Below are 144,179 nucleotides of genomic sequence, written 5' to 3'. Positions count from 1 at the left end.
GGATGCATGCTTACTGTTACGTTGATGCTGATGAATTCTGGACAAACAAACACAAACACAAACACACGCACACACACACACTTCCTGATGACTGATATTACGGGGGGATCAACATGACCCCGTCCGTCAGATATCACTCAATAGAGCCTCCACCGGGAAGGGGCTTCGCCACTGACTCATGCTGCGTACGTTTCAGGTGCAGACACCCACGCACACGCAAGTGCCCACATTTCCTGGCATGTATCCAGTAGTGATAGTGGGTACCTGAATCTCCAGTAGGTCAAGTTTACTCCTGAGTTTCTGAAGTTTCCATATTGCCGCTGTTTGAGGAAAGATTATCCTTTGGCCATGAATGCTTTCTTTACCAGCAGCCTCAACTAACCGGGTCTCTGGTGTTAAAGCACGGTGTTTTGGCCACTGTTGCATTCGCCTTGATCCCTGCCTTGTGGCAGCTTTGTGACACTGTGGCTACATCCCCTGTTACACCAAAATTACTACATCTACTTAAAAGGGATGATTGGTGTCTGCACTGAGCTGCATCAGCACAAGTTTTGTTTTTATTTTGGATCCCCATTAGTGGACGCAAAACACCAGCTAGTCTTCCTGGGGTCCATGAAGATTAAAAGTACATTCATATAAAAGTACATTAACATATATACGTCATATCATATTTTACACTTTAAATATATGAATACATAAATAAATACATAAGTAAATACAATTACATCACTCCATTAACCCCCCCCCACTAACTCCACCCGCATCATTACATTAGCAACATCACTATAGTGCTAATTATCACAATTTGTAACTACATTGAGCTGTATATTTCATACACTATACAGTACATCACAAAATGTATATTAAACATATATATTAAACACTGTTTATGTCTGTACCCAAAAGGAACCTTTTTAGTTGCTTTTTAAAACTGTATCTGCTTTAGTAATGGCATATGGCAAGCTGTTCCACTGTGAGATGAACCTGGACATACAAGTTCTTTCATTGCATTTGATCTTGGTAAAGGGATGGAAACATGACCCCTGCTAACTTGTCTTGTTCTGTGCTCATGTCTGTCTTGGGAAAAGGTTATTTTTGAGTACAGGCAGTTTGGTTGTTTAGACACAGTTATATTCCTGAATAATGTTGGTAAATTACGTGTTAATCTGTCCTCTACTTTCATCCAAGCAAGATCACAATGCATTTGGCCAACACCCTTTCTCATAGAACACCCGAGTGCAAGGCGAGCTGCTCTATTCTGCACTATCTGAAGTTTGTTTACATATTTTTTCGCTGCACTTGACCAGATAGCTGAGCAGTAGTCAAGGTGTGATAATACCAAGGTTTGAATAACCTGTCGGAGTGTAAGTGGTGTTAATAAAGAGGAGTATCTTCTAATCATAGATATACCTTTCCCCATTGTGCCTATTATCTTGTCTATGTGATTCTGCCATGACAGATGTTCATCTAGAAGTATTCTTAGAAGTTTATCTTCGGTGACCTGTTCTATACAGCTGCCCTTCATGGATATTTTCAATTGGTTCTGACTTTTTAAAGCATGGTTTGAGCCAAAAACAATGCATTTAGTCTTTACTACATTTAGAATCAATTTGTTTTTGGTTACCCATTCCAAAATTGATTTCAGGTCATTTTCCAGCAACACATTTATCTCGTCCATATTGTTTGATGGCATATACATTGTAGAATCATCGGCAGACATGGCTACACTAGCTTTACTCAGGACAAGTGGCATATCATTAGCAAAAATAGAGTAGAGCAGTGGACCCAAACAACTTCCCTGTGGGACCCCACATAGTACACAAGTAGTAATAGCACTGGAGGTAAGCAAAACTGTAACAACATCAGAGGTAATTACAAAAGTCCTGTCTACGATCGAGTGTTTCAATATCCATGGCTTCATCTTCACAAACTGGGTCAAATCCAGCAGACAGATGGTCACTAAATTAAGTATAAACCTTAACTTTGAGGCTTTTCATTTTTTATGTTGATTTTTGTTGTAGCTTATGAGAAATATGAAAAAAGAGGCCTGAGAGCTGTCGCTTTAATGTGAAAGTCTTTCTGTTTGAGAACATGTACAGTGGGGCAAAAAAAATAGTATTTAGTCCCTCCGCCACCAATTGTGCACGTTCTCCTACTTAAAAAGATGAGAGAGGCCTGTAATTTTCATCATAGGTACACTTCATCGATGAGAGACAGAATGGGGGGAAATGATCCAGGAAATCACATTGTATGATTTTTACTGAATTCATTGGTAAATTCCTGGGTAAAATAAGTATTTGGTTAACTACAAACAAGCAAGGTTTCTGGCTTTCACAGACCTGTAACTTCTTCTTTAAGAGGCTCCTCTGTCCTCCACTCGTTACCTGTATTAATCACACCTGTTCTAACTGGTTATCAGTATAAAAGACACCTGTTTTAATTGGTTATCAGGATAAAAGACCCCTGTCCACAACCTCAAACAGTCACACTCCAAACTCCACTATGGCCAAGACCAAAGTCAAAGGACGTCAGAAACAAAATTGTAGACCTGCACCAGGCTGAGAAGACTGAATCTGCAATAGGTAGCAGCTTGGTGTGGAGAAATCAACTGCACAAGCAATTATTCGAAAATGGAAGACATACAAGACACTGATAATCTCTCTCAACCTGGGGCCACGCAAGATCTCATCCCGTTGGGTAAAAATTATCACAAGAACGGTGAGTAAAGATCCCAGAACCACATGGGGACCTAGTGAATGACCTGCAGAGAGCTGGGACCAGAGTAACAAAGGTACCATCAGTAACTCACTACGACCAGGGACTCAGATCCTGCAGTGCCAGACGTGTGCCCTGCTGAAGCCAGTACATGTCCAGGCCCGTCTGAAGTTTGCTAGAGAACATTTGGATGATGCAGAAAAGGATTAGGAGAATGTTATATGGTCAGATGAAACCAAAATAGAACTTTTTGGTAGAAACACAACTTGTTTGGAGGAGAAAGAAAACTGAGTTGCATCCAAAGAACACCAAACCTACTGTGAAACATGTGGAAACATCATGCTTTGGGGATGTTTTTCTGCAAAGGGACCAGGACGACTTATCCTAGGGAAAGAATGAATGGGGCCATGAATGGTGAGATTTTGAGTGAAAACCTTCTTCCATTAGCAAGGGCATTGAAGATGAAACGTGGCTGGGTCTTTCAGCAGGACAATGATCCCAAACACACCGCCCAAGCAACGAAGGAGTGGCTTCGTAAGAAACATTTCAAGGTCCTGGAGTGGCCTAGCCAGTCTCCAGATCTCAACCCCATAGAAAATCTTTGGAGGGAGTTGAAAGTCCGTGTTGCCCAGCGACAGCCCCAAAACATCACTGCTCTAGAGGAGATCATGGAGGAACGGACTAAAATACCAGCAGCGGTGTAGAAAACCTTGTGAAGACTTGCAGAAAACATTTGATCTCTGTCATTGCCAACAAAGGGTATATAACAAAGTATTGAGAATAACTTTTGTTATTGATCAAATACTTATTTGCCACTATTATTGCAAATTTGAAAATACATTCTTTAAATTAGAATAGATTTTTTTTCATTTTGTCTCTCTTATACCTGTGATGAAAATTAGAGGCCTCTCTTTTATTTTTAAGTGGGAGAACTTGCATAACTGGTGTCTGACTAAATACTTTTTTGCCCCACTGTATGTTTCTATGTGAAGTCACTGTATGCTCAGAAATGCTGGTATATCCAAAAAGATCTTTGAGTGTGTTCTTTAGGTTTGGAAAGGAATGTAAAGCTGGAAAACCAGATCAGAGTAGAATGATCTAATCCCCCGTCCTCCTCCTCCCCCAACTTAATATCATGCTGCCCTCTTTGAAACCCCCGCCAAGTCTCAGCTATTTTGCTTTTTGTGCTACTCTTTCTATTACTACAATACAAGAAACATTAGCAAAACATCGGCCATATTTATATAATCATTCTTAACATTTACTCAGGAAACATGAAAACACAGACCAGCAAGCTTGTTCATCCAGTGTCGTACACTGAAAGGGGTAAAGAGGAGGTGCGTAGCTCTTCCTGAAAAGACAGGGCTGAACAGTTAGCTGTTGTAGGTACTAGATTTGGATCAAACAATTTAATTTACTATTTTAAAACCTATAAACAAATATAAATATTAGCCTGTATGTATGCCCCCATATCCGTGTTCCAGTCATTAAATAAGAGCTTACCAAGAAGGTGTTGCCAGTCCTCATATGGTGAACATGTCACCCTGGAGGACAGAGCTTCAGTTTACTGAAGAGAAGACAGAGCAAGTTTGTATTTACCTTTCAAGCAAACAATACTGTCTTTGTTATGCGTGCATGCCGTCAGAGATAAACTGAAATCCAAGCTAACATGCTCCTATTGATTTGTGAGGAAAAGCCTGCTGAGGGATAAGAGCTGCAATGTTTCTGACATAAACAAATAAAAAGGCACTGTCAGCTAGTGGTACACACTGAGGATGGAGATGTAAAGACCGGCGCTTTTAACCAGCCAACACCTGCACTACAATCAATACCCTCTCTGTGATGAGCAAATGCAGACACAAACATGCACCTCACTCACACGTATAAGTGTGTGTGTGTGTCTGTGTGTGAGAGGGAGTGTATACATATATATTTTATGTGAGCAGCTCAGCCCACCTCCCCACCTGTCAACAATAATCCTGAGCATCACAGAGGGTTATTGAAGGTGCTACCAGTGTGACAACAGTCTACACAGAGACGAGGGCTGAGGCACACTTGTACTTTCGTATTCTGTTCACACAAGATTCAAATGTCCTCACAAGCCTAGAGGACATGCTAAGAGGTGTCATTATAGCAGACAAATATGAAAATGAAATAATATTTGTTTTCAGTTTTTGATGTGTTTTTTTGAGCAAGCAATTTGCATCAGGAAGTGTTAGTGTGTAAAAAGAAAAAGACACATCCAGAATCCTACAGCCATGTGAATGTATGTAGGTTTCCATTAAAATGTAAATGCATCTTTTTACCACCATTATCATCCATCCATCCATTTTCTATGCCAGTTTTATCCTGTACAGGGTCACAGGGGTCTGCTGGAGCCTATCCCAGCTCATGACAGCTGATAGGCAGGGGACACCCTTGACAGGTTGCCTATTACAGGACCACATATACAGACAGACAACATGCATTTTAGTTTAACTAATAGGACTTGTTGTTACAATCCCTAAGATAATCAGCACTTACCTGGTGTTTGTATTGGAGTGGAAAACAGGCAATCAATTCATACCTAATGTGTTTTTTTCTCCCTTCGCGACCAGCATGAGGGGCAAAGGCTTCACTGGGGTCTTCAGGTGGGTACCCTCCTTCATTGGTGTTCCGTTGATAGGCCCACCTCGGGATGGACTCAACAGTGACACCTGTACGCCTCAGGTGTAGGGATGGGAATTGATAAGATTTTTTCGATTCCGATTCTCTTATCGATTCTGCTTATCGATTCGATTCTTTATCGATTCTCTTATCGATTCTCATTTGGAAAAAAGGAGAAGTATTTTTTAGTATCAACTTTGTTTTAATAAAACAAAGTTGATACTAAAATTGTTTCTTTGTTTCAATTTCTTTGTTTCTCCGATCTTTTTTGTTCAAAGATATAAAACGTTTATATCTTTGAACAAAAAAAATTTAAGTGAGGTCTTAAGATGCCCCCAGCCTTGGGCTCCTCGATGGTGCCAGGGGGTCCCCACAAAATTATTTGTAATATACAGTAAAATATGTATTTAATATAAAATAATAATAATAAAATAAATATTCTTCTGTACAAATTAACGAAAAACAATAAATTATTTTGTAGCAATTACACAAGAATGTAAAGTAACATGTTCAACACCACAAACTTAGTCACTGCTGGTGACATTCATCTATTCTGGCCTGATACTCTTCCCTGCTGATGAAAGGAGAAGTTAGCGGTAGAAGCTCTTTAACTTCTCCCATAGATGAGCTGATCAGCTGCAGCTGTGTCAGGAGAGCTCCGCTGTCCGCCGGAGGCTCGGAGCGCCCGGCTCATCCGCGTGGCGCAGCTCTTCTAAAGCATGATTTATGGTTCCGCGTTACACCAACGCAGAGCCTACGGCGTAGGGTACGCGTCGACGCGCGCCGTACGGTGCGTGTTGCCGCGTACCCTACGCCGTAGGCTCTGCGTTGGTGTAACGCGGAACCATAAATCAGCCTTACCACACGCCGGCTGACTCCGCGCTCCCAGCGCATCAGCCGGCCGAGTCCTAACAGTTTCCCCCCTTTGTTGAAATGTCCACATTGCAAGAATTGTCGCCCTGTTGTCATCCTCTTTGGTAAAATGTAACCAAACTTTAGAGCGTTTATGCCGCTTTGTCCCCGTGTTTTCCTGCTGGGCGCGAATGCGCACGTGGCGCAACGTGCTTGGTGACGTCATTCACGCCCACTGGAATCGATAAGGGAATCGTTTGGGAAAGAGGCAAACGATTCCAAGGAATTGAAACACTGGGAACCGGTTCTCAACAAGAACCGGTTCTCGATTCCCATCCCTACTCAGGTGTGCCCCCCTCTGCCCCTGCTCATCACCAAAATGGGGAAGGGAGAAAACACCCTTTATGTTTGACATCTAGCAGCCCAAACTGGGTCTTTCCTCTTCATCCAAAGCCAGTTGCTGCCTCTCTCCGCAGCCTCTGACAATATTTTCACGGCTTGTCAGAGGGCCTGGCCTCGGATCCCCGTCTTCTTCAGGAGCCTTGTTGTCAATGTGGTGTTGTGCCACAAAGGTGGGTGCTGGTTCAGTTATTAAAGAGTTATTAATAATTGTCTTTCAATAAATATTCAAAATTAATAAAGAAGATTACTTATCAATATAAATTATCAAAATGAATCAATAAAAAACGGGGCTTCACAAACACAGCTGGTGGGATGCTCCTCGGCTGAGGCTGTCGAGGTAGTCCTTGCGAAACGCAACAGTTCCTCGTGCAAAGAGAGAACTCGTAGCGAGGAGAGAATCGGAGAGAGCAGCACGACGAGAGAGAGTATTGGAGAGCGTGAACAGCGTTCCTTGGTGAACAGCTGACCGGTTACGGTCCGCATGGGGTCCTGGTGAAGAGCGGCTCTTTTCTTCGGCTCTCCTCGTCTCCGTGTTGACGAGCATGTAGCATTTGGAGCTAACGAAGACATCCGTGGAAGAGCTTGGAAGCCTGGAGGAAAAGAGACCGAAGTTCGGAAAGCCACGGCTATTAATCACCAGCGGGGACACGCTGACGTCAGCAGCGCCTGCGGACCAATTCACTGTCCTTACTGTACGCGCGTCACCTCAGACACACCCTTTTTTGACACCTCACCGACAATGGACTACAAACCCCGCTGGGCTTTGGAGTCTTTTCTTAATTGTTTTGTTCCCAAAACCATGCGGCCAGCTGTAATAAAACTCGTGGTCTCAGATTAAGGCCTCAGAGCTGGGCCTTAAAGTTGAAACTTAGGGCCTCCGCTGTTCATATAGGACTGTGGCCCAACACGAGCAGCCGAGAGGAGAGTTCAGCAAGTTTCAGCTTCCTGATAAAGAAGAGTCTTTGTTGTGCTTTCTTCAAAGGTCAAAAGGTCAGATGAGATGTCGGGGCCCAGGAACTTGATGTTGTCCAAACGCTCTACCACTTCTCTGCTTATGAGAAGAGGGGCATGATCCATCTTCCTGGACCTCCTGAAGTCCACAATGACCTCCATGGTCTTCTCCATGTTCAGCACCAGGTTGGTGGCTAAACACCACTGAGTGAGCTTGCTGGATCTCCTCTCTGTAGTGGGTCTCGTTGTTGTCAGAGATGAGACTCACTATTGTTGTGTCATCTGCAAACTTCATGACTGGTGGGGTGGATGGCAGTGCAGTCTTGTATAAACAGAGTGAAGAGCATTGGGCTGAGCACACAGCCCTGCAGCGTGCCTGTGTTGAGGACCAGACAGGACAATGTCATGTCCCATATTCTCACCACCTGAGGCCAGTTAGTGATAAAGTCTCTAATCCACTGGCAGGTTTACCTCACATAGCTTCAGCATCAGCTTGTCTGGAACGAGTGTTTAAAAGCCGAGCTGAAGTCTACGATGGGATGCTGAAGGTGGGTCAGGGCTGTGTGCTCGAAGCACTTACTGATTACCGGGATTAGAGCGATTGGTCAGTAATCATTCAGGTGATGGATGTCTTCTTGGGTACCGGTTTGATGATGGAAGACTTGAGGCACTGGAGAACCGTTGCCAGCTCCAGGGACCAGTTGAAGATGTCCAGGAACATTTCTGCCAGCTGGTTAGCGCACGTTCTCAGAGCCTGGCCTGACACCTTATCCGATCCCGTGGCTTTTCAGGTGTTGATCCTCCTCAGGGTGGAATTCACCTGGTGCTGCTGCAGGACAAGGAGCTGGTGTTGCTCCTCTAGTGGGGGGAGATGTGTGGTCTCTAATTGTGGTGATAAGCCTAGTAAAACCAGTTATGATATCTACTGTATACAGCATGATTTTTTCTGAAAAGTGCCATCATCGAACACACAATTCACAAAAACATGACATCCCCTCTTCTATTGGTGGAAAAATGCATCATATCAAATAATGAAAAAATCACAAGGCAAGCCCAGCATTTTGTTGCTGAGGAAAATTGCAGGAGTAAATAAAGATACAAATTTTAAAACAGTGTCTGCAGTTGGATAAAAGGTGAAAAGAGATGCTGGAGGTGTCAAGACTGTGATGTGAACATCTGTCTGTAATTGACAAGAAATACTTTTCTTGTACCAGACATTAGCCCCTTTTACGTTGGTGGATGCTCTGCATTTAAAGTAAAGCAACCAAATGGGGTTAAGTGTGTGTGTGTTAAGATTGATGTGTGTTAAAACCTTCGCTACGCATTCATGAAGCGCTTGAAGATGATACTCATACCTTACCAGGCAACAAAAAGATTATATTTTCTGATTGGCTGGCAGGTTGGTAAGTCCAGAGAGCTGCTCTCAGCTGAGAGCTCAACGCACGGTAGCGTACCTTGACTCCTTTGTAAGAAGGGCTGTTGGAATTACTGTGCGGTGAGAAAAAGGCTATGTGTGGCGTGAGAGCATTTAAACTTGTTGAAATGCGTGAGTCTCACATTCAATGCATGAGACTTGTGATCCCTATTACTAGGGCCCGAGCACTGACAGTGCGAAGGCCCTATTGTATCTGTAGGAATTTTTCTCGTTTTTGTTTTTAGCCTCGTTTTTCTTCCGACGAAATGAGGGCCTTTTGCCCCCCTAAACGTGCCCCAAAAGTCACCAAATTTTGCACGCAAGCCAGGCCTGGCGAACAATTTGATATTTAATGGTTTGCATTAATGGGCGTGGCCTAATGGCTCAACAGCGCCCCTTAGAAAACTTTGTGCCTCAAGCCCCACAATACGGTTTGACGTACATGCACGAAAATCGGTACACACCTGTATCATGTCGCAACTTAAAGAAAAGTCTCTTGGCGCCATGGCCAAAACCGAACAGGGAGTCGGCCATTTTGAATTAATCGTGTAATTTTGGCGCAATTTATGCCATTCCTTCGGCAGTTAATGCGGCCCGAACCGTAACGGGCACCCAGGTGTGTTATACATCAAAATGTGCATCTCGATCATGCGACGATGTACATTACTTCTCTCAGTCAAAAGCGTTACCGTGGTGACGATAGACGCCAAAAAGCGCGCCCCCCCTTCATCTGATTGGTCCATACAGATAAAACTTTGTGCCTCAAGCCCTACAATACGGTTTGACGTACATGCACAAAAATCGGTACACACCTGTATCATGTCGCAACTTAAAGAAAAGTCTCTTGGCACCATGGCCGAAACCGAACAGGAAGTTGGCCAATTTGAATAAATCATGTAATTTTGGCGCAATTTATGCCATTCCTTCAGCAGTTAATGCGGCCCGAACCGTAAAGTGCACCCAGGTGTGTTATACATCAAAATGTGCGTCTCGATCCTGCGACAATGCGCATTACTTTTCCCAGTCAAAAGCGTTACCGTGGCGACGATAGACGCCAAAAAGCGCGCCCCCCCTTCATCTGGTCCATATTTGATAGGCCCTACTTTCTGCCATAACTTCTGAATGGTTTGACATAAAGAGTTGTGGGTGGTGTCATTGTACGCGGTTTTGAGTCATTGAACATAATTGGTGCAAATTAGCCCCACCCTTCTTCTGATTGGTCGATATTTGATAGTCCCTTTTTTTTTAAATATTTTTTTATCCCTGATTTTTTTACCCATTTCATCACCCAGTGCTCATACCTAAGTAACAGTCCTGGGCATTGCTCTCCTCTGCCAACCCAGGGAGGGCCCTACACTGAGCTCAGGTCTCCTTCTTATCCTGAGGAGTGACGGACAGGGTGAGGATTCTCACCCTGGAAAACAGCGCCCCCCGGAAAACTTTGTGCCTCAAGCCCCACAATACGGTTTGACGTACATGCACGAAAATCGGGACACACCTGTATCATGGCACAACTTAAAGAAAAGTCTCTTGGTGCCATGGCCGAAACCGAACAGGATGTCGGCCATTTTGAATTAATCGTGTCGTTTTGGCGAAATTTATGCCATTCCTTCGGCAGTTAATTCGGCCCGAACCATAACGTGCACCCAGGTGTGTTATACATCAAACTGTGCGTCTCCATCCTGCGACTACGCGCATTACTTTTCTCTTTCAAAAGTGTTACCGTGGCGACGCTAGACGCGAAAAAGCGCGCCCACCCTTAATCTGATTGGTCCATATTTGATAGTTCTCCAAAAGTCACCAAATTTTGCATGCAAGCCAGGCTTGGTGATAAATTTGATATTTCATGGTTTGCATTAATGGGCGTGGCCTAACGGCTCAACAGCGCCCCCTAGAATACTTTTCTCTGCCATAACTTTTGAATGGTTTGACATAAAGAGTCGTGGGTGGTGTCATGGGACTTGGTATTGAGTCCTGGACCATAATTGGTGAAAATTAGCCCCGCCCCTTCTTCTGATTGGTTGTCCCTATTTCCTGGTATAACATTTGAATGTTTTGACATAGAGAGTCGTGGGTGGTGTCATGGGAATCTGTAATGAGTCCTTGAGCTTCTTTGGCTTTAATTAGCCCCGCCCCTTCTTCTGATTAGTTGTCCCGATTTTCTGCTGTAACTTTTGAATGGTTTGAAATAGAGAGTCGTGGGTGGTGTCATCAGATTCTGTATGGAGTCCTTGACCTTCATTGGCCTGAATTAGCCCCGCCCCTTCTTCTGATTGGTTGTCCTTTTTTTATAATAAAATCGCTGCGAGCCGCCAGTCGCTCTCGCGCTGACTCCCGCTTCCTGATTCAAACGTCTGCCGGCCCCGCCCCCCGACCAATCAGTGGCGAGTAGGGTGATGACGGCCCCGCCCCCCCTACCAATCAGTGGCGAGTAGGGTGATGACGGCCCCGCCCCCCGACCAATCAGCTGTTGTAATGTGGTGACGTCAGAAATAGTCCCGTGCTCAGCCCGGTTAGAACCTCGGTATAATGGTTACAGAAAAAGTAATAATAAAATAGTAGTGTTTTACTAATATTTATACCTTACAAATATTAAAAAAATTTGGGAAAAAAAGTTCCAGACATAATATCGCTATGTTGGTCTCTGCTAAGCCAGTAAGTCAAAGTGAAAGGAATAGCTGAGACATAGCTTAACCAGAGCATTGCGGTCTATGGTGCCGGAAGTTGAGAGTTGGAGCCTGGCTGTATGCCAAAATTTTTGTCAGCAATTTTTGTGGTTTTTTTACATCAAAATGTGCGTCTCTGTCCTGCGACAACGCACATTACTTTTCTCTTTCAAAAGTGTTACCGTGGCGACGCTAGACGCGAAAAAGCGCTCGTCCCCTTCATCTGATTGGTCCATATTTGATAGTTCTCCAAAAGTCACCAAATTTTGCACGCAAGCCAGGCCTGGTGATAAATTTGATATTTCATGGTTTGCATTAATGGGCGTGGCCTAACGGCTCAACAGCGCCCCCTAGAATACTTTTCTCTGCCATAACTTTTGAATGGTTTGACATAGAGAGTCGTGGGTAGTGTCATGGGACTCGGTATTGAGTCCTTGACCTTCATTGGCCTGAATTAGCCCCGCCCCTTCTTCTGATTGGTTGTTCCTTTTTTCTGCTATAACTTTTGAATGGTTTGACATAGAGAGTCGTGGGTGGTGTCATTTCTGATATGCTTATGGGGGGCGGTGGACGTGAGTGCGAGGGCCCGTTCATCGCTGCTTGCAGCTTTAATTATTATTATCATCAACATTTGTATTAATTTTTTTTAATCATTATTATTATCATCGTCATAGTCATTGGAGCTAACATAGGTTAACACTAAAACATTGCCACACAATGCTATCAGAAGCCAAAAACTATTGGCAAAACTTCATATCAATTTAACCTTGAGAAAACTGTAGCTATAAAGAGTGATCTGTAATGAGAAAGTTGGAGTTAAAGAGGCTGTTTGCCAGTGAGTTAGAAAGAGAAAGGATGAGACATGAATAAAACATCCTGCACAGATTGGCTGTCAAGCAAGACAGAGATTGGTTCCATAAAGAGTCTTTGAGAGTGAGGAAGCAAAACACTTGATTCACATGCACGGCCTTCTTCCTCTTAGAGCCATCTATTAAAGCTTGCAGCACATCCATTTACTCCCATGTCAGAGTTGGCTGCCTCACACAAACAGAAGGGCACATTCGTATACATAAATAATTATTAAGGCTATAGTCAAAATGTTACCTTGCACAGAACTATCTCCTCAGTCAATCATAACCAGCCAGAAAAAAAGTTGGTTCAAGCTGAAACATCCTGACCATAGTGAATGGATTTAAAGTGACTAGAAATGCATTTTGTTTGTGTATTCTGATAAAAAGTTAAATTAGAATCACTTAAGAATAACAAAAAATTAGCTTTCACATTTTGCTCAGTAATCTACACTGTGGATGGGCTTCTGCCTGTGGGTCTGAGTGTATGTTATTGTTTTATTATGTATAGTTCAATATGAACATGTATTTGATTATTTGTATGATCTGGCTTGGTATTTACTGCACAAACTTGAGCCATTGAATGGCCATTAGCACCTTTCCTCCAACTGACATTTAAACAAAAAATGATGACGGTTAAACAGAACAAACACACACATACACACACACACAGACACACACATTCTTGTATATGCCCCTCAGGGGGCCCACCATTTTTTTGCTCATTTATGGGTTCCACCCTTTCCAGTGGTTCTACAATGGTGTAAAAAAATCAGGTAGAGTTAAAAAAAATCCCAGTCACAAAAATTACTTACTAATTCAACAAAATGTTGAAGTTTTATTTCCATGTCAGGTACACAGACGCACGCACGCACGCACGCACGCACGCACGCACGCACACACGCACGCACGCTATGAAGTACTATTAGCGTCTTTAATAGAGGAGCCGCGCGCAGCAGCGTGTGTGTGCACGCGTGAATAACATAGAGAATTTTGTTACACGTGCGTGCGTGCGTGCATTGTTACGTACGCAGACTACATCACGCGTTACAAGAAGCTGCGTACTACACTAACAGCATGTGCATGTCTGTCTGTCACTGTTAGAAGATTTCTTTTACGCGATCACACACACGTGCGTTCGCATTCTCTGACTGTTCGCAACCGGAAGTAAATTTCCTCGGTGCGCAGCAGACGCGTCACTTAAGCGTGTCGTGTAGTTTCTCTGTGTTCCATTTTCATCCAGTATATGGTGCTATCGAGTCAATAATAGGCACAACTGTCCTTAAATGAATAAAGAAGGAAAGTAAGACAGCTTCCTTTGTTGGACCAGAGAAGCTTAGGTAGCGTGCAGTAGCACATGGCTACTTAATATGCAGAATGACATCATTCTGAATTCTGCACTGCTGGAAGTAGGGGTGCTGGGGGTGCGGCAGCACCCCCTCCTCTTGGTACCGCACCCCCTCCCCCAGCTCCCGCCCCCCCTCCAGACAGGAGGGAGGGATGATGAAAAAATAAAATAAAATAAAACCTGTCACATTATTCAAATAAATAAAAGGTTGGCGTAGGCTACTGTATTTTATAGTTATGGCAGGCTGTTATGACGGGCTGCTGTGCCAGTGTGCCACTGCGGCTTCTGGAACAGTCCAGGCAAAAATATTCCCACAAAAATCGTCTGATTACACTCAGAAAAGGTCCAGTAGATCCTATCCAGTAAAGTATTTAGTCCAAAATACATTATTATAGCAGTAAATATCCACAAACAGCCGCTCTTCATCTTGAACGTCGTCGGAGAAGCACATGTTATCTGTTTACACGTCTGTAACTCCTCCGTCCTGCACGTTTTGAGACAGGAGACCGCAATGGTAAAATGGAGCGTACACTCTACATTGATTGACAGGTCACCCGGCCATACAAGAGCTTCCTGTCCCCTCACAGCGAATGAGCGCCTGTGTTGGGGCGGGACAAGCATGTCCGGCTTTTGTCATGAGAAAAACGTAGGCAATTGCAGCATTCACCCAGAAGAAGGTCTGTACGTTGTATCTTCAACGGTTCAAAAGTTATGCCCATGGGACATAATTGTTACAATAAAACTCTTTGTAAGACATAATCTTACAAAAACATGTGTAAAATACTCATTTTTTGTGGTATTGTTATCAAATTTGAACTTTCACTAGATAAGGCTTCAGGCTGTGTCTCAGTGTGTTTTCCAGCTAATAAGTCACAGATTCTCTCATCTGCAGACATCTGATTACAAACAGAGGTGGCAAATCCGGCTTCAGAAAGTAAAAGTCCTACCATGTATTTGTTCTGTCCATTCACTCAACCAGCTGATTCTAATCAGCACAGCTCTTCAGCCAGGTAGATGAGCTAATTATTGAACTCACCTGGTTTTAGTGAATGGACAGAACAAATATATGGCAGGACTTTTACTTTCTGAAGCCGGATTTGCCACCTCTGATTACAAAACAAATTTCCAGCTGAAATAAAAACCTTCTATTTCAGTGTGTTCAAACTGAGATGACTGAATAATAGTAGTAGTTACAGTGATTCTGGCAGTTGGGGGAAGAACTTCAGAGTGTTACCTTTCAAAAAATACCAGAACTATCCATGTACTTCAAACAGTTCAAGAACAGCTTTCAATTTACTTTGGGTATGCCTTGGATAAGCGTTTTGGGCGACTTTTACAGGAGTGGGAACGTGATATCAAATAAAATAGTAGAATTTAAAGAGGTCTGACAACATACCTGCCCTGTGGCAGTGGATGCTGGCATTTGGGGTACAAGGGATCCCCGTGAGTGTGATTGAGGATTTTTTTATTTTTTTTTATCCTGGTTTTTTCCCCCATTATATCACCCAGTGCTCCTACTTACGGTACAGTCCTGGGCATTGCCAACCTCTACCAACCCCGGGAGGGGTTGGTAGAGGGGCTGTGGGTGCTGATCACAGCTGATCAGCACCCACAGCGAACCCAGGGCCTTCTTGCTGTGAGACAGCTGCACTACCAGCTGCGCCACCATGCCCCCGTGATTGAGGATTGAAGTCCACTTTGCCACTCTCTCTGGCCCGGTTGTTGAGGACGCAGCAGTCCAGTAGATGTGATTTCTTATACTGCGCATCCACTTTTTCAACTGCTCACACCCCTTGGTTTTGGAGATCTTATCCAGTTGCTTGGATATTCCTGCACATGTAAACAAAAACTCACACATCACAACAAAATAATTTCCCTATGAGATTAACCTTGGTGGGGCTCCCATAAGCAGGTGTGTTCAGGCTGTAAAGGTTATAACCACAAGGCTTACAAGAATGACAAGAAATGATTGTTCCTCAATGCAAACTTATAGATCATGGAGCAACTACAAACACTTACAGAATAAATAATAAACATTGTTACTGTAATAAATAACAGTATTTGATGCTCCAGGATTAGAATGTGCACTGGTTTACATAACAAATGTGGCTCTGAAGAAGATAAGCCAAATTAATGTATGCCTAAGCCTCTTAGATGTTTGTGCACTGACTGAACATATAAATACCTTTCTCCACGTGCCAAACATCATAGTGTTGGTTGATCTCAGCTTTTCTCAGAAATTTCTGGTTTTGCAAGTGACGATCTGTCACTATGCAATCCAGTGTCACACCAAGTCCTCCATCAGTGCCAGGCTCCTCTTCAGGCCCTCCTTCTCCATGTGGTAACTCCCACCGACTTCATTGCTCAGTATAACAAAAGAAGTGAGACACAAAAGGGGATATGTCATATTATTTGAGTGTTATGTGTTATAAAATTAAAACAAATGTGCTGTAATCATTGACCACTGAGTGTAACTCCCATATTTGGCACAGTGTGGCACCGAGGAAATACATTTTATCAATGAAAATATGAACAAAATAAATCAACATTTCTCAGTCAAAAGTCAATTTTGAAGCCCATGTCTTGCAGTAATAAAGTTTCAATAAAGTACCTGGAGAGTCAGCCCTCATATCACCACCGACTATAACTGACTGCTCCTGACTGAGCTGCAGCAACATGTCATCCTGCTCCGCCTTCCATTTATACACTATTGCTGGCTCAAGGAAGGACCATGCATGTCTCCTGAAGGTGTCGTACTTGAACAGCTTCATGTGCATTGCTTGGAAGATCTGAAACCATAGACAGAAAAAAATGTATTACTAATAGAGCTTCAAGCCTTTCATTTAGAAAGTGTAACAGTGCAATACCTGTCTTTGTAAAATGTATGTAAAGATGGGAAATACTATCACAGTGTTTACTCAGTGTTTTGACTTTTTTCTCTCATTTTGCATGTGTTTTCCATGAATTGGTCAAATTGGTCAATCATTGTCAAGGTTTTCCAGGACGTGTGGGAAGCCAGAGTATGAATATTAGTTGCGTAAAAATGAGGCTTTGGCATTACATAATGCTGGTGTGGTGTCAAACATAGGGGGAAAGACATCTCAACACAACAGGTAGCACCTAAAAACAGCTAGAGAAAGCTGTGTGTGTTTGCATCTTGGACGCCGTAACTTTGAAAATGTTTATGTAACGTTAGCCTCTGTCTAAACATCTTTAAAATGAACTGTTGTTACCTGTTGCATCCAGTGTTACCTAACGGGTAACACCGGAGCTAAGCTAAATACTTAGCCCATGCAAAGATCATACTTGTAGACAAATATAAATAAAATAAAAAATTAACGTCACTTACCGCTGACTTGTGTGCAGTTGCCGGGTCCCGTACTGTTGGTACTGATCCTTTTATGAGGGTAAGTGTCGATGCAAAACCTCATTTTTACTGTCCCTCGTTGTTGAAACAGCCCGAGGTAAAGTGGTTAGCACACACGATACACCGCTACGAAAAAATGGCGGAGTTGTTGTTGTTTTTCCTGCCAGAGTTAGTTGTGGGCGTGGCCTCATGCATCAGAGGCCAACCTATGCAAATTGCATTTAGGTTACGTAACGAAAGGGAGCAGAATCTAAACGGCTCGTAGATCCACATCACACTGGATGGCTCATCCAGGCGGCTGTACAGACACTGCAGAATTTGGTTACTTTCCTCCTTCTCTGAGTTGGCAGGCTGAGGGGAGACCACTTTATATATGTTAAAGCAAGAAATAATAGGTCCCCTTTAAACTGCAACTTAACTTCGCTTCACATGTTCCAAGATGGCAGCCAAGTCAACTCCTTGTTTGTGAGGTCTAAAACTTTTTTTTGTCTCATGTCATTGTACATCACGTATTTTATGTAAAACTTGAAATTGGCATGCTCTGTAAGGGATTCTTTCATTTCACACTCTGTAGCATCAGAAGATTAAGTCTTATACTCTAGCATCAGCCTCTGCCTAAGGATTGTTTATTTGAGGCTTTGTTTGCCTCTGGGCTGGTTGAAGCCTAATGAGTATGAGTCCTGGTTACTCTCTGGACTGTTCTAAACCTAATCACTGGTTGAGGCTTGGTTTGCCTCTAGAGAGTTTGAAGCCTGGACCACTTATGGGGCAGCAGCAGATCTTTAAAGGGGACCTATTATGGCATTTAATGTATATTACAGGCCTTGAATGTCTTAAAGACAATCTAAAGCTGTTTTTTTCTACATAAATCAGAAATTCCGCCTGTGGGCCATGTCTCTAGTTTTACCGCTTCTAACCTCTTTTCCGTGAGTGATTCTGAGGGGAGGGGAGGCTATGATAATGAGGCTCTGTGCTGATTGGCTGCTTGAATGACGTGTAGCAGGGGAGGGAACAAAGCTTCGCTCCGGGGAGAAGAGCCGGCTGCATACACAAAGCGTGTCCCATGCGAGGGAGCTTCGGCGACAAAATAAATTCCATTGCTTTATTTTTTTTCTATTGGACTGTCCTAACTGGCCGCGAGTTTAACGGTTTCAGTGTGGACAGAGAGCGTCCGATGTCACACAGCTCGACGTGATAGTCGGACGCTCGCATTCAGTTACACGGTTTATACGGATCTTAAAGCCTGATTTATGGTTCTGCGTTAAATCGACGCGTACCCTACGCCGTAGGCTCTGCGTTGGTGTAACGAGGAACCATAAATCAGCCTTTATTCACCTGAAGAGGGAACCGGGTCACCTCATCTTCACACTAACTCACACAGGAAGATTGAATTGAATTCTAAACAGTTACACCAGTTATTTACTCAAATTCCTCATTTCATTTCTTATGTTACAAGACAAATGAATCATGTTAACTGTAAAGAAATCACAACACTGAATTTTCACAAATGGCAACTTTATTGTTAAAAAAATAAAAGAACATAGGTTGTATATAAATAACAAGTACTACATATATATATAACTATATAAATAACATTGCTGGCTCAAGGAAGGACCGTGTGTCTTCTGAAGGTGTCGTTGAACAGCTTTAGGTGCATTGCTTGGAAGATCTGAAACCATAAACAGAAGAAAAATGTATTACTAATAGAGCTCCGGTGTTACCTAACACTCTGTTAGGGAACACCGGAGCCCGCCGGAGCTGCTCACCGGCCCAGTCCGGTGAGGGGCCCCGGTGCTCCGGAGCTAAGCTAAATACTTAGCCCACGCAAAGATCTTACTTGTAGACAAATATAAATAGGCCTAACATAAAAAAATAACGTCACCACCGGCAGCACGGTGGCTTAGTGGTTAGCACTGTTGCCTCACAGCAAGAAGGTTCCCTGTTCGACTCCCAGGCCCAGCAGGGTCTTTCTGTGTGGAGTTTGCATGTTCTCCCCGTGCTTGCGTGGGTTTCCTCCGGGTACTCCGGTTTCCTCCCACAGTCCAAAAACATGCATGCTAGGTTAATTGATCATTCTAAATTGCCCGTGAGTGTGTCTGGTTGTCTGTGGGGACTGTGGGTGGAAACTAGCATATCTGCTAAACCCGGTGTATTCACACTGCTTAATGTAGTGTACATTAATATGCATTGTCCCATCTAAATAAACTTTGAAACTTACCGCTGACTCGTGTGCAGTTGCCGGGTCCGTACTGTGGGCACTGATCCTTTTATGAGGGTAAGTGTCAATGCAAAAACTGTCCCCTCGCTGTGGAAACGGCCACATGATTCCCCGCTTCTAAACAATGGCGGAAGCTCCAGCCAGCGGAGTTGGTTGTGGGCGTGGTTTCAGCAGCGGAAGCCGGCCTATGGATTCTGCTCCCGTCGTTACGTAACGACGGGAGCGGATTCTGAACGGCTCGTAGAAGTCACATGACACTGGAGGATTCAGCCAGGTGGGGTGAACAGACCCTGCAGAATTTGGTGGCATTTCATCTTTTCTGTGTTGGCAGGGTGAGGGGAGACCACTTTATATATGTTAAAACAAGAAAAACGTGTGAAGCAGTTAGCCTCCACCAGCGGTGCAGCAGCAGCTAGCCTCCACCAGCCCTGCAGCAGCTAGCCTCCACCAGCCCTGCAGCAGCTAGCCTCCACCAGCCCTGCAGCAGCTAGCCTCCACCAGCCCTGTAGCAAGGGCCCAATCAATGCAGCTTTAATTGTAACGCATCTTTACAGTCCACCTTAAAATCCAGTTAGACAACTGCAGCTCATTCAGAACTCTGCTGCTCCAGTGCTCGCTAAGACCAACAAATGGCCCTTTTGCACTAGTCCTTACTCGGCCCGACTCGGCTCGTCACGCCTCTACCCGCCTCTACCCGCCTCTACCCGCCTCTACCCGTTTTGTCCCCGTTTGTTTTTCCACAGCCAGGGAAGAAGTGGGCAGGTTGGGGTGAAGCTGCTGTGACGTACTCGATTGCGCAACCGCTTTGTTCATGTCGGCGCTGATCAGAAATCAGCTGGAGCCGCAAGCGGCTGAGAGTAAAACAGCCCGTCTACATCCCTTTTTTAATTCTCTCCTCAGCCACCAGGTTTATGAACATCTGCACCTCAGAGTTGGATCACCAAACAGACGTTTTGCGCTTTATAATAAAATCGCCACGAGTCGCGCTCGCGCTGACTCCCGCTTCCTGATTCAAACGTCTGACGGCCCCGCCCCCGACCAATCAGTGGCACGGAGGGTGATGACGGCCCCGCCCCCCGGCCAATCAGTCGCGCGGAGGGTGATGACGGCCCCGCCCCCCGACCAATCAGTGGCGGGGAGGGTGGTGACGTCAGAAATAGTCCCGGCTCAGCCCGGATAGAACCTCGCCAGAATGGTTACAGAAATAGTATCGGCTTGGAGCTAGACTTTACGGATGGATGCTGGTCTATAAAGCTCTGAATGGTCTAACACCAAAATACATCAGTGACCTACTGACCCAGTATGAACATTCCTGACATCTCATGTCATCTGGATCTGTTTTTTTTTCAGTTTGCTCCTAGTGCATGTGAAAAATATAAAGATTTGCCCAAACAGTATTTATTCCCCTCATGTCAGTTTGAAGCACAGCCAAACAAATTGCAGGTTTCTTTGCTACAATGAGACATGCCGAGGCATCATCTATATGCCCTGATATTTCCATCCACTTCTCTGCCAATAACAGGCAATTATACACATGACAAAATAGTGGGAACAGCCTGCAAAATGTTTCTAAATTCTGCTGGACATATCCGTTTCTTATTTGAAGATGAAAGGATTGTTCATTTCATCATATTTTTTAAAAAATCCCTTTTTATCCTGAAGGGCACCCCATCCATCCATCCATCCATCCATCCATCCATCCATCCATCCATCCATCCATCCATCCATCCATCCATCCATCCATCCATCCCTGTTTTTCTTTAACCCTATAATGGTATTATCAATGCATGAAATTCCGAGACCTCTGTACCACCCCATAATCAAAAATGGACAAATTGACAGATAAAAATAAGATAAAATAATGCTGTGAAATGTTGTTGATGTTACTTGATGTTAAAGGAGCTGTATGTAAGAGCAATAATAAAACGAATCATAAAATGACCCCGATATGTCAACAGACATTTAAAAATCATGTTCATTTCAAATACTTATGTCACTGACAACAGCACTCAAGCCAGGATATTCCAGTTTAAAAAGAGGAGTTGCAGCCCTCAACTGATGTTTATGTTGTCATTTTTTGTTTTGGCCCTAAGCTCCACCCTCCACCTATCTCCCAATCACCAAGTCAGTATTGTTTCTGAAGCTCCACCCTCCACCTATCTCCCAATCACCAAGTCAGTATTGTTTCTGAAGCTCCACCCTCCACCTATCTCCCAATCACCAAGTCAGTATTGTTTCTGAAGCTCCACCCTACATATCCCAATCACCAAGTCAGTATTGTTTCTGAAGCTCCACCCTCCACCTATCTCCCAATCACCAAGTCAGTATTGTTTCTGAAGCTCCACCCTCCACCTATCTCCCAATCACCAAGTCAGTATTGTTTCTGAAGCTCCACCCTCCACCTATCTCCCAATCACCAAGTCAGTATTGTTTCTGAAGCTCCACCCTCCACCTATCTCCCAATCACCAAGTCAGTATTGTTTCTGAAGCTCCACCCTCCACCTATCTCCCAATCACCAAGTCAGTATTGTTTCTGAAGCTCCACCCTCCACCTATCTCCCAATCACCAAGTCAGTATTGTTTCGGCATCCGGGTTGCCAGCTCGGCTCTAATTATGGCAGCCATGGCAGCCTACGTTCCTGCTGCATTCTGCAGCCTACCTGGCAACCTCTGGTCGGGGGGAGGAGGGGGAGGGTACACGCCGCTCAATAATATTTTGAAAGTGATTGCAGTACCAGTTTTGGACATCCTTACAGACGGCTCCTTTAAGAATGTGAACTAAAAGCAATGCTCTTAATATTACCACTCTTTTACTAATTTATTGGGTCGACGGGGCAAAAGCAGACAGTCAGAGTGAACTTGGCATCTAATAACGTAGAATAGAATGTCAGCTAAGACCCGTGGGTACTGGGTGAGGTGGAATCTCTTTACATCTAAAGAGTGAAGAAAATTTGAATTCCTCTTTATGATCGCCTGGGACTGGATTTCTGTTCCCTCAAATTATTTTATACAACTTTGATTTCTTAAACATAAATTCAACACAATGACCAAAATATGGGGCAGCACGGTGGCTTAGTGGTTAGCACTGTTGCCTCCAACAGTCCCAAAACATGCATGCTAGGTTAATTGATGATTCTTATTGCCCGTAGGTGTGAGTGTGAGTGTGTCTGGTTGTTTGTCTGTATATATGTGGCCCTGCGATGGACTGGCGACCTGTCCAGGGTGTTACCCCTGCCTCTCACCTGTGATGAGCTGGGATAGGCTCCAGCAGACCCCTGTGACCCTGCAAAGGATACACCGGGTATAGATAATGGATGGATGGACCAAAAAATGTTAATAGTTCTTGGCACAGTGTTATATCACCTAAGACTGTATATGTTACACATTGTAAGAAAATTGGAGAGAAAATGTTGGCAAACACATAATCGGATAATGATTAAAGATTTTAGTAGAATATATAATATAATATTATGGTACTTGAACAAATTGAATTAGTTATTTTTAAAATGCTCTCGTTGTGCACTGAGATGGCTTCTTACTTCATATGCTTCACTGGTGGAACTAAATTTGTCACAGTAAGTCAAAAGATCAAAGAGTAAAAGCAATGCTCTCAATAACACCACTCTTTTACTCATTTATTTGGTCAACAGGGCAAAAGCAGTTAGTCAGAGAAAAGTCTTTGTGCTTGATTGGAAATGTTGGAAAGCTCTAAACATATTATTGTGGAACTACGTTCCATTAGACACTTGTTTTTAGAAAAGAAAAACCTAACTAAAAAAACTGACCAATCAGCAGCCGTCAGTTACTGTTAGATTAGCGACTGTGCTGGTGTGGGAACGCATGTGAGAAACTTCTAAAGCTCCAGATGATGCCCTGAAAACGCTCCAAGTCAGTGCTCGAGGCAATAACTGAAACATGTCAAGTAAGAATGAAAACAGTGGAAGGAAGTACGGCAGAGCATAATAAGTGAGTGTGGTTGCTCCCCCACTTATGAGATGCGTAGAAAATTAGATTTGCAGTTTTTCTCTGAATGCTGCTGCAGCACACTTGGAGCCGTGGGCATAATACATGACCTTGGTGTTAATCCATGTGTGACTTTTCCCTCTCCCTCACACACTTTGAGTATTGACTTTTTTCGTCAATGTGTTTATTTGAATCTCTCATTATCTTGATATTTTTAGAGAGGCTCATTTTGGTTTATTGAAATCCTTTGCTCCAGGGACTCATGCAGTCATGTTGGAGTGAGAATAAATCCCGTTTTGAGGTGAAGACACTGCTGTCAGATCCCTGTGAGTTATGACGTCTAGTTTGGAAAAGCTTTGTATTTCATTTTTCTCATTGCAAGAAAGGTCAAAAGTTTTTTTTTAATGATCATTTGTTTTTATTTTTCACTGAAATCTATTCAGTAGGGTCATCTCAACAATGTTATAGACACAGAACAAACATCTTATTTGTCAGTGTTCTTAATTTATTTATTTTTTCTACAGGGCTGCAGGACACCTTATCAAAGTACTCCCCGTATTTGACATTTTTCCAATTTGTACGCCTTTTACATCAGAATTAAAATGGATTCTTGTGGAGTCTGTACAATTTGGTCAACACATCTCTTATACTTTAAGAAGAGCTGTGAAACACCTACAAAGTAAGGCAAAACACAAGAAACTGTGTGTTTAAGTGCTCTACCCGCAAAGTCAATATTTTGTAGAGCGTGTTTGTCTCAGCAATTATAGTTGAAAGTCTACAGGGGATTCACGTGTTACAGATTTTCAGTCAGACCGAAGTCTGGGTCTTAACTAGGCCATTCTGAGACGTTTAAGTGTTCACCCCTACACCGCTACAAGTATTGCATTTGCATTAAAATAAATGTAACTAGCATTCTTAACAATGAGCCTGCATTTAGCATTGTTCATCATTCCTTCAAGTCAGACCAATTTTTCCAGGCCACCCCTGAGAGAAATAGCCTACTATGGTGCAGAATCTTTCTACATAATACATCTACAAAACCTTAAAAGTTTGTTCCTGGCATTAGATACAAGGTCACTTCTTGCCTGGGTCACAGAATATGCTATTACACTAGAAATGTAGTGGGCCAACACCCCATCATGTAGACGTTGGAAATTACTTTTAATTTAGGCCTTGGAGATATAATATTCATGAAGAATCTCCAACTATAGTGCATATTTCATACCTAAAATGTGCTCAGGAGCAGATGTTCACAATGGTTAAGGGAAATGAGAAACATTTTAAGTAGTTTTCTTATACAAGTGACAAGAGGAAATGCTCAAACACACAAATTATGCTTAAAACCCACTGGCTAAAAGTTTGGGAAAAAGGGAAAAAAAGATACATAAAAACTGCAACATTATAATGTAAAAAAAAAAAAACAACTAGAAAAACAGGATAAAGTGGTTACGGAAAATAGATGGGTAGATTTTGAAACTCACAAATGGAAAATCTTATATTTTAATATCATGGCTCTAATCTTATTATGATTACTTTAGCTGTTGTCTTAGAATTAAGGGTGTTAGAACCTGACACCCTGACTGCACTTTAGATCTGTGAAGGGGAGGTGTGTCAGCTGTTCCAGAGGCAGAAGGTCAGGAAGGCTCCAGGCCCGACGGCGTGTTCCCCTCCTGCCTGAGAACCTGTGCCGAGCAGCCTTCACACGGATCTTCAACTGGTCCCTGGAGCTGTGTGAGGTGCCCTCAGGCCTCAAACGCTCCACCATCATCCCAGTCCCCAAAAAACCCATCACAGTACTAAAGTCTGGGATATACTTGTTGGTGTTGGTACTTGCGTTCGCGTCCGTTCGCGTGCACCACCGACTGCAACGACGCTCGCGTAGTACGCGAGGAGAGCGCATCGTACCGGCAGTCACCGATTGGGGGCAGTAAGCAGAGCAACAGTTGGAAAAGCGATTAAATATTTAGTAGCAGCAGTAGTAGCAGGACCAGATTAGAACAACGAACAAGTTTACATGACACCATTGGATGAAGAGGAGATTATAACATTGCTTTGGTTGCCATCTCGGCAAAGGAAACGGCGCCAGCGACCTCTGCGTTGTCACTTGTGACCAGCTGGTATCTGACCGGGACCAGTGCCACTCACGGGCACAGCGAGAACTGCAGGTCGCGTACGCGTTCAGTGTCTTTTTGAGAACGTGCACATCGACGCTTCAAATGAACGCAGGCGTGGCGGCCATGATGCGTACGCGTTCTGAACTGCAAGTATATACCAGGCTTAAATGACTACAGGCCTGTCGCCCTGTCATCTGTGGTCATGAAATCCTTTGAGCGGCTGGTGTTGAGCCACCTGAAGGACATCACAATCTCCCTGCTCGACCCCCTGCAGTTTGCCTACCGGGCAAACAGGTCGGTGGATGACGCAGTCAACATCGGACTACAAGACTTCCTGCGTCACCTCGACACCCCAGGGACCTATGCGATGACCCCGTTTGTGGAGTTCAGCTTGGCGTTTGTTACAAACCTGGCTCACAGTTTGCAACAAAAGAGAGTCTCCACACACAATTCAAGGTACAAAAAGGTGATTTATTTAACTAAACATACTCCCAAAAGAAAGTAAAGTATGTTGTCATGTTGTGAGTGTATGCAGTGAGTGTGTAGATGTGTGTAAAACAGAATAAACAACCAAAGCAAACCCAAATTACACCATGTTGGCCATGTGGCTGTCAGCTGCTCAATCAAGGAGAGAGTGAGCAGGCTGACAACTGAGCCTTTTATAATGGTGAGACCACACCCTCAGGTGTGGCCAATAAGGTTGGACGGCCGCCCTCTTCAGCCACAAGGACAGGAACTGCTGTGAAGATACACAAATTAGTAAGGCCGACACCATCGCTCCTGAAATCCTCCACCAGAAGCTCACCCAGCTCACAGTGCCTGCCTCCACCTGTCAGTGGATCACCAGCTTCCTGAGTGACAGGAGGCATCAGGTGAGGCTGGGGAGCATCACATCAGGGGACTCTTCTGTGAAGCTCCTGAATTACGCGGACGACACCACCGTCATCGCTCAAGACTGTGGAGATGACAGTGGACTTCAGGAAAAACCTTGTTATGTTTTCTGGTTGAACATTTTTAAAACATGTAGTTTTAGCATAAAATGCAACAATTTAACTAGAAAAAATCATGTTAAAACAATCTAATTCTAATGGGTTAAGATTGCAAATCAATTCTGCTTAAACTCCAAAGCAGTATGTGGCAGTAATCTCATCTCATTTGAAGGCCACGGTCAAAAATCTCTGGCTAACAAAGAGGAATCTTCACTTTGAGAAGAGCTATCACGTGTGGAAGAAGGTAAGATAGATCCTTTACCATATTTTGCATTTTCAATGTTTTTTTTTCGTTACTGGGTGTTTTATTAGAGTGTATTAATATATCCGACTGTCACCAGGTCATAGCTAACTAAGTTCACAAGCTAGCATCCTGAGGTTGATGGCATCGTTGACAACGCGCACGACTCATTTTCAAACCCAGCAGCAGAGCTAATGCAGGATCCGGCTGGCCGGGTGAATGGGACTTCAGCTAAAAGGCTGCTGTCACATAGGCTACATGAATAATAGTCATGTTAAATATTCCTCCAATCAGCATCTTGCCTTTGCGCAGAGTCAGCAGAAAGGGCGGCACTTAACAGTCATTCGCTCTACATTGGAAACTACCACACCATCCAAGTACTACCGTACTACCCTATTGTATCTGTAGGATTTTTTTTTTTCTTTTCTTAGGGCCCGAGCACTGACAGTGCGAAGGCCCTATTGTATCTGTAGGAATTTTTTTTTCCTTGATTTTGTTCCTTTTTGCCCCCCTAAACGTGCCCCAAAAAGTCACCAAATTTTGCATGCAAGCCAGGCCTGGCGATAAATGTGATATTTCATGGTTTGCATTAATGGGCGTGGCCTAATGGCTCAACAGCGCCCCCTAGAAAACTTCGTGCCTCAAGCCCCACAATACAGTTGACGTACATGCATGAAAATTGGTAAATACCCGTATCATGTTGCAACTTTTTTTTTTTTTATTTTTTTTTTTTTTAACAATATCTTTATTGTTTTTTCATTTACAAACAGAATATTACAATAAAGGACATTTCACATCTAGTTCTGACTTAACAGTTTTAACCCCCCCCCCCCATCCCATCCCACCCCATATCCCTTCTCTCTTTACATATTTCTTGTTATACAATCATAAGTTGGTACCTAATACTAGTACCAAATAACAACACAGTCCAGTGGTACCTCTAGGAAATTAAAGATATACATAACCTAAACAAAATAATCAAAAATTGCCCTTTTCCTGTCATCCTCCAGATTCCTTCTTAGGTATCCTGCCCTGCATTGTCCTCCCGTAGAAGCGCTCCTATGTCTCCTTTTTTAATAAATTGATCAAATGGTTTCCAGATTTCTTCATACATCCCAAGTTTATTTTTTAGTGTATAAGTTATTTTCTCCATTGACCTACATTGTGCCATTGCCTTGAACCACGCACCAATTGTAGGAGCATCCGTTTTCTTCCAATTGAGAGCGATGATCTTTTTTGCCTGCAATATAGCGAAATCAATAAATGTATGTTCTTGGGGTTTCAAATTAAGATCTTTTGGATATAAATGCAGCAATAACAAGGTAGGCTCCAGTGGGATATTCATGCAGGACAGAATAAGCACAGTTTTAACAATCACCTCCCTCCAGAATTTTTTAATTTTATCACATTCCCAAACACAATGCAAAAATGTTCCTTGAACCTCATTGCATTTAAAACAATTGTCAGGTGTATTACTGTTATATTTATTTAATTTGATAGGAGTTATGTATGTCTGCATTAACCAATTATATTGAAGTAGTTTTAGATTCGTATTTGCTGTTTGTTTCTGAGATTTTTCACATATGTTTTTCCAGTCATCTTCTGAGATGTCCTGTTTTAAGACCGTCCTCCATGTCACAAGTTTAGTCAGTGATGATTCATTAGAGCCAGATGCAAGCCAATTGTATATTGATGAAATCAATCCCCTATTATTGCAATTCTTTGTGATTATTTCTTCTAGGGATGATACTACCGGGATACCCACTGATTGGTTTTGCAAAGAAGAAATATAATTCCTCACTTGCAAATATTTAAAAAAATGTTTCCTTGGGATTCCGTAAATTAGGGAAATTTCTTCAAAAGTCATTAGAACCCCTTCTTTAAAGAGGTCGCCTATTTTATTTATTCCTTTCTTTGCCCAACTCTGGAATCCTGCATCCTGCTTGCCTGGTTTAAATGTACCATTGCCCCAAATTGGGCTGAACTGTGACAAGGAATCAGGTATATTCATATATTTTTTTACCTCATACCATATATTAATCATATTCAGAACTATAGGGTGAGTGGTATGTGTTCTTAGATCATTTAACTTGTCTGAATACAAGAATAAATGCAGCGGTATCTTAAAGGAACATGACTCCATATCCACCCATAACGGAATTTCTCTAGAGGAAAAATAAAACATAATAGTTCTTAATTGTGCTGCTAAATAATACCAATAAAAGTTTGGACATCTCAGCCCCCCCGCATCAAATGGAAGATACAGCAAAGACAGGCGAACTCGAGGACATTTCTTGTTCCATATAAATTTCCTAACAAGTGTTGTGATTTTCATAAACATTCCTGTAGGTGGTGCCAGAGGGATATTTTGAAAGAGATACATAAATTTAGGTAATATGTTCATCTTTAGTACATTTATTCTTCCTATCAAAGATACAGGTAAGGACATCCATATTTCTATGGACTTACATGCTGAGTCCATTACGACTTCATAATTTATTAATGCTATGTTATCTACCTGAGGTGTTATTTTAATGCCCAGATATGTGAAATTAGATGATAATTTGAAAGTGAATAAATGTTGGTTTTTATCTTGTCTTTCCTTTTCATTAAGCAGCATTAATGACGATTTTGGAGCATTTATTTTATATCCAGATATGTTACCAAACTGGTTGATTAGATCTAACAATGCAGGTAGGGAAGTGTTTAATTGTTTAAGGAATAAAATTACATCGTCCGCAAATAAAGCTATTCTATGGTCCGTATTTCCAATTGTAATCCCCTGAATTTGCTCACTAGATCGTATTGCTATTGCTAATGGCTCAATTGCTAGGACAAACAACAATGGTGACAGAGGTGAACCTTGAGGGCAGCCTCTTGTGATTTTGAAGGATTCAGATATCACCTCATTGGTTAATACCTCAGCTATAGGGTTGAGGTGTAGTAATTTGATCCAGTTAGTGAAAGTATCTCCCAACCCAAATCTAGTGATAACGCTAAAAAGATAGGTCCACTCAACTCTATCAAAGGCCTTCTCCGCATCAAGCGAGAGAAGAGCCGTATCCTTTTCGTCTTTTTGGTGATTGAGTACATTGAGAACACGCCTTACATTATGGAATCCTTGTCTTCCCTTTATAAACCCATTTTGGTCATGCCCCACAATCTCTGGAAGTACACCTTCTAACCTTTTTGCCAGAATTTTGCTAAGGATTTTTGTATCAGTGTTTATTAGACTTATCGGGCGCATATTCTCACACTTAGTGTTGGGTTTCCCTGGTTTCGGAAGCAGAATGATTAAAGCCTCTCTCATTGAAGCAGAGAGATAACCATTATTGTATGCTTCTACATACATCTCATAAAGAGGTTTTACCAATTTGTCTTTAAAATGTTTATATAAATCAATTGGGAGGCCATCCGGCCCTGCTGACTTTCCTGCGTTCAGTGCACCTATAGCTTCTAATATCTCAGCTATGCATATTTGTTTATCCAGAGCTTTCTTTCTTTCCTCAGATATTTGAGGAATATTAAGTTTATTTAAGAATTCATTCTGGTCTTCCGCATTACTAGTACACTCTGAGCTGTAGAGGTTTTCATAGAATTTTTTAAATGCCATATTAATTTCTAATGGGTCGATGATATTATTCCCTTTTGCATCCTGAATGTTAGTTATTACCCTTTCAGTTTCCTGTTGTTTAATACGCCACGCCAGAAGTCTACCAGGTTTTTCTCCCTGATCATAATATTGTTGTTTGAGCCTCATTAAGTATGCAGCAGCCTTATCAGATGTTATCTCATTATATTGAGTTCTAAGTATTAATAGTTGTTTGGAGATCTCATTTTCATTTTGCCCTTCCTGCAAGCTCTTATTCTCCAGCATTTTGATTTTGAATTCCAAATCTTTAATTATTTCGTGTGCTTTTTTTGTTTTCCTGCTTGTGTAGCTTATAATTTGACCTCTAATAAATGCCTTAAAGGCTTCCCATCTAGTTGTTGCTGATGTCTGAGATGTGTTGAACTCAAAATATACATCCATTTGTTTTTCCAAAAATTGTAGGAATTTTTGATCCCGTATCCATTTTATTTGAAATTTCCATTTAGGAGATGTTCTAATCAACTTTGGCTCCACATAGACCATAGATATAGCTGCATGATCTGATATGACTATACTACTATATTGGCAGCCTCTAATATTAGAGAGGAGTTCTGCTGATACCAAAAAATAATCTATTCTAGAGTAACTTTTGTAAGTACTAGAATAACAGGAGAATTCTACCTTTGATGGGTTCAGGTGCCTCCATATATCTATTAAATTTAGCTCTTTCATAAAGTGTCTTAATGCTTTCCTGGTTTTCATATGAGTATTATCCACTCCGGAGGACCTATCCTTACTTGGCTCTAAAACACAATTGAAATCCCCTCCAATAATGCACTTGCCTGGGAGTGCTGAAATTCTTAAAAATAAGTTGTTATAGAAATTAACATTGTCATCATTTGGTCCATATACATTGATTAGATTTAGCCGTGTGGAAAGAACACGGCCCTGAATAATTACAAATCTACCGCTAGGATCCACCATTACATCGTCAATCTGCAGTGGGATAGATTTATGTATCAGTATCATTACACCTCTAGAATTGGTGGAATATGAAGATGATAGAACCTGCCCTGGCCACCTTCGTTTTATCTTAGTTGTCTCACTAGCTAATAGGTGTGTTTCCTGTAAGAACACAATCTTGGCTTTTAACTGTTTTATTCTGTTCATAACCTGTTTTACTTTGGTCAGTTTGTGGAGGCCTCTACAGTTCCATGAGATACATTCAATTAAAATACTCGCCATTTATTGTTTATCACGTTTTTTAAAGGCAGCTGAGGAGGATAATGCAATAAAACAAACATTAAAGTTAATAAATAAAGTGGGTACTGTAAAAAAACAGAGAGAGAGAGTTTCCCACCCCGAACCTGAACATGCCCGATTAGGACACACAGGCAACCCCAACCCCTTAAATACCATCCTTCTGCTATTAGAGCAGGTCCACATCTTAGTGAGGAACCACTCTTCTGCATTTCCCCTTAAACCCCCTGCTCTAATTGCTGGTTAATTTACGATTAATCCGCATCTTTTCCAGGAGTACTTTATAATTATTTGTGTAGAGACATTATGAGCTATTTGTAAGTGTTTTAATATTTGGCAAATAATAATAATAATAATAATAATAATAATAATAAAATTTTGTGGGATAATACAAACAAAGGATATATCACCCAAATTAAATATAACAATCTCAAGTTCCTTTGTATATGATAGCAACGTGTGTCTTTTATAATTATTCTAACTTCTGACACATGATTTACAGTAGGTTGTTTTTTGTTTTTTTTTGTTTTTTTTTACCATATTGCCAGCAAAGTCAAATAATCTGTGATCAGGCAAAAGCCTGGCTCGAGTCTCTTGAATCCGTTGTTATAGACCTAAAGTCAGTTTTTATGCCTCTAACTTTAACTTTTAAATAAGAAACCATCTTTTCTCTTACTAGTCTCCAGGCGCCGGCTGTCCCAGCTCCCTGATGTATTTATCCACGGCCGCCGGTGTGTCAAAAGCAGTTGTGCGCTCCCCGTTAGTCAGCAGCAGCCTCGCAGGAAAGATGATCCGGTGTTTAAAGATCCCCATCTCACGCAGTTTCTTCCTCACACCATCATACTGCCTTTGTTGCTTGTAGACATCTGCTGAAAGATCCGGGAGGAATCTTATTCTGCTGTTTTTGTATATCACCTCTTTCTTCATTCTCGCGGCTCTGAGAATGTTTTCTCTGTCTTTATAGTTCAAGCATTTGACAATAAACGTTCTCGGAGCAGAGCCGAGTTGTTGGGCCGTTGTAATTCGGTGTGCTCTCTCCAGGACCGGGGGTGTTATCTGCAGCAAGTCCGTTATCCATTTCTCCATGAAAGAGCAGGAGTCGGAGCCTTCTTCTTTCTCGGGGATACCCAGGATACGTACATTGTTGCGCCGACTTCTGCACTCTAAATCATCCACCTTATCGTTTAGAAGTTTTGTCTTCTTTTCGAGTTTTTCCACAACTTTTTGCAGAGTGTTAATCTCGTCTTCTGCTGTGGATATGCGCTGTTCAGCCTCAGCAATACGGCCGGTGCAGTGTTTAATGTCAGTTTGGACATTCTTGATTGCTGTCATTACACCATCCATTTCAGTGTGGAAGTCTTGTTTGAATGATTGTATCGCTTTCATGATATCCCTTGTGGAGGGATCTTCCATGCTTTCAGTGCTGCTGGATTTACCTGGCTCTGCAGAGCATGCACCTGTTTCCTCGTCAGAGTCCGGTTTCGACTCGTTTTCTTCATCAGCGTGTCTTTCGGTAGCTTTGTATCTGTCCTTGATTAGTTTTCTCGGCATATTCTCACGTATTACTCGTGTTCTTTCACGTTGTGACTCTTAATTTGGATTATGATTCTTTAGATTGTTTGTTAGAATTAGCAGCAGAGCAACAGGGGCCGCGTCTACTCAACGCGCCGTCATACCCGGAAGTCATCATGTCGCAACTTAAAGATAAGTCTCTTGGTGCCATGGCTGAAACCAAACAGGAAGTCGGCCATTTTTAATTAATCGTGTCATTTTCCCGCAATTTATCCCATTTCTTCGGCCGTTTCTTCGCCCGAACCGCAACGGGCACCCAGGTGTGTTATACATCAAAATGTGCGTCTCGACGCTGCGACGATGGGCATTACTTTTCTCAGTCAAAAGCGTTACCGTGGTGAGGATAGATGCCAAAAAGCGCGCCCCCACTTCATCTGGTTGGTCCATATTTGATAATTCCTAATTTCTGGCATAACTTTTGAATGGTTTTACATAGAGAGTTGTTGTGCCCGCCCATATGCCCATCTGAACTTATAAAATGTATGAACATTTTGTGATTATGAGGACCTGTAAAACCAGACTTTGCCCCTTCTTCCTGAAGTCCTGCGACCCCCTGCTGCTAACTCCTGGTTATCTCGGCCTGGGTCGAGATAGTCCGTTTGCGACCCCACTGCCTAGCCCGAGATAGCAAGTTTATGACCCCAAGAGGGGGGGTCAAAACAGATCAAAGCCAGCAGGGTTTCTGCCAGGGAAAACAGACTTCCTTGGGGTTTTGCGACACCCCCTGGGGGGGAGCCGGATGCAGCGGAGCGCAAAACCAGACCTCAAAATGGTACTGCTTCTTTGAACCCCCCTTTTCCGCTTTAATGTGCCTCATAAAATGGCGCCGTTGCCTGAACTACCACCCCCAGCATGCCTTGCGGGGGGGGGGTGGCGCCTACAAGCGCGCGCATCCAATCGCAATGAGGCACCGATGACGTCACCGCAGCGCGCGTAGGATCAAAACCCCTGCCGCTGCTCCTTTTTTTTCTTCTCTTCCGATCACCCTCTCATCCGAGCTGGATCGTTTGGCTCTGGGCCAAGATCCCATCTCCCTTTCTCCCCCCGGCTGGGGGGAGGTGTAAGGCCCCATCGGGCCGCTCCGTTGGACCTGCAGCCCGTTGAAGCCGCGGTGCACGGAGCCGCCCCCATCCTCTCTTCTCAACTTCATCTCATCGGCGCAGGCCAAAGCATCCCATCTCCTCTCTCTCCCCCCGGGCTGGGGGGAGGCAGGAGGCCCGCACCGGACCGGGCCCTGCGGGGTCCGGCCGTTGAAGCCGCGGTCCCCCGGGAGGCTCCGATTTCTCACTAAACTCTGTTCCTCTTTAAGTTCACAGATCCAAGCTTCCGACGCCCACGCGCTCCCGGCAACCAGATCGGGACACAGCTGCGATTGAGTTCTCTGACTGAACCCCCCCTCCCCGCTCCGAGCCCCTGTCTGCGAACCGGCGCAGGGATCGGGGACGGACGGCCGGTGTCTCGCCCGGCGTGAGCTCTCCCGGGGCCCGGACGGCCGCGCGTCGGCGACCGGCGCAGAGAGGGAAGCACGGCAAGGAGAGACCGGTCCCCCCGCCGCGCCTAGGAATGCGTGTGAGCCTCCGTTTTGGTCCGGAACCACGGCCCGGCACGAGGCGGCCCCCGCCGCTGTCTAATCCGTTTCAGGGGAAGGGACGGGACGCGATAGCCTGACTGCGAAACCCCAGCAGGACCGCGAACCCGACAAACCCGCAGGCACCCGATTCCGGATCCCAGAGGAGACGTGAGCCCGCGTAGCAGTTATCAGTAATTTAAGAGTGTTCAGAACTGTGTGTGAGATTGTGAGACCTGGGTGTATGAGTTTAACTGGGAGTGTTACAGAGCTAAATCTGTGTTCAGAGCTGAGATTACACCACCGTCATTATAAGGACTGTTTTCATTCATTTGTAGCCACTACTTTCTGCTAGTCATTCATGTTTCAAAGCGCTGTTTTCTGCAGTTGATCACGGTTTAACACCGGGATCACCATCCGTGCTAATTACACGTGGCCAAGAGGGCGCGTCCATCTTTAAAAGACCACAGGAACCCTGTTTGAACTGTAGATGTTCTGTATCTTCGTTATTATTGCTTGATTTCTTTTCTTTTTCATTCCATGCATTTAACGTTTATGTTTCATTTTATTGATTGTTGTTTTTCTTGTTAGTTAATGGTTTTATAATAATGTCGTGTGCCATCAGATTTATTCGGGTACTTATTTACATCTCTTTTGATACCCGTATGTAAATAAACTCTGATTGATTTCTTTATGAGTGGTTGTGTTATTTCATGCAAGATTTGGTCACAAATTGATTTGTTTAAGCAGAGCCTAGTGTTCGGACATCACGCCTTCACTGTTATTCTGTAAGATTTGCTGTTCTGCAGGATAATTCAAATCATAATGAGACTGATTTTCTGCTGTTAGTTATCGAATCCCACCGGAAGTAAGGCCCCGGCGGTGGTGCCCCTACGAGAATTATCATTTTTGATAATACAATTTGATAAATAGTCAACTTTATTAATTATTAATAATTCTTTAATAGAATTATCATTAGCCTTGATAACTGGACAGCCAAGCTACCTATGAGTTGCACAACAGAGTCGTGGGTGGTGTCATCGGACTCGGTTTTGAGTACTTGCTCTTCATGGGCATGAATTAGCCCCGCCCCTTTTTCTGATTGGTCAATAATTGATAGATCCTATTTTCTGCCATAACCTTTGAATGGTATGACATACAGAGTCATGGGTGGTGTCATCGGACTCGTTTTTGACTCCTTCACATACTTGCTGCAAATTAGTTTCTGCCCCTTCATCTGCTTGATCGATATCTGATAGTTCCACTTTCTGCCACAACTTTTGAATGGTTTGATATAAAGAGTCGGGGCTGGTGTCATCCGCTAAATGTCCAGGCCTGAAGAATCTACATGCAAGTCAGACAAGCGCTTACACTGCAGCACGCCTGAACGTGCACAAGGGTGCAAGGGCCCGTTCATCGCTGCTTGCAGCTTTAATTTTATTTATTATTTTAGTGCAATACTTCAATGCCTTCAGCAATTCGTTTTCATCACCATCAAGAAGTGTCAGTTCCATCAAACGTGAAACATTCACTGTGTTCTTTTGGTCGTCTTATGTTTCATTTTAATCTGGTGCTGTGTTGTGCATGTTTGTCTATTCTTACTTGTGTTTCTCTAGTTCCCCTGTTCATTGAGCAAGAAGAAACAGTTTTGTTCTGCCGTACACCTCTTGTTGTATGATCTGAAGGACAATCAAATACTTTGAACTTGAACTTTAGGGTGGTGTTACAGTTTTCCATTTCATGATTCACCTTTTCATTTTGTTGAACAGTTTTCCATTTTGCTTTAGAACATTTTAAATGATGTTCAGTCCAGAAAAGGCATTTAGACATTTCTGGATCGTATTCAATTATCAAATCTCTTTCCATGATAAAACTGTGAGCTGCATTGCTGAGCCCGTGCAGTGATTTCCAAGAGAGAATAAAGCCTGTTTTTAGGGCCTGAAGATCACCACCATCCAGGGTGTTTCTTGATCTTTTTTAGTTTAGTTTTTTGACTTGGCCTGAGATTACTCCTGATTCTCTCAATCATCTGATAATATCATACATTTTACATGATGGGATCTTCAAAGTCTTCACAATTCTATGTTGCGGAACATTTCCTGAAATCCTTTCACAGTTCTCTGATACAGTTTCTTACAGACTGGTGAACCTCTGCCCATCTGCAATGTTCCTTTTACACCCAGTCATGTTATTGACCTGTTACCAATAAACCTCATTAGCTGCCAAATGCTCCAGTTGTTTTTGATTTGTGCCAACTGCTTTTTCATCCTTTTGTTGTTTTTCACTACGAAGTCAATGACCTTGTCACTGCGAGGTAATCACACCAAGCACCAGGCCGCCAGAGAGGCGTGAGAGAGATACTGTGAGGGGAAAAAATGTGCATTCCTGCATGCATTGTGTCTTTAGCTAACTAGGGAGAAATGTTTTCAGTGCTGCTGCTTTTCTCTGCATTCCATACAAATACCTGCTGTTACAACAAATGCAGTGAGTACACACACACAATACACACGCAATACTTAGCTTAGGGTTGTGTTCTTTGCATGCTTTCCCTTTGACCTCTCCCAAGTTTAACTTGACAGAGCGGTACAAAAGTTTTCCTTTTTCAGCCGATCCTTTTAGCCCCCTCTCCATGTCCTTTTTCACATCACTATAATAAAAATCAAATAAAAGGTTATATTAGGAAATGACCAGATAAAAAAGTGGAAGCACAAATGCTGTGAGAGCACGGTAAGAACAATATGACGACATTATGAAACTGAATTGTTTTTTTTCTTCATTTTTTGGGACACATCAGGAGGAGGCTTCTGGTAGGAAGGGGTTAGCTGAGACGACAATGTCGTTTCAGCAGACTGCCACTTTGTTTTTGTAATTGACATACAAATATCGTTTCTAGGTAGGCATTTCAGGGATGTGACTGGCTGGAGACCGTCAATTTGTACAACATTATATATCCCTGGGACTGATATTCCTGAGAGAATGATGGAGGAAAGAGATAAGGATATAGGCTACTGGGGCCAGTAGAATAAAGGAGGATGGGTGTAGTTTGATTATCTGACTTTAAAGAGACATACTCTGCCATCTTTTGTTGACACCATTGCCTAAGGCCTTGACAAAATGTGTTAGATGTTCTTTGTTGAAATGACCGTAGAGATACAGCATATAAGCTCCCTCTTCAAACGTGACTTTACAACTCTGTTCACATAAATCAACTCGTTTTCCACAGCACGCGTCTCTTATCAAATCCCAGTTACAACTTTTTACTACCAGTAAAAAGTGAATGCTGTGGTGTGAGTCAACACAATTAATATTGTAATTGAGATAGAATACATAACATTTGATATTAACTTCTGAAAAGTGGTCAAAAGTGGTCAAAAGATCAATGGTGAGTAGACAGTGGTTTTCTCAGCTGTGTTCATGTAGAGGCGTCGACGTTGGTATCTGCATTTGCAGACACTCTCTACATCTTCTCCCAGGAAGAGCGAGAGCCTGCTGACAAATGAGTGTCCTCGAGTCACGTTGTGAAGAAAAGTAAAATATCTCAACAGGTAAGCTTGTGCATAGTAGTAAATTCTGAATTCTGAAATATCCACCTGTCTGGAAGTAAGGAGAAGGAAAACCTGCCAATGACCAGGTGAGGTTGTCAAAGAAACTTATGGTAACTGGCTAAAGAAACCATTATTTCTGAAATGGAAAACTATTTCCTCACCTGAGAGTGAGGTGTCTCTCTGTGTGTCTACATGACTGAATTAGCTGAGCATGTCTTATGTCAACACAACTGTTGAACAACTTTAACTGTTTTTCTCTTCCCTGAAGAATGTGTGAGCGTTGAAGCGTAGTTCAGACATGCTGCTATTATGCAGACATTTCAACTCAGAGTGCCATAAATTAGGGAGTGTTTCAAGCCCCTCACTTCAAAGAAGCGAGTCCATTTGTACTTATGTTTTTAAACTCTTGCTGATAAAGTACATGAATGTAATTATACAAAAAAATAGTCATATAAATCTTAAATCGCTGATTTATTTCATTGTGAGGGGTATAACAAAAATCCTATTATAGAAACGCACTTAACATTTTCAATACTGCTGCCACTACTTGAAGCAAACACCATTAAGCAATCAAAGATCCTGCTGTTTCCTCCCAGGCCGTATGAATGCTTAGCCCCGTTTGGGCTGACATCCTCGTAAATTCATGAACTGAAGTTGCAAAGTTTGAACTTTGGGCAACACATGTTTGTGTTGGGACATTTGAGAATAATGGGGTCTGCTTGCAGCATCTCTTTGGTTGGTTCTCATTCAGCCAAGGTAGGTGGAGAAGCTGCCACACTCAATAGCTTCTCTCTCTGTTTGAGACTGTACTTTTTCTTTCTTTTGTTTTTATCCCACACCAAGCACACCAAAGACAGAAAAAAGAAAAGCTTTTTTGTCCTCTATTCTTCAGTTTTTCTTTTCGTTACTAGCAGCTGTGCTACTTTGACAACTTCTTTGGGCGGTTCTTGTAAAGATATGCACTCACACACACAATAAAGCATTCATGCCAACATGGTTCATTCTTGCACTACATGTTGCGCAAGAAATTTATGGTTTCCCCCCAATGAACCTTGCCATTCACAATTTGGTATTTTGTGTGAAGTTGAATACCAGACCCGAGCTAGTTCAAGTTGCTGAACTATTCTTTTTTTGGTTCTACAAACTGTACTGCAACCCACTCATAACAGCTTCCAAAGCTAAATGAATTGGGTACACATCCTATTTTCTGTTGAAAAATTATTTTTTGTATATGTTCCTCATCAGTTACATATCCTTGCTTCAGCTATGTCAGAGCTGTACTGGAAACCAATATGTCCAGTTCTCTATACAGCCTCTGGTGGAGAAGTGTGTGGACACAAAAATAGAAAATATTTGACTATATAACTTCAAAAACACAACAGTCATCAATTTAAACAATTACATTATTTTATACATTTTCAAGGAGGAATCTTTGCATAAATCAATGCAAGTCTCTAGAGTTATTGTTATGAGAACAATAGAGAAGCATAATTTTGCAAGTAAATCAAGTGTGCCCTACATGACATCAAGGCCAAGTGGATTCTGCCCAATGAAAACACGTAATAGCAGAATGTTTAAATTGGTCATATCTCATATAGCAGGCATTATTCATTTTAAATGGTATGATATAGTGTTTAGATCCCCTGTAGTTACCTGATAATGCAGATGAAATGACCATTATGAACCTAACATATTTATACTTCCTTTCCGCCAGCTCGATCCTCTCGTAATGGCCCTGTGCCTTTGTTGCCGCCAGCCTGGTCACTTAGCCATAAATTGTGCAGGGGAACGGGTCCATACTTGGCCTGTTGCTGGTCTGTCTTCCACTGTGTCCACACCCACTAACTCCTCTCGCCAGCTGGGAAACTAGCCCCCACTGAGCTGTCGAGCCACAGCTCAGATGGGGAATTAGCAGGCTCACAGGTAGCAGCTGTCATCAGGTTAATGCCATCCTGTCCAAATATTGATGTTGTTATGAATGGGGTCACTGTCTCCTGCTTGGTTGACACTGGGTCAATGGTGTCCACTGTCACCGAGAACTTCTTTCACAAGCACTTTGCACCTTGGGAGCATGATCGCCTCCTTTCTTGTCATTGGCTGCAGCTTCAGGCTGCTAATGGGCTTGCTATTCCTTTATCTGGAAGTGGATGTGGTAAGAAGATCCCTCACTGCGGGATTCTGGTGTGAAGGACCCTGCGAGCATTGACTCTTCAGTTCCTGGCAACCTCGGGATGAATGTCATTTGCCGCTGCTACCAGTAGCTCTTTGGGGAACATGGGCTTTCCCTCTTTGACCTGCCGGGAGTCACCCAGTCTCTGGGTTCTGTCATTGAGGCCTTGCAGCACTGCCACCAGGCTACAACTTGGCGCTGTGTTTTCCACGTTCTCAAGGGGTGCTGATCCCGGGGGGCGTCATGAGGATGGTGGCTAGCACCTGCTCTTAACAATTCTCTGGTCAGTCTGTGCTTTTTGAGCCTCCACAGTCCGGCTTGCCCGCTGGGTTTTTGGCTTCTCCCAGTCTGTTCCAGGTTGTGCAACGTATAACCTATGTTCCAGTGGTCAATGTTGGAACCTCTGAGGTTCTCCTTTATTCACGAACCCGCCGTGGTGCCCTGAGTCCTGCTGAAGTGGTCAGTCTTCCTCCTGGGGTCACAGAGCACAGATCCTCTGCCAATGTTTCTGCTCAGGTGGCTGCTAGCTTGGGTCAGGTTGGGGGCGAATTGGCTGACTTGTCTGCACTGAAAGAACCAGAACAGGTGCAAGTCCGGTCATTGCTGAAAAGGTTTAGTTCAGTCTTCTCTGCTCATGAGGGTGACCTTTGCTGTACCAATCTGGTTTCTCATGACATTCCCCTGCTTGACGACATCCCGAACGGCAGAGATATAGACGCATCCCACCTACTGAGTATGAGGCAGTCATAACACACATCAATAAGCTCCTCGAGCCCCAGGTCATAAGAGAAAGCAGAAGTCCTTATGCTTCTCTGATCATTTTGGTGAGGAAGAAAGGACGGTAGTCTACGCATATGAGTTGACTACTGCCTGATCAACGTCAAGACAAGGAAGGGTGCTTTTCCTTTGCCTTGCATCAAGGAAAGTCTTGATGCTCTGATTGGGGCTCAGTGGTTTTCAACTTTGGATTTGGCGAGTGGTTACAATCAAGTAGCAATCTCAGAGCAGGATAAATCAAAGACGGCCTTTTGCACACCATTAGGGCTCTTCGAGTAGAACCATTTGCCGCTTGGGCTGTGCAATGCGTCACTTTTCAGCATATCATGCAGCGGATGTTGGGAGACCAGCAGTGCCAGTCACTGCTCTTGTACTTGGACAACATAGTTGTGCTTTCTTCTTCCATGCCCCAGCATGTTCAGTGGCTGGAGGTGGTTCTGGATTGGCTCCAGAGGGAAGGTCTCAAGGTCAAGCTTGCCAAATTTTCTTTTTTCTGTCGAAAGGTCAGCTACTTGGGTCATATCATTTCAGATAAGGGTGTTGCCACAGATCCAGCAAAGGTTGATGCAGTAGCTAAGTGGCCACGTCCGACCTGCGATTTTTGGGCTTCGACAGTTCTTATCATCGCTTTGTTCAAGGTTTTGCTAAGTTAGCTGGGCCTTTGCACAAATTGGTGGCCAAGCTAGCTGGCACAAAGTCCAAGAAGGGATCTTGAGAAGTGTTTCAGGCCGCATGGCCCTTGGAGTGTGAAGAGAGCCTTGAGGCTCTCAAGGCCAAGTTGACATCTGCGCCGGTGTTGGCATATGCAGACTTTTCACGTCCTTTCATTCTTGAGACTGATGCCAGTAACAGTGGACAAAGAACATCTAAAACATTTTGTCAATTCAATTCAATTCAATTCAATTTTATTTATATAGCGTCTAATACAACAGATGTTGTCTCTAGACGCTTTCCAGAGATCCAGAACATGAACATAAACATAAACATAAACATAAACATAAACATAAACCCCCGAGCAATTATTATATAAACAATGGCAGGTAAAAACTCCCTTAGTGGGAGAAAAGCCTTAAGCCAAACAGTGGCAAGGAAAAACTCCCCTTTAGGAGGGAAGAAACCTTGAGCAGGACCAGGCTCATAAGGGGGGACCCTCCTGCCGAAGGCCAGACTGGGGGAGTCAGGGACGTCGACAGCACACAGCAGGCAGGTGGAAGCAGCAGCGGGATGACCAGAGGTGGGGGGGGGGGGGCGTCAGCAGCACACAGCAGTCATGTGGAAGCAGCAGCGGGATGACCAGAGGGGGGGGGGGGCGTCAGCAGCACACAACAGTCATGTGGAAGCAGCAGCGGGATGACCAGAGGGGGGGGGGGGGGTGCAGGCAGGCGGAAGCAGCAACAGCAGACATCCACGTAGGCAGGTGGAAGAAGCAATGGGATGACCAGAGGGGGGGGAGGGCCGGGAACACAGGCCAGAACGCAGCTCCTGAGGCTCCGGCCTGCAAACATACACAAAAGAGAAAAAAGGGGGGCCGGCACAAGAAACTACAGGAACAATGGACAAAAATGATAGCTATGAGATATTTATAATAAATAAAAATGGTAATGGAGAAGAGAGGCAGGGAAAAGGAGAGGAGAAGAAGGGTGAGAGGCACCGCCCAGCGGATCATGTCGGTGCCCCCCTGCAGCATAAGCCTATAGCAGCATATCTACCGCGAAGCTATATTTGAGACTAACTATTATAGTTTTGTTCTATAGCTGCGACAATGACTACTGACTCTAACACACTAAAGTTTACACTACCTAGAGATTTACCAACACCAGCTAGAGGTTTACTAAACACTAACTATAAGCTTTACTAAACAGAAAGGTTTTAAGTTTAGTTTTAAAGGTGGAGGTGGTGTCAGCCTCCTTAACCCAGATTGGAAGTTGGTTCCAAAGTAATGGTGCCTGATAGCAGAACGCCCGCCCTCCAAATCTACATTTAGATACTCTAGGAACTACGAGTAAACCTGCACCCTGGGAGCGGAGAGCTCGGCCAGGAACATAAGGCACTATCAAATCTTGTAAATACTGCGGAGCTAAGCCGTTTTGGGCTTTATATGCAAGTAATAAAATTTTAAATTGAATTCTGAATTTTACAGGTAGCCAATGGAGCGACGCTAACACTGGAGAGACGTGGTCTCTCCTGCTAATTCCTGTCAGTACTCGTGCTGCTGCATTTTGGTCCAGGCCTCAGGCAATGGTGTCAACAAAAAATGGCAGAGTATGTCTCTTTAAACTCAGTGCTGTCCTTTCTCAGGAGACTGAGGGTGGGACTAGGCCAATAGCACACGCCAGCCGGGGTCTTCGACCGACGGAGCGGAACATGGCAAACTACAGATCAATGAAATTAGAATTCCTTGCTTTAAAATGGGTCATGACCGAGAAATTTCGAGAATACATCTTGGGGCGTAGGTGCACAGTGTTAACAGACAACAATCCCTTGAGCTATCTCTAGTCAGCCAAGCTAGGTGCCGCCGAACATCGTTGGGCTGCCCAACTTGCTGTTTTTGACTTTGAAGTCAAGTGTCCATCTGGTCACAGCAACAAAACCGCTGATGCACTCTCCCGGCAGCCCACCTTCAGTACCAACTTGGCAGAGCAGGTCTTGCCCGGCACTTCTGTCCCCGAAAGTCTCCAGTTAGCTCCTCGTCCTAGCCTTGTGTTGGCGACCCAGTCAGTGGTGTCTGTCTTTTCCTTTCACTCTCTTTCAGACATTTGTGCTTTGCAGGAGCCTGATTCCCTCCTGAAAGACATCTTGGTGAGAAGGCAGATTTATCCTACACCCGAGGAGAAGCGGCAGCTATCAAAGCTGGCTTTAGTTATGTTAAAGCAATGGGATCGTTTTGTGGAAAAGGGTTTCTTGTACCACCGGGTCCATCGTCCAGATGGAGGGGAAGAGATTCTCCAGCTCTTCTTGCCATCTGTCCTTAAGCAGGATATTTTGAAACAGTTGCATCAGGAACATGGCCATCAGGGTGTGGAGTACACCACAGAGTTGCGCCAGCGTGTGAGCGTTGCCAGGTGGCAAAGTAATTTGCTGGTCATTGTTTTTTTTTTACTAGAACAACATTCGGCAGAAACTATGTCCCTTCTCATCTTTTTCTTTCTGGTTGAAACTCAAAAACTCTTTTCACAGCTAAAATTTGGTTAATGGAGGGGTTAAGCGGTTACTCACACATTAATGTGGGTATGGATATCAAATTACGTTATGGAGATTTCAAGAAATACTTTTACACACCATTTTCTCAAAGATTAGAGTAGAAAAATCAGGATAATGAACATTTCAGAAATGTATTAATGGAAGCCATCGTCCCATTTTCCAAAGATCTGAATACATGACTGTTCATAATAATGAGCTAAAAAAAAATTCCTCTGTGTGTGTGTGTGTGTGTGTGTGTGTGTGTGTGTGTGTGTGTGTGTGTGTGTGTGCGTGCGTGCGTGCGTGCGTGCGTGCGTGCGTGCGTGCGTGCGTGCGTGCGTGCGTGCGTGCGTGTGTGTGCGTCTGCTTCCTTCTCTTCCTTTCTGTACCACACCCAAATACAGTGCAGTCTTAAAAAGTCATTCCATTTACCTGCAGTAAAACAGTACATGTACCAGGAATAAAACAGTATACCTACCTGCTGTAAAACAGTACATGGGCCTGGAATAAAACAGGACATATACCTGGAATAAAACAGTACATGTACCTACAGTAAAACAGTACACATACCTACAGTATGCGTACCCTTTTTAATTTGCTGATTCTTTTTGTCAGACAAGAATATTTTGTTTTTTGAAATACCTGACAGAAGATGGTGTGTGTGACCCGCCACTTATCAGCGGATGTTAAAAGAAGGCGTGACTCACCTGTCAGATTTGAGATTTGACAGATGAGTCCCGTCCTCTGCTGTCCGTTCGCCCCCTACATTATGCTGCTCCAGGTGGGAGCGAGCAAGTAGGCTCCCAGGTACCTGTTGATCGTCATCGGGCCTGTCGGGTGTTGTGTTTGGTTTGACGGGCGTGTTGATGTTGTATTTTTTCATAGCCCTTTGGATGCGTTCTGTGTCCTCTCATGTATGGCAGGGTTACTATGTCTCAGTGTTCCTGTTTATTTGTTTGTTTATTCTTCCCCCCCTGTGCTGTGGTGTTTCTGTTTCTCACCTGTGCTGCTCCTTTGGTTATTGCCCACTGACATCTCCTCAGTGCGCGTTGTACGTGTTGTTCCTCCTGTGCTCCATCCTCCGGGTCTGTGATTATTGTTGAGCATTCATGTAGGGTTCTGACAACAGACAACTTGTGGATCGTGGGATGTTCTAATGTCCAGAAGAAGTATTGATGTGTGGGTTTCCTGTGTACTTATTTTTGTGTCTCCGTTATGAGTGTGCTGTATGTCCAGAGTCCAGAACGGCAATAGATTTGTCTGTTTCCTCTTCATGTGTGAACTTTATATTTCCAGTAGTGTCTATGGTGTTCAGGTGGTCTGTGAGTTGTTGTGTGTGTCCTGTTTCGACTTTTTCCGGGATGTCGTCCACATAGCGTCCAGATGGTGTTTCTGAACTGGAAATATGTGGATGTGGCGATGAATTGGAGGAGTTCAGTGTTGTCCTGTAATGTGAGTTTTTTACGTCTCTTGAGTGTCTTGTCTGCTCTTAACCTGTCCTGTAGTATCCGTATAGTGTCCTATGTTGGTGTTTTTGTTGGTGTTTTTGTTGGTGTTTTCTGTGAAGAGGGATATGATGTCATGTGATATGAACATTTTATCCTGTTGTACTTTGATGTTGATGAGTTCTGTAGCCAGTATAGGTTGTATGTTACTGATCCTATACTATCTACTATGGGGTGGAGGGGTGTACTTGGTTTCTGTGCCTTAGATCCTTAGATCGCCGCAGGTTTCCTGGCGGCCTTCCCCCGTGGTCATGGGGGCTCTGCCTGGGGCTTCCCTCTCTCTGTTGGTGGGAGGTGGGGTGCTTGCTGGCAAGGAGCTTCCTCCTGTCCCTTTTCTGGTCCTCCGTGGGGCTGCAGCTGGCCTCGATTCGCATTTCTTCCTTGTCAGCTTCTGGTCTTTCAGGTGGCATGGTTGTGCCCTCCCTCCTCCACTCTTGTTGCAGTTCGACACACACATACTACTCACTCACTCACTCACTCACCTACATGCTTCCCCCACAGGCCAACACACAGTCAGAGCTTAGGAGGCTGTCCTCGGGACCGGGACGACCAGCGAGACAGATCAGGAGGTCGTCCTCGGGACCGGGACGACCGGCAAGACAGATCAGGGAACCATCCTCGGGACCGGGCACACCAGCGAGACAGTTCAAGCCGTCCTCGGGGCCGGGTAGACTGGCAAAACAGTTCAGGGGGCGACATCGGAGCCGAACTCAGGACCGGGCACAACGGCAAAACTGAACAGGGGGGCGTTCTCGGGACTGAGCAGAGAGCCGTTCTTGGGACAGGGCAGACAGGATCCGTGGTGCTGGCTGAGGTGCGTCCAGGACCACCTCAGGAACAGGAACAGTCCGGGGTGCGTCCAGGACCACCTCGGGAACAGGAACAGGCCAACACACAGTCACCGGGTTTCGGGGACAAATAATTGCTGTAGCCAGGTCCTGATTTAGTTCTAGACAACTGGAATGGTTGCTGTTTTGTATTTGCCTGTTTCTGTTTTTGTTGTCTTTCTCTCTTGCAGATTCCAAAGGTTTGTGTGGCCGTTCTGTGTTTTTGTGTGTTTCTCTTGTTTCAGATTTGCAGCAGATTTCCCCCCACTCTTATCCCCCCATATACATATATAAACAATTTAAAAAAAAAAAAAGGTTCAAACAATGATGAGAAAACTGGCTTTTTAGGTTTCTGGCCTGTTGTTGCTGGTACTTCTGAGTATAAAATAAATAAATAAATAAAATAAGTTGCTATGTCATGATTACCTTGCACTAGAGTTTAGAGAATTGCACACAGCCACAGCAGGTTTTGGAGAAGAGACAGGACTGAAAGGGAGGGACGTTGGGGGAGGTCATAAATACTAGCACAGGATGAAGCAGACACACAAGGCAGAGTAACAGAGGACAAGGCTAAACAAGTTGGGTGATGTCAAAAAGGTGACGAGAAGACATCCTGGTTCTCTAGTGTGACAGATATGTGAGTGGGGCATGAAAAACAGTAGAAGAGACAACGCAACAGTGAAGAGATCTTTCCTTTCTGGATTTTAGCTTTTCTTTGAGTTTTGGAACTTCGGCTTCACCAGTCATACAGACCTGTGTGTTTTTAGGCTGATGCAGAGACAGATCCTGGGTTTAAATCTACTATTCTTCAAAAAGACAGAAAGCAAGGTATAAAAAGATGAACGGGAGGTCTTCATCTACGTGCAAAGATGGAAAAGTTGAGTCAAATAGACTTGAAGTTTCGCAAAACGAAAAAGATCCTGATGGGAGTTTGTTGGGCAAGACCAAGAAGAAGGTGGAACTGGGGAAGAAAGTGACTTTGCTGCGAGGAATCTCCATCATCATTGGGATCATCATTGGAGCTGGGATTTTCATCTCCCCAAAGGGAATCCTGAAACACTCAGGGAGCGTAGGAATGTCCCTGATAGTTTGGATCGGCTGTGGTGTGCTGTCACTGTTTGGTGAGTTGCTTTACGAGTGTGTTTCAGAGGAACATAATTTAGAAAAAGTAGTTACTGTCTGCAGAAACTTTAAAACTTACAATAACAAATGCAGAAAATAGTTTACAGATGTCCTATGGTTTAAAAACAGAACAACTAAAACATGTTAGCAGAATGTTAAATTTCTAAAAAGTTGTTTTAAATTGGCTCCGTTCTCATGTTTCACATTACATGAACATGTAACCTGCTGGGTACTATGTCGCTACATGTATAGATTCTTTCCACTACCACCCAGGGGCCTGCTAATCCTTATACAGATGTTAACCCCTCACACAGATGTTAAGATAGATGGATGGATGGATAGATAGATAGATAGATAGATAGATAGATAGATAGATAGATAGATAGATAGATAGATAGATAGATAGATAGATAGATAGATAGATAGATAGATAGATAGATAGATAGATAGATAGATAGATAGATAGATAGATAGATAGATAGATAGATAGATAGATAGATAGATAGATTTTTTTTATCAATGAGCCAGGTTCCCGACACAATGAAATTACATTCCAGTACAGTCAAGAGAAAAGAAAAAAACAAAACAATGACAACATATGATGTGGGTATCCTGGTGAAAGGGCAAAAAAAACACCTTAGAACCAGACATACAACATACTCAAACAATTTTAACAACATCATGACAAAGACTAGCATTTGTGGAGGGAGAGAGGATGAAGGGGGGGGGATCCTGGTGTCCCGAGGTCCCGGGATCCCCGGATCCCCGGCACAGGCCATCCAAATGAGCACCGCAGCCTTCATGGAGCGGTTAACAACCTGTTTACTGTGTTAGGAGGGGTGATATGAGGGGAGCCAGGGAAGGCATCGTATAATGGGGGAGGTGTCATTATGTGTATTGGCGCTTTTGCATTAGTCTCACTTCTCCCCGGTTCTACCCGCTATGGCCCCGTTTTGCGCTTTCGCACTAGGGCTGAGACGTGTAGAGCCGCTCCAAGTCGGTACTTTTTTCTGTAACCATTTCAGCCAGGTTCTTAGCGGGCTGAGAAGGGACTATTTCTGAGGTCACCACCCTCCTCGCCACTGATTGGTCGGGGGGCGGGGGCGTCACCACCCTCCGCGCCTCTGATTGGTCGGGGGGCGGGGCCGTCAGACGTTTGAATCAGGAAGCGGGAGTCAGAGCGAGGCGACCCGCGGCTCGCGGCGATTTTATTATAAAGCACAAAACGTCTGTTTGGTGATCCAACTCTGAGGTGCAGATGTTCATAAACCTGGTGGCTGTCGAGAAAAAATTAAAAAAGCGATGTAGACGGGCTGTTTTACTCTCAGCCGCTCCGGCTCCAGCTGATTTCTGATCAGCGCTGACGTGAACAAAGGTGTTGCGCAATCGAGTACGTCACAGCAGCTTCACCCAAACCTGCCCGCTTCTCCCCTGGCAGTGCGAAGACACACAGTGGAACCGTGTAAAGCCGCGCCGAGACGAGTCGGGCCAAGTAAGTCCTAGTGCAAAAGCGGCATATGTGTGTGTCGGTGTTTGTGTGAGTGGTAAGTCTGTGAACTATGTCCCCGAGCTACTCCTTAGCCATTGTCCTTGATGTTATCAGCCGGCTCGATATAGTTCTGATACAGGTCCACAGGTGTCATGAGGAGAAGGGGAGGCTAGTGGGAACAGAGCGTCTTGTCTACATACATCCAGAGACATTGTAACTAACATTGTAACTAAACCGGACTGCCAAGCCGCCCATCGTGGTCAGATTGTAGTATCAACTATTGTATTTGGGTCAGGCCAACTCCAGTCATTTTCCATCTCCCTTAAAGTCTCTGGTTCATCTCCATGGCAACTCCAAACAGCCGAATTTGTGGTCAATTCCCGCTGAGCTTCCAACTACTCCAAGGTATTTTACATCCTGCCCATGACTTCAAAAATTGCAGCTAGCCTGCGATTCTGTTCAAGAATCATGTCCAGTTTGGGATTTTGCTCACACAATGAGTGTTGGCGGCATAGCCTATCCCTTCAGAAACGTCAAGCAGCCTTGAAAGGGCCAGAATAGCTGTCCAAGTTTTCCAAATTTGTTCATATGACAGGTAACAGCCAGCTCCAAAAAACAGAAATCCTGTTATCAGAAATCCAATTATGTAGACATCTTCAACATCAAACACACGATCCTCCACATCTTCCAGGAGTCCATCGTGTATCCAGCAGCAAACGTCCCGTCGGTTAACCCCTTCCACAGATGTTAACCCTCATGCAGATGTTAACACACATTTAGACACATTTAGACACATGTAGACGTACCTCTCCTGTACATATCGCAGGCAGCTCCATCTTAGTATGTGTGCTCTGAGCTCCTTAGACATTCAAAGACACTTTTTCTGTATAACATCCAGCAAAATCTAATCCCAGCATTCTCCTGCAGGTCCTACTTGTTTATTCTGTGACCTAGGAACAATATGTTAATGTGTCATGGGCACCTAAAAAGAAACTTTTTTCCTTTCCATTTCCCGCTCCCACCCCATCTTGGATCATGGAACACCCTCCTTTGAGTCTAATCAATCAATTTCTGATATCTTTAAGTATAATACTTATTTATGCTCTTATCATTTTGCTCGGGGTCATGGTCTGGGTCTCTGGAAAGCACCTAGAGACAACTTATTTTGTAATAGAGTAAAATAGTAATCATCATTTTTTTCATTTTTTTTTGTATAAGTCAAAGAAGCCACGTTATGCTCTTGGAAGGTGGGTGCAGTGTAACAGAGGCATTGCATGTCAGTATGTTTGTACATAATGTTAAAAGAGGTTGTATTATTAAAGAAAATGAAAAGAAAATTCTTCTTTTTGTTTTCTGTTCTGTGAAGCAAATGTTAGGTCTTACGTAACTTTACGTTGCTGCGTTTTGTGCAGCCTCTGCCTGAAAACAAGTTATGCACGTTCACGCATGTAGGGTACTTTTATGAAACAGGGTTTAGAGGAGAATCTTCAGTATCCCCAAAGCTATCTTTAGCTCCACCTCTGATTTCAAGTCTTCAACTCATGCTGCACTCGCTGAACCTCAAAAAGTGTGTAGTCAGAGCTCATCAGCAGCAGTTATGTAGGTCACATAGTTTACATAATAAATCAGCAAATCTGGCTCTGCAAGTACTGATTCAATATTTTACTAAATGAAAAATAGCAAATGAAAAGATTTGCAGTTGCTTGGTAAAGTCCCTTTTTACTTTTCACAAATAGTTGCTGTTTTAAGCTCAGAGTGTCCCTCAGAGGCATTCGCCACACTGCTGCTGTAACGGGACATGCAAATGCTGCAACGGATAACCAAGATGATTCTTCCCAGTAGTAGGGATGAGAAACCACAAGAACAAAACAGAACACCCTAAAAATAATGAAACATTATTTAACTGACATTGAAACTGATATTTTAACCAAAAAAAGGTTCTCGGTACTGCATTAAAATGCAGAAGTCAGAGGTCCCGAACAGGAAATCCAGTTGCCTGTTGGTGACTTTCAAAGGCTTGCATGCTTTTTTTTTTTGGGGGGGGGGGGTGTTTGAAGCTGTTTCACCCATAGTCCCAGAGGGTCTTTCTGATTAGCTGAGGCTGAATTCAACTTTGCCCATCCAATTTCAGAGTCACAGCATACGGCTGATGAAGCCCTATGAGTGGAAGACAAAACGTCTCCAAGATCCAAGAAAAACAATTCCAGCCTCCTTGATTCAAGCCTTGGAGAATTATCATGACCTAGATGGCTGAGAGTCAAACCAACATATTCTTGTTACTGTTTTTCAGAGTGGACTGACAGTAGAGTCCAGGGTTTAGTGAAACTACATGTGATTTTAACTTTCCTATTGCCTTTTAACCTGTTACATTATTTCACTGGTACTATTTGTGACAGTGACCTTAGGTGTCATGAAAGGTGCCTATAAATAAAATGCATTAATATTATAGATATTTTGTTTGAAAATGAAGTTTTCATTTCATCTTTGTAGTATTTTTCCCAAAACACATAATAAAACATGATATAACTCCTTTAAGACTGTTATGTTTTCCCATGTTGTACCAGGTGTGTCAGCAACACATTATAATTTCCTACATGTCACATTCCACAGCCTGGTCAAGAGCCATTGCAATCAATCTCACACCCACAGTAAATTCTTGTAAAGCCTTGCGTTCGCCTTTTGCTTTTATATAGGGGTAATTGGTGATCCAGTCAGGGGTGTAGCCAGACATCGTAAACATTTGGGGATTAGCCCAGTGTGTAATACAGCATTCCTAAAGGGGACAGGGCCCCGCTCATCTGGAAGAAATTTCTGAAAATAAAACCAACTTTTAAATAATGACATATGATGAATTTTGAGGTTACTAATGAGCAAATTGTGAGCTTCAATTCAACATATCTAGACAGCAGTGAGGTTCTTTGTCTGGCGTTAGAGGGGCTTATAGGAAGATTTCAGATTTTTGCTTTCTGGAATTGGTGAGGAATCAGGTTCATCATCTTAATGCTATTCTATTTTGTTTGCTTAGAAAAATTAGTAATAGGATTGTAGGCCAGTTGAAAATCAAAGATGGCAGCTGGTATGAAGACAGCAAACCCTTACAACAACAAGAACAATAGTATGTTTATCATAACGTGTTCTACTTCTCTGATGTTCCTTACCCTTAATACCTATGTGGCCACCAGTGATGTGCGGGCTGAGCCGAGCCGAGCCGTAGACTGCGATCACCTGTGGTTAAGAGTCAGACAAAAATATGTATGATTTTTGGGTCTGGGTTTGAATAATTATTGCACTTAATCAATATTTAAACACAATTTATTAACATAAAAAATGCAAAAGCTATTTTATTCATAAATACTAGGACATTGTTGGCTGATTGACAATGAGATGCAGAAGCAGTCTTCCATGCAGGCCCATGTGTGCATGACATGAGGCAAGTGATGGAAATGGTTAGGGAACAGTTGAAAATGGAGGAATTGAAAACTAAAAGATACACAGATAGAAACATTTCAGGAGATAGAAAATCAAGATGATATCTGGGCTACATTTCATTTGTTGGCCTTATGTTTGATGTTTGGTCAGGACAGTGCAGGACTATTCCCAGTGCAGGAAAAAAAAATCCCTTCGCCCCTTGCAGCTTTAGTGTGGCCAAGCATCCTAGATGGTCTTCTCTGTTCGTATTTATTACTATTAATTCAGCTTTAAGTCATGTTTGATTTGTTGGAATGTTCTGATTATTTAAGACATTTCTCAACAATGGCTGATTTTATCTAACAATATGTTACAGATTGCCGTTGGGTTGGCAGAAAACTTTGGGGGATCGACCCGCGCATCAATGATGGCAATTAACATTCCTCAGTATTAAATGTCTATTATTCATTAGGGTAAAACATTAAGAGAACGCAACAGGTTAAGTTTGATCCTGTATGGTCCTTCAACAGAAAATAGTAACAATGAACAGTTTTTCACACTGTCATCTTCTGAGACTCTCTTCAACTGTACAACCTCTTTCATTTTTTACTCAGAAAGGCAATTGTGTTTTAAAGCACATGTCACACTACCTACTAACATTCAAAAGGCCTAAACCATAGAGCTTTTGTTGTCTTAGTCACAGTCATGGCTGTGAATGTGAACAGTGCTCTTTCCTCATCTCTAAACCTCAGCAGCCTTCCTTTAACCAGCTCATATATTACGTTTATATAGATTCACAGAAGCTTTATAATAATCTTGTCAGTGATTGCATTCATTGCAACAATACAAATGGGGACATATTGAATTAATATATACAGTAATCTCAAACAGTCACAGTTTAACTACCGGTCCTGAGGAAACAGTGTTAAAACATTGCCATGCACATACTATAAGATAGCAGTATATTGCAGTAGTATCCTTGAATCCTTTGGTTGTCATCCTGTAATGAAAACTCAGAGCATCTCTAAATATCCTCCCTTAGTCCCTTCCCAACTTTCTTTAATTCCTGTGGTTAAAATTGTAATTAAAGGGGACCTTTTATGGCATCTAATACCTATTTTAAACAGGCCTTGAATGTCTTAAAAACCACCTTTTGATTTTTTTTGCTAAATAAATTAGAAATTCAGCCTCTGAGCCATGTCTTTAGCATCCCAGTCTCTAACCTCATTATCCATGCGGGATTCTGAGTGGGCGGGGAGGCTATGATATGACGTGTAGAAAACGGCTGAAGCTCCGGCCGGCGGAGTTGTTGTTTTTGTTCCGACCAGAGTTAGTTGTGGGCGTGGTTTCACGCATCGCTCCCGTCATTATGTAACGACAGAGCAGAATCTGAACGGCTCGTAGAAGCCACATCACACTGGATGGCTCATCTGGGGGCGGCTGTACAGACGCTGCAGAATTTGGTTGCTTTCCTCCTTCTGAGGAGTTGGCAGGCTGAGGGGAGACCACTTTATATATGTTAAAGTAAGAAAAAACGTGTGTTTCATAATAGGTCCCCTTTATGGTTTGAGCACCTAAGTCTCATGTTCTAAAGTTATGGACTCAATCCCAGAAAGGCTTCCACAGCAATATGTTGTGGTGATCATGGGACTTGGGGTCTAGCAAAGGACTGTAGTTTTCTATAGATGTGGCTGACAGTTGAATAGCTGCTTTTCTGTATGTACATCATTGCTGCAGTCAGAACTAATATATGACCTTCATCCCTACAGGAGCCCTGTCTTATGCGGAGTTGGGGACTTGTATTAAGAAGTCTGGAGGACACTACACATATATATTGGAGGCATTTGGACCTCAAGTGGCTTTCGTTAGACTCTGGGCTGATCTCATTGCAATAAGGTAATGCTTGCCTCCTTCACTCAAGTCTTTTTAATCAACTCTTTAAATAGAAAGTGGAAGAATCAAAAATGTTATATCAACAACTAGCACCATTTGTGTGTGTGTATACATAAGGGATGGATAGAAACCAAAACTAAAATATGGTTCTTATTTAGCTGAGGTGTAGCCAAGGACAATAATACGTTGTATTGAAAGTTAATAATTTTACTGTGACAACTCAATTTGATGTATTTGAATTTTTTACCTTTTTTGGGTGCAAGAGGTTAATGTAGTATAAATCATACAGCAGGCTCTTGAACATACATATGTACACACACACACATATATATATACCTTTATATGACCGAAAGGATAGGGTGAGAAGCTCAGTCACTTGGGCGGAGCTCAGAGTCAGCTGAGTTGGCTTGGGCATCTTTACCGGATGCCTCCTTGACGCCTCCCTAGAAAGGTGTTCCAGGCATGTCCCACTGAGAGGAGACCCTGGGGAAGGCCCAGGACACGCTGGAGAGACTATGTCTCTCGGCTGGCCTGGGAACGCCTCGGGACCCCCCCGGAAGAGCTGGAGGAAGTGTCTAGGGTGAGGGAAATCTGGTCATCACTGTTCAGACTTCTGCCCTCACAACCCAGCTCCGGATAAGCAGACAAAGATGGATATATATATATATATATATATATATATATATATATATATATATATATATATATATATATATATATATATATATAGTGTAGTAGTATGTGTACTACAGTGTACTATCTGTAGTTTGTTACCAAGTTACCGAGTTTTTCAAAAAAAAATTTTTTATCGACGATTTTTTCCCATTTTTACCACCCCGTGCTCCTACCTAAGTCATTCCTGGGCATTGCCATCCTCTACCAACCCCCGGGATGTCCTACACTGAGCTCAGGTCTCCTTCTTAACCTGAGGAGTGAGCAGGCCGCTTCTTTTGACCAGACAGGGTGGGGTTTCTCCGGCCGGACGTAGCACTTGGAAGGTTATTCCACCCCATCCAGCGACCCGGCTGGGCAAAGGGGACAATGTATAGCCCAGGACTGTGTGCATGTTTTTGTGAGGGTAGAACATGCAAACTCCACACAGAAAGGCCCTTTCGCCAACCCCACCCAGGGTGTGGGCGCTGAAGTCAAGGGGAAACTTAACATGGCCACAGCGTCCCTGGTGGGAATTGAACCCAGGACCCTTTTGGCAGACGGCTGCACTACCAGCTGCGCCACCGTGCCCCTGCTATTTTGTTTTATAAGGGTTTAGTCATCGGCTTGTGAATGTAAGTCCACAAGGTAGCACTCACGGCTTTGTGTACTGTGGTGAGCATTGAAGCAGCTACTCTGGGTCATGTGATGATTATTAGCTGGAAACAGGGCTTTCTCCACTGTTCAGTAGCAGCAAGCACCAACCATCTAACTGCCAGTCTCATGTGGATTGGTTGTTGTTACACGACTGGCCGCTAGAGGCTCAAAAGACGAGTCCATCTCCATTGACCTCCATGTTAAAATGTCCAATTATTTCAGCAGAAATAAACATATTTACAGTCTGTTTCAAAAGAACAGAATTTCAAAATCGTTTGATAACACATCCATGAGCGCCTCCTTGAACCGCCACCTTACTGTGGTAGTGGGGTTTGTGTGCCCGAGTGATCCTAGGAGCTATGTTGTCGGGGGCACTTACGCCCCTGGTAGGGACTCCCATGGCAAACAGGTCCTGGGTGACGGGCCAGGCCTGGGGTTAGGGCTCGCTGGCGAGCGCCTGGTGGCCGGGTCTTTGCCCGTGGGACCCGGCCGGGCTCAGCCCGAAACTGTAGGCCCAACACCCGCAGGAAGGTCCGTGAGAGGCCGGTGCATTGTGGACTGGGTAGCAGTCGTGGCGGGGTGCCTCGACCACCCGATCCCCGGACCAAAACCCTCACAGTGGGGACATGGAATGTCACCTCGCTGGGGAGGAAGGAGCCGGAGCTTATGCGTGAGGTTGGGAGATACCAGCTAGAGATAGTCGGGCTCACCTCCACACATAGCTTGGGCTCTGGAACCCAGCTCCTTGAAAGGGGCTGGACCCTCCACTACTCTGGAGTTGCCCAGGGTGAGAGGCGGCGGGCTGGTGTGGGCTTGTTTATAGCCCCTCAGCTCAGTCGCCATGTGTTGGAGTTCACCCCGGTGAACGAGAGGGTCGCTTCCCTGCGCCTTCGGGTCGGGAAAAGGTCTCTCACTGTTGTTTGTGCCTACGGGCCGAACAGCAGTGGGGAGTACCCAGCCTTCTTGGAGTCCCTGGGAGGAGTACTTGATAGTGCTCCAACTGGGGACTCCATTGTTCTACTGGGGGCTTCAACGCTCATGTGGGCAATGACAGTGATACCTGGAGAGGAGTAATTGGGAGGAACGGCCTCCCCGATCTGAACCCGAGCAGTGTTTTGTTGTTGGACTTCTGTGCTAGCCACAGTTTGTCCATAACGAACACCATGTTCAAGCATAAGGGTGTCCATCAGTGCACGTGGCACCAGGACACCCTAGGCCGGAGGTCAATGATCGACTTTGTTGTCATTTCATCTGGCCTTCGGCCGCATGTCTTGGACACTCGGGTGAAGAGAGGGGCTGAGGTGTCAACTGATCGCCACCTGGTGGTGAGTTGGATGCGCTGGCGGAGGAGGAGGTTGGACAGACCGGGCAGACCCAAATGTGAGGGTCTGTTGGGAACGTCTGGCTGAGCCCTCTGTCAGGGACATCAGGGACATCTTCAACTCCCACCTCCGAGGGAGCTTCTTTCTAATCCCGGGGGAGGCGGGGGACATTGAGTCCGAGTGGACCATGTTCTCTGCCATTGTCGACGCGGCGGTTCGAAGTTGTGGACGCAAGGTCTCCGGTGCCTGTCGTGGCGGCAATCCTAGAACCCGGTGGTGGACACCGGAAGTACAGGATGCCGTCAGACTGAAGAAGGAGTCCTACCGGGCTATGTTGGCCGGTGGGACTCCTGACACAGTAGATAGGTACCGGCAGGCCAAGCGAGCCGCGGCTCGGGCAGTCCTGGAGGCAAAAACTCGGATCTGGGAGGAGTTCGGGGAGGCCATGGAGGAAGACTTTCGGTCGGCCTTGAGGAAATTCTGGAGGACCGTTCGGTGCCTCATAAGGGGGAAGCAGTACTCTGCCGGCACCGTTTACGGTGCGGGTGTGGAGCTGTTGACCTCGACTGGGGACATCGTCGGACGGTGGAAGGAATACTTCGAGGATCTCCTCAACCCGACTGACATGCCTTCCACTGTGGAAGCAGAGGGTGAGGACTCTGGGGCAGGCTCATCCATCACCCAAGCCGAGGTCACTGAGGTAGTTCGTAAGCTCCTCAGTGGCAGGGCACCGGGGGTGGATGAGATTCGCCCTGAGTACCTCAAGTCTCTGGATGTCGTAGGGCTGTCTTGGTTGACACGCCTCTGCGACATTGCATGGAGGAAGGGGACAGTACCGCTGGAGTGGTAAACCGGGGTGGTGGTCCCTCTGTTTAAAAAGGGGGACCGGAGAGTGTGTTCCAACTATAGGGGATCACACTTCTCAGCCTCCCCGGGAAAGTCTACGCCAGGGTACTGGAGAGGAGATTGCGGCCGATAGTTGAACCTCGGATTCAGGAGGAACAATGCAGTTTTCGTCCCGGTCGTGGAACACTGGACCAGCTCTATACCCTCCGCAGGGTGCTCGAGGGTTCATGGGAATTTGCCCAACCAGTCTACATGTGCTTTGTGGATCTGGAGAAGGCATTTGACCGTGTCCCTCGTGCCATTCTGTGGGGGGCACTCAGTGAGTATGGAGTCCGGGGCCCTCTATTAAGGGCTGTCCGGTCTCTGTATGATCGGAGCAGGAGTTTGGTTCGCATTGCAGTAGATCAGACTTGTTCCTGGTGCATGTTGGAGTCCAGCAGGGCTGCCCTTTGTCACCGGTCCTGTTCATAATTTGTATGGACAGGATTTCTAGGCGCAGCCAGGGGCCGGAGGAGATCCGGTTTGGGAACCACAGGATTTCATCTCTGCTTTTTGCGGATGATGTTGTCCTGTTGGCTTCTTCGGACCGGGACCTTCAGCATGTGCTGGGGCGGTTTGAGGCCGAGTGCAACGCGGCAGAGATGAGAATCAGCACCTCCAAATCCGAGGCCATGGTTCTCTATCGGAAAAGGGTGGCATGCCTTCTCCGGGTGGGTGGAGAAGTCCTGCCTCAGGTGGAGGAGTTCAAGTATTTCAGGATCTTGTTCAGGAGTGAGGGAACGATGGAGCGTGAGATTGACAGACGGATTGGTGCAGCGTCCGCAGTTATGCGGTCGATGTTCCGGACCGTCGCGGTGAAGAGGGAGCTGAGCCGAAAGGCGAAGCTCTCGATTCGGTCAATCTACGCACCTACCCTCACCTATGGTCATGAACTTTGGGTAGTGACCGAAAGGACAAGATCGCGGATACAAGCGGCCGAGATGAGTTTCCTCCGCAGGGTGGCTGGACGCTCCCTTTGAGATAGGGTGAGGAGTTCGGTCACCCGGGAGGAGCTCGGAGTCGAGCCGCTGCTCCTTCACATTGAGAGGAATCAGCTGAGGTGGCTTGGGCATTTGTACCGGATGCCTCCTGGACGCCTCCCTAGGGAGGTGTTCCAGGCATGTCCCACCGGGAGGAGACCCCGCGGAAGACCCAGGACACGCTGGAGAGACTATGTCTCTCGGCTGGCCTGGGAACACCTCGGACTCCCCCCGGAAGAGCTGGAGGAGGTGTCTGGGGTGAAGGAAGTCTGGGCATCCCTGCTTACGCTGCTGCCCCCGCGACCCGGGAACGGATAAAGCAGAAGAAGATGAGTGAGTGAGTGAGTGAGTGAGTGAGTGAGTGAGTGAGTGAGTGAGTGAGTGAGTGAGTGAGTGAGTGAGTGAGTGAGTGAGTGAGTGAGTGAGTGAGTGAGTGAGTGAGTGAGAACACATCCATGATAACTCTGGAGTGATGAATTTTTGTACAGCACGTTAGGAGAATTTATATAAAGACTTACATTTATTTCTAATTTGATTGAATGAGTTGGCTCAGTCAGTGGCTAGCTGTTACCACTTCTTCATCCTAAATCATCATCCTATCCAGCTTAGCGAAGCAAACAACCATTTGTATTCACCCAGCGTCTATGAACACAAAGGTCCTCGGTCGTCGGTTTTCCAAGCACCATGGCTGAAAAACGGACTTCAAAATTGACCTTCAGAAACCAATGGGTCACATGACCTAATGCTTAATTTATTGTTTTATACAGTCTATGAGTATCACATATGTTCGGGTTAATGTACAATGAAAAGGATGTTGATGACAGCTGCTTTTATGGTAAACAATGCAGATATTTTGATACATTACTATATATTTTACATAAAATGAGCCAAATAAATCTGCATAGCTTTCTACAGAGGTATTCAACATTTCAGCCCTTTTGAATCCCTAAACTTATAACAGCCATCTTCAAAGCCTGAAGAGAATGGGCAGTCACTACTCAAAGGGAAAATGTTCTAACTTTATCAAGCCCATGTGTTTTGTCCATTTGTTTTGGATGTAATGATGGTAGACCACTAATCGTTTACTTATTGGTAGCTTAGCACCATATTAATGCCACAACGCCTGAAGCTGAGGAGTGTCAGGAATGAAAAGGAGCATCCAGCAAAATGGTTGATGGTTTTACCCTGACTTGTTAAATCCTTTTGTTTTTTTAACATTTATTCCATTTGACCTGCTCTCACAACTTCACAACGTCAAATATAATGAGCAAGAGTAAACCACCAGAGCAGTGATGGAGGGACTGAAGGACAGACTTAAAAAGACAATATCATATGTATCTTTCCTTCTACTAACTTTTCAGCAAAATTATGCAGTTTGTGAAAAATTGAAAGCTAAGACTCAGTGACCACACTATCAGTTGCATATATTGTGTTTTCCACAATATATGTTATACTGTATCTGTAAGCTTGTTGACAAACGTCCTCCACACCAGTAAAATTCAAAGCTTGTTAGCCAGTAACCACACACACTAAGATTAAACTAGAGAGGTGTGAAAAAAAATCTCCCTTTGCAGCTGTATGTGTACACTGCCAAGCCAAGTAGTACAAACAGTCTGGTAGCCATCCTGAGCTGCTCAGTTTGATGCTGGTTGTCCTGCCAGTGGGATTGCAAACCATGGGAAAGGAACAGATGCAAAGACAGAGAATTAAAACAAGAATGAGAGAGACCAAGAGAGATTTCCTCATCTACAGTGCTTCAGTGGCTGCTGTGGGAAATGAAGAAAGTTATACTGGTGAGGCATCAGATCAGAGTGTGGGAACAGTATTCCATTCTTATTGAAGCCTTCCTTATAGCCACCCAGCACACAATCCAACACACAAAGATATTATAATGGGAAGAGTTTGACTGCTGCTACTACTGTCATGTAGCAGACGCTTTTATCCGAAGCGACTTATATCTACAAACAAGAAGTTTAGGAAGTTTAGGAAGCTGGCCATCTGATATTATTTACTCACTCATATCTTCTGCGTCATGGCTGCAGATAGATCAGTTAGACATTGCTGCTCAGGGGGGGTCCTAGATATATGGGGATAGGAAGTATCTTTGAAAAATTCCAATCTGGATTTCAAAGCAATCAGAGCACAGAGACTGTAAACAATATGAGACTCAATGTGGCCGTGAAGAGATTATCAGTTTTACTTCTGCTTGGTTTCAGTGCAGCATTTGATAACAAAGACATCTCCGTCTTTTAAAGACTTCACATCCAGCCCATGCGTGTAGTTATGTGGATGATGCACATAACTACGCAAATGCTGCATCTCCTTGAGGACACCATTTTTGAGAGTCCCATCAAATCTTTCACGCAGAAACTAAATTAACTAAACCAAGGTAAAAATTAAAGAGATGCTTCACTCTTAACCCCCTCACTGAGACAAGAGTGGATATTTGTTTTTATTACAAACAGATTGGATTGCTGTAATGCTTCTTTCAAGTCTCCCTAAAATGTTTCACACTGAAAGCTGATGAAATCAAGAAATAAAGTTCTTATTACACCACAGGAATTGACAGGTAGTTAATCTCCGCACTGGCTACCTGAATCTTTCAGAACTCATTTTAAAGATATTGTTGTTAGTTTACAAAAGTCTCATTAGACAGTGCCGGGCCTCCGGAGGGGGATGGGTGTGTTGAGAGAATGATTGTCCATGTCTTTGTTAGTGAGCCGCCAGCGTGGACGGTCGAGGTGGCTCCGTCTCTACGAGCAGGCTGGCCTCTCGCCGGATGGGGGTAATGGGCCTGGAGGTGTGGACCTCCTGGCTGCATGATCGGCCCATGCCGGGTGGCTGGTGCTCGGCTGGTCCTGGTCCATCATCATGGGTTTCCTGGCTGCCTCCTCCCGTTGTCATGGGGACTCCGCCCGGGGCTTCCCTCCTGTCGCCACTGGGAGGGGGTGGGGCTTACTGGTGGGGGGTTTCCTCCTCTCCCTCTTCTGGTCCTCCGTGGGGCTGCTGGTGGTCTGGGTTCGGGTTTCTTCCTTGTCGGCTTCTGGTCTCTCGGGTTGCGGGGTTGTGGCCTCCCTCCTCCACTATAGTTACAGTTCAGGTAAAACCTTGTTTTCACTTTGCACACACAGTTACACAGACATACACACCTGCTCACTCACCTACATACTCACCTACAATTTTGGGGGACAGATAATCACAGTAGCCTAGTCTTGATTCAGTTTCAAAGACCTGAAATGGTTCCTGTTTGTGTCTCTGCCTGTTCTCGTGTCTGTTTGTTTGTTTTCTCTCCTACAGATTTCAAAGGCTTGTGTGCCCGTTGTGCGTTTCCCTGTGTTTTTCTCATTTCAGACTAGCAGCGGATGCCACCCCTCACCCCCCTACATATGTTTATAGTATTATAACAAAGAACAAAAAAAAAACATTATATGTTCTATATTTAATTGATTATATATTAAAATGCATATATGCTTTAGGTTTTTACCAAACTTGGTAAAAAACCATTAATATATATGCAGACATTAAAAAAAAAAAGAAATACAATCATGCAGGTTTATTTCTCTCATCAACGTTTAGCCTTTTTAGACTGGGAGTAAGCTTATATAACCTTTCAAAGCTAAACCTGGTACATGAACTCTTATTTATTACCAGCAAGTCACTTAAATGAGTCATGCTTTTTGTGTAACTATAAAAAACAAAAACCTGTCAGCCTTGTATAAAACAAAAAAAAATGAAAATAGGAATTCAGCCACTTAATCATTGTACGTGAAAAATATCTACTATTGCAGATATTTTCATTCTTTCTCTTTTTATTTATTCATTTATTTATTGCCTTGTTTCCAAACATTTTCTTGAACAATATTCTGAACTGAAAACTCCATTTGTTTGTTGACTGTGTGAGCGCAGCGGAGATGCTGCCAAATACTTAATCTTTTGCGCTGACAAAAGATTAAAAAGTGTTGCCTTTTGGACTTTAAAGCACAAACTACTGTATTGCAGTTGGACTAAGAAATAATCTTATCATGAGAGGCAATTACTCCACAACCAAGCTGTACAATACAGATTTTCTGGTCATATCAGTGACCAAAAGTACAGTCGGCTGCAATAGAAAACAAATGTTGGAAGTGTTTAAGAGCTCCTCTGAGATCAGTGAAGCGCTTTGGTGGTTTATTGCCTTGTAAGAAAGTTTCCTAACTTTTAATAACAAATAAAACCAGGAATAAACCACGAAAGGCCTAGTGTGGCTATTTAACCTTTTATTTCTTGTAATATTCATATTTTTGAACTTATTATGTGCTTCTGGGTGTCTGTTGTTCTACGTCATCTCTCTTGGTGTGTGTTGTAAAGCTGGCGATGAACTGTGTTATATTCTCCGAATAGGCTTGTCTGGGATTACTTTTCCACAAGTTAATGGTGAAAACTGATGTTAGTGTCTTGTGTCCTGCAGGCCTACAGCGATGGCAGTCATCTCTCTGGCCTTTGGGCAGTACATCCTGGAGCCACTGTTCATGTCATGCGAAACCCCCACCATGGCTGTCAAACTGGCCACGGCCATCGGCCTAAGTACGTAAGAAGATTATTTCTTTGTTACAGCATCAGTGTGACAGTATCTCAGGATGAGACCATCTCCTTTAATCTTGGCTTGGAATGTAAATGACTGGAAATAAATGCAAGGAAATATGCAAGCTGAGGTAGAGGAGGATGAGGAGGAACGCAGCATGAAAAGGCAGAAAGATCCAGTGCTATCGTTATCTTACCAAGTCTGTCGTCCAAAAATAAAAAAACAGAGTGGAAAACGGTAACAAGTAGCATTGCAGCAGCCATCGACGATTTTCAGAGCAATCTAAAACCCACTCAAGCTTTTTTTAGTGTATGAGGAGATGTAATCAAGTTAAGGACCATCATAGTACTGGCGGGGAATGTGAATATGTGAATATGTGTACTACAGCCATGCCACGAGGTACTATAGATACTGAAATAATCCGGAAGAATCTCCTATTTTAACAAACACTCATAAATTACTGCTGCTTGATTAGATTTCTTTAAACTTGCGGTCCATGGCCTCAGTTTGGTTGTTTCAGCAGAGTATTTGAGGGCTTCATGACTGGAGGGGCCTGCAAGAAGCACCACCGAGGTTTATTTCAATAATGGATCCTAGTAAACATGGTCACAGGTAGTTGTCCCCCCGCTCGTGACTCCCTATTCTCTGAGAGGTTGTGTGACGTGCTCAGTGAGGCACAATGGTAGATAAAAACATTTAAAAAGATGAAATATCTTCATGTCCAATTTCCCGGTGGGAGCTTTGTTTACAGGCATGCAGGTGATGTCGAGCGTGTTTGAATTTCAGTGTTTCAGTGTTTGCAATGACTGCTGTTTAATAACTGATTCTTGAAGGGTTTTCATCAGAGATTAAGATTGAAGTGCAACTCAGAAATGAACAGCGTCAATATTGTACTTAAAAAAAACTACAGAAAACCTGATATTCACCACCACTGACAGCTCTCTCTCCCCCGCTGTCTCTGCCTCTGTCTCTCTCTCCCTCTCTGTCTTTATCTGTCTCTCTTTCTCTCCCATTTCTTTCTCTGCCTCTCTCTCTCTCTTCTGTCTCGCTCCTGCTCCCTCTTTCTCCCCCTCTGACTCCCTCTCTTTTTCCATCTCTCCATAACTCTCTCCTCTTTCTCTCTCTCTATCTCTCCCACTCTCCATCCCTCCCTCCCTCTTTTTTTCCATGTCTCCGTCACTCAATCCCTCTCTTTCTCTCACTCTCGCCATGTCCCTCCTCTCTCTCTCTCTCTCAACTACCAACTTTCAACTACCTCCCTTTCTGTTTCCATCTTTCCATCCCTCCTTCCCTCTCTTTTTCCATCTCTCCATCACTCTCTTCCTCCCTCTCTCTCTCTACCCCTCTCCCTCCCTCTCTATTTCCATCTCTCCCCCTCTCTCTGTCCCCTTCTCTCACTCTCTCTCTCCCTCTCTTTTTCCAACTCTCCCCCTCTCCCTCTGTCTCTCCCTCCCTCTCTTTTTCCATCTCTCCTCGTCTCCTCTCCTCTCTTTTTCCATCTCTCTATCTCTCCCCTCCCCCCCCACCTCCATCTCTCTCTCCCTCCAGCTAGTGTCATGTATCTGAACAGCATGAGTGTTACGTGGACAGCCAGAATTCAAAATGTCCTCACCCTCAGCAAACTGCTGGCCATCATCATCATCATAGTACCAGGGCTGTACCTGCTCTTTCAAGGTAAGACTCATCATCATAACTATGTCTAACATCCCCTTGTAGTAGCGCTCCAAAGTCTGTAGCCCCCCAAGTCAGGAGGGCATTCATTGCTCCGTCCATGTAATCGTTACTCAAGAACACTTCATGGCTTCACGCAGTGTTCAGCTGCAACAATGATCATGCCTTCCTTTGTTTCACACTGCCACGTGCACTGTAAATATGACCTTGAAGCCTTGGAGTCTGTGAAATACAGCTGCTCACAGCTGAGGTTGCATCAAGTGTTTCACAGTGTGTCAGCTTGTCACGGCTGTGGGTCTGAAAAGTTCAGCAGAGTCCTCTACTTGCACACTTGGCTGCAGTCTCTCTGCAAGGCACACAGTGTAGGCTTTATTGACAATTTGAATTTGTTTTGGAATTGCCAGTCCTTTTTTAAGTCTGACGGCATCCATCCCAACAAACTAGGCACCCACATCTTAAAAACAAATCTGCAATACGTTGTGCAATACCCATGTGACTGACTGATAGCACACCCACCTCTATCACACACAGGCTCTTCCCTCTTCCTCTATGATGCACTCTACCACAACATAATTATATTTCACTCAATAGCCCCCTCTACTGTCCGAAAGACATCTCCTCTGGTATCCCTGTCATTATTGGAAGTAACCCCCCTAACTCCCCTGTCGTCATTACTTTCTTCTGCTGTTGGCCTTCCCATTGATAATCAGACTGTTCCTCATACTGCGGTGCATGAGAGCTCTACCTTATTTGGAACTCCAGATCCAATTCATCAGACTCTAAGCACCAGTCAAGGGTGCACCATGACAAGATATCACTACTAGGGATGGGAATTGATAAGATTTTGCCAATTCCGATTCCACTTTCAATTCTGTTTAATGATTCGATTATTTATCGATTCTCTTATCAATTCTCATTCTCTCGGAAAAAAGGAGAACAAACAGGTAAATTAGCATCAACTTTGTTTTAAATCTTTGAATAAAAAAAATACAAGTGAGTTCAACAGTGAGGTCTTAAGAAGAGGCCCCAAGCCTTGGGCTCCTAGATTGTGTGTGGTGTTTTGAAAATAAATATAAAATAATAATTATAACTAAAGCTGCAAGCAGAAATGAACGGGCCCTCATACTCATGGCCACCAAACGTCTGACGGCCCCACCCCCCGACCAATCGGTGGCGTGTAGGGTGATGACGTCAGATATAGGGCCGGCTCGGCACGCTTAGAAACTCAGCAGCCTTGGTACACAAAAAGTATCTGCTTAGCACGGCTCCACCCGCCTCGGCCTGTAGTGGAAAAGCACAGAAAATAGGAACTATGAAATATCGACCAATCAGAAGAAGGGGTGGAGCCAATTTGCACCAATTATGATTAACGACTCAAAACCATGTCCGATGACACCACCCACGAGTCTTTATGTCAAACCATTCAAACGTTATTGCAGAAAATAGGAACTATCACATATCAACCAATCAGAAGAAGGGGCTAGTTCAGGCCAATGAAGGTCAAGTACTCAATACAGAGTCCGATAACACCACCCACAAGTCTTTATGTCAAACCATTCAAAAGTTATGGCAGAAAGTAGGAACTATCAAATATGGACCGATCAGATGAAGGGGGGGCGCGCTTTTTGGCGTCTGTCGTTGACACGGTAAAGCTGTTGTATGACACATTAACGGCCGAAGAAATGGCATAAATTGTGCCAATATTACACAATTAATTCAAAATGGCTGACTTCCTGTTCGGTTTTGGCCATGGCGCCAAGAGACTTTTCTTTAAGTTGCGACATGATACAGGTGTGTACCGATTTTCGTGCATGTACGTCAAACCGTATTGTGAGGCTTGAGGCATGAAGTTTTCTAGGGGGCGCTGTTGACGGTATTTCTCAATCATCACTCCACCTTCAATTGGTACAAAATGCCGCTGCTGGTCCGATCACTGCCTCAAGAAAACTTGAACATATCACTCCAATTCTGTCGTCCCTTTAATGGCTTCCTGTCCAATATCGCATTGACTTGAAAAATTCTATTGCTGACTTTTAAGCTCCTAAATAACCAAGCCCCTAGTTATTTTAAAGAACTTTTAACCCCCTACCTGCCAGGGCGCTCCCTCAGATCAACAAGTAGTGGGCTTCTGATCATTATAGTTTTCATTACAGCTTTGAATTTGACTTGAATTGTTATGGTGCAACTAAAAACAACACATCCCATATTGATATGCTCCAATGGCAGAACAAGGAACAAAAATAGGTAATTTATCGTTTGTTTGGTACCGCAGTATTCTCTGTTTTTCTTCCGCTCCAAAGGTGCAGGATCCCAGATGATGTGTCATGGCCCATAGTCGCTGTTACTGGTTTAAAACTTGTTATACCCTGGATCCCCCAGTACAGTGGACAAATACCATATAAGAACATAAGCCTGAGATTAGGCCGGGCGTAAATGGTTAAAAATGTGCCGAAGAGCCAGTGTACTTAGTCCCAATAATGTCATGATAAGAGAGCTGAGGCAGACCACTGACTTGAACCACTCAGGGATGAAAATAGTGATGTCATGATGCACTAACTTCCAAATGATCGAGTGGAAATTATAAAAAAAATTTTCATTTATTTTTAACAAAATGTCATCATTTATTTATTCATTATATCAACACGTTTCAATGTGAACAATTACAGTTTTTGTAAGGTGAGGAGTAGCTGTGTTGCCACTGAGCATCTCTGTCCCTATATTTAGCAAGTTTCCAGACCCTTTTGCAACTTTTTTTCAAAAAAGCGACTTGCAACAAATCTAGTAACTCCCTTGAGGTGTCTTTGAAGACCTTGAAGACCGTAACTTGAAGGCTTGCTACATTCTTACTCTTCCCAGCGAGCAGCTCATGCTGCTGTGGGCCCCTCCCCCATACCAAGGCACTCTGAGTCCTCCAGCAGCAGCCGCTCTCTGCTCCAGTCACAGCAGGAGATGTTTAGCTCTCTGCGTCCACACTAAAAAGCACTGACTGGCGTAAACGTACAGCAAACCTGAAGTGGATGCAGCGCTACAGCTCTTCCACTCCAAGTATCTCATAAGCGTCATTGCCCCACCCTTCTTTTCTCTGTTGTGCATGTTTGCAGGCCAGAGCTTCAGAAGCTGCATGCTGACCTGCAGTCCTCCCCTCTAATCATCCCACTGCTTGCTTCTACCTGTTTGTATGGATGTCTTGTAGATGCCTGCTGAGATCTTGATCTGCAGTCCCCCCCCTCTGACCACCTCAGTGTCTGCTGTCTACATCTGCTTAAATAGTCACCAGTGCACCAACTGGTGCATAGTGCACCAATTAGCCATTGTGTCTGTGACTGCGTTTACATGCAGTCAATAACCCTTTTAAAACCCGAATATTGGCAATAACCCGAATTTGCATAGCCATGTAAACACCAATAACCACTTTGATAACCCGAATTTGCTCATATTCCGGTTTTTAAAAACCTGAATATGACCCATGGGTTACTCATTTTAAAACCCGAATATTTGGTCATGTAAACGCCAAATGGAATATCCCGATCAAACAGAACATGAATTTGTTTTCTGCGCATGCTCTGTTCACAAGGAATCCTGGTCTTTTGAGTCCAGGAAGTTCTTATAAACATGGAGAAACACAAGACCACGCTACACTTTTGGATTGAGGAGGAGACTAATCACTTTATAAATTTAATGAAGGATATGAACATTTTGACATTTGTAGACGGTAGAAAGTACCGGGATAGCGATATTTAAAAGAAGGTGAGCGAAAAGTTGCGCGAAGCAGCATTTGTTTTGAATTTGGATACAGGAAGAAGAAGTGGAAATGATGGGAATTGCGTCATCACGTTATCCGCGCGTCGCTGGTTTGATCAAGATATTCCCGAATGATTAATTAACATGTATACAGGGATAACCCTGTTTGCTCACGCATGTAAACGGAATATTCCGAATGTTTCAGTAACCAGAATATTAGCAATAACCCAAATTTTGACTGCATGTAAACGTAGTCTGTGTCTCTACTATCTCTGTTCTTCATTCTCTCTGTCTGTTTTCTCTTTTCCTGCTCTGCCCAGCTGGAAGCAAAGTAAAGTGCACAAAGCACAAAGCTGAGATATTACACAGACATTTCATCGAGACATCAGGGAACTGTGTTAGCATTTGAAAGAAGGGCACAGCATGTCCGCCAGGTTTCAAATTAGACTTATTCCAGCACGTCTCCATATGCTCCGAGACCGTTTCATGGTTTGTCCTTCAGTCGGCTCTGCTGCTTTGCAGATATCCTTGATAATGTCCTTTTCAAATGTAGTTTCCCATACCTGTTCATTTATCATGCATCCAACTTACTGACTCCAGAAAACTGACCTAGCCTCAACCACAACCCAGACCCTGACGTTTGACGGTTCAGAAGATCATCCACTTCATCTGGGAGACTGACTTCATCAGGATTTGGTGGGCTTTTGAGGGTTTTTCATTTAGCTGTGGAAATTCAGGCATTTAGCATTATCCAAGCAAACCAGGGTATGTGGAGAAAAGATGGAGGGTGACTGGGTTGGCAGAGAGAGTCCATGAACAGAGATGTAGCTGCGAGGGCTCATTACAGTCTCCCAACATACAACGTTAGAGCCCAGCACTTATCTGTGTTAAATTCTGCACAACTGCAAGTGTTAATGTGTGATTCAAATTAATTGACTAAAAACTTTCTTTCCTTGTATTTATTTTATTACTGTTTGACTTTCACCTGTTCATTGCTGTTGACTATTTCAATGAGACTGGGTTATTAGTGTAGATAAATTCATTAACTTAAACAGATTAATTACCTACCCATATCCAAGAGTGTATGAATACAAGCATAATAGCCACTTGATCTTAACACAGCTGAATAAAACTCATTTACAGATTGCATCGTATTTATTATTAGCCCCGACTTAAGCATCATTTCAAACAAACAACAAAGAAAGTTACAGTTTCAGCAAAAGACGCTGACACAAAGAGATGAAGCCAGGAACAATCTTCTGCTGCTTCTGCGGTTTTCTCTCAAGGATGCTCACAAACAGTTTCTGGTGTTCAGCATTCAGCTAAGCATTATCTTTTTCTAGGAGAAGTTGTTGTTCATAAATAAGTTTACAGCTAAAGCTGAATTTCCATGTTATTTTGTTTTACTGAAGTGTTATTGTTATTGTTACAATTGGGACCAGACTTGTTCCTGATCTTGAGTAGAGCTGTCTGCACAGATCATTGCAGGGCTGCAACAATCCCTCCTCATTTTGAAAGAATGATGCTGCTTCCCATTCCTCATCAGTGTGCATCCGTGTTTAAGATTATCTGTGTTTGTGTTTGCAGGAGAGACCAAAAACTTTAAGAATGCCTTTGATCTTAGCAATATGGAGTTGTCTGGTATGCCACTGGCTTTTTACTCTGGGATGTATGCATACTCTGGGTGGTATGTATGATCATGCACACATACTCGTACACAAAATTAAGCATAAACACAAATGCAGTCGACTCTTGACCCTCCACTGGAATCCTGGTGTCAAGTGAAGTGGACGGTGACATCATTTAAAAAGCCAAAAACATGAATGAACAGAAAATCCCTGACCCATTTCTCACTGAAGATAAAATATGGGGTGCATGACACAGAAGGTGTGGACTACATGTTTTAGGAACTAGGAGTGTTTAACGACAGTGTGACACCTGTATCCCATGGCTCCTTAAGGGTTAAAGTTTGATTCAGGTGTGACACTTGATTCAGGCATAAATGTTTCCAAATAAGCAATACTGTGGCCAATTTGAAAGCAAGTGTAAAATAAAACAAATTGAAACAACTTTTGAAAACTCATTAAAACTACACAAAAGAAGAGGAATGGGATGTGAACAGTTTGCTGAGGTGGTGGATAGACCACTAAAGGCAACAACTTCTCGTTCTTTAAATGCTTACAAGCATCAGATGGGACTACGCTTACTCTGCTGTCAGTGCTATCACAAATCGTCTCCAACAAAAAGGAAATCTCACTCCAAAAACTCATTTAAACTTCCTTGTGTAGCCTCAAACATACTGCATTGGAACATTGCTCACCCAGAGAGCAGTGAGTGGTTCCAAGTACACAGGGAGCATGATGGGACGCGAGATAATCCAACACTGTTTGACTTGATTAAAAGACAGGAGATGACATTTTAGAATTTGAAATATTAAAATTTTTGACATTTGTGTTTTCCAACACACACACATAAAAAGCCAAAATGAGACAGATGTCAAGAAACGGCTGCTCTATGTACTTGGTTCAACGTTGGACAGAAACAGCACAGGGACCGGGAAAGTCTATGAAAAAATCATCTCTGGGTCATCTCTTATTTAGAGCCACAAGTGAGATCTTCTCTGTTGTTTACTGAATGTATATTTTTATGTTTAAAAAGCAAATTGCATACTCACAAATGCTAAAAGGGTATTTTTACTTTAGTTTAGAAGTTAACTGTTTATTTCACGGGCATTCCAAACAACTGGATCGGAAAAATATATCGGAAATGTGGTTCTATAATGTCATTGATTTTCTCTTCCCCTGCAGAAAGGCTAAGAATTATGGGCTTCATACAAGTTCATGTCAAACAGCCACGATATGCAGATTACTTTTTATACTCCGACTATGCTGCCATTTTGAATAGTATCGATATGTGACGTTTACACTTGATGTTAGAATGTCACCGTTGATCCAGCAGTCATCAGCTATAACTATTAAACAAACGTTACAGTGATTTTGTTATGTACACAATGATGCTGCAGAAAACCCCACCAGGATTAACTGTGAGTACTGACCAAAAAAACAGTACAACTGAGTGTATTTCTGATGCACTTTAAATGTGGGGATCAGGTGCCACATATGACTTTGGCGTGTTCAGACTCACAGAGGAAATGATTAAAATGATGCAACAGTCACAATTCGATTACCATTGTCTGAAAGTAAAAAAATAAAATAACAGATACTTGGACAAATATGACAAATATGAACTAATTATTGAGGCTATATGAAATTAACTGAATCCATGACTCTGTGATGGATCAACTGATCATTTTTATTTGTTAACTTTAATCTAAACAGTTTGTTAAACGTTACAAATTATTGAGAATTAACACATGAGGTGAGAAGTTGGGTAAAGTATAAAAATTGCATATTTTAAAGTTTGAACATAATTAACAAACGCTACCCCCAATTAATATTAAATAGCTAAAAATAACATAAACGGCTGAGGCAGAATATTAATTGGTTCTTGGTAGTCATGTGGGGCATAATTAATGATAGAATTAAGATGTAATTTTTACCCTGTATTTGACAGTTAGTAAGATTGGAGAGAAAGTTGTTAAATATTGATAATTATGAATGTCATTAGCGAAAAGCCCTTCTGTCGCCTGTGAACTGTTGCGTTTGTCTCTTTGCTCTTGCAGGTTCTACCTGAACTTTGTGACAGAGGAGATAGACAACCCTGAGAAGTAAGTTGAATGTCTCGGCTGTTTTGATCAAATATAAAGATAACATAAAGACAGAGAGTAATCAAAGCTATTCTTTAGCAAACAGCCTCAGCTGGGAGCAACAGCATGGGAGAACTGCGATCAAAGATTGGGGAAATGATGGCATCTGTTTTCATTGATCAACAATGTGAAAATATGCCAGGATATATTTTCTGACTCTGGGTGTTTCATCTCATTGTTATCTAAAAGTTGAATATATTAATACAGTCTGCTGAGCATGGTGAATGGAGCTCAGTTCCTCCTACACGTTTCCTTTATCCTGATGAATCCAGGACATGGCACAGCTGTAACCCTGCTCTTCTAATTACCACCATATGAAACATGAACGATCCAAGTAACTTTAATAGCAGCACAGTGAAAAAAGAAGGTGGTCAATGAACTGTTTTTTGTGATTAAAGATGCAGTGAGTTAAGTCGAGCTGTGTGTGACGACTCAGCTGTTTTTGGAAGAGGAGCCATTACATTACCTGCTTAACTCTTAATATCAGTCACTTTAATGCCTCGTGAGCAGGAAACAGCTGTGATAGAAGGTTTCTGTGGGTCACTCTGTGCTTCTTTGAATTTTTGGGAAGTGTTTGGAATGGAAGATGTAATATGTACCCACATAGTGTGTTTCCACTAGTGGGGGTTCCAGGTATTTGGTGTGCGTCTCCATTACCAGGACTAGCCCTGAAAAAGAGGCCTTCAGGAACCTTTGTGGGACAAAAAATGTACCTGTAGTCAGATAACCTGGTTGGGGGCCATAGCTGATTGGGTGGTGAACTTGTTGGAAGATACGTTATGCCCATAGGTCATGTGACACCACTCTTTTGAACCACTTGGACCAGAAGCATGTTGCTTTAAGTGCATCTTCAGGTTTAATCATTTAAATCTACTGCTGCTACTACTGTCATTTAGCAGACGCTTTTATCCAAAGCGACTTACATCTGAGTGACACACACCATGGAGCAATTAGGGTTAAGGCCTTGCTCAGGGGCCCAAGGTGGTTCATCTTGGTTGCCATCTTCAGGGCTTTAACCTGGGTCCTCCAGACCCAAGCCCACCTCTGTAGCCACTAGACTACCACCCCCCATGATGGAATCTCAGTCACTCCCCCTGCACGTGTGCTAAAAAACAAACAGAAACGCAGGAAACGCCCCCGTTCTTGCCACGTTTACTTGTTTCTTCTTCTCTGTCTTCTTATGGCGCATTCTTCTTTCTTGTTCCTTTCTGTGCTGATGGCTTTTGCAAAAGGACAAGCACAAAAGGGGAAATACTGGTATCACTGCATGATCAGAATCAGAATCAGAATCAGAATCATGTTTATTTGACCAGGTCAGGTCAGACAAGACATGGCATTTGACTCGGTTATTTTACCTCACTCTACAGCAGGGGTATTCAACTAGATTCGGCCGGGGGCCACATCTGCAAAAGGACTGTATGGAGAGGGCCGCACAATTTGAAAATGTGGGGGTTTTCAAAATGTATTTTGCACTCAAAGACGAAGACTTATGTAAATATAATACATTTGTATTATACATTTGAATATATCTAGTTTACATATGAATTATGTATTATTTGTCTCCAGATTTAGTAATTGTGAATGTTAAATATAATATTCAGATAAAGAAATATTATTTTGAATGCAAGTTCATTTTGAAACCATGCATTTTACAAACTTAATGAAGTTGATATTGACCTACTTTTAATAATGACAAAGCACCACTTTCCACCAAGATTTCCTTACTTGAATATTATATTAAGCATTGAGCACAACCATTTTAGTCCATAGTAGCCAGTTATAAAAATATTATAAAAAAAAAAAAAAAAAAAAAAAAAAAAAATTTCAACAAACACCCCCTTTTTTTAAATATGACCAGGGACCAAATAAAAGCTCCTGGCGGGCCGCATGTGGCCCGCGGGCCGCCAATTGAATATCCCTGCTCTACAGTAAATAGGCAATAGACAAATGACAGCCCAATGTTAAGCAGTTGCTCTCTGCTGAAGGTGACCCGTGGGGGGCAGCAGAGAACAGGAAAAATAAACAAAAAGCTAAAAAGTAGCAGAGAGCGAAACACCGTGGCGACCATGCGTGGTGCCATACCAGTAATTAGGCATGATAATCACGCTGTACGGTATCTGTTCTTGTGTGGCACTTCAGTGTAATGGAAACATGCCAGCTGAAGGGGTGGAGCACGCGGTCAGCCCTTTCTGAGGCTCTTGTCTGGCTGCTCTACGCCTAACCCCCACAAGTGGAAACACACCTATGTTGTTTTTAACCTTTAACATAAAATGAATAGGCTGATTACGACACATCTGTCAGACCAGATAAAGTTTCAAAGCAATTTGACATCTTTATGGTCAAAGATCAACTTCATGATTGTTCAATACCACAATAAGAAGAGATGGATGGAAACTCAACATTACCAGTAAAAGTTGGTAGCTTTTATTTGAACATTTAAACGATATCCTCTTGTAACGTGTTTGCTATTTCATAGAAATACACCTAAACACAAAAGTCTGAGACAACAGAGAGCTGGGGGTTAATGAGCAATAAAGACGTGTCACAGTGCCGTGCTTCTATAATGAATTCTTATGCTCCCAGGACTGTGCCATTAGCCATCTGTATCTCCATGGCGATCGTGACGTCTTGCTATGTGCTGATCAACATTGCGTACTACACTGTGATGTCAGCTGAGGAGCTCCTGGCCTCAGAGGCCGTGGCTGTGGTAAGACGATTGTCAATGCATAGTGAATACTGTACTGTCACGCCTCCTTTTGATAAATTGGAGGGTCACAAACACCATCTTGTGACTCTGATGAAGGCGGAAGTAATCGCTGAAACATGTCAGGTATTTAAAAACTGAAATATTCTTCTCTGACGAAAAGAATCAGCAAATTAAAGCTTAACTGCTACTATGCCAGATTTGACCAGTACAACAGAGACATCCCCTGGGTGTCTCTGGATGTCTCTGTTGAACCCCGGCAAGGCTGTGTCACCAAGGCTACGTTCACACTGCAGTTCCCAAGTGACCCAAATCCGATTTTTTGCTCATATGTGACTCAGATCTGATTTGTTTATGACAGTGTGAACAGCACAAGTCACATGGAATCTGATCTTTTCAAATCAGATTCAGATCGCTTCCATATTTGGTTCTGAATCGGATACAGGTCTGATGTTTTGCAATGCGACCTCAGTGTGAACAGCCAGGTCGGAATTAATGCGACTTTGACGTCACACGCAGAGCCCCGAGCCGCGGGGAGAGACACGGGAGACGGCGGGGGTCCCTCCGGGCCGCCTCCGCCTCTCCCCCTCTCCTCCTCCCCTCCCCACCGCTCACCTCTTTTTCACCTACAACCTCAGATCAGACGAGACAACCCGCTGAATTTAAGCATATTACTAAATAAAGAAGCTGAGGATTCAAATCAGCGAAGCGGTCGTGGTCGCATAACCTGCCCGTTTTACAACGAGCTGGACCGTGTAGGTGATAAACCCAGCTGAACGCCGGAGAGCAGAGCTGACACTCCGGGGAGCGGAGCTAGAGCCCTGCTATAGCGGGACTGTTTTCTTCATCCCGCTCCCGCTGCATTTCTGACCATTACCGCCAGGGCCGTTCCTGACCCATTTGGCGCCCTAGGCAAAATATTTGCTGGCGCCCCCCCACCCCGTTCCCGTCCTGTCCCGTCCCGTCCACTACCACCACACACACACACACACACACACACACACACACACACACACACACACACACGGAATAGCAATTTCTTTAGGATGTATTAAATAATTAAATATATAATATGTAATAAATAAGTAATACAGCAACTCAGTGCAGCAATTAAATAAAGAAACAAGTGCAAACACAAACAAAATTTCAAATAGTAAAATAGGTCAAGTAAAAGGTATTGCACACAAATAACAACTACTACCAATAATAAGTATATACAAAATACCCTGTAAAAACCTCAATTTAGCCCACAACATCTTACAATAACAATTTTAACAACAATAACAACAGCATTATAGCCATTGACCGGCTAACGTTTTAGCATCGCTCCCGTTTTCCCAACAATTATCTAGATTTTCAGCAGACAATCAGAAGTAAGTTTAACAATAAAATGTGAGGATTACTTAAATGCACATGATTGTCAAGGTCAGGGGCGGAGCAGGGGTCCCAGCCTAGGGGGGGCAAAGCATTCTAGATGGGCCCTTGTGGCCTAAACATCACCGTTAAAACATAATCACTAAAAAACTGCCACAGATCAGCGTCTCTGACACACAACCACAGCAGCAGGCGACACGGTCAGAACCTTCACATGAGGTTCTATTTCGTCCCTACTGACCGCCAGGCGGTGCTGTAAGCACTGGATATCTTCCCTCGCGCATGCGCATGTCGAGTACAATACCAACAATGTCACGTCACCCGTGACCCCTGCATGACCCCCGGAAGGGTATATCTTCCGGCGTCAGCATGGGATCGGCTCCTTATTTCTTCTCGCATCGCGCGTCTGAAGTACAGGACGGAAATAGGAGCTTTGTGAAAGCTTCTCCCTTTCCTCCCTAAAACCGCCGGCCCCCGTGCAGCTTCGTGCCGTAAGGTAGGAGTAACGATCTCTGTCGTCCTCCGAGAGGCTGTGGCCGCGCGGTATTTATTGGTATTTATTGGTGTTCGTTGCGGCGGCGGCGGCGTCTCCCCGCCCCGCCCCCCTGGCCCAGCTGACAGAAGGTAAGCTGTTGGCTGCGCCCGACACCTGAACATTCTGTGCAGTTATTTTTTCTGCTGAAAAAAAGAAAAAAAAAAAGAAGACAGAAAGGGATTATTTTTTTCTTTGGAAAAAACAATACAAACACCTTTTTTGGTCTTTCTTACAGCCGTGGTGAAGGCCACGCCCCTCTCCCACCGGCTCATTTGTGGTGACGGCAGCGTTTCGCTCCCTCTCCCACTTTATTAATGTGACATTATTTTTTCCTTGCAGATTATTTTTTTCTTTTGGCAAAAAAAAAAGGAAAAAAAGAAGACAGAAAAGGATTATTTTTTTCTTTTGAAAAAACAATACAAACACCTTTTTTGGTCTTTCTTACAGCCGTGGTGAAGGCCACGCCCCTCTTCCACCGGCTCATTTGTGGTGACGGCAGCGTTTCGCTCCCTCTCCCACTTATTAATGTGACAACATTATTTTTTCCTTGCAGATTATTTTTTTCTTTTGAAAAAAAAGGAAAAAAAAGGAAAGAAACGAGAGAGGATTGTTCTCTTCTTTTTGAGTAAAGACGCCTATTTTTGCCTTTTCTCATAGCCGTGGTGACGGCAGCGTGGCCCTCCCCTCTCCCGCCTGCATATTGGCGGTGACGGCAGCGTGCTCGCTGTGGTGACGGCAGCGTTTCCGCTCCCCTCTCCCACTGACACACCTGTGTTGACTGTAGCGTGGCCCTCCCCTCTCCCGCCTGTATATTGGCGGTGACGGCAGCGTGCTCGCTGTGGTGACAGCAGCGTTTCCGCTCCCCTCTCCCACTGACACCTACGTGGTGATGGCAGCTCGTCCGCTCCCTCTCCCACCGGCACATCCGTGGTGACGGCAGCGTGACCGCTCCCCTCTCCCACCGACACATTCGTGTGGACGGCAGCGTGACCGCTCCCACCGACACATTCGTGTGGACGGCAGCGTGTCCGCTCGTCTCTCCTACCAGCACATTCGTGGTGACGGCAGCGTGTCCGCTCCCTCTCCCACTGACACATCCGTGCTGACGGTAGCGTGGCCGCTCCCCTCTCCCACCGGCATATTGGTGGTGACGGCAGCGTGCTCGCTGTGGTGACGGCAGCGTTTCCGCTCCCCTCTCCCACCGACACCTACGTGGTGACTGCAGCGCGTCCGCTCCCCTCTCCCACCGGCACATCCGTGGTGACGGCAGCGTGACCGCTCCCACCGACACATTCGTGTGAACGGCAGCGTGTCCGCTCCTCTCTCCTGCCAGCACATCCGTGGCGACGGCAGCGTGTCCGCTCCCTCTCCCACCGGTCGCTGTGATGGAGCGTTCATGCCCAGGGTGCATGGCCGCCCTTGACCCTGCGGATGACCAGGACCTCTGCGTGTCGTGCCTCGGCCCTGAGCAGCGGGGCCGTTGGCCAGCCTCCCCTCATCTCAGCCGGGGTCTTCTCTGAAGCGATCGGCAAAGAGAGTGATGGGGGCCCCCAAACGACGGCGGATGACGAGCCAGCTCTCCTCGAAGGTAGATCGCTTGGCTGCCGACATGGAGCAGATGACGGCGCCCCTCCTCAATCTGCAACCTGGTACTGGCCAGGTGGAACCTGCCATGCCAGAGTTTGCTCTGGGGTCGCCACCGCCGCTGCCGGAGGACGCCATCTCCATTGCAGCCTCGGCGAGCCACTTCAACGTGTCATCAGGGGACCCGGCCTCACAGCGCTCGGGGTTCTCCTCGCACTCATCTGCCCAGAGCTCTCGGGAGGGGACGGTTTGTTCCTCCGTGCAGAGCATTATCCGCACTGCCCTGGCACACTTGCAGCCGAATGCACCGCGTGCGGAGGTGGCCTCTAGCGCCTTCCACAGGCGCAATCCTTCTCCGGTGGAATTCACATTCCGTCTTTGTCGGAGTTTTTTGAGGGAGCTGCACTCATGCTGGAGAGATGTCACAGCCGGCTGATGACCGTGCTCTGACGGCGATGGAGGACGCTGCTGTGGCTGGTCTCCACCACATGCCCCCCCCATCGAGCCCTCCATTGCAGCACTGATAGTGGCTCCTGATGAGGCTCTGAAGCCAGATCCCAAGTGCCCCTCTACCCAGAGTAGGGTTACTGATGGGCACATTTGTAAGGCTTATGAAACAGCGGCACGCATCGGCCGGCTGGGGAACACCCTTTTTTCATCTGCTACTGGCTCTCTCCACCTCCCTGCAGGATGCACAGGTGGATGATTCCACACAGGACATGTGTGACATATCCCTACAGGCTTTTTGCCTCCCAAACGAGGGAACTGGGGCGGCTGATGTCCACCCTGGTGCACACGCGCCGTCATGTCTGACTGGCGCAGTCACCCCTGACGGAGACTGCTCGTAGGGTTCTTCGTCAGGCACCGGCAGAACCGGGGGAGCTGTTTGGGGCAACTGCCCTGGAAGCTCTGAACCGCACCGCCCTGGCTGATGAGACCAGGCAGCGGCTGGTGTACCTTCACAGGGGTGCGGCCGCCTCCTGTACACCGGGAGGCCCTTCACCGGCCCCCGGGCCTCACCCCCGGCCGCCTGCCCACGGCGGCCGGCGCGGCTTTCAGCGGTCTGTGAGTCAGCCTGCTGGTGACTTTCGCCCCCCTGTGCGCGGACCGTCCCACCAGCGTCGGGGCGTTGATCCCGACCGTTGCCCCCCCGGGACGTCCGGAGCCCGGGGGAGACGGAGCTAAGGCCACGGAGCCGGTCGTCAGCTACTTTTCCGGCAGCAGCTCGGTTACTTGGCTGCCTGCTCATTGGGGCCCGGGTGGTTTCCACCCTAGCCCGGGGGTACGTATTGCAGTTCCGACACCGGCCTCCTATCTCCGGCCGGGTTGAGATGACCATCGTCAGAGACCCGGCAAACATTCCGGCTCGGGCTCAGGTGTTGCCCGCCCTACTGGCCAAGAGCGCCATCATGCCGGTGGACCCCCCGCCGCGGCCTGGGGGTTCTACTTGAGCTACTTTCTCGTCAGCAAGAGAGACGACGGACGTCGTCCCATCTTGGACTTGAGGGACCTCGACGAATACATGAAGGTCTTGCCCTTCCGGAGGCTTGACCACAGCAGATGCTCTGCGTTGGTCAGGAGGAAGTGGTTTGCAACTGTGGACCTACAGGGCGCTTGTTTCACGTGCCGGTCGCGGCACGTCACCGGTGGTTCCGGGGGCTCGCCTACCGGGGCCACCGTTGTCGGTTCAGGGTGCTCCTGTGCGGGCTCTCCCTGTCACCGAGGACTTTTTTCACCAGGTGCGTGATGGCAACCCTTGCCCCTCTTATACCTTTGGGCCTGCTGTCGCTACGCCCCCTGCAATGTGGCTGGACAGCCTCGCCTGGATGCCAAGAGGCACGGGCGCAGGCTGGTCAGGGTTTCGCGGGTGTGTGTCTATACCCTTGCACCCTGAAGAGGCGGGACATTCCGGCTGAGGGGTGTGCCCTTAGGCGCTTTCCCCTCCCTGCCGGGAGGCTGTCATCAGTAGTCCTCCCGGGTCCGCACGCGCTACATCAACGTGCTGGAGCTCTGGGCTCTGCACTTCACACTAACATTTTTTGCAACTCCTGTGGGGGAGGCACGTGCCGGGTCGGTCGGACAGTGTGTCCACTGTTCCTTGATCGGCCACCAGAGGGGGCCCCGACTCTGCACAGCTGCTGCAGGTGTCCCGGGGCCTCCTAGCGTGGACAGCTCCTCGCCTGCCCGGCCTTCGGGCGATGTTCCTGCCTGGAGACAGGAACCGGGTGACGGACTTCCTCTCCCGGCGCAAGCCGCCTTTGCAGAGGGTCCTCCAGAGGGCTCACGGGCTCCTCTTGGTGGCCCCCTTCCGACCGGGGAAACATAGTTTCCACTGCTGCGGAGGCTCTGCTGCGACACAACATGACGCCCCCCAGAGGGACCGTCTTTTCCAGCCGGGGATTCAGGTTTTGCACCCCGACCCCGTCGTTTTTGGCTCTGAGTCTGGCCGCTGCGGCGCCCGACCCATTGTTGTCAAGCTGTCCTGAACCTGTCAGGGCTGGCATCTCGAATGCCCATGTGCCTCCCACCCGCCTCTGGTATGAGTGCGAGTGGGGGAGATTCTCTGCCTGGTGCAGAGGACCCTGTTCTTTGCCCCGTGGCCACGATCCTGGGGTTCCTTTCGGTCCCTCCTGGATGGTGGCCGTGCTCAGTCCACTTTAAGGGTGTATGTGGCGGTCATTTCATCGCAACATGCCCTGGTTGAGAATGCCACCGTGGGGTGCCACCGGCTGGTTTCTCTTTCTCAGGGGGGCTCTGAGGCTGCCCCCCCCCGAGGAGCCCAAAGGCCCCAGTTTTCGATTCCATTCGATTTTATTTATATAGCGTCTAATACAACAGATGTTGTCTCTAGACGCTTTCCAGAGAACCAGAACATAAACATGAATATAAACCCCCGAGCAGTGTGGGACCTGCCCATGGTGCTAGGTGCCCTCTCTTCTCCACCCTTTTGGGCCCTTGGCCCGGGTGGGCCTGAAGTGGCTCTCTACGGGGATAGCTTTTCTCCTCGCCATGACATCGGCGAGTCGATGAGTTACATGCCCTGTCAGTCAGCTCAGGGGCTACGTTGTGGCCGAACGTGGCGTTCCTGCCCTAGGTCCTGCAGAGAGTGGGCCAAGCCCTTTGTGCCCCGTACGGGCCCTTGCTGCTGATGCTACCGCGCCTGTGCGACGGTCGGAGCAGCTTGTTCTCTGCCATGGTGGCCCCAACAGGGGGCGTGCTGTTTCTGGACAGCGCCGTCCCACTGGGTGGTGGACACCGTCGAGCGCACCCACAGGGCCAGTGGCCGCCCCTTACCAGTGGGGGTGAGGTGCCACTCGACCAGAAGCGTCGCAGCTTCTTGGCTGCCCTGCAGGGGGTGCCTCTGGAGGACATCTGCACCGCGACTTCATGGACGTCGCCAGACACGTTCTCCAGGTTTTACCGGATCAATGTCGCCACTCCCAACCATTGGGCGCGGTTCTACTCCCGGGTCCTTCTGCCCCTGGTCAGTGAGGTATGTGACCGGGATCCTACGTGACATTGTTGGTATTGGTCATCCAGTGCTTACAGCACCGCCTGGCGGTCAGTAGGGACGAAATAGAACGAAAGTTACGCCTGTAACTACGGTTCTATGAGTCCCGGATGACCGCCAGGCCTGCCGGTCACTCCGAATCCTCGTGCTCTCGCGAGAAGATTCTAGGAGCCGATCCCATGCTGACGCCGGAAGATATACCCTTCCGGGGGTCATGCAGGGGTCACGGGTGACGTGACATTGTTGGTATTGTACTCGACATGCGCATGCGCGAGGGAAGATATCCAGTGCTTACAGCACCGCCTGGCGGTCATCCGGGACTCATAGAACCGTAGTTACAGGCGTAACTTTCGTTTCAGCACCAGGGATTTACCAGTCATTATGTCAAACCTAATTATAAGCCTAATGCAGACTTTAAGATATAAGTATCAAACTGGAGATAAAAATCTAATGACATCCAGTGATGTCTATGGAAGCTCATTTCCTCCAGTAAAAGAAAAAAATAAGATGAAATCTTAGCCTTAAAAATAAAAATATAATTTTGTCATCATTTTTACATAAAAAGTCATAATTTCAATCTCATAATTATGGCTTTCAATCTCATAATTATGGCTTTCTATCTCATAATTTCGACTTTCTATCTCATAATTTCGGCTTTCTATCTCATAATTTCGGCTTTCTATCTCATAATTTCGGCTTTCTATCTCATAATTTCAACTTTTTATCTCATAATTATGACTTTCTATCTCATAATTTCGACTTTCTATCTCATAATTATGACTTTCTATCTCATAATTTCGACTTTATATCTCATAATTATGACTTTATATCTCATAATTATGACTTTCTATCTCATAATTTTTACTTTCTATCTCATAATTATGACTTATCGTGGGGATATTTTTACTTTTAAGGCTAAGTTTTCATCTTAGCCATAGATGTCGGATTGGCTGAGTAGATCAATTCAGACACGTGTGTTCAACCTACACAACAGTTTACAATGTGCAATGACATGTATTTAACACAATCAGACACGGCGGTCAAACAGCAACAAACAATATAGGAAAGGCCTGATATTCAGCGTCATGACAATGTTATCAGAAATAATTAATAATATGACAGCTTACCAATGATGGTTTCATCCAGGGTTGGGCAGAAAACCCCAACAAAACATATTTCCATCCACATCATCAAAACATATTTCCTGCTTTAAGGCTCCTTCTGATGCGACAACTGGCTAAAGGCTGATTTATGCTTCTGCGTTACAACGACGCAGAGCTACGGCGTAGTGGGTGGGGGAGGGAGCGCCGCACGCGAGTGAGTTGAGGTGAGGGACCGCAGCAAAATTAATTGTGGCTGCCAGAGAGGCAGAAGCAGGGCCGTGCCGCCCATAGGGCAGGTTAGGCAAATGCTAGGGGCGCCAGCATGCCAGGGGGCGCCATGCAACCAGCTGTTTTTTTTTTTTTTTTTTTTTTTTTGAAATTTTTTTTTTTGAAATTAGAAATGAATACACTAAAAAACAACAACAGTACATATATAGCCAAAAGTCTTTAAATAATAAGGGAATCGTTTTTCTAATTTTAATTTCTGCCTGGCTGCATCCTTCTGCCTCTCTGGCAGCCACAATTAATTTTGCTGCGGTCCCTCACCTCAACTCACTCGCGTGCGGCGCTCCCTCCCCCACCCACTATGCCGTAGCTCAGCGTCGTTGTAACGCAGAAGCATAAATCAGCCTTTAGCCAGTTGTCGCATCAGAAGGAGCCTTAAAGCAGGAAATATGTTTTGATGATGTGGATGGAAATATGTTTTGTTGGGGTTTTCTGCCCAACCCTGGATGAAACCATCATTGGTAAGCTGTCATATTATTAATTATTTCTGATAACATTGTCATGACGCTGAATATCAGGCCTTTCCTATATTGTTTGTTGCTGTTTGACCGCCGTGTCTGATTGTGTTAAATACATGTCATTGCACATTGTAAACTGTTGTGTAGGTTGAACACACGTGTCTGAATTGATCTACTCAGCCAATCCGACATCTATGGCTAAGATGAAAACTTAGCCTTAAAAGTAAAAATATCCCCACGATAAGTCATAATTATGAGATAGAAAGTAAAAATTATGAGATAGAAAGTCATAATTATGAGATATAAAGTCATAATTATGAGATATAAAGTCGAAATTATGAGATAGAAAGTCATAATTATGAGATAGAAAGTCGAAATTATGAGATAGAAAGTCATAATTATGAGATAGAAAGTCGAAATTATGAGATAGAAAGTCATAATTATGAGATAGAAAGCCGAAATTATGAGATAGAAAGCCGAAATTATGAGATAGAAAGTCATAATTATGAGATAAAAAGTTGAAATTATGAGATAGAAAGTCATAATTATGAGATAAAAAGTTGAAATTATGAGATAGAAAGCCGAAATTATGAGATAGAAAGCCGAAATTATGAGATAGAAAGCCGAAATTATGAGATAGAAAGTCGAAATTATGAGATTGAAATTATGACTTTTTATGTAAAAATGATGACAAAATTATATTTTTATTTTTAAGGCTAAGATTTCATCTTATTTTTTTCTTTTACTGGAGGAAATGAGCTTCCATAGACATCACTGGATGTCATTAGATTTTTATCTCCAGTTTGATACTTATATCTTAAAGTCTGCATTAGGCTTATAGTTAGGTTTGACATAATGACTGGTAAATCCATGGTGCTGAAACCTCATGTGATGGTTCTGACCGTGTTGCTGCTGCTGTGGTTGTGTGTCAGAGACGCTGATCTGTGGCATTTTTTTAGTGATTATGTTTTAACGGGGATGTTTAGGCCTCAAGGGCCCATCTAGAATGCTTCACCCCCCCTAGGCTGGGACCTCTGCTCCGCCCCTGACCTTGACAATCATGTGCATTTAAGTAATCCTCACATTTTATTGTTAAACTTACTTCTGATTGTCTGCTGAAAATCTAGATAATTGTTGGGAAAACGGGAGCGATGCTAAAACGTTAGCCGGTCAATGGCTATAATGCTGTTGTTATTGTTGTTAAAATTGTTATTGTAAGATGTTGTGGGCTAAATTGAGGTTTTTACAGGGTATTTTGTATATACTTATTATTGGTAGTAGTTGTTATTTGTGTGCAATACCTTTTACTTGACCTATTTTACTATTTGAAATTTTGTTTGTGTTTGCACTTGTTTCTTTATTTAATTGCTGCACTGAGTTGCTGTATTACTTATTTATTACATATTATATATTTAATTATTTAATACATCCTAAAGAAATTGCTATTCCGTGTGTGTGTGTGTGTGTGTGTGTGTGTGTGTGTGTGTGTGTGTGTGTGTGTGTGTGTGTGTGTGTGTGTGTGTGTGTGTGTGTGTGTGTGTGTGTGTGTGTGGTGGTAGTGGACGGGACGGGACAGGACGGGAACGGGGTGGGGGGGCGCCAGCAAATATTTTGCCTAGGGCGCCAAATGGGTCAGGAACGGCCCTGGGCAGAAGGATGCAGCCAGGCCGAAATTAAAATTAGAAAAACGATTCCCTTATTATTTAAAGACTTTTGGCTATATATGTACTGTTGTTGTTTTTTAGTGTATTCATTTCTAATTTCAAAAAAAAAAATTTCAAAAAAAAAAAACAGCTGGTTGCATGGCGCCCCCTGGCATGCTGGCGCCCCTAGCATTTGCCTAACCTGCCCTATGGGCGGCACGGCCCTGATTACCGCCCGCACCCGCAACGTGTGTTCCACTCCCGCCCGCGCCCGCAGTGTTTACATCCGCTCCCGCAAGACTCTGAGAATTCATGCCCGCACAATGATAGAGATGCAAGAGAAACGTCCTTGACAAATCTATCTGATTTAATGTTAACATGATAATTGTGGAGCTTGGTGGATAATTGGCAGTTCATAGGCACCTGTTGGATGCAAATCCATCAGTCATCATCACACGTCTCTGCGCATGCGGGTCAGTTCAGGCCGCGATGCGTTCACACTCGAGTCGGATATAGGACACATTTTAAAAGATAATGTGAAGAGCCACACAAAAAAATCGGATATGGGAAAAAATCGGAATTGAGCATTAAGGCCTGCAGTGTGAACGTAGCCCAAGAGTTCTGGAGGTCTGTGAGGATCAGAAGTGTACACAGACTTCTACAACATCTCCCTCTCTCAGGAACCTGTACCTTGTACCTTTAAGACCTCTGTGATAGTACCAGTCCCCAAGAAAACAAACACAACAATTAATGATCTCAGACCAGGGGCCCTCACATCTGCTGCTGCCTCCGCCTTAAACTCTTCTCACTGTACACATTGACTGTGCCTGCCCCCATGACAACAACACCATCATCAAGTACGCAGACGACACACAAATCCTTTGCCTCATCAGAGGAGGGGATGAGTCTGCATACATACATTCATGCATTAGTTAATAATTAATTAAAGCATCTCCTTCTCCCTGCGTACCAACTGTTATTTATAACAGAATAATGCGTGCAGCTCACACTTTGTACATTCACAGCATTTTACATACAACAGAAAGTCAAATCCACTGAACGTGCACGCCAGTGAGTTTCGTCTCATCATTATTTTTTTTCATAGTATATTTTTACATTCTCTTCTCAGGCCAGTTCTATGGGGGTTTTTCCATATACCGTACATGAAGAGTCCAGCTTGAGACAAACATTGTATTCCTGCCGCCACTGCTGTGGTTCATGTGCAGTAGAGTGAATAGAGCGGATCAGAATCGTTTTTAAAGTCATATGTAATTGTTTCAGGGTTTCAGCCGGTGAGACTTCAGTGCAGAATGTAACAGAAGAGCCCCGATATCATCAACAAGATGTTACACTGATATTTTCAGTGGCTGTCAGTCTGATGGAAAGCAAGGCCGGCGCATGTCAGAACAAAAGGTTTTATTGTACTTTTTTTAACCTCAGGACCCTCACAAATCCCCTAAAAAAAAAGTGTTAATTCCTATTCGAGTAGAATCACATGCTTTTTTCTTCTTGTCAGCAACACCTAGTATAACAAGTGAAAAAGGACTCTCAATATGAAATGTGAAATTACTGTATGTATTTCCATGTAGGCCTAATTACTACACATATCACATTCATATTTTGAAATAGTACATTTTAATCAAAACTACAACAAGCAGTGACAGAAAAGAGTAAACAATAAGTCAACAGGAAATGTGAAAGACGTGACTTTCATCTCTTCCTCCATCCAGCTTCTTCTTGTGCTTGATGCTCGCTCATGAAGACGGTTGTTTTGTCCTCAGCGTCTAATACAGAGTGGTTGTTTATTTCATACATGTTGTATAAAATCTTTCTTTAACTGAAAGAAAGGATGCAGCTTCTCACAGCTTCCCAGTTTTCTATTGTGTTTAAATATATCTGGGTTTCTGAGAGTTGTCTGACAAAGCGACGCAGATGCAAAATGTTATGTTGAATTTACACATTTGATGAAGTACGTATTTCATTAGTGCCTCAGTGGAAAGCTTAAATCTGAGATTTATCAAATTATGCGGACAATAATGATGTGTGATGAGGTCTGGCTCATGGTTGCCGTGTTGTTGATCCAGCCTAAGTTGGGATGCAAATGTCCTGTGTTGAGCAGTTGATCAAACCCAGCAGAAGATACCTGGATGATGATCTCATGCAGCTCCACACTAAATGAGATGAGAGGAAATACATCCCTTAAAAGAGATCCCATAGGGTTGGAGAAAGTGGAATCTTACTTAGGAAGCACACTTAGCAACCTGCAAGAGATGTGCAAGGAGCAGCTTTATTTGTCAGAAGTAGAGTATTCATGAGGTTTGCATTTGTACTCAGTCGAAGCAGCACAATTCATTTCTGAGAGGAAAAATTATTAGAATACAGTATTTACGTACATAAACAATGTATTCTGTATCACGGACGGATGAACGGACAGGCAGACAGACAGATGGATGGATAGACGACGGATAGATGAATAGACATTGTTTTATAAATGTGATGCTTGGTAAAATGGATGCAGCGACAATCTGATCACGAACAGTAATTAACATATGAAATTAGCAATTTAGTATTTCCTTTTTTTGTGAACTGAGTTATGGTCAAACCTGTAAGATATTCAAATATAATTTCAACATATCATATAATTTATGCTGACATAAAATCCAAAATCCTTCGACAGCTGTATAGTTCCCCAGGTGTGGAAACCTTTCACAGTCATCCTCAACCCTAAGAAGCATGGACTGCTGAGACAGCTCTTGTCTGGAAATGAACACCAACATGACCAAGGATAAGGTGGTGACCTTTTCCAACCAGCAGAGGGCACTATCATCACCAATATCCATGGGGAGCCTGTTGAGCTTGTGTAAAAATACCTGGGTACCATTTTTGACAGTCTGATGAAATTGTCCGCCAACACAGAGGAGATGCTCAAAAGATGTCACCAGAGACTGTATCTACTCAAGAAGCTCAACTAACTTGGAGTAAGTAAGATCATTGTTCTACCACTCCTTCACCGAGAGCATCATCACCTTCTCCATAACTCCATAACTCCTGGTTCCAGCCCACCAGCCTTCAGAAGAGAAGCTGCCTGCAGAGGACTGCCACCATCTGTTCCAAAATTATTGGATCACCCCTCAGGAAGGTCTGCTGTTTATGAACACTTAAAAGGCAAGTTAGCTAACCAGATCATACAGGACCCTTCACATACTCTCTTTATCATTTGAGTGGCTTCCATGGTGTCACTGGCATCGCTGCCCTGCCTGATAGACACAGAGGGGAAGGGTTACCTTTGTGCCTAGGGCTGTCCAGCTCCTAAACTCACAGCCCCCCCTCCCAACACATAAACATTCACACCCCATACGCCCACCCCAACGCACACACTCATACATCCCCCAGTCCCATACAACCTCCTCCGTTTGCACTTAAAGACTTACCTACCTCAATGACCATTTGCAATTTTTTATTGCACACTCCATTACTACTTATTTTACCTTTTTATTTTATTTTACCTTATTATTCTTACTTACTATTACTCCTTCAGTTACTCGCCCAGGGTAAATTAAGTTGTTTTTAATTTGGATATGGAATTGGGTGCTTTGGGAGCTAACCTTGGTCTTGACTTTTGGGGTTACTTCAATTTTCAATTCAATTTTATTTATATAGAATCTATTACAATACAAGTTGTATCTAGGATCTTTCCAGAGATCCAGATCATGACTCCCGAGCCATTATTACATAAACAATGGCAGGTGAAAACTCCCCTAGTGGGAGAAAAAACCTTAAGCCAAACAGTGGCAAGAAAAACTCTTTAGGAGGGAAGAAACCTGGACAGATCACACCTTTAAGTTGTGGTGCAGAGATGTGTTCATTCGACATGAGCGCTGCAGCTACCTTCCTGCACTTAACATGTCGTTATTACTGAAGCGCTTCTGATGGCTTACTTTCCCAGCAGCATTTAATGCAATTGTTCCAGCCCAACCCTGTTAATGTTAATCACATCACAGACATTCCCCCAACAACAGCCACCATTCATCGTTAGACTGAAGACTGCTATTAACGCAACTGTAAGCCTGTAGCTGGGGAAGACTCAATCACAAAGAGATCCCTGGTCTTTTGTAATGCAGTTAGTGTTATTGGCCTGTGCGCAATGAGTGTTAAGAGCGCCTTAAAAAAGGTGTTAAGAGCATTTATATGTTCTTAGAAGGCTGTTATATAATAAAAGGATTATACTCTGCACTTTCTGTCTTGCAGACAGCTGGTGGAAGTTTGCATCTAAAACTTAATTTAAGAAATCTAACTCTTGTCTCAAACTTGTATCAAAGAGGCTTACCACAAGGCGTAATTAGTAATCGTAGACATCAGACATCAGACATCTAGACATTAGGAGTGCAAAGTGAGGAGTGTGAAGAGCAATAAAGGGAAAAGCCACCAGTTATGTCAAGTAATCATCATATAGCCATTATAAAAGATTAAACTTCAGAGACAAGATTGGTGAGTCAATTCCTGATTTTCCTGGCTACATTTGAAATTGTTCAGGCAAAACACTGAAGCTGAATTTGCCTGATCCATCTGTGTGGGGGTTGTGTGTCTTCCTCTTCTAATGCACAGCATGTTTTGAAGAACTTGAAGGAAAAGTGCTGGGTCTGTTCCTTGATGGTAATGAGTGTAAACTTTTGTAAGACGGCCAACGATGTGAATCGGTGTAAATTTAAATTAGAACAGAATTTACGTCTGCAGCTTCATAGCATTAACGTCAGCCCATGGAGCAACTTGCAGCATCAGAGTAAATTGCTTTTTCTAAGCTTCTGGCAAGACTCAAAAATGTCATGACACTGAAGTGATAGTGTGCATAGAGCTCCTAGTGACAACTCAGGATTATTATAATTGTGTGAGTGTACAGAAGGTGTATGTAATTGCAGAACATTCCCCTCTGGGGATGGTAATTGCAAGAAGGTAATTGCGGGGGATGGTAATTGCAGGACATTCTCCTCTGGCGAATGTCTCGCAATTACCATCTCAACTATCAACAGCAACTGACTCCCAATAGACACAACATTACATCTGTGGTCATGAAGAACCTTGAGAAGCTCATGCTGTCCTACCTCAAACCCATCACGGATCCCTTCCTGGACCCTTTACAGTTTGCCTACTGAGCAAATTGTTCTGTTGATGACACCATCAACCTCAGCCTCCACCACATACTCAGGCACCTGGACCAGCCAAGCTCCTATGTCAGGGCCCTGTTCATGGACTACAGCTCTGCCTTCAATACCATCATCCCCAACTTCCTGCACACCAAACTGCTACAGCTACACGTACCCAGCCCCATCTGTGAGTGGATCACTGACTTCCTCACCAACAGGAAGCAACAAGTGCGGGTTGGCAGCCACCTGTCAGCCCCTCTCATCACCAACACTGGTGCTCCACAAGGTTGTGTCCTCTCCCCCTACCTGTTCTCCCAGTACACAATGTTCTTCCTCAGACACCCAAGGTTTGCTCCCACTTCTACAGAGCGACCATTGAGAGTGTCTACCTCTTCCATCACTGTGTTGTACCCTGCATCCTCTGCCCACACCAAGAACAGACTGGAGCGCATTGTTTGAACAGCAAATCGTCTCACGGGCCTCGAACAGAAGAGCCTGTGTATGTTCTGGACAATGGCAGATCCTGGCAGAGGGGCAGGAGGATAGGTGGGGACCCAGCTCACCCAGCTCACTCCCTGTTCACTCCCCTCCCATCACGTCGCAGGTTCAGGTCCCTCAGAATCAAAACCACCTGGTACCTGAACAGGCCACCACCCTCTTAAATAAAGCCATCTCAGCCCCCCAACCCCACAGCTCCAAAGACACTTAAAGAACACTTAATAATAATTTTCATTCCTCCCATCCTATAAATACTTCTGGTCATTGTAAATATTACATACTTACATACATATTATATATTTTTTACTTACTTATTATATTTTTTCTATTTTCATTTCCATTTTGTTATTTTATTGCTCAGTGACGCTGTTTTTACCAGGTGAAATTCCTGTGTGCATTATACATTTGGGGAAATATTTCAGATTGGCCCCGGCCTCTGCTTCCTAGAGCTCTCATACTGATCTGGTGCTAAGAAACACTGGCTATGAACTCTCCTTATTAGAGGTTTAAAATTAGATTTTATATTCTGGGCTGAGGTCAAAGCTATTATGCTGCAAACATTAATTCTTTTCTAACTCAAAATTGCTTTGACTCATGTCACTTGGCTCCGTAAGAGAACATTACCATCTAGAGATAGACCTAGGGTTGCTTTGACTCTGGAGAATTCCTTTTAAATCAGGGATGGGTGACTTCAGTCCTCGAGGTCCACTCCTGCATGTTTTAGTTGTTTCCCCGCTCAAACATACCTGATTACATATAAATCACAGAGATGACATTTATCAAAATGTATATTATTTAAATCAATGTATTTTTTATTAGAAGCTTAACTTGTACATTTTCCAGTAAGAGGTCACTAGCAGCTAACAGAGCTGTGTAGACATGTTTGATAAGAGAGCTGTTGTACTGCGTCTCCTTGGTGTTCTTTTTTTAAATGTCTGGATATATATTGTGGGTCAGTGTGGGTCATATATACATATGTGTCTATAGTCTAATCTGACAAATATTAGAACCTGAGGCAGATTCTGTCAAAGACTAAAATCACAGCAAAGTACAGAAAGACAGACAAAGAAGGAGCCTGGTGCTGACCAGAAACTGCACTACTGCTGACGTGTAACCACACCACTACACCTCTCATACCAGTGCCTGGTTAAATTTTCCATCTACCTTCCTCATGTCACTCACCTGACTCAAAAGATGGTTTCATACCGCAGAAACATACAATCTCTCAGCCCTACACAGCTCTCTGATGAGGTCTGCTCTAACCTCCCTTCCCTCACAGACTTTTCCACATGATCTGTTAATGAGGCTACAGAAACACTCTGCTCCTCCCTCACCTACTCTCTGGATAAACTCTGTCCTCTGGTGTCCAAGCCAGCTGGACAGAAACCTCCCACTCCATGGCTCACAGAGGTTCTAAGGAACCACCGAGCTGGACTTAGGGCAGTAGAAAGAATGTGGCACAAATCCAAAGAGCACACTGACTTCCACTGACATCCAGCTTAAAGGCTGCCAAGATAGCTGTTCATGGCGTTTAACTCTCTTCTCTCTCCACCACCTGTCCAACCTCCTACTGGGTTGTCTGCAGAAAAGTTTGCGTCCTACTTTACTGAAAAGGTTGTTACTACGAGTAACCAATTCTCTGAGCCTGCCCTTCTCTGCCCACTATAACCTGCTACTGGCGCCTCTCTCTGCTCTTTCCGGTCTCTAAATGAGGACGAAGTCTCTAAACTTCTAGTCGGTTCAAAACCAACAACCTATCCTCTTGATCCTGTACCTACCAACATCCTGCAATAACCCACCACACTAGTGCCCACGTCTTCTGCTAGGAATCTTGGTGTCTTGACAGAACAAACGACACAGCTATTGGTTCAGGCTCTGGTCATGTCACGCATTGACTATTGTAATTCCTTGTTGGTCAGCCTTCCTGTGTGTTCAGTTAAACCTCTGCAGATGATCCAGAATGCAGCAGCAGTCTGGTCTTTTACTAACCCAAGAGAGCTCATGTCACTCTGCTGCTAATCACCCTGCACTGGCTTCCAGTTGCAGCGCGCATCAAGTTCAAAGCTCCCAATTCCAATTGTTTGGCTTACCAAACAATTACCCAGACAGCTCCTCAATACCTTCACTCCTTCATGCAGAGCCACACTCCCTCTCAACAGCTCTGCTCAGCCAGTGAAAGACGCCTGGTGCTTCCACCACAACGTGGCGTGAAATCAGTAACTACAGTAGACTCCATTGTTCCCCGATGGTGGAATAACCTACAAAACTCTGTCCGATCTGCAGGGTCTGGACCTACGTTTAAGAGCAAGCTAAAGGCTCGGCTCTTTAAGGAGCACTTCTGCATCTGTTAAACTTCTCCGCTCATCAGAATTAGTTAGAAGATTTCTCCAGCTGTTTGCATGACTCAGCATTAAGTAAGCTGCATGCACTTTTGACAAGATGATTGCATGATGGTGTCTTTTTAGACGTAGCTTTCTCGTATAAAGGGACTGTTGTGTTGGGCGGGAAGGGAACAAAAACATTTAAAAAATAAAAAATTCTAGCACTGGCATGGCAGCACCTGTGTCCAACTGGACTCACAGCAGTCTGACCAGCACTGATCCATGCTGTGCCCTCCTATGTGATTTCTTCCTTGTGGTGTTCTCTCAGGTGTAAGTCGCTTTGGATAAAAGTGTCTGCTAAATGACAGTAGTAGTACTATTAGTAGTAGTAGTAGTAGTAGTAGTAGTAGTAGTAGTAGTAATAATGGTAGATTGTGGTGGGTGATGTGTGTGTTATTGATAATCCATGGTGTTTTCACGAAAGCATGACAATGGTATTTTATTAAGACCTCGGGAAACTGTATATGTGTTTCAGCATTTTAATAATTAATTATTTTTTTCAAATGTAGCTGAATTATATACATTTTCAGTTACAGTATATATGCTCAGCAGAACCAAAAACAAGGATTATCCTAAAGTAAAACTCATCTGGCTTGAAACCTGGAAACGTCCACTTTTTGATTTCTATATAAATATATGCATAATATATAACATATATCATACAGAATAGATTTTATAAGGTGAAAAGTGTTTCAATGTATAAAAATACAGTACAGCCAAACATGTTAAAGACTGTTGCTGATACATAATGAGTAACGTCATTACTAATTATCAGCTTTGCTCCCACTGGTGCATAATCCCTTTATGACAATTACTACCAGTAGTCATTTCAGCATCATGTCTCAACTCACCAACTCAGAGCACAAATCTGTTGTCTGCAGCCATCACAGTTTGTAAACTCACTTGCGCTGTGCCCCCCAAAACATTATAAAATACCTTCAAAACTAAGGTTGTTTTCTTTTAGATGCAGCACTAAAGCTTGTCAAGCTTTTACTAACACACCTCAATGTATAGTGTAGTCCAAATGCCTGACACCTAGTCCAAAGATCTGATGTTATATTTGTTTTGAACTGAATACAAAATGTGTAACCATCAATGATAATATAAGCTCTACAATCTGAAAGAAAAACAAAAGAAACCCAGAAGTCTCCCTGAAATTAAAAAATCTTCTTTGTTCATTTGCATCAATGAATTTGACTCATCGCTGAACATTTGCATGTTCAGGTGCCTGACTGCCAGCAACTGGGGGTAGCTAAAAACAAGAGCCAATAGCAACAGCTAAATAAGCTGTTTGACATTGATTGGCAGGTTTTTCATGGGTCCAACCCACACCCTCAGCTTTCTGCTCCTCCCTCATACACATGTTCTGTACTTACTGCCAAGAAGCTTTGTTACAACAAAGACATAAATACCAAACACTAATTTCTTTACTTTTGTGCTAAATTTAGATATATTTCTTAGATATATGTATATTCTGGAACTATGACCATTAAATAGGTTTTCATGAGCATTTCCCCCATTTTGATGCAATGTAAGACCTGTAAACAGTCCTGGTTTCATGATCCACAGACATTTGCAGAGAAGCTTCTGGGGAACTTTTCGGTGGCAGTTCCGGTGTTTGTGGCAATGTCCTGCTTCGGGTCCATGAACGGCTCCGTCTTTGCTTTGTCAAGGTACAATTATTTTTTGTTTGTGAGATTTATCTCACATCTATTTTATATACTGTGCTTTACCTTCCAGCATGTGTGACAACTAAAACTGTGTACCCTTTGAAACTCAGAATCCTGTTTTTCAAAGTGACAGCTGGCCTTTATGTTTATGTCATGAACGTAGCACAAGATGGTAGGACTCAAATGCACGACGTGACTCACGTAACCGTAAAACAAGGTTTAATCCAGGCAAGGGTCAGTACACGGGAAAGCAGGCAATAAAGCAAAGGTATCCAAAAACGTGGGGCAAAAGGCAAAGTCAAAAAAGAAGCAAGGTTTGAAAATCTAAAAGACAATGACTATGACAGAAATGCTGTTAAGTGAACTATGAAGAACGACGAAGTGGCAGACTGATTGGACCCAGGTGTGGGAGACGCAATCAGGGATCAGGTGGACACAGACTAGGAGGGGGCAGGGCAGACAGGCACCTAAGACAGAGACACAGGTGAGTACTACAAAATGAAATAGGAAGACGAGACATAAAACATGAGGGACAAAATGAAATACTAAACCCAAAACATGACAGTTTAACTCCCCCTGTGTACATGCTGATGTATCCATCCATCCATCGTCAGCCGCTTATCCATTCCCGGGTCGCGGGGGCAGCAGTCTCAACAGAGATGCCCAGACTTCCTTCACCCCAGACACTTCCTCCAGCTCTTCCGGGGGGGAGTCCAAGGCGTTCCCAGGCCAGCCGAGAGACATAGTCTCTCCAGCGTGTCCTGGGTCTTCCCCGGGGTCTCCTCCCGGTGGGACATGCCTGGAACACCTCCCTAGGGAGGCGTCCAGGAGGCATCCGATACAGATGCCCAAGCCACCTCAGCTGACTCCTCTCAATGTGAAGGAGCAGCGGCTCGACTCCGAGCTCTTCCCCGGTGACCGAACTCCTCACCCTATCTCTAAGGGAGCGCCCAGCCACCCTGCGGAGGAAACTCTTCTCGGCCGCTCGTATTTCGGTCACTACCCAAAGTTCATGACCATAGGTGAGGGTGGGAGCGTAGATTGACCGGTAAATCGAGAGCTTAGCCTATCGACTCAGCTCCTTTTTCACCAGGACGGTCCGGTACATCGACCGCATAACAGCGGACGCTGCACCGATCCGTCACCATGTATCCTTTTTTTTTTTTTTTTATCCACGATTTTTCCCCATTTTTTTTTCACCCAGTGCTCCTACCTAAGTCAGTCCTGGGCATTGCTCACCATCTACCAACACCAGGAGAGCCATACTGAGCTCAAGTGTCCTCCTTAACTTGAGGAGTGAACTGGCCGCTTCTTTTCAGACAGGGTGGGGTTTCTCTGGCCGGACGTAGCGCGTGGAAGGATCATGTTATTCCAGCCAGATCCTTCCCACCCCATCAGACGCCCCGGTTGACCAGAGGGGGCATGTTTAGCCCAGGACTGTTGCATGTTTTTGTTGCGTGTTTTTTGCATTTTTCACCCACAGCGTCCCCCACCAGGACCAATCGAACCCGGGACCCAGGACCTGCTAGCTGTGAGACGGCTGCACTACCAGCTGAGCCACCGTGCCCCTCATGTGTCATTCTTTTAATCTTAATTGCTACCACCACTGTGTATGTTAAAAAAGCAATGAACACCAGTAGCATCTCTTGTTTACTTGGTTCTTCTTCTGTTTCTTCTTTTCCTGCCTTCTTCTTTTACATCAAAATGTGCATTACTGCCACCTGGTGGCAGGCTGTTGTTATGCCACAGTCCTATGTGAACATGGGAAGCCTTCATTTCAAATTTAAGGCCCAGCTCTGAGGCCTCATTCTGAGACCAGCCTTAATTTCTTACAGCTGGCCGCATTGTTTGAAACAAGGGAAATTAATGAATGACGCCAAAGCCCAGCGGGCTTTGCAGCTTATTGCCCTTAGAGGTGTCAAAAGGGGGCAGGATAGAGGTCACGCACGGACAGTAAGGACAGTGAATTGGTCCGGAACCAGGAGTTCCAAAAATCCCAGGACGCCGCCATTTACCTCCAGGACATCTCAAAGTAAGAGGCTTGTGTCTGGGCAGAGTTAGTTTAAAGCGGTTAGCGTTGATTGTGTTTGCTGTTGTTTGTTTGCTTATTACTGTGTAACGCGCTGACGGTCTCTCATGCAGACTGACAGTCATTACATTTGTGTATTATATTCTTACGAGCCCGTGTAGGTGCACCTATATAACGTGTTCTCTCACTACCAAAGTGGTTCAGGCTCCTGTTTCCCTGTCAAGAGCTTAGAGCGGGTGTGGTGGATTCAGCTCCAGACACTGGCTCCTGAGTGGGAAACAGCAGAACAAGAAAGGTGCCGGTGGTGAGAGATCACGCCAGGTTTTTCCTCCCCTTCTTACTAACCCACACAGACAAGTTATTATCCCGGCCATCAGGCCTCCAATACTTTAAGTTAGCACTGGGTGAAGAAACCTTCCGCTGCAGTTTTGAAAAGCGTGTGTCCACTATCTCTCTTGAGGTGTTGTATTATGTGACGTGACGTTCGCCATTTTGTTTTAGGTCCACGTGATGGGATGTTGTTCTGACACACACACACACACACACACACACACGCTGACGCACACACACACATATGCACTGACACCCACACACACACACACACACGCGTAGATGATCTGAAGTTTGTGTTTACTGTTAGTTAGTTGTTGTTTATGTGTAGTTTAGTCATCAGAATCCAAGTGTTGTTTTATTGTCTTTTAACACATGTGTAAATACATTCTGATTAATTTAAATGAAAGAAGGTGTTTGTATTTATCTTATACATATTTTTCACAGCTGCTGGTTGCAAAGGTCTCTGCTCGGACTCCTTCCTTCACTGTTATTCGGTAACGCCACCCCTGACAACAGGCTGGCACATATGGAATAAAAGCTACTTTGAGACTGATTTTGTTGTTCAGTTATTATTTTCCTGATAAGTCAGGTGGTGCCCCGTTTTGATTGATTCATTTTGATAATTCATTTTGATAAGTAACCTTCTTTATTAATTATTCATATCTATCGTAAGATGATTATTAATAAGTCTTTAATAACTGAACTAGCACCCCTTTTCGTGGCACAACACTATGTAATTTTTTCAGTCAAAGGTTCTTTTGTGGCGCTGAAGTGGCCGAGGACATGGTTGACCGTGTTAGAGGTTCCTGTCTGGCGGGTTTACTCTGAATCCCGGCTGTTGTGTGTTTACTAGAATGTTCTACGTTGCGTCACGTGAAGGCCAACTCCCTGAGGTCATGTCGATGATCCACATCCGCAGACATACTCCACTGGCTGCTGTCCTCATACTGGTCAGTTTACTGTAATGAAAATAATAGAATGACCACACTGAGAAACTGTTCATTAGAAGATGCTGACAAAGGGACAAGTATTAATGCTAAATGTGTGTGTGTGTGTGTGTGTGTGTGTGTGTGTGTGTGTGTGTGTGTGTGTGTGTGTGTGTGTGTGTGTGTGTGTGTGTGTGTGTGTGTGTGTGTGTGTGTGTGTGTGTGCATGTGCACAGTACCCTTTGACCATTCTCCAGATATTTGTGGGAGACATCTACAGTCTGTTGAACTTCATGAGCTTTCTGCGGTGGCTATTCATTGGAGTGGTGGTTCTGGGTTTGATCTACCTCCGATATACAAAGCCTGATCTCCCTCGTCCCTTTAAGGTCAGTGTCTTTACATGTGCACACACCAGTAGCTGTACCAAATCCTACCTGGATCAGGCTTCAAATGTTTAATTAAAATGTACCTTGATCCTAATGTTGTAGATTGTATTAAATTTGACGTATTGCTTGAGGAGGAATTAATCAACCTTTTTTCTCTCTCGATGCCGTCCTGTATGGAGATGAGGCTTATTTCCTTCTTAAACGTAGCCTGACCTTGTTTCCAGTATTACTGATGAGTAAACAGGCATTAAGTAAAGGGGACCTATTATGGCATTTAATGTATATTTTAAACAGGCCTTGAATGTCTTAAAAACAATCTAAAGCTTGTTTTTTCTACATAAAACAGAAATTCCGCCTGTGGGCCATGTCTCTAGTTTTACCGCTTCTAGCCTCATTTTCCGTGAGTGATTCTGAGAGGAGGGGGGGCTATGCTAATGAGGCTCTGCGCTGATTGGCTGCTTGAATGACGTGTAGCAGGGGAGGGAACAAAGCCTCGCTCCGGGGAGAAGAGCCGGCTCCGCACACAAAGCGTGTCCCATGCGAGGGAGCTTCGGCGACAAAATAAATTCCATTGCTTTATTTTTTTTGTATTGGACTGTCCTAACTGGCCGCGAGTTTAACGGTTTCAGTGTGGACAGAGAGCGTCCGATGTCACGCAGCTCGACGTGATAGTCGGACGCTCGCATTCAGTTATGACACAGTGTGGGATCTTAAAGCCTGAATTACGGTTCTGCGTTAAATCGACGCGTACCCTACGCCGTAGGCTCTGCGTTGGTGTAACGCAGAACCATAAATCAGCCTTTAGTCACTTCATCTTCACACAGGAAGATTTAATTGAATTCTAAACAGTTACACCACAGTTATTTACTCCGATTCCTCATCATTTCATTTATGTTACAAGACAAATTAATCATGTTAACTGTAAAGAAATCACAACACTGAATTTTCACAAATGGCAACTTTATTGTTAAAAAAATGAAAGAACATAAGTTGTATATAAATAACATTTATGCACTATTGCTGGCTCAAGGAATGACCATGCATCTTCTGAAGGTGTCGTTGAACAGCTTTAGGTGCTTGGAAGATCTGAAACCATAAACAGAAGAAAAATGTATTACTAATAGAGCTCCAGTGTTACCTAACGAGTGAGTGGCTCCGTTAGGTAACACTGGAGCCACTGGAGCTGCTCACCGGTCCGGTCCGGTTAGTGGCCCCGGTGCTCCGGAGCTAAGCTAAATACTTAGCCCATGCAAAGGTCATACTTGTAGACAAATATAAATAACATTAAAAAAAAACTTACCGCTGACTCGTGTGCAGTTGCCGGGTCCGTGTGTTGATGCAAACCCTAATTTTTACTGTCCCCTCGCTGTGGAAACAGTCACCGCTTCTAAACAATGGCGGACGCTCCAGCCGGCGGAGTTGGTTGTGGGCGTTGTTTCAGCAGCGGAGGCCGACCTATGGATTCTCCTCGTTACTGAACGGCTCGTAGAAGTCACATGACACTGGAAGATTCAGCCGGGCGGGGTGAACAGACCCTGCAGAATTTCGTGTCTTTCCATCTTTTCTGTGTTGGCAGGCTGAGGGGAGACCCTTTTATATGTTAAAACAAGAAAAAACGTGTTTTTCATAATAGGTCCCCTTTAAGTAAATATGACAAATTTGTCTTTTATAATTCCGATTCGGCAACATTTCAAGGTGCTGCGTAATAAACATTCTTACTCTGAAACTAACAGTTGTTTTTTCCCTGCTTTGAACAGTATCCTAGCCATTAACTCTGCATTTACTTAAGTTGGCCAAAGAAAGAGAAAAAGTCTATACAACATGCAGTTTAATGACTGTGTGTTTGTTGTGTGCAACACAGTCAAAAGGGGTTTACATGGCATGGTAAAGCTTACTACTTCTTTCATCTTGTCACAGGTCAGTTGGTCCCCAGTAATAATCAGATCACTGCATCTCATAAATGACAGTAGTAGTAGTAGTGGTGGTGGTGGTGGTAGTAAGAGTAGTAGTAGTAGTAGTAGAAATAGTAGTGGTAAATGGGCTAAAACTCACCAAATAATGGCCAGACCCCATAACACAACAGAGGGAAAAAAGGTGGGAAGAAAACCAATGAGGTTGCCTCATAATATGGAAATCAAGTATTGTCCATGTCTGTTGGTTTAATAAATGAAACATTTTACAGATTTTTTCTTACTTTTAGAGCGTAATCCCTTTAAAAGTAACCTGTACAATTATTAATTGCCTCATTTATTTATTTATTTACTTATCTATAATCCTGAGTATGTTTGCATTCGACATCTATCGATATTTCATAGTAAGAACATTTTTTTTTTTTTTTTTTTAAGAAATCCCACATTTCTATTTAGTTTATAACATTAGTGTACAACTTTCCATCGTAGTTGGAATGAATTGCTCAGTTCAGACAAAGTGATTCCTTGCGATGAGGATATAGTTCTCCCTGTTCTCCCTTGCCCAGATGTGGGCCACCAGAGCTCCCATCTGGAGCCAGGCCCGAGGGTGGGGCCTGCTGGCAAGCACCTGATGGCTGTGCCAGGGCCCATTGGGCCCGGTCAGGCAATGCCCGAAAATGCAAAAAGGGTTGCCCTTTCCCATGGGCTCACCATTTAGCATGCACCTAACTTGCAGGTTGAGGCCAATGTGGAACTAAGCTTCATTGTAGTTCCTCTGCTGGCCGCTGAAGGCAAGCTGCAAAAGCAAGTCCGTCTCCACTGACCTCCATGTCCAAATTTACAGCAGAAATAAACATATTTGCACCCTGGTTACAGACTTGGTTTGGTCTTAATGTTTGATTTCACATCCATGACAACTCCGAGGGCGGTGAATTATTTTGTACCACATCAGCAGAGTTTATATAAAGCAATAAATGTATCTTTACTACACTTGATTGACTGTCGGCTCAGCCAACGGCTAGTCATTAAAACTTTGTCAATCGTAATCGTCATACTACTGCGCCTAACGAAGTAATCATTATGTCTTGTAACTTATGCAGAGGTCTAGATGCTCCACAACAGTCTCCAGCACTTTCCCAGACTTTATTAGTTTGTTCAAGTCTTTGCCTATAATACTGCACCCTCTACCGCAAACCTATTAAAGATGTGCATTATCATCTTAGTGCAAACATTCAAGGTCCTAAGCCCTTTCCAAGAAGTACAGTAAGCTTTACCATGCTACGTAAACCCCTTTTGATGATGCAAATTTTATTAACATTTTATTTTGATATTTAACAAGCCAACTAGAGTAAATGAATGCTACTTTCAGTACAACAAGAAATAATACCTAAAAGATGATTTGCATTGATACAGTATACTACATCATTCTTGTCTCATCCACAGGTCCCGCTCTTCATCCCAGTGGTGTTCTGCGTCACATGTTTTTTTATGGTCTTCCTATCACTCTATTCGGACCCCTTCAACACAGGAATTGGATTTGCCATTTCTCTCACCGGCATCCCTGCATATTACGTTTTCATTTACTTCGACAGCAGACCAAAGTGGCTTCAGAGGACTATAGGTAACTCATCATAACATCATCATAATAACAAACTTCTTTAATGCTGGTACACTAAAAGTTCAGGATCAGATTCAAGGTATACTGCCACAGGAAATGAGAGTTTTGCAAAGTGATTCCTCTGTGTTCTTTGGACGCTGCTTTTACATTGTTGTGCAAGCGTACATCATTACCTCAAAAGAAACTCTTGAATACGTGGGAGAAGGTTCATGATTTCTTAGGGTATTTTTGCCTCCAACCACCTTTTCCTCTTTTTTAGACTATGATGGAGAATAACATCCTCATTGCTTTGACAGTGTTGGGAATTTAAGAAGTGATATTCAGTGACTGTTCTTTAAATTTGTAGACAGGTTGATATTTGACTCATCAGATCATTATTAGTTGTTTTTTTATTGGTCTAAAAGGTCTTTTTTTAGATGAAAGTAAATGGGAAAGAATGGCCTCTGATTGGCCCCTCTGAGAACGGCTGTAAATTAACATGGTGGGAAATAAGAGATCTCAGTCTTATTTATGACTATATGGGGAGTTCAGGGTGAAGTCTCAAGTTTGAAACTGTTCATCAAACTTTCATCACATATGCATCGGAGGAAGATCCCTCAGGCGGTGATGTTCTCACACATTTCAAATCCCTGTGGCTCTAACCTGGAAAACAGCTGCCTCCCACTTCTTCTCATAATTTCAGATTTCTCTCATTGACTAGTATTGGCACAGCATTGGCACATTAATTTTACATTTTTAAGATATGATGATGAAAAAAAGGAAATAAAAACACATCAGTGACGATCCAACACATGCGGGCATCATCAGTTATCCACCATCAGGGCGAAATAGGAACTCTAACTAAAAAAGAACTTCTTCCCCAGAGCAGTAGACAGACCGCACGTATGCAGATTTGCACTGTCTACCTTACTCCCTTTGCCCCTTAAAAAGTTGCTTGGAAGCAAGTTGGGGGATGGGACAAAGAGAATCCCAGGCTGGGATTTGAACGTGGGCAGCCTGCACGAGGACCATTACCTCTGAACATGGTGCACCTGCTCAGCCAGGTTACCTGTACGGCGGCCTCTTCAAACTTCAAGCTGAAATCAAATTTAGCCTCTCGTGCTGAACACCTCATCACCAGTTTGATGTTTAAAGATGAACGCCTGTATGACGATCTGAACATTTCACGCCATCTCAATAGTTCCTCCTTTTATTTACCTGCTATTATCATCTGTCAAGTTGTAAAGGAAACAGCCTTTGAGCAAATATGAATCTAAACAAATTACAGTCACAATATTCAAACTACAAAAGAAACTGTTTTTAATCAGATGGTTATGAGTTGTTATCATACTGTATTTTTCATTGAAAGTGCAAATTTTTAAAAATAGATGTAGTGAATTTGAGTAATTGGAAATGTATAATTTATTGAATGTCTTGCTCAGATTTATTTATAACAATTCTAAATATTTCATGGACCATCATGCTCTGCAGCTTCTAATGCACTGTAGCTTTAAAGATAATCCTTCTACAGAGGATCACTCACTTTAACTTTATCTTAAAGATGAAAGTCAGTCACAATACTATGCACAGATACAGTATATTGTGATTCACTGTAAAATTCACTTTTAGTTTTTGACTCAAACATGCTTCTGAGAAAACAAACCTATAAAAAATTAAGAACGTTTAAAAAAGTTTTTTTTTTCTGTTTTCACTCCCTTGTAGTGTTTCAGCCACTGCTCTGACTCTGGTTTGCTCCTGTTTCTTCTCTTGAAGAATACATTAACTGCATTCGGCAACCAAATTTCACGCTATAAACATGTAATGAGCAATATTTGTGAGCTAAGTGTGAGCTGGCCTTCATCTGCACGTTGCCTAGAAATGTACCACGACCTACAGTATACATTAAGCAAGTTCAAGAACGAGCCCATTCAGCTCATGCCTCAGCTTGGAAGATCGAAACATCACATATAATGACTGGAAAAAGCAAGATAGAGGTTATTACAGAGCAGAAGAATGGTCTTGGATATTAGGCTACCTATCAATAAAGGTTTGGTAATGCAATGTCAAGACACTGGGTCTTGGGGATGCCCGGCCTGAAAGGAAGAAGAAGTAGGCGGATTCTCAGTCTGGTGAACAGAGATCACCAGACTGATATCATTAGGCGTCACGTTCGCTAGGGGAGCGCCATCCTCACAGCTCAGTGGAGGGTGCACTTACCAATGAATTGGTTGCAATTCACTTCTTAGCCAGTCATGTGTTAACTCACATATGAAACAAGCCTGGGAACAGCAACATCCATCCATCCATCCATCCATCCATCCATCCATCCATCCATCCATCCATCCATCCATCCATCCATCCATCCATCCATCCATCCATCCATCCATCCATCCATCCATCCATCCATCCATCCATCCATCCATCGGTTCAGAATTACTTCATAACTGATGAAGTGATAGATCAGTATGGTCAGTTTAAAGATAATCATGAACTAATAATTACCTAATGATTAATCTATGTAGGATCTTCCAGTCCTCTCTCTGGTAACACACAAATGGTTAATGTTAGGAAATTAATCATTACCTATCCAGTCATTTGTGGTTAGTTAAAGGAGCTTGAGGCAGGATTGAGCAAGGATTTATAAAAAAAATCCGTATACGTTTTAAGTTTTCTAGTAATAATGTCAGATGAAGCGTTCCAAACCAAAAAGAATGAGTCCTCTAGTGTATCTCTCCGTTGCCTTGAACAGGCTGTGTGCTGCAAAATGTGCTGCAATTCGGTCCCGAATTTCCCGCGCTGTCCTGTGGATGTGACATCACATGACGCTGCATGTGCGTTCTCCCCGTTCTCCCGTGCCGGCTTCACTGTTGGCTGCAGTACCCCCAACGGCCGTCGTGGTGAAGGGTGGTGCTAGAGAGTCATTTCTTAAAAGGAGCCTCATGCTCCTTTAAATTGACTCAATATTTAACTTTTACTTTTCTTACAACCGACTTTAAAACGTAAAGATTATCTAATGGTTAAGTATTGGTTAGTTCCTTTGGTTAGTTCCTCGTTTGTCTCCAATGAAGCAACATTTACCAACCATGACTTACCCAACCCCACTTGGGTTTTTGATGATTAAGTAATGTTGGGGTTGGTACTGGTAATTAGCAAACATTTTTTTGTATCTTATTGCAAGGTGTCACTGCAGTTTTTATTTCAGCTGACACACCAGTTAAAATGATTCTGATTCAGCCGTCCTGGCAAACAGGTGAACGGCTCATCAGCCTGTGCACATCTTTGGTCGTGGGTGGCAGTTCCACTGCAGCCAAAACATGCTCACTTTTAGCTTCCTGTTTATGTGTTGGAGCTTATTTGATGCTCTATGACTTTGAAACCCTCCTCATTTACTTTCCTTATTCCCTTTTTATCCAGATTCCTTCAATCGAACTTTGCAGATAGTCTTGGAAGTGGTCCCAGCTGACCAGTAATGCCATTCTGGTTGTTTGCTGAGCATGTACCACGCACCAGCAGACGGAGGCTGACTCACAGTAGATTCATTAAATTCACAGTAACACAATGGTCAAGTCCAGAGACTTTTTATACTACTTTTTATGTACTAATAAAAATTTAAATGGGTTTTATTAAAGTATGAAGCTTTTTATGTAGATGATGTACACAATGTTCTAAATCTCTGTCTATTACCACAATAGTGGCATTTTGATATTTGTTTCAAGTTTCAAGTGTTCTACAAATGAAATGTATTGTTGTAATAATTATTATTAGTAGCAGTAGTAGTAGTCTTAGTAGTAGTAGTGGTAGTAGTAGTAGTAGTGGTGGTAATAGTAGTAATAGTAGTAATAGTAGTAGTAGTAGTAGTAGTAGTAGTAGTAGTAGTAGTAGTATCATCCTTATAATTATCATCAAATACTGTCTGTACTAAAGTGTTTTTAATCTCTTCCTTTATACTAAGCTTTGTGATGTTGATGTTGGGATACTAAGAAGCCACACTGATGTTTGAGGCTTTTCTGTGGATACATTTTAAAAGATATTTGAAAAGAATAGTGAAATATGTTTACTGTATCACAACTCATTTAACACAGAGCCAAGTGGTCAGACAGATACTCAAAAATAAACTGCCTTAATACAACATATCCCCTCTGCTTCATTTATTTACCTTGACTCTCTTTACTTTTTGACCACATCAGCTAAACGTGTTGCATGCTGTCTGGCTGGTACATTCACAACGGTTGGCCAAAGCATTCCTAACCTGCAAGGAATTATCAGCTTTATTGATCCTTCTAATTAGTAGAGAGACTGTCATTAGTGCCACGGCTGCGCCACGTGGCACTCCTCCTCCATTGAGCTTCGCAATGGAGGAGGAGTGCCTCGTGCTGCGCACGAGGCACTCTTAATATTGCTCAGGCTTATTATATATTCTTCCGTAAAAACTTCGTCCCGTAACTAGTCCCACAGCTTTGAGAAAACGCGAAAAGTAAAAACGTAGAAACGTGCGCCTTAATCGGGAATCGATGGGTATGACTTTTATTAGCGATTGGCGTGCAAGTTTTTGCGCAACGTGCACAAACGTGCGCTTTTTGCCCCATCCGGAACGCATTGCGAGAACTTTGGGGCCTCACCAATCGCACACCGTTGCTCGAAAAATTCTGAACTGATTTAGAAAGTTGTAGGCCCTGAATTTAACTACAGTCCTGTGGATTTTCAGAGCGATGGCACGAATAGTTTTTGCACGAAGTGCAAAAACATTTCCAAATTTCCAAACTAATGGGGAGATTTTCCCATGTAAGTGAATGGGGCAGAATGTAACACTGTGGATGGGAGGAGGTAAAAAAAAAGCCAAATTCACCTTTTTTCAGAGTCACATATCTTTCTCATACTTGCACGTAGAACTGTCATTCAAACTTCAAAATGGAGGAAAACTTCTCCTCTCTCTCCAAACCCCGAACTGTTTTTTCCTAAGATGTACACTTTTCAAGATATGAGCCCTCAAGCGAGGACTGGAAATCACTTTTTTGTCAAATCTTCAGTGCGGTTCTAATTGATCAGAGTGCGAGAGACTTTCAAAAAATGAACATAATTTTTATTTGTAACTCGAGCTCACGGGCAAACCGTAAAAGCTAGAAAGATAATTTTTGGTCAGAATATAGACATAGGTGTTGTGATTCATAAAATGTGACTTTGACAGGCGTGGTGTGCACAAAATTTTAACGGGGGAGCCAACAGACACGCCAATTCCTGTCTCGCTCTTCATTGACTCTTATGTTAAAAAACATTTTCTTAAAAAAAATCTCATTTTTGTTTTCGAATTGCCGTTATTAACACATTTTAAGGAATATCTGTATGAAAATAACATTTAGATAATCTGGTAGGTTCTCTGTTTCTCAAAATGTTTTCGTTTTTCTGCTAAGAGCTACGGTTTGAGCGCAAAGTGGAGTGATTTCAGGTTTGTCACAACCGAAAATCCAGCTGAGTCATTCCCGCTCCCTCTGTATCAGGTTCTTGTTGCCCCAGCAACCAGAGCTCAGCTGTTGACTGATTAGGCTGACCCAGAACTGGTCACATGACTCACTCAGTACAGACTTCACAGTATAACCTGGAAAATGGAGAAATCTGAACCCTGACCTTTTAACCTTAGATGAGCACACACACACACACACACACACACACACACACACACACACACACACACACACACACACACACACACACGATAGGTGTTATTATGGGATGTCAGGTGTTTTTATAGGATGTTAGTGTTATTATGGGATGGCAGGTGTTTTTATAGGATGTTAGTGTTATTATGGGATGTCAGGTGTTTTTATAGGATGTTAGTTTTATTATGGGATGGCAGGTGTTTTTATAGGATTTTAGTGTTACTATGGGATGTCAGGTGTTTTTATAGGATGTTAGTGTTATTATGGGATGTCAGGTGTTTTTATAGAATGTTAGTGTTATTATGGGATGTTAGTGTTATTATGGGATGGCAGGTGTTTTTATAGGATGTTAGTGTTATTATGGGATGTCAGGTGTTTTTATAGGATGTTAGTGTTATTATGGGATGTCAGGTGTTTTTATAGGATGTTAGTGTTATTATGGGATGGCAGGTGTTTTTATAGGATGTTAGTGTTATTATGGGATGTCAGGTGTTTTTATAGGATGTTAGTGTTATTATGGGATGTCAGGTGTTTTTATAGGATGTTAGTGTTATTATGGGATGTTAGTGTTATTATGGGATGGTAGGTGTTTATTATGGGATGGTAGTGTTATCGGTGTAGCGGTCCCGTTAGCGGTTCTGTTAGCGGTCCTGTTAGCGGTCCCGTTAGCGGTTGTTAGCGATCCCATTAGCGATCCCGTTAGCGGCTCGGTTAGCGATCCCGTTAGCGGCTCGGTTAGTGGTCCCGTTAGCGGTCCTGTTAGCGATTCCGTTAGCGATCCCGTTAGCGGTCCCGTTAGCGGTTCAGTTAGCGGTTCAGTTAGCGATTCCATTAGCGATCCCGTTAGCGGTCCCGTTAGCGGTCCAGTTAGCGGTTCAGTTAGCGATTCTGTTAGCGACCCCGTTAGCGGTCCCGTTAGCGGTCAAGTTAGCGGTCCCGTTAGCGGTCCAGTTAGCGACCCCGTTAGCGGTTCTGTTAGCGGTCCCGTTAGCGGTTGTTAGCGGTCCCGTTAGCGATCCCATTAGCGGCTCGGTTAGCGGTCCCGTTAGCGATCCCGTTAGCGGCTCGGTTAGCGATCCCGTTAGCGGCTCGGTTAGTGGTCCCGTTAGCGGTCCTGTTAGCGATTCCGTTAGCGATCCCGTTAGCGGTCCAGTTAGCGGTTCAGTTAGCGATTCCATTAGCGATCCCGTTAGCGGTCCCGTTAGCGGTCCAGTTAGCGGTTCAGTTAGCGATTCTGTTAGCGGTCCCGTTAGCGGTCCCGTTAGCGGTCAAGTTAGCGGTCACGTTAGCGGTCCAGTTAGCACCCCGTTAGCGGTTCTGTTAGCGGTCCCGTTAGCGGTTCCGTTAGCGGTTGTTAGCGGTCCCGTTAGCGATCCCATTAGCGGCTCGGTTAGCGGTCCCGTTAGCGATCCCGTTAGCGGCCCAGTTAGCGACCCCGTTAGCGGTCCCGTTAGCAATCCCGTTAGCGGTCCCGTTAGCGGTTGTTAGCGATCCCATTAGCGATCCCGTTAGCGGCTCGGTTAGCGGTCCCGTTAGCGGTCCTGTTAGCGGTTCAGTTAGCGATTCCGTTAGCGATCCCGTTAGCGGTCCCGTTAGCGGTCCAGTTAGCGGTTCAGTTAGCGATTCCGTTAGCGATCCCGTTAGCGGTCCCGTTAGCGGTCCAGTTAGCGATCCCGTTAGCGGTCCAGTTAGCGACCCCGTTAGCGGTTCTGTTAGCGGTCCCGTTAGCGGTTCCGTTAGCGGTTGATAGCGGTCCCGTTAGCGATCCCATTAGCGGCTCGGTTAGCGGTCCCGTTAGCGATCCCGTTAGCGATCCCGTTAGCGGTCCCGTTAGCGGTTCCGTTAGCGATCCCATTAGCGGTCCCGTTAGCGGTCCCGTTAGCGGTTCCGTTAGCGGTTGTTAGCGGCTCGGTTAGCGATCCCGTTAGCGGCTCGGTTAGCGGTCCCGTTAGCGATCCCGTTAGCGATCCCGTTAGCGGTCCCGTTAGCGGTCCCGTTAGCAATCCCGTTAGCGATCCCGTTAGCGGTTCAGTTAGCGACCCCGTTAGAGGTTCCGTTAGCGGTTCTGTTAGCTATCCCGTTAGCAGTCCCGTTAGCGGTTTTGTTAGCGGTTCTATTAGCCTATTACATATTTTCTGTAATAACTTTTGAATGGTTTGACATAGAGAGTCATGGGTGGTGTCATTGGAATCTGTATCGAGTCCTTGACCTTCATGGGTGCAAATAAGCCCCGCGATCATCCGTCAGTAGTCCGTGGCACTTCAAAATTTCCCGGGAATTTTGTCTAGTTGGGCTTAAGGTGCACCTATGTGAGCTTCACCGTGATGGCTGACAACAATGACATCGCTCTTCAAGTTTTATGATGCATCTTGATAGGAAGACCTATGATAGTGTGTCTCTCTTTAGCATGCAGAGGGCTCCGCTTAACCAGGGAGACCTTTGCCATCTGACTGAATTATCATGACTTTCTAACGCCACCTTGACCTTAGGTGCTCTGCTGCATCACTTTTCACATTTGCCAGTCAGATCACAATCAGCACCACTCTCGGTGTGTGTGTGTGTGTGTGTGTGTGTGTGTGTGTATGTGTGTGCAGCCTGTGGCTGCTCTCTGTGCCCTTCTGTGTGGGATTTGCAGGTAATCTGTCTGTGTAACTGCTGCCCAGAGGCACACTGCATTCAGCTTTGTGGCCTGTAAATGGAGGGCTTTTAATGCTGATGAGAGGATGGCAGTGTAGAGAAAAAAAATCCCAGGAGCTTTAACTTTAGCACTGAGCAATAAAAACTTGGCTTAAGCTCAACAAGCCTTCGTGTGAGAGCTGAGCGGACGGCTGTGGCCAAGCTGAATGGACGTGAACATACACAATACTGCTGACGCTTTTATTTGAAAGGATTGAAACCTGCTTAAATACTGACACGGAGCAGGCAATCACAATTCTTAAACCTTTTCACAGTCACCTTTTAGTCATGTGTCGGTATCCACCACATTTATTAGATGCACAACAAACGATGGCATTCAACAGGTATTAGCCAACACATCTTCACCAGGAGATCATCATTATTGAATTGTCAAATTGGTTTAATTCACCGTACGAATTGTTACAGATTACTTTTGTAATACTGTATTTGACCCGGTCTTTGTACGTTTTGACCGTATAGAAACTTAATTCTTGCCATTGTAAGAATGAGATGTACCTGCTGTACTCTACTGCCCTTACTTTTTAACAACTTGTGCTTTTTATTAGTTTACCTCTTTTCTTATCATTTTATTTCATTTTATTGGTTATTTACTGTTTAATTGTGTCTTTCCGCTTTTAATGTTGATGTAAAACACTTTGAATTACCTTGTGTTGAATTGTGCTATACAAATAAACTTGCCTTGCCTTTCCTTGCCATTACTGATAAACTATTCTGATAAAAGAAATATTTGCCATAAGACAGTAGCCTATGTTACTTTGTTAGTCAATTTCCTTTTGAACATGGCCTGACCTGACAAGGCACACACCGGAAAACTGTTCAAGTATTGCTGGACTTGATGGTAAAAGTTAATTCTTCTCCAGAGTTGTGTGTTAATGGTGCGAGGATCAGAGCTCTGCACTTTCTTAAGCAATGCACTGATTCTTCATAGACTGTTGCCTGGATGCATGTGTGATGGGTCTTCTTACCTCTGGCTCACTCCAGCTGTAAATGGCCACTGTGCTGTTGCGCTCCGGCTCGGCTCGGCTGTGAACTGAGACAGTTCTGGTATGATAGCTGTCCAACAAGAAGCGCAATGGCGAGGTGCAGCATTGCCGTCCATTGACCTTAAATGGTGGGGGGGGGGGCTGCTGAACAAGATCGTGAGCCCAGGCTGACAAAAGTTCAAGTTCATCTGAAAATCAAACGGTTGTAAAACAGCTGGCACAAGACAATGACATGCTACATGGGGGTGGGAGTGTTTCATAGCGCTAACCCTACTCATGTACCGAGGAGCAAAGACTTTTATAAGCTAAATTCAAGTGAAGGGAATATTCCTGGACAGTTCAAGACTTACTTTAAATTAAATTCACAGGTTCATTCTTATTCAACTCGACAATCCTCAGATCTTCATCCTCCTAAATTTCTCACTTGCAGAGGTCAATCTTCGGTGAGATTTAGGGACTAAATTGTGGAATTATTTTACCCACTTGGCAAAGAGCTCTTCCTCTTTGAAATGTTACAGAAGACGTTTGAAGGGACTTGACTGCTGTTTGTTAATGTTTTCCCAATGTATTGTTGTACATGTATCCATGTTCTTTTTGTTTTGTTTTTTTATGTGTTTCACTCATAGTGACATGTACCGTCTTATTTGCTCAGGAGTCAATATAAGTAATATAAGTTGTAAAAACAATATCCCATGCACACTCACACACACTTGGTTTTTTTGTCATTATTCTTTATTATTTATATATTGCATTATTAGTTTGCCATCACTTTTGTGTAGTTATACTTTTTGTTTTTGTATGTTAATCTTGTGTTCTTTATAACACATTTTTAATATCTTCGGTGGAGGCTTCAAATAAGCCCATTGGGTTATTTTCCTCTTCCTGCACCTATAGTATTTATATTTGATATTTCCTGTATATTTTTAAAACTGTGCAAAACAATAAACTAAACTAAAACTAAACTAAACTTATAGCTGTCTTGTTGGTATGATGGAGGCATGTCTGGAACGTTGTCAAATGTGGCCAAAACGCCACCTTGTGAGTGCTGTGATAAGGTATATGCTAAGTCTATTTTTGGCAGTCAGCCACTGCAAAGCTGCACAGGAAGTCAGATTCAAGAACCTAACCTGTGCAGGCTGTGTGAGTCTAAGAAGATACTCACATATGAAGAAAGATTCAGTTTAGAGGTCCAAAAGAATATTCTAACTTTCATTAAGGGGCACTGCTCTCAGTTCTGTTAGGGTTAGAGTTCACTATTCACTTTCTTCCATTTGATTTCACCAATACTTTTTCATCTTTAGCTGAACCTCAATCAGCCAAATTTTTTCCTGGTGGTTTATCCTGATCCTTCCATATTTGAATCATATCTCTTCCCAGTTTTTTGGAGATTCATTAATAATAATTTAGCCCTTCTGAAAGAGCGTAACATACTTCTGTGGTCTCTTCAGAGGCTGCTTGCTGCATCAGTTTGGGTATGGAGCCAAATCAAGGCCAAAAGTTTTGCTAATTTGAAAATAAAATTTGAACCTGAAAATTCTTTTTTACAGTTTCAATTTATTTTTTTTCGATATCAGATCTTTTTTTCACTTTCAGAACTTTTTATTTCAGTTTCGAATATTTTTTTCAGTTTCAGATCTTTTTTTTCAGTTTCACTTATTTTTTTCAGTTTCAAATCTTTTTTTTTCAGTTTCAAATCTTTTTTTTTCAGTTTCACATTTTTTTTTCAGTTTCAGACTTTTGGCCCCGATCTGGCGTGGGGGGCGTGGCATCAACTGAGAGGGGCGTGGCATCATGAGTGACAGCATTACAGAGAAGGCGGGGGACGTTCCTCAATCATGTTGCCTTCAGGAAACGTAGGTTGCAGAAGTTATCAGTAGAAGTATGATCAACACTGTATATACACCATATTCACGTGATTGGCAGTGGAAAAAACGGATACTAGTGACACATTTCTGTTTAAAAAGCTGTTTTAGACCGTACTTGGCACCAATCGCAGTATAAAAGCAATAAACTATGCCAGACTGTACAGTTCAACAGCCACACTTTAACGTTTGACATTTCCCACTTACACATACCACCAAGTACGGTCTAAAACAGCTTTTTAAACAGAAATGTGTCACTAGTATCCGTTTTTTCCACTGCCAATCACGTGAATATGGTGTATATACAGTGTTGAATCAAACTTCTACTGATAACTTCTGCAACCTACGTTTCCTGAAGGCAACATGACTGAGGAACGTCCCCCGCCTTCTCTGTTCTGCTGTCACTCATGATGCCACGCCCCTCTCAGTTGATGCCACGCCCCCCACGCCAGATCGGGGCCAAAAGTCTGAAACTGAAAAAAAAAGATTTGAAACTGAAAAAAAAGATGTGAAACTGAAAAAAAAAAGATATGAAACTGAAAAAAAGACTTGAAACTGAAATAAAAAGTTCTGAAACTGAAAAAAAGATCTGATACCGAAAAAAAAAAAAAAATTGAAACTGGAAAAAATAATTTTCAGGTTCAAATTTTATTTTCAAATTAGCAAAACTTTTGGCCTTGATTTGGCTCCATATTTGGGGAGATGACCTCATTGGTAGCTGAAACGTGGATCTCAGCAGCAGAAACTAGATTAAGAAGAGGTGTGTTATCTTAAAAAAAAACATATTCTAAATATATAAAAACTATAGTGGCCAACACTATCATTGAGGAAAGGACGACAGAGGTTGTCTGTTTCTTAAATGTAGTGTAAACATCATCTATCTGCATTTTATGTTGACTGATCATCTGAGCAGGAATCCATACTCCATGAATTCTCTGTCATTTCTAATACATGTCTGCAGGCCCTTACTCAACGTTTGTTGCTAGGGACATGAGATTAATCCCTTTCCCATTTCACGGTTGGCGGGTGGATGCTATAGAAGTGACTCTCCAGAGCAGAGAATAGGTCTGGAAGAGTTCTGGTGTAAATCAAAGGAAGTTCAGTTACGAGCTGGGCTGCTGGTGCGGGCGGCCCAAACTAAACAGATTTTATCTCAAGTAACTGGTTTGAGTTATCGTATTGGAAAATATTTGTCTCACTCCATTCCTCCATAATATGTCCTCAAAACGGACGACTTAAAATGCGATTCATTGTAGTTCTCATCAGCTGACGTGAAGGTTGGGTGTATAGACCGGTGAGCCACTAGGTGTAACGATACACTAATCTCACGATACGGTACGATACACGATATTGAGGTCACGATAATGATACGATACGATATTATAGCAGTATTTTTTTAACAACCTTGCATGAGGAACATATGACTGGAAAAAATTGTCTTTTATTTGAAAGACACAAAATACAAAACAATACTGTGCGTTTGCCCTATTGTTACAGTTTGTAAAGCTTTATAACTGTTTAAGTTTTAAAGAGAAAGCCAGGCCAACCATTTTCCACAAACTGAACTAAAAGTAAATGTCAGGTTTGCATTATGATCTTCAGTTTCATACAAGTACAAATATTTAGCCACAAACTGAATAGTTTCTCTCATGTATGATTTGACTTTTTTCTTTTCCAGAAATTTAACAACTAAAATTAAATCAATAAATAAAAGTAAATAAAAACATACAATTTTACATCATACAAAAAGATTGATTCATGCTCACCTTATAAGTGTAAGAGGAGATTTATTTTTGTTAAGAAGGTTATTTTGGTAATTCAGGGTTCATTATTTTATAAATATATTCTTTATATTCTGATGTAAATCAGGGACTATAATGACACTAGTCAGTTTATCTGTAGTGATTAGTCTGTTTTAGATTGGGCGGAGTGATACGCCACAGTACGGCACTAGGTGCTGTGTTGATGTTCTAAAATCCTACACTGTTGAGGGACATTAAAGTACACTGGAGCTCAGCAAAAGTTACTTATAACCAATTGTATTATTTAATTTTGTTGTGTGATTATACCAACTTGTCTGAATTTCATCAACAATATGCTGGAATCCACTGCAGTACGTGTTGAAATTGCTCTCCCAGTAAACAAAGTATATTCCCAGTTTATTACCAGTATGTTACCAGCACCAGAGTATATTGAGATTCCAAGTGAGGGCAGGATCAGCACTCAAGATCTTTACTGATTACCTCTTTCTCACAGCATCCTGAAACTGAACTTAGTTTACTGAGACAGCTTTAAGGAAATGTTATTTTATCTTCTTGTCTACCACATCTTCTCATTTTGGTTCTTCACCACAAACATCTTAATTTCTCTGTTTCTCTTCTCTTCTTCTTTTTCATTCAACCTCCCTTCTGCTATCACCTCACCCTCAAAACTCCACACGTACACATAAAACGTGTGTGTTTAGCACACACAGACACAAACTGGAGCTCCCTTTTCCTGAGTAGGGAAGTGTTGTAGATGCAGTTCCCACAACAGACATTTGGAGGCGCTGCCGTGCTTCACATCGCTGGACATTTCCTCTTCTGAGACTGTTTCAAGTACAGGGTTATTTCAAAACACTGGTACAAACTGCCACAAATGCCTACATACTAGACGAATTAAGCCACTAAGAAGAGATATTATTGAGTTACACTTAACGATTTGAAGAGCAAAAGAAGGATTCGAGAACAGCTTTATTGTATGAAACAATGTGGAGGCAGAAATGAGAACGTTGGAATGATATGGTGCCAGAACAAAAGGCACGTATGATAATGAGAGGCTGCTGAAAGTCAGAGGCTGTGCTTCACTGCTGACAGGATGCTTAACTCCACCACATTATGTTTTACAGACTCCGTCGTACAGACGTTTAACCTGTCAGATGCTGCTTTCATACATTCAACAAAACATAGTTATTATATGTTTGAAAAAGGGATTCTGTTCACTTTAAGACATGACACAGTAAGAATGACAAGATATAACCATGACAACTCTCTTTTCTTAGTCAACTTTTGGAATAAAAAACTTGCTGTGATCGTCTATGTTTACATTCATAAAAGTGAAACAGTGAGTGTCCTTGTTTTTCTGCCTGTCCAAGTCCAATACTCCATGACCGCTGTCCTACATGTTTGTTTTGCTGCTTCAACACACCTGATTCAGATGACTGGATCACCATCAGTTTGTCATCAAGGTTAGCACAAGTCAGGTAATGAAACTTTCATTTCAAAAAAGGTGTTTTGAGGCAGGGAAACATGTAAACATGCAAGACAGTGGTCCACAAGGTGTGGAACTGGACATCCCTGCCACATGGGGACCAAAGCCAAGTCCAAATGTGGAAGAAGGTTATTCCTGGAATTGGAGGCTGAGGTCCCAGTGATGTTAGTTAACCTTTCCCCTTAAGAATGTAATCAGTTCATTCTTGAGTCCAGCTGAATGTTTGTGGCCAAGAAGAAGAATAGGAGGCCGTAAAAACCACAGTTCCTGCAGCTGTTGTCAGTGAGTGGTTAAAGGTCTGACTTTAAAAAAGGGTTCAGCATATGCAGGAAATATCAGCCATAAAGAAGCCTCAGATTCCAGGGGGAGAAGATCATGAAGTGACATCTGCACTTCCATCAATGATAGAATATGCAGCAAGCCAGGACAGAAACTGTTCAGTGTTCTATTTAATTATCATAATGCACAAAGGTGACAGAGTTACTGCTTTTGAAAAAGCATTCACTATGCGTGCATGCGTGCATTCGTGCATGCATGCATGCTTGCATGCATGTGTGTGCAGATAGTCCTTTGGTAAAATGAAAGTGTCATTTTTGAAGTTTGTGGAAAGAATCCTGGGGGTGGCCTCCTCAGCCGCCCACAAACCCACCCTGACCTATTTTCTTTTGAGCCCTGAGGAAAAGTCACGTGCAGCCATTTACCTTCATAAATGGTGTAGTGAGCCCATTTAGTCACATGTGTTCAATCTGCACCACATCATCTCAGAATAATCCACACAAACATTTGGGGTGGCCATGGATTGGTGGGCAGAGGTGGGGCTCAGTCCCCAGTCCCAGCTGAACCCCCACATTGCTGCCTACACCGCCTGTGATATTTGTGTCAGTGTGTGATTGTAGACAGACCTGCATATTGTACTGTATGCAGAGTGCATATGAAATAGAAGAGGCACTGTATAATAAATAATCAGCATGAATGAACGAGAACCACATTGTGTTTTGTTAAAGGTTAAAATGGCCCCAGACGGGAGTGTTTAACAGCAATACCACCAGACAGGGAAAATGAAGACTGAGGTGTTATCCAAACAGATCAAGAACAAATTCTCTGAGAGGTACATATCAGTATTGGGTTGTTGAAAATATTTCCATTCTTCTTGTGACTTTTGCTTTTAGAAGTCACCACAGTGGATCCATCTTTCCCTGTCCTCTGCATCCCCCTCTATCACACCAAACATCCTCTTTGGTTTTCCCTTTTATCTGCAACCCAGCAGCTCCATCTACCAATTTATTCATATGCCTTCCTCTTTATGTGTCCAAACTTTCTCGATTTAGCCTCTCACATTAACTTTGAGATGTCTTAGGCCTGGATTATGCTTGCAGTTAACATTGCATACATGAATACATCATGGCTTCCGCGCCTGTCCTGCTTTTATTTGACACATTGGATGTGCATGTCCCCAAGAAAATATGCAACGTGTACATTGCCTGCAACATACCAGTGACCACTATTCAGCAGTGTAGTGCTGATCAGGTTGAGAAATCTGATGCAACAAGTATCTGAAATATTACCATCTATTTAACGTTTATACAGTGAAACAAAGCACATTCAAATATGGTAAATGGTAAATGGCTTACACTTATATAGCGCTTTCCAGCTGTACTCCTACAGCCCCAAAGCTACAAGCTATAAAAATATAGTGTTGATCTTTTACGTTGTCGATTTCCCACATTCGTTAAACCAGAGATACAGACAACAATCCAAATAGCATTGATTTACAACCCGTTAGACAAAGATCATCATACTTGTGGTCAAGAAGGAGGTCCTACAGTAGTTGTCCACTGCCAGAAAGGGAGCTGATGTTGAATAATCCAAGTTTAACGTTGCAGTGTTGGTTGGAGAAGCTAGCGTTAGCTGAACCAGAGAGCAGCAGCAGCAGCTAAGCGCGCCAGCAATCACTCAACCATTAGAAAGGTTACGTAAAGGTTGCATATGTCTGAATGCAGACGGTGGAAACTTGTTGGTCTTAGTTTGACTGGATCTCAGTGCTGCATTTGATACAGTTGACCACAATATTTTACTCAAACGACTGGAAAACTGGGCGGGTCTTTCTGGACCTGTACTAAACTGGTTCAAAACATACTTAGGGAACAGGAAGTACTTTGCGTCAATAGGTAACTTTACATCTGAGCAGAAAAGAATCACGTGGAGTTTCTCAAGGTTCCATCCAGGGAGCTCTTCTGTTTAACATTTACATGCTCCCACTGGCACAGATTAGAAAAAACAACAACATAAACTAACATAGCTATGCAGATGACATGCAGATATATATTACCCTGCACAGGCTTTTGGTAAATGTATTGAGGCGATTAATGTCTGGATGTGCCACAACCTTCTCCAGTTAAACAAAAACAAAACTGAGGTAATTGTCTTTGTAGCCAAAGAGAAACGATAACAGGTCACCACGGGGCTTCTATCTATTCACCTAAAAACCACCAACCAGGCCAGAAATCTGTGTGGTGATGGACTCAGACCTAAATCTGGGAAAAAAACACATTAAGAGAATAAAAAAGTCACCCTACTACCACCTTAAAAATATATCAAAGCTAAAAAATGTAATGTTTCAGCAGGACATGGAAAAACTAGTCCATGAATTCATCTTTAGTAACTTGATTATTGTAACAGCATCTTTATAGTCCACCTTAAAAGTCAGTTAGACAACTGCAGCTCATTCAGAGCTCTGCTGCTCAGGTCCTCACTAAGGCCAACGAAGTGGACACATCAGTCCAGCTCTGAGGTCTTTACACGGGCTGCCTGTCCATCAGAGGATAGACTTTAAAGTTCTGATGCTGGTCTTTAAAGATCTGAATGGTCCAGGACCCGAATATATCAGGGACCTCCTGACCCAGTATGAACCTCCCAGACCTGGTCCAGGACCAGAATACATCAGGGCCAGTATGACCCAGTATGAATCTCCCAGACCTGACCCAGTATGAACATTGCAGATTTCTCAGGTCATCTGGGTCTGTTTTTTTTATCAGTTCCCAGAGTCAGAACCAGACATGGAGAAGCTGCGTTCAGCTTCTATGCTCAACATGTCAGGAACAAACTCCTAGAAAGCCTCAGATCAGCTGAAACACTCAGTTTATTTACAGTTTTTTCTGAAAGCTTAGGCGCTAATCATGTTCTTGTAGCACAATTTCTAAAACTATTAACACACATAGCAAAACCACTCACTGAGTTAGCCAAACTAAAAGCACAAATACTGCTTTGCACTCAGTTTGTAATTTTGTAACACACACTTTGCAAAACTGTAGGCACAATTCGCTGCTTACACTCAATTGCCAAATTTCCAAAACACTCCTAGCAAAATTATACACATGTATGGCTATTATTTACACTATTTTGCCACCTGTCCGGCACACTTTCACATGTGAAAACAATTTTAGAGAATTAGTTCACTTTGCAATCAGCCTAAGCACTATAAATAAGCCACAGGTAAGCTGTCTGTGTGGAGTACAATGGAAGGAGCAAGAAGAGTAAGAATCAGAGGAGGCCGAGGAAGAGGACGTGGAGATGAAGAAGCGAGAGGAAGAGGACGTGGAGTTGAAGGAGTTGGAGGAAGAGGACGTGGAGGTGAAGAAGCAAGAGGGAGAGGACGTGGAGGTGAAGGAGTCGGAGGAAGAGGATGTGGAGGTGAAGAAGCAAGAGGTTTAGAGGAAGTTAGAGGAAGAGGACAAGGAGCAGCAAGAGGAGGACGAGGAGGGGGAAGAGGAAGGGCCAGAGCAGACCCTATATGTCATCATATGGGACAATGTTAGTTTCCATAGGGCTGCTTTGGTCCGCAACTGGTTTACTGATCACCCACTCTTCATGGCACTCAACCTCCCCCATACTCTCCATTCTTACTGTAAATCCGATTGAAGAGTTCTTTTCTGCCTGGCGCTGGAAAGTCCACGACCGCCTTCCCCATCAACACGCAGCCCTTTTACAGGCAATGGAGGAGGCATGTGGAGATATTGAGCAGGCATCATGTCAGGCCTGGATACGGCATTCAAGGAGGGATTTTCCCCGGTGCCTTGGACTTGCGATGTGGATGAGAGTTAGTGGCCGGACCCAGAGAGACGGCATGATGTAGGCTGATTGTTTTTTTTTTGTGAATGTATTATTTTGTGTTCTGTGCGGTGTCTTTGTTTTGACGAGTGTGAATAAACACCAATACTTGAAGTTTGGATCCCTGTGTGTTTACAGAACTATGACAAAAGTATGACCTCAAACTGACCTAGCGTACCTTGTGCACAGAAAAAGAAAAAAGCCAGATGTGTTTTGTATTCATACCATTAGTGTGTAGTTGGCACATTATGTGCTTAGTAAATGATGGCATGTGTTTACTGTCTGATATGAAAACACCATTTTTACTAAGGTGTGAAGAGTTAATCAAACTGTGTTTGATTTTGCAAGAGAACAATAACGTTTTGATAATTTGGTGAAAGGTTTTCTCATTTGTGTGTAGAGTTTAGCAAAAATAGCCAATGTTGCAAAAAATGTACTTAAGGATTCAGAAAAAACTGTAAGTCCAGGTTGAAGAATCACCTGTTCTCGGCTGCATTTGAATAAAGCTCTAAACCTGAACGGGTAGTTTTAAGCTTGAGATTCAAAACTCGATCATATTTTTACTACTAATTTTATTTTATTTTCATCTATTGTTCTTATTTATTTTTATTTGGTTTACATTTCAAATCATGCTTTATATTTATGTGATGTTTCAATGTCTCTGTACAGCACTTTGAATCACCTTGTTAAATTGTGCTGTACAAATAAACTTCACCTCTTCTCCTTGCATCCTCACCATTGTACCTGCTTCCATCTCATAAATGCAGGTCTTCTGACTTGCTGCAACTCACCCTTATCTTACCGGTAATTCTTCTTGTTTATAGTGGATATTTCCACAGCATAAATGTGTTTTTCAGATTATTCTATCTTATTTCAGGATCCAAAATTAAATGTGTTTTGTTTTTCTGAGTCAGTTTAATGCGGCAGTTATGCTGTGTTGATCAGTAGATACAACCCTCTGTCCCTGAAATCAATTTCAATTCCAGAATGGACTGCAACAAAATAGGAATGGCTTGAGTGACAAACAGAGTCTACCCCACACTGCCAACAGTCCATCAGAGGGCTCTTTAGGGGAAAAATGGTGCCAGTGAATCAATTAAAGAAAAAAATCACTGTGGATTTTATCTTTCAGTGAACCACATCATTCATGACAATGACGGTTTCTTTGCCTATTGTTGGAATGAGGGTTTATTGAACAGTCTACACAAGTGATAGGATATGATTCATATCATTTTCGTACATTTTCGTAATTTTCCCTATCCTATAATTGAGACTAACCTCCCATCTATCCAGGACTTGTACCAGTCCAGGACCAGGAAACGGGGGGGGTAGCATCTCTGCAGACCCCTCACACCAGGACACAGTCTGGTTGAACTCCTCCCCTCTGGACGGCGCTACAGAACTCTGTACGCTAAAACCTCCAGACTCAGACACAGTTTCTTCCCCCAAGCTGTTAATCTGGTGAACTCTCATCACTCATAGAGTCTCAGAGTAATCAATCACTGTGGAATAATAATAATAACCACAATCATATGCTGTAACAATGCACCTTTTCATAACCATGTCTACCTCATACTGCTGCACCTTTCGCTTTTTTTAAATTGTATATATGTTAATAAGAGCTATCATTTGCCTATTTGCCTATTTACTGTACAGTAAGCGAAAATAACAGAGTCAAATTCCATGTCTTGTTTGACCTGACTTGACCAAATAAACATGATTCTGATTCTGATTCTATACTTGACAGTTTCCCAGTCTCAGTCAAAGACCTAGAGGAGGCCCTGGATAGCTCAGTGGGTTGAGCTGGCACCGTTTACAGAGGCTGTACTCCTGTCACTCTTTACTGCATGTCTTCCCCCCTCCCCTTACCTGTTTCCCATTTACCTGCTTTCCCAATAAAGGCTACTAGTGCCACACAATCTACATCTGGCATGTGCTGTAGTGTTTTCCGTCATCAAAACATCAGAGGCAGTATCTTTAAGAAAAGTTTTGTTCTGACCAGCATGGTATTAACCATTGCAGACAAGGTAAAAAGAAAAAAAAAAAGAAAAGTGTTGCTCCATCACTTTTGGTCCTCAATAGGCAAGGCAAGGCAAGGCAAGGCAAATTTATTTATATAGCACAATTCAACACAAGGTAATTCAAAGTGCTTTACATTGACATTGAAAGCGACAAGACATAATTAAAGCTGCAAGCAGCGATGAACAGGCCCTCGCACTCACGGCCACCGCCCCCCATAAGCATATCAGAAATGACACCACCCACGACTCTCTATGTCAAACCATTCAAAAGATATAGCAGAAAAAAGGGACAACCAATCAGAAGAAGGGGCGGGGCTAATTCAGGCTAAAGAAGCTCAAGGACTCAATACAGAATCTGATGATACCACCCACGACTCTCTATGTCAAACCATTCAAAAGTTATAGCAGAAAATCGGGACAACCAATCCGAAGAAGGGGCGGGGCTAATTTGCACCAATTATGGTTAAGGACTCAATACCGAGTCCCATGACACCACCCACGACTCTTAATGTCAAACCATTCAAACGTTATGGCAGAGAAAAGTATTCTAGGGGGTGCTGTTGAGCCGTTAGGCCACGCCCATTAATGCAAACCATGAAATATCAAATTTATCCCCAAGCCTGGCTTGCATGCAAAATTTGTTGACTTTTGGAGAACTATCAAATATGGACCAATCAGATGAAGGGGGCACGCTTTTTGGCGTCTAGCGTCGCCACGGTAACACTTTTGAAAGAGAAAAGTAATGTGCGTAGTCGCAAGATGAAGACGCACATTTTGATGTATAATACACCTGGGTGCACGTTACGGTTCGGGCCGTATTAATTGCCGAAAGAATGGCATAAATTGCATCAAAATTACACAATTAATTCAAAATGGCCGACTTCCTGTTCAGTTTTGGCCATGGCGCCAAGAGACTTTTCTTTAAGTTTTGACATGATACAGGTGTGTACCGATTTTCGTGCATGTACGTCAAACCGTATTGTGGGGCTTGAGGCACAAAGTTTTCCGGGGGGCGCTGTTGAGCCGTTAGGCCACGCCCATTAATGCAAACCATGAAATATCAAATTTATCGCCAGGCCTGGCTTGCATGCAAAATTTGGTGACTTTTGGGGAACTATCAAATATGGACCAATCAGATGAAGGGGGGGTGCGCTTTTTGGCGTCTAGTGTCGCCACGGTAACACTTTTGAAAGAGAAAAGTAATGCGTGTAGTCGCAGGATGGAGACGCACATTTTGATGTATAACACATCTGGGTGCACGTTACGGTTCGGGCCGTATTAATTCTCGAAGGAATGGCTCATATTGCTCCAAAATTACGCGATTAATTCAGAATGTTCAAAATGGCCGACTACCTGTTCGGTTTCGGCCATGGCGCCAAGAGACTTTTCTTTAAGTAAAGACATGATAAAGAAGTGTACCGATTTTCGTTCATGTACGTCAAACCGTATTATGGGGCTTGAGGCGCAAAGTTTTTTCTGTCTGAACCAACCAGATGAAGGGTGGGCGCGCTTTTTGGCGTCTAGCGTCGCCACGGTAACGCTTTTGAAAGAGAAAAGTAATGCGTGTTGTCGCAGGATGGAGACGCAGGTTTTGATGTATAACACACCTGGGTGCACGTTACGGTTCGGGCCGTATTAACTGCCGAAGGAATGGCATAAATTGCGCCAAAGTGACACGATTAATTCAAAATGGCTGACTTCCTGTTCGGTTTCGGCCATGTCGCCAAGAGACTTTTCTTTAAGTTGTGTACTGATACAGGTGTGTAGCGATTTCCGTGCATGTACGTCAAACCGTATCGTGGGGCTTGAGGCACAAAGTTTTCAAGGGGGCGCTGTTGAGCCATTTTGCCACGCCCATTAATGTAAACCATTAAATATCAAATTTTTCACCAGGCCTGACTTGCATGCCAAATTTGGTGACTTTTTGGGCAAGTTTAGGGGGGCAAAAAGGCCCTCCTTTCGTCAGAAGAAAGAAAGAAAAAAGAATTAAAGCTGCAAGCAGCAATGAACGGGCCCTCGCACTCACGGCCACCGCCCCCCATAAGTATCAGAAACGACACCACCCACGACTTCCTATGTCAAACCATTGAAAAGTTATAGCAGAAAAAAGGGACAACCAATCAGAAGAAGGGGCGGGGCTAATTCAGGCCAATGAAGGTCAAGGACTCCATACAGAATCTGATGACACCACCCACGACTCTCTATGTCAAACCATTCCAAAGTTATAGCAGAAAATCGGGACAACCAATCAGAAGAAGGGGCGGGGCTAATTAAGGCCAACGAAGCTTAAGGACTCATACAGAGTCCCATGACACCACCCACGACTTCCTATGTCAAACCAATCAAAAGTTATAGCAGAAAAAAGGGACAACCAATCAGAAGAAGGGGCGGGGCTAATTTAAGCCAATGAAGGTCAAGGGCTCCATAAAGAATCTGATGACACCACCCACGACTCTCTATGTCAAACCATTCCAAAGTTATAGCAGAAAATCGGGACAACCAATCAGAAGAAGGGGCGGGGCTAATTAAGGCCAACGAAGCTTGAGGACTCATTACAGAGTCCCATGACACCACCCACAACTTCCTATGTCAAACCATTCAAAAGTTATGGCGGATAAAAGTATTCTAGGGGGCGCTGTTGAGCCGTTAGGCCACGCCCATTAATGCAAACCATGAAATATCAAATTTATCGCCAAGTCTGTCTTGCATGCAAAATTTGGTGACTTTTGGAGAACTATCAAATATGGACCAATCAGATTTCAAAATGGCCGACTTCCTGTTCGGTTTCGGCCATGGCTCCAAGAGACTTTTCTTTAAGTTGTGCCATGATACAGGTGTGTAGCGATTTTCGTGCATGTACGTCAAACCGTATTGTGGGGCTTGAGGCACAAAGTTTTCAGGGGGGCGCTGTTGAGCCATTTTGCCACGCCCATTAATGCAAACCATGAAATATCAAATTTATCGCCAGGCCTGACTTGCATGCCAAATTTGGTGCCTTTTGGGGAACTATCAAATATGGACCAATCAGATGAAGGGGGGGTGCGCTTGTTGGCGTCTAGCGTCGCCACGGTAACACTTTCGAAAGAGAAAAGTAATGCGTGTAGTCGCAGGATGGAGACGCACATTTTGATGTATAACACACCTGGGTTCACGATACGGTTCGGGCTGAATTAACTCTCGAAGGAATGGCATAAATTGCGCCAAAGTGACACGGTTAATTCAAAATGGCCGACTTCCTGTTCGGTTTCGGGCATGACGCCAAGACACTTTTCTTTAAGTTGTCCCATGATACAGGTGTGTACCGATTTTCGTGCGTGTACGTCAAACCGTATCGTGGGGCTTGAGGCACAAAGTTTTCAAGGGGGCGCTGTTGAGCCATTTTACCACGCCCATTAATGCAAACCATTAAATATCAAATTTTTCGCCACGCCTGACTTGGGTGCAAAATTTGGTGACTTTTTGGGCATGTTAAGGGGGGCAAAAAGGCCATCACTTTGTCAGAAGAAAAAAAAAAATAATAATAATAATAATAATTAAAGCTGCAAGCAGCGATGAACGGGCCCTCGCACTCACGTCAACCGCCCCCCATAAGCATATCAGAAATGACACCACCCACGACTTCCTATGTCAAACCCTTCAAAAGTTATAGCAGAAAAAAGGGACGACCAGTCAGAAGAAGGGGCGGGGCTAATTCAGGGCAAAGAAGATCAAGGACTCATTACAGAGTCCCATGACACCACCCACGACTCTCTATGTCAAAACATTCAAAAGTTATAGCAGAAAATAGGGACAACCAATCAGAAAAAGGGACTGGGCTAATTGTCACCAATTATGGTCAAGGACTCAATGCCGAGTCCCATGACACCACCCACGACTCTCTATGTCAAACCTTTCAAAAGTTATGGCAGAAAAAAGTATTCTAGGGGGCGCTGTTGAGCCGTGAGGACACGCCCATTAATGCAAACCATGAAAAAAAAAATCAGATCACTCAAATGAACGACGATCATACAGTACAGCTGTATCTCATGGTCCAGAATGTATGATATTATATTAATCTATTATACCATATTATATTACATGTTGTTATTTCATATTAGCGTACCCAGTAATATAGCATATTGTATTATTGCATTGTATGTTGCTTCATTTCATATATTTTTGACTGTATTATATTGTAAAATGATATATCATAGCGATTGCATTATTATATAATTTCAATTTATAACACTAATATACAATTCCTCACACACACACTCCTTCCAAATGTTTCTTTTTTTTCTCCATTATGACAATTGTATGCTGTCATCCGTTATGTTTTTTGTTTTTAAGCTTGTTATGTCTGTTATTCAAATATATTAATACATTCATTAATATGCTATACTGTATTTTGTTTTGTGTATATTGTGTGTGTGTGTGTGTGTGTATATATATATATATATATATATATATATATATATATATATATATATATATATATATATATGTATATATATATATATATATATATATATATATATATATATATATATATATATATATAGTGTGTGTGTGTGTGTGTGTGTGTGTGTGTGTATACCTGAAGTGTGACTACCTGCAGAACGTATTTTAGCATGAAAGCTTGCATATTTAACGTACATCAAGCATCCTGTATCATAGCTACATGTCTGCCGTTTGTAACAAAGCAAACCGCGTGAAAATCGGTTGAAAATCAAGTGAGTTATAGTTATTTTACTTATGCAGACACCTCCTTCCACAATAGAAGTGAACGCTCTAGAGTTAAAGCGATACCGATCCAAGATGGCGGCCACGCCCGACGTTCTCAGGCAGTCAATGCGGCGCCTCGACCAAGATGGCGGCCGCGCTGAACATCAGCCCCTCCCCCCGCGGGAGCTGCGCGCGCAAACTCCACTCAAATTCAAAAGTTATGGCAGAAAATCGGGACAACCAATCAGAAGAAGGGGAAAGAGAAAAGTAATGTGCGTCGTCACAGGACAGAGACGAACATTTTGATGTAAAAAAAACACAAAAATTGCTGACAAAAATTTTGGCATATCAAGCCAGGCTTGAACTCTCGACCTCTGGCAGCAAAGACCGCAATAATCTGGCTGAGCTAAGTCTCAGCTATTCCTTTTATTTGACCTACTGGTTTAGGACAGACCAACATAGCGATAAAATGTCTGGAACTTTTTTTTCCTAATTTTTTAAATATTTGTAAGTTATAAATATTAGTAAAACCCTACTATTTAAATTATTACTTTTTTTGTAACCATTCTGCCAAGGTTGTAACCGGGCTGAGCCGGGAATATTTCTGAAGTCACCACATTACAGGGAGCTGATTGGTCGGGGGGCGGGGCCGTCATCACCCTACTCGCCACTGATTGGTCGGGGGGCGGGGCCGTCATCACCCTACTCGCCACTGATTGGTCGGGGGGCGGGGCCGCCATCACCCTACTCGCCACTGATTGGTCAGGGGGCGGGGCCGGCAGACGTTTGAATCAGGAAGCGGGAGTCAGCGCGAGAGCGACTGGCGGCTCGCGGCAATTTTATTATAAAAAAAGGACAACCAATCAGAAGAAGGGGCGGGGCTAATTCAGGCCAATGAAGTTCAAGGACTCCATAAAGAATCTGATGACACCACCCACGACTCTCTATGTCAAACCATTCAAAAGTTATAGCAGAAAATCGGGACAACCAATCAGAAGAAGGGGCGGGGCTAATTAAAGCCAACTAAGCTTAAGGACTCATTACAGAATCCCATGACACCACCCACGACTTCCTATGTCAAACCATTCAAAAGTTATGGCAGATAAAAGTATTCTAGGGGGGGCTGTTGAGCCGTTAGGCCACGCCCATTAATGCAAACCAAGAAATATCAAATTTATCGCCAAGTCTGTCTTGCATGCAAAATTTGGTGACTTTTGGAGAACTATCAAATATGGACCAATCACATGAAGGGGGGGGCGCGCCTTTTGGCGTCTAGCGTCGCCACGGTAACACTTTTGAAAGAGAAAAGTAATGCGTGGTGTCGCAGGATGTAGATGCACATTTTGATGTATAACACACCTGGGTGCACGTTACGGTTCGGGCTGAATTAACTGCCGAAGGAATGGCATAAATTTCGCCAAAATTACACAATTTATTCAAAATGGCCGACATCCTGTTCGGTTTCGGCCATGGCTCCAAGAGACTTTTCTTTAAGTTGTGCCATGATACAGGTGTGTAGCGATTCTCGTGCATGTACGTCAAACCGTATTGTGGGGCTTGAGGCACAAAGTTTTCCGGGGGGCGCTGTTGAGCCATTTTGCCACGCCCATTAATGCAAACCATGAAATATCAAATTTATCTCCAGGCCTGGCTTGCGTGCCAAATTTGGTGCCTTTTGGGGAACTATCAAATATGGACCAATCAGATGAAGGGGGGGTGCGCTTGTTGGTGTCTAGCGTCGCCACGGTAACACTTTTCAAAGAGAAAAGTAATGCGTGTAGTCGCAGGATGGAGACGCACATTTTGATGTATAACACATCTGGGTTCACGATACGGTTCGGGCTGAATTAACTCTCGAAGGAATGGCATATATTGCTCCAAAATTACGCAATTAATTCAGAATGTTCAAAATGGCCGACTTCCTGTTCGGTTTCGGCCATGGCGCCAAGAGACTTTTCTTTTAGTTGCGACATAATACAGGAGTGTACCGATTTTCATTCATGTACGTCAAACCGTATTATGGGGCTTGAGGCACAAAGTTTTTTCTGTCGAACCAATCAGATGAAGGGTGGGCGCGCTTTTTGGCGTCTAGCGCCGCCACGGTAACGCTTTTGAAAGAGAAAAGTAATGCGTGTTGTCGCAGGATGGAGACGCACATTTTGATGTATAACACACTTGGGGGCACGTTACGGTTCGGGCTGAATTAACTTTCGAAGGAATGGCATAAATTTCGCCAAAATGACACGACTAATTCAAAATGGCCGACTTCCTGTTCGGTTTCGGGCATGACGCCAAGAGACTTTTCTTTCAGTTGCGCCATGATACAGGTGTGTACCGATTTTCGTGCATGTACGTCAAACCGTATCGTGGGGCTTGAGGCACAAAGTTTTCAAGGGGGCGCTGTTGAGCCATTTTGCCACGCCCATTAATGCAAACCATTAAATATCAAATTTTTCGCCAGGCCTGACTAGGGTGCAAAATTTGGTGACTTTTTGGGCACGTTTAGGGGGGCAAAAAGGCCCTCCTTTCGTCAGAAAAATAATAATAATAATAATAATAATAATAACGCGAAGAATTCCTACAGATACAATAGGGCCTTCGCACTGAAGGTGCTCGGGCCCTAATAAAAATTCCTGCAAATACAATAGGGCCTTCGCACTGCAAGTGCTCGGGCCCTAAAAAAGAAAAAAGAAAGAAAAATTCCTACAGATACAATAGGGCCTTCGCACTGAAGGTGCTCGGGCCCTAATAACAAATAGGTAAGAATAAGAAAAGAAGTGAAATAATAAAAAGACTGGGTAAGACAGTGACAGGATTCAAATGTCCTGGTAATACATAGTGGACATGTGTTTTAATGTTCTTTACTATGTCCATCCTGAGGGTGAGCATTTGTAAGTAAGCGTTAAGTGGTAAAAAGGGGAAGAGCTACCAAGAAAGTGGAACATGATCATCATATAATCATAGTGAGGAATTGATCAGACTGAAGGTGAGCTCTAAGGTCCCATTAAGTTAGACTGGGATCAGTGAGGATGTTTTGACATTACAACATTAGTTTTTTTATTAGTGATTGTGTGTGTGTGTGTGTGTGTGTGTGTGTGTGTGTGTGTGTGTGTGTGTGTGTGTGTGTGTGTGTGTGTGTGTGTGTGTGTGTGTGAGAGAGAGAGAGAGAGAGAGAGAGAGAAAGAAGGAGTGTGTATGAGAGAGAGGGCATGTGATTTACAGGGACTGTGACTCAACTGAGTGCTGGGGGAAGGAATGGGAATTGTGTGGGGGGGTGGGTCCTGAGGCAAACTGTGGCTAATGGGGCATGTGCATGCTCGTGTGCGTGTGTGGTGGACCTTAAAGTTCCAGGGCGATCCCCATATCCAGGAAGCGGCAGCCCCCCTTCCCCCAGGTAAGAGGGGTCTACCCACAGGCTTTATCATGGCCCAAATAGAAGGGACAAGATTGTGTATGCGGTTTCTTCTTTAAAGCAGGGATGGACAAGCTCTGGATGATGTTTGCTTCTGCATGTAAATGTGTTGCAGAGCAGTCAGTGTGGCCTGGGGCTGCTGCTGTCAGCTAGGCCAACTGATGTGTGCACACACAAACACACCTATAAGACACACACACAGTGACTGACAAAGTTCTGTTAGAATGTGTGGCTCAGTTCTGCTGAGTCTCCAAAGGTAGCGAGGATGGCCAATGAGACAAACATTTAAACTGACCACAGCCCGAGCTCCAAAGACACAACCATTCTTACCGCTGAAAAAACAAGTGTAGTTCACTGAAATACATGAAAGAAGTACCAAAACATCCACTTAACAACAATATGTAAGAAAGGCAAAACATTTGCACACGTAACTGTGTTGTTTTTTTCTTCACAAATTAAGCTCGACTAGCTAAGTTAAACAACAACAACAACCAGCAAAATGAAGCTTACATTTCAGTATCTTGACACATGGAAACGAAACATTTCCTGTTCCACTTTTTTTGACTTTACCAATAAACCGCCATCTACCAGCATCTCCACATAACCTGGCCGTTCATCAAATATGACTATTCATCAAGGTGTCACGGAAATCTGAATAGTCCCTGTAAATCAAATAGCTGCACCACCACCTCCTGACTCACTGTCAACACACAGGCATACAGAATCATCACCCCTCACTCACCCCCACCCACTACACACTGCACCAACACCATACCTTTCCATCACCACCACCCCCCCTGTCACCAGAATCTCTGGATACCCAGACCATCAAAATCATCATTTCACACAGACAATTAAGAATGTTTTTAGATCTAGTTTTGTTTTTAATGTTCCGTTAAATCGCCACGATGAGCGCACGTTCAGCACAGACATGAAGATGGCTGTGCTGAACGTGCGCTCTCTTTTAAACAAATCTTACAGAGACATGGCTTGGCACTAATGCACCTGTTGTTCTCACTGAGGCCTCCCCACCACATTTAACATTTTTATTTTCTACCAGGGGGAACAAAAGAGGGGCGGAACTGCATCAATAACGAGAACCAATATGTCATCCAATGCAGTGCCTTTTAACAGCTACACATCATTTGAATATCATGCTTTTGTTTTTAGCAGCCCTCCTATTCTCTGCATAACAGTCTACAGACCCCCACAGTATTCCACCTGTTTTATCAGCCAATTCTCTGAACTTTTATCAATTATTCACACCTCCTACAACAGGATCTTAATAACTGGTGATTTTAATCTGCACATGGACAACATCTCGGACCCAGGATCCAGAGAATTTTTAAACCTTTTAAACTGTTTAGATTTTAAACATGTTACACGGCTGACCCACAGCAGGGGGCACACCCTGGACCTGATCATAACCTACGGCCTGTCCAAGGGTGTGTGCTCCTGTTGTGGACCTGGCTGTGTCTGACCACTACTGCATGTTTTTTAACATCACCAGTTTTAACCAACGGGAGGCCCCGGTGAGAAGGGTGAGGAAACGTTACTTAACTTCTGAAGTGGCTGCAAATTTTATCCGGATTTTACAGAACACTCCTGCAGAGATTTTACCAGCACCCTGTGATTTTATCGTTGACACTTTTAACAATATTCTTAAGGCAACGCTGGACTCAGTGGCTCCTCTTTTTAACCAAAACAATTAGGATAGAACCTACACTCCCATGGAGAATTGAGGAATAACTATTAAACAAGCAAGCATTTCAAAAACCTAATCTCAAATAACAACAATCCCAAATTCCTATTCTCCACAATAGATTTTTTCACAAATGGAAATGGAAACAGATCCCATAAGACAATAAGAGACACCCTTTGTGAGGATTTTGCAGACCACTTCAGAGGTAAAATTGATGATATCAGATCCAGTCTTTTATCTCAACAGAGTTTAACTTTAAACACACCTGGATCAGTGCTTTTATCTGAGGAAACACTGGAGAGTTTTGCCATGGTTGATGCGGGGACACTTGGTCGAGTTTTCTCACACCCAGGACACAGACTGTTTGAACTCCTCCCCTCTGGACGGCGCTACAGAGCACTGTACGCTAAAACCTCCAGACACAGACACAGTTTATTTCCCCAAGCTGTTGCTCTGATGAACTCTCATAAATCATAGAGTGTCAGAGAATCAATCACCGTGCAATATGCTGTAACAATGCACCTCCCAATAATGTAATCATATCTACCTCATTCTGCTGCACCTCTCACTTTTTCAAAATTGTATACCGGTATATGTTCTTAAGAGCTGTCATTACCATGTCTACCTTAGTACTGCTGCACCTTTCACTTTTTTAATTGTATACATGTTAATAAGTGCCACATTTGTTTATTTACTGTACATTTGTTTATTTACTGTTTGCTACTTTTTAAATCTGGGTACAGTGAGCGAAATAACCGGAGTTAAATTCCTTGTTGGGCATGCTCAAACTTGGCCAATAAAGCTGATTTTGATTCTGATTCTGATACAAATAAAGTTTGATTTGATTTGAGTTTCCCCTCCTTGCACTTCCTGGTTTTTAGGTACAGTAGATTCAATCCTAATCAATACCAATGAATGCAAAGGTCCGACTAAACTGTTAGAATCATGTAGTGGCCCATGTCAAGACTTACGATCAAAGCCATTCAAGGCTTTTTTTATATATTTGTTGAATTTGTACAAAGTGGAAAACTGTCTGTGTTCAGACGAACTGAAAAATTGAATTCTTCTTAAAAACCGTGGAGGCTATTATGAGCCGTTCAAAAGCTCACACGTCTGATGGTGAGAGGATGCTATGGTGTCTGTGGCGTGAGCAGCGCACATCTGGAAGGGTTGAAGACTTAGATGCTGACAGGTATATTCAGGTTCCAGGGCAGCATTGTTCCCATATGGACAAAATCTGTTCAGGGCGGACTTCACTTCTGGCCTGAGACAAGTCCTAGTGTTTATCAGACTTCCGTGTAGTGGACACACACACACACACACACACACACACACGCGCACATGCACATGCACACGCACACGCACACGCACACGCACACGCACACGCACACGCACACGCACACGCACACACACACGCACACACACATACACACACACACACACACACACACACACACACACACACACAGGCACACACACACAAGGGCACACAAACTCACACACACGGGCACACATACACACACATGTACACGCACACGCACACACACGCACACACACACACACACACACACACACACACATACACATACACATACACACACACACACACACACACACACAGGCACACACACACACACACACGGGCACACATACACACACATGTACACACACACGTGCGCATGTACACACACGCACATGTACACACACAAACAGAAACTCACACACACGCACACACATGAGCAAACGCACACACACAAATACACACAGGCACATGTATACACACTCACGGGCACAGGTACACAGACAAACACGGTGATGGTACATTTTTCATTGTATTTTTAAGATGAGGAGGAAATATAAGTTTATAGATCTGACACTGGCAAATGAATGCAGTCTGGTTTCATGTGATTTCAGAGTTTGTTTTAGTTTAAAAGGAATCCCAAAAAGAAGAGAACAAACACCAGAGTTATTACTGTAATAGTTCTCTAACTGTGTACTTTATAATTCATAACCATTTATAGGATTCTGACCTTGATATTTTACTATGTGACTTATCTGTGACTCCTCATTACAACTGTTAGTCATGTGGAACTGCATTGTTGAATTCATTGTTCAACCTTGGCAAGCAAACGGGAAGCCACTCAGCCAAATCAGCTAAATGCTTGGCTGGTTCCAAGTTCACAGTCAGAGCTGTCAGGGGTGGGTGCAACGTGACCCTGGTTACCTCAGAATATGGGTCTATACAGGTGTCAAGCCTGTCTCACTGGCTGTTCATTTCACACTAACTGTGATTAAAGAAATCTCTACCAGTATTTTAGACTCATATTAATCTTCTTGTATTATTCATGGTGTTGGGCCACAGTCCTATGTGAACAGGGGACGCCTTGATTTCAATTTTAAGGCCCAGCTCTGAGACCAGCCTCGATTTTTACAGCTGACCGCATGGTTTTTGAAACAAAGGAATTAAGGAATGACTACAAAGCCCAGCGGGTTTTGTAGGCCATCGCAGGAGAGGTGTCAAAAGGGGGCGGGCCTGAGGTCACGCGCATACAGTAAGGAAAGTGAATTGGTCTGCAGGCGCTGCTGATGCAAAGCGCGTCCCCGCTGGTGGTTAAATAGCAGCGGCTTCCCAAACCTCATTCTCTCCGACTCTCTTCTCTCTCCGAGTTTTATCTTTGCGCAAGAAACGACTACTGTCCTTACGTCTCGTAAGGACTACCTCTTCTCCGAACAGCGTGACCATCATCCGCCGAGGAGCATCCCCGTCAACTGTGTTTGTGAAAGCCCACGCACCCAGATGCGTTATAACGGATTTACCCGTGACATTCCGACAAAGGGGGACAGGGACCGTGCGCACCGAGACCACGTGACCAGGCTAGGACGACCAGGAAAGGGGAACAGCCCAGCTGCCAGCTTCATCTGCGTCACCTGTCTCCGAGAGGCAGAAAAACAGAGAGGGAATGGGAGCCGCTCACGGTGAACCATCAGTGGGAGCGTAAAATCAGTACCCTGTGGACCGGGACCAGAACCAGGAGTTCCACAAATCCCAGGATGCCGCCGACAACCTCCAGGGCATCTCAAGGTAAGAGGCTTGTGTCTGGGCAGAGTTAGTTTAAAGCAGTTAGCATTGATTGTGTTTACTGTTTGTTTTGCACATTACTGTATAACGTGCCGGCGGTCTCTAATGCAGACCGACGGCCGTTATGTTTGTTGACATGTTCCCTCACTGCCGAAGCGGTCCGTGCTCCTGTTTAGAGCAAGTTTACAGCGAGTGTGGTGGGTTCAACCCCAGGCACTAGCTCCTGAGTGGGAAACAGCAGAAGGATAAGGGTACCGGTGGTGGGAGATCACACCAGTTTCAAAGCTGTTGGCATGATTATGTGGTTTTTGCCTATCCTCGTGTAACGCGCCAACAGTCTGTCATGCAGACTGGCGGTCGTTGCGTGCGTATTATACTGTGACTGTTTTCCTTTCCTTCTCACTAACCCACACAGACACGTTAGAACCCCAACCATCAGGCCTCCGATACTTTCAGTATCTGGGTGGAGAAACCTCCCATAGTTTTGAAAAGTGCACGACTCAGTCACCACGTGACTTTGTCAGCCATCTTTTCTTTTGCCTCACCACGTTTATGAACAGCAATCATGACGTTGTTCGCCATTTTGTTTTGGTCCATGTGACATTGTCTGCCATTTTAACACTCAGGCTCTCTACAAAAAGGGCCAAAGCCGACTCCACCTGCTGCGCAGACTGAGGTCCTTCGGAGTGAGGCACGGCCTCCTGAGGACCTTTTATGACTCTGTGGTGGCGTCTGCCATCTTCTATGGGGTGGTCTGCTGGAGCTCAGCATCACTGCAGCAGAGAGGAAGAGACTGGACAGGGTGGTGAGGAAAGCCGGCTCTGTCCTGGGCTGCAGTCTGGACCGGGTGGAGGTGGTGGGGGAGAGGAGGATGGTGGCTAAGCTGTCCTCCATCATGGACAATGTCTCCCACCCCCTTCATGAGACTGTCAGAGCCCTGGAGATCCATCAGTGACCGGCTTCGTCACCCGCGATGCACCACCGAGAGGCATTGCAGGTCCTTCCTCCCCACTGCCATCAGACTGTATAACCAGGCCTGCTCTCAGTAGCCAGTGGACAATAATATGACAATAAGATGTACAATAATATAAGATGTGCAATATCTGCCAATCTGCCAGTCTACCTCACAACACTCCACCTGCTTTTTCTGCACCGTTTCTTCTTTCAACCAACTGTATATACTGTTCACATTCTGTGATTATACATATTTTATATATATTTTTTATTTCTGACTTTTCAGTCTTTTTACCCCTCCCCTGCATGTGTGTGCTAAGTGTACTGCTGACAACAAAAATAAGTTTCCCCACTGAGGGAGAAAATAAAGGATATCTTATCTTATCTTATTTTCCCATTGGTCTATGTAATGTTGTCCGCCATTTTTCGTTTGGTCACGTGACTTGAGTTTGTGTTTACTGTTAGTTGTTGTTTATGTGTAGTTTAGATATTGGAATTTATCCTAAGTGTTGTTTTATCATCTTTTAACACGTGTGTAAATACATTCTGATTAATTTGAATGAGAGAAGTTGTTATTTTATATATATTTGTCACGGCTGCTGGTTGCAAAGGTCTGTGCTCAGACTCCTTCCCTCACTATTATTCTGTAACACCACCCCTGGCAACAGACTGGCACATATGGAATAACAGTTACCTTGAGACTGATTTCGCTATTTAGTTATTATTTTCCTGATAAGTCAGGTGGTGCCTGTTTTGATTAATTCATTTTGATAATTCAATTTGATAAGTAATCTACTTGATTAATTATTAATAATTATCGAAAGGCAATTATTATTTGTGGCACAACAATTGAAAGAAACTTGATGTACAGCCTGTCACGGCTCAGACAGGACAGAGAACCCACATGCACAACACCAGGCAGAATCAGAGTCCAAGAGGCTTTATTCGGGTCCAAGGCAGGCAGGGGTCAAAACCGGGCAGATCAGGCAAACAAGTCCAAGGGGGCAGGCAAAAATCCAAAACCGGGAGTCATGCAGGGTTACAGGCAGGCTGGCAGGAACAGGACAGAAATCAGGAAGGCTGGAAAGCGGGGCAAAAGCACACGACAATCTGGCAAACAAGAAGGTGGAAATGGGCCGGTATATGAGGGGAACTGCTGATGAGGGAAACCAGGTGTGGAGCTGGGTGGGGGAGCACAGGTGAAGGGAATGAGTGGATTTCTGGCTGATTAGGGTGGCAGGATCTGGAAAGACAGGGGAGTGAGTTAAAATAAAAAACTACACTGGGAAACCATGACAGAACCCCCCCCTCAAGGGACAGATTCCAGATGTCCCAAAACCCCCCACCCAGGGCGGGCGGAGGGGGTCCGGAGGAGGGCCCCGGCCAACACATGGCCAAAGCTCCGGGGGCCGTCCTCGGTGCCGGGCAGACCGGTGAGGCAGTTCGGGGGGTCGGTCTGGGGGCTTGGCAGGCTCGTCAGGGGGTCGGTCTGGGGGCTTGGCAGGCTCGTCCGGGGGTCGGTCTGGGACTGCGGCAGATCCATCCAGGATCGCCTCAGGAAGGGGAACAGAGACCGGCGGGACCACCTCCAGAACAGAGACTGGCGGCGGGGCCGCCTCAGGAACCGAGGGCTGCGGGACCACCTCAGGAACCGGAGTCGGGGCAGACCGGATGCGGGGGGCCGGAACAGGGGCAGACCGGATGCGGGGGGCCGGAACAGGGGCAGACCGAATGCGGGGGGCCGGAACAGGGGCAGACCGGATGCGGGGGGCCGGAACAGGGGCAGACCGGATGCGGGGGGCCGGAACAGGGGCAGACCGGATGCGGGGGGCCGGAACAGGAGCAGACAGGATGCGGGGGGCCGGAACAGGAGCAGACAGGATGCGGGGGGCCGGAACAGGAGCAGACAGGATGCGGGGGGCCGGAACAGGAGCAGACAGGATGCGGGGGGCCGGAACAGGAGCAGACAGGATGCGGGGGGCCGGAACAGGAGCAGACAGGATGCGGGGGGCCGGAACAGGAGCTGGAGCTGGAACAGGAGCAGGAGCTGGAGCCGGAGCAGCAGCTGGAACAGGAGCCGGAGCAGGAGCTGGAGCTGGAACAGGAGCTGGAGCTGGAACAGGAGCCGGAGCAGGAGCTGGAGCTGGAGCAAGCTGGGGCTGGGGCTGACGCCTTCGTCGTTGCCTCCCCTGAGCCTGCAGGCTCCTGGGCCCACCCAGAGCCAGGCGTGTTCCCCAGAAAGGGGGAAGGGACTGGGGTGGGTCTGGGACCACCTCGGGAACAGCAACAGGCCGGAACTGGGGGCATGTCCCCGTCCCCTTCACCGTACGGTGGTAGAACGCCACTTGGTCCCCATAAAAAAAATCCCACAAATCCTCTTCCTTACGTGGTAGGTCCATGTTGGCTGGGTTCAGTCTTGGCCAGATTGTACTGTCACGGCTCAGACAGGACAGAGAACCCACATGCACAACACCAGGCAGAATCAGAGTCCAAGAGGCTTTATTCGGGTCCAAGGCAGGCAGGGGTCAAAACCGGGCAGACAGGCAGATCAGGCAAACAAGTCCAAGGGGGCAGGCAAAAATCAAAAACCGGGAGTCATGCAGGGTTACAGGCAGGCAGGCAGGAACAGGACAGAAATCAGGAAGGCTGGAAAGCGGGGCAAAAGCACACGACAATCTGGCAAACAAGAAGGTGGAAATGGGCCGGTATATGAGGGGAACTGCTGATGAGGGAAACCAGGTGTGGAGCTGGGTGGGGGAGCACAGGTGAAGGGAATGAGTGGATTTCTGGCTGATTAGGGTGGCAGGATCTGGAAAGACAGGGGAGTGAGTTAAAATAAAAAACTACACTGGGAAACCATGACACAGCCAGTTTATTGTGCCCACATTAAACCACTTTGCATCAAATCAGCTTTGAAAATCTTCATTTTGGATGTCAAAATGTTATTCCGCTCCTTTATCCAGTTGTTACAATGTCTGAATCCTCATTTGTGTTGGCAGTGACCAACAGCCAAACACTCGGAGTTGCAGTTGAGATTTCCATATTTCCACGTTAACTCTGGAACTGCACTGACCTGGTTCTTGCAGACAGACAGAGTAAAGGCATCCAGGGCAAACGAACGGGAACAGCTGCATTTTTCATGCTGGCAAGCCTGCCTCAGATACAAGGCTCATTCTGATATCAAAGACGTCACCATGGATGCTACCATCACTTCTCATTTTCATTTACAAAGTATCATCAGTGCATATAGATGTAACGGTGTGTTTTGCTGTGATGTTCTATTAATACCTTGCTTTTCGTGCATTAATATCCCAGCGGGATACACGGCTGTGGTCCACACTCCCCATACGCATCTAAATTGAGCTGATGTTGTATTCTCAACTCTAACGAAGCATGAGCCTTGTTTTTACTTCTTTCTTTTGTTTTATTTACAGTAAATGTCAATGCAAGCGGCCAGCATTTAGTATTTGCAAGGGCTGTCGAGCAAAAAGTACTTTTGATCACAATTCATTACAGTATCTGCAGTTAATTAATATGATGTCACATCTATTTTAATTGTGTTTATCTATTTATTAATCAGTTGAAGTTTGGCCAAAATGACAGATTTTGAGAGACACTTCATACGAACGCACCATTAGCAGCATTTTAGTTCAACTCTGAATTTACTGTATTTTTTAAATGTTTTTGATGACTGTGAAACAGTGCTGAGGGGCATACCCAGAACTGCATTTATTTATACTGAATTGAATGTATTAATATTTGCCTTGTGTTAAGGGGGGTTGGGAGATGGGATGATAAAGTGTATTAGCATTAACTTTTTGTTTAAGAACCCATTTTATTTTAGATGTAATTAAGCTAAATAGAAAGTATATAAAATATTTTGGATTTTTTAAGAGGAGTACCCAGGACAATCCAAGATTTAGTGACGCTACAAAGAAAACCATGCAGACCTGCATTTTCTTTACCAGTTTAATAACGTGATAAAACTTTTGTCTTCTTTAACTAATGATCTTTAGGGAGTTAGGGAGTTGTCTTTTTTCTTAGAAGAAAATATTCCCACCACACCATTGTTTAAAGGCACAATGAGAATTTACGTCAAATTCTTTGCCTGTGCCCTTTTAATACCTCTTTAGCCATTTCTGTCATCAATCCATGTGCTTCTTGGAGATATATAGTTTTTGTTGGAGATGTGTTGGCTTGAAATTTTTTTTCTTTTCTACTCACCAGACCTTTTATTAGAAAATCCCCACAGTTTAAAGACATGAATTTTAACTATTAAACAGCACCACCGCTTCAACCATAGTGACAACTGACTGTATTATGGTTACCTTTATGATGGTAACAGAGGTGGCTTTGATTTCTATTTTTTTTTAAAATAAAATTCCTTTAATAATCCCACAATAGGGAAATTCTTGCTCTGCATTTAATCCATCACTAGTCACACTAGGAGCAATGGGGCTGCCATTTTTGTACAGTACCCAGGGAGCAGTGAGGGTTAAGGGCCTTGCTCAGGGGCCCAAAGTGGTTGACTTCGGTTGCAATCCAGGGGCTTGGACCTGAGCCCTCCTCTGTAACCACTAGGCTGCCACTGACTGCTTTCCTAGATAAATATTTGATCATGTTACACCTGAAAAAAGCAGCTGCACACATTAATAACACATAGATTGACATGTAAAATATTGAAGAAATAATCTGGTATCAGCTTTCATGAAAGCAAATTACTGCTACCATAGCAACCACTGGCGGAAATGAGAGGCAATGATCTGAGCTGACAGAAGGGAATAAGGCTGGCGTTTTTTCAGCATATTGCGTGGGGAATGTGTGGCGTAATGATGAACAATGTGCAGATGTTTTTCATCCAATAGTGTTTTCACTTTGTGAGGTGCTGCTGCTTGTTGAACAAGTGTGCTACTTTGTGGCAGTGTGATGCAAAAATACACACACACACATGCATGCACCAACCTCATTTTGTTTGGCTGATTGGGTTCCCACAGAGAGGACTTCAATGCAGGCAAAACATCAGACAAGTTTGATCAAGTTTTGATGTGATCCACTGACTTCAATATTTGCCCAATGACTGCTGTCGTGTCTCTCCACTTGAATTCGTTTAGCAAAGCCACTTCTTGTCTCAGTTTAATTGGTTCAAAAATCAAAGCATGCAGAAACAATGGGGCCCATTGAAAGTTGAAAAAAAGAAGCTTTGACTAACTCAGCCTCTGATCCAGGGCTTGTAATTGTTTCAGACTGTTTGGCTGAGAAATCAGACAAAAACACCAAAGGAGGCTGCCTTGGTAATGCTTTTTGAGAAATCAACGAGGGCGGCTGATCATATTCTTTGCCATCTCTCTATTTCCCTTTGTAAATTCATGCAAGCTCCTCAGGCTGAGTCTTTTTTTTGGGGGGGGTGTGTTGAATGCCTCTCCACAAATAATGACTTCCAGCACATTTCATCTGTCATTCAACTATAGAGATCTTTGGCACACGTCACTCTGTCATGCACAACTGCCAACTGTTCTTTGGACACCAATTACAACAAAGACTTATGAGAGATGATGATGCCGGAAGAGGAAAAGAAACTGCATTGGTGTGTCTTTGTTTACCCAAGGCTATGGAGAACATGTCCTGCTGTCCTCGGAGGATCAGAACATCATACATTTGCATGAAAAACAAAAACATGAAAGTCTAGGACGTTGTGAATGATATTTCACATTACTTTTATTCTTTGCTGTCAGCATTTCTCAGTCCTTGTAAGTAGTTGTGTTCTCGTAGACAGATATTGCCCTACTTACAAAGTTTTCAGTTGTGACATTCGTATTTCCAACGAGTGGCTATAGCAGCTGCTGATATTGCGGTTCAGTGTAAATGTCTGATTTATACAGGGAAAACAGAAAAACCCTCACCAGATATGGGGGGTTTGCCATGAACCACATCAAGAGTTACAAATTCAGGCCAGCATCTCATATTTCATTGATCCATCCTCTTCTCCTGTTGATTCATCACTTTCTCCTGTCTCTGACAGGCACCATCAATCCCTGCCTCCTCCACTTCCACTCAATAACCTGTTTTGCCAGAAAAAGTGACCCCAAGTTATTGAGACAAACTGAACATCTTAGGTTTGTTATACTTATACTTAGTGTATCATAGAACACCTGAAGGTTGTTCACAGCACATTAGAAAATTACCAAAAGAATACTTTCTATACATCCCAATGTATAGTGGTCCAAACAGAGCCTTTTATTGCTATGGGTAATGTGGGCGACCGTCCAGGGCGCAATCTTCGTGCTCGTGCGCCCTCGCAAAAAGACAAAAAAAAAAGTGATCGCAAGTTTTTTAGAATCTAGACTACCGCCACTCATTTCAATTAGCGGAATGCGCGCTTGGCGAGGAGAGGTGGGATAAACCTGCGACTCTAGAGGTTACCAAGGGGGAGGGGGGCAGGGAATAGACTGACCCCAGGCCAGTGAGGCCATATAACACACCTACTCCCAAATAAATTGTATTTCATCTTAAAATTAAAATAGACCCATATACCTACATGTAATTAATTAAGTAAGGTGAAAAATGAAAAAAAAAAAAAAATGTGCAGTCATCTACGTGATTCAGGTGATTACGGTTGATTGACGGGAGAATGGATGTGTTGGAAGGTAATAAAAAAGTCAATGATGAGTGTTCATCTTCATCATGGAGCAAACTAGTAAAATACCAAAGAAGCCATCAGGTGCCCAGTTCAGAAAAAGAAGAAAAGAAGAAGAGGAGAAACGGGCAAAAGATAAAGGTATGCAGATTTCTATGAGTAACGTGAGTGACAGTAG

The 144,179-nt window shown here is 43.9% G+C and overlaps 2 protein-coding genes across 3 annotated transcripts; one reads left to right on the top strand and one right to left on the bottom strand.

Moving 5' to 3' along the window:
* The first annotated feature begins 47,126 nt into the window (after positions 1 to 47,126).
* Positions 47,127 to 107,057, top strand: slc7a11 (solute carrier family 7 member 11). 2 transcript variants are annotated; one of them, XM_061725908.1, is made up of 12 exons: positions 47,127 to 47,850; positions 54,518 to 54,644; positions 63,584 to 63,699; positions 65,246 to 65,371; positions 70,697 to 70,796; positions 72,792 to 72,836; positions 75,459 to 75,582; positions 95,662 to 95,765; positions 98,978 to 99,074; positions 99,287 to 99,436; positions 102,790 to 102,967; positions 106,358 to 107,057. In XM_061725908.1, the coding sequence occupies exons 1-12, from the start codon at positions 47,568 to 47,570 to the stop codon at positions 106,411 to 106,413; spliced, it is 1,506 nt and encodes a 501-aa protein (XP_061581892.1). In that variant the 5' UTR covers positions 47,127 to 47,567; the 3' UTR covers positions 106,414 to 107,057. The 2 variants fall into 2 exon arrangements, with proteins under 2 accessions (XP_061581892.1, XP_061581893.1); XM_061725909.1 differs by lacking the exons at positions 75,459 to 75,582; positions 95,662 to 95,765.
* A 27,363-nt stretch (positions 107,058 to 134,420) lies between these two features.
* On the bottom strand, positions 134,421 to 139,475 carry LOC133447400 (skin secretory protein xP2-like; the record flags this gene model as incomplete). The annotated part of the gene is made up of 2 exons (XM_061726072.1): positions 134,421 to 134,495; positions 139,008 to 139,475. Coding segments are annotated over 2 exons (543 nt in total), but the record flags the coding sequence as incomplete, so codon positions are not given.
* Between the last annotated feature and the right edge of the window lie 4,704 nt (positions 139,476 to 144,179).

This window comes from Cololabis saira, chromosome 7 (assembly GCF_033807715.1).
Source record: "Cololabis saira isolate AMF1-May2022 chromosome 7, fColSai1.1, whole genome shotgun sequence".
NCBI classification, from domain to species: domain Eukaryota; kingdom Metazoa; phylum Chordata; class Actinopteri; order Beloniformes; family Belonidae; genus Cololabis; species Cololabis saira.
This window is presented reverse-complemented; position numbering and strand designations above follow the sequence as displayed.

Excerpts from the sequence above, each read along its gene's own strand:
- slc7a11 (XM_061725908.1), top strand. The coding sequence starts at position 47,568 with ATGAACGGGAGGTCTTCATCTACGTGCAAAGATGGAAAAGTTGAGTCA. Across the intron at positions 99,075-99,286 it reads TGGCTGCTGTCCTCATACTG|TACCCTTTGACCATTCTCCA; the intron begins GTCAGTTTACTG and ends GCATGTGCACAG. Across the intron at positions 102,968-106,357 it reads GTGGCTTCAGAGGACTATAG|ATTCCTTCAATCGAACTTTG; the intron begins GTAACTCATCAT and ends CTTTTTATCCAG.